At 44.9% G+C, this 112,640-nt stretch overlaps 2 protein-coding genes across 2 annotated transcripts; both read left to right on the top strand.

Moving 5' to 3' along the window:
• The first annotated feature begins 14,167 nt into the window (after positions 1-14,167).
• Positions 14,168-92,888, top strand: cpne9 (copine family member IX). Its single transcript, XM_053849121.1, has 20 exons — positions 14,168-14,489; positions 19,196-19,236; positions 39,218-39,264; positions 42,022-42,125; positions 44,196-44,235; positions 46,258-46,334; positions 67,458-67,521; positions 69,970-70,073; positions 71,717-71,821; positions 74,383-74,424; positions 74,498-74,573; positions 77,274-77,327; positions 77,705-77,766; positions 78,747-78,793; positions 82,073-82,254; positions 83,951-84,078; positions 85,012-85,114; positions 85,819-85,876; positions 87,043-87,116; positions 89,701-92,888. Exons 1-20 carry the CDS (start codon positions 14,374-14,376, stop codon positions 89,881-89,883), a joined length of 1,707 nt encoding a protein of 568 aa, XP_053705096.1. The 5' UTR covers positions 14,168-14,373; the 3' UTR covers positions 89,884-92,888.
• An 11,535-nt stretch (positions 92,889-104,423) lies between these two features.
• Positions 104,424-111,775, top strand: klf15 (Kruppel-like factor 15). The gene is made up of 3 exons (XM_053850211.1): positions 104,424-104,623; positions 105,594-107,105; positions 111,555-111,775. Exons 2-3 carry the CDS (start codon positions 105,667-105,669, stop codon positions 111,721-111,723), a joined length of 1,608 nt encoding a protein of 535 aa, XP_053706186.1. The 5' UTR covers positions 104,424-104,623; positions 105,594-105,666; the 3' UTR covers positions 111,724-111,775.
• The last annotated feature ends 865 nt before the right edge of the window (positions 111,776-112,640 follow it).

Raw genomic sequence — 112,640 nt, 5'->3', positions numbered from 1 at the left:
ACCAAAGGGAATGATTCCACATTCATGACGTTCGTGAGCCAGAGTTGCAGGGCACTGATGCCATGATCAATCATTATTGATCGCTGGACTCCAGAGACACCCAGGAGAGGAGGCCCATCCATCACAGGACACATGCATGTACACATGTATGAACGCTTGATGTTCCGCTACATGTTAGGCCGGTGATGCGACTGCACTCATACGTCCTGGTGTGTGTGAACAAACACCGGGGACAGCAGTCGCAGTGAGAGGAGGTTGGCTGTTTTGTGTCAAGCTCACGACACGTGTAAAACTCAAGGCCCGGGGGCCGAATCCGGCTGCTCCAAGTTAGCCTGTGTGGTCCGTGAAATGGTGGGCACGCACCCCCATGACATCACCCCACGTAGGATCATCCAAGTGGAAAGATCGGAGAAGCCTCACTAACCCGAACGTAAAAAGATTTTGAATCAATGTATCAAAACAGATAAAGACATTCAGTAGCTTCCTCTTTATCCTGCAGGATTCCGAGAGCGTGGATTTTACAGGACGCATGAGGATAACTTGTTTTCCAACGTCGATAACTGGCCCAACTTTGCTGTGGTGTCATTCGCAGTTCCGACTTTCCATCTTAACTGCAAGACAGCGCATGCCAGCAAACAGCAAAGTCGACAACAATACAATACAAAAACTTCCCAAACCATAAACATATGCTGTGGATACGCTTGAGTGAACACAGTTTGTTCAGCTCTCCACTTGAACTGCATCTCTTTTTCTTCAAAAGTTTCCTCATCAGGTTGAATAATTTGAACCCAAACTCCGAACTAACTTTGTGCTGAATGTGACAATATCAAATTGAAACATCCCTCTCAGTGTGCCGACTGCGCGCCAGCTTGTGTTGCAGCATCCACTTCCCGTGTTTCCTTATTCAAGAGTCATGTTTTCTTCACGGGCCAGATGTTTCCTCAGACACTAAAGGCTTCAGTCTCGCTCCATTAAAAGCTCTCTTACCCTCTCTGGGGAGAAGAGCATCTGCCCTCCAGCGAGCAAGCTCCAACTAAACTAGGACAGGAGACGTGGACGCCGTGCGCTTCTACGGCCCACGTGCAACTTCAACAGGTCGAGCAGTAAAGCGTCAGAAGAAGAATAAATGGTCTTTGTTTGCAGGTCACACGGGACACATGGCGCCCATCTGGATGCTGTCTGAGCAAACATGTATTTTTGCCCTCTTCTTCAGCATCTGCCATTATTTTTTCTTCATCCCGAGGCCTTCTGTCATCTGCAGCAGCAGCAGCAGCAGCAGGGGACGTGAAGAGCCCGGTGTGTGTGTGTGTGTGTGTGTGTGAGAGAGAGCTGAAATTGGCTGTGTGGGAGTGAAAGGTGCGCTGGAGCTGCTGAGGAGAGGACGTGGCTGGGAAGAGAAGAGACCAGTGCTCAGTTCAAGGATTCCTCTGGAGGGCAGGCAGGTGCTTCCATTGAGAGGAGGGGAAACACACCTCCAAGTGTTTGTGTGTGGTCTATCCTCACTTGCAGGGACCAACACCTCCTTTGTGGGGACCATCTGGCTGGAACCCACACGTCCAAGCCTCAGTTTGAGGATGAAGATGGCAAAATAACTGGGTCACTATGGGGCTTAAGTGTGGTCCTGGTTCAGGTCAGCCACGTGTTGGGGCTGGTTAGGGTTTTAGGGGGAGATGAGATGGCGATGAGAAACCTCACCAAGTCCTAACAAGGACATCAATACTTGTGTGTGTGTGAGAGAAAGAGAGCGACAGAGACAGACAGGCGGTGATGATGCGACCTCGAGAGAGTCGGAGGTGTTTGGCTCTGCGCGCGTGTGTTTACTGATGACATATACTCACATTACATTCACTGCACGTTTCACAATTTCTGCTCCACGATCCACGGTTGCGTGCGGAAGTGCTCAGCAATAGTTGTACTGTAGCGCCATCTGGCCGCTGAAAAGTAAACTGCAGCTCAAACTGTTCAGCTGCGGAGATGAATATATATATGTATATATATATATATATATATATATATATATATATATATATATATATATATATATATATATATATATATATATGTGTGTGTGTGTCTGTCGATCCATCCATCCATCCATCTGTCTATCCGTCTATCCATCTATCTATCTATCATCTATCTATGTATCTATGTATCTATCCATCCATCCATCCATCCGTCTATCCATCTATCCATCTGCCCATCTGTCCATCTGTCCGATCTATTATATCTATCACTTTATATATATATATATATATCGCTTTCTTCATATATATATGAAAAAGTTTCTCACAATAAAATGTGTACATTTTTCTATCTCGACTCTGACTTGTCACATGTGTTTCATGAAGGGCCAGTGGCCTCATGTTTTATCGAAAAAGTCAGAGAAAAAAGAAAGTCTAGTTCATGAAGCCGAAGCTTCATTTTCAGAGGCCACCAGATGTCACTCTCCACTCTTTAGTGTTTGACTATGACCATGAAGCGTCACTGTTTCATGAAGCTTGAATCACTGAACTTATAGATCTGTGTATGACAACACACTTTGTTAAGATCTATCACCTGAATAGCACTGCACAACTACACAACTGGCCTTCACTTCGGTTATAAACCAATAACAGAATCCGTTAGAGGGCGACGCATGGACAAAATAGAAATACTAGTTCCCTCGAGGTAATACTACCAATAGTGATAGTTATTCCCCCAGTTGGGCTGAGGGTATGTAAGGTATCTTTCAAGGCAGAGGCGATGCCTATATAGGATAAACCAACAGCAACGTCCTGTAGAGAGAGGGTGGACTCACTGAACCGAAGTCATTTTGGGGAGAAATACTCCTCACTACTGTTGAAGTACTCCACACTGACCACCTGAGGGAAGTATTTCCTCAAACACGCTCTGTGAATCGGTGGATCTCCGGTCCAGACATGGCTTGCTGTTGTCGAAGAATTTCCCTTCGGTGAAGAGAAGTTGCCACAGCGAAACATGGCCGCTCAATTCCACGATGCTGTTGGACTCCTGTGTCTTGAGCATTTCCTTGTCTGCACAATAACTCCAGCACCGTTCGGACTGGACTAGTTTTACCCATGGACGTAGGAGTTTCAGTTCCATCCGGAGGTCACAAGGTCAGTCAAGCTCGTAGGGACTTTTATTTTGGTAACTCGGTGCATAGACCCGAGGTCTGATGGTCGCCACAGCAGGAGGCGACGGCGGCGTGTGACCCCTCCCATATGTCTTCGCTTCACAACCATTTCTTCTCCTGAGTGAAAGGGCTGTTACGCTCCAGACGCCCCGCAGATCCAACCCTAACAGAGCTGTTGTTGTTCCCGTGTCTCGCTTCCATGGCTGCGCCCTGCTGAGCGAGGGCCCGTCGGACACCAGGCCCTGTGAATCAAATATGCCCTCACATCATCAAAGGCAGGTTCCACGCGGCTGCGGTCGCCACAGAGGCCACTTCAGTCACCCGCCGTCACACCACACACTCAGGTCACCTGTGTGTTTGGTCCGACTCTACTTATGTCTCCAGTCTAGAGGGGTGTTCACCGAGGGGGAGCCGTGACCAGGCTGCCACCTCTCCGTCTGAGCGTGTGATGAACGGCATCAGCAGCAGCAGCAGACGCGCTCATCACGGAGGATTGTCTCTGCGGCAGGAACGCGCCGCTCTGATGTTCGAATGAGCAGTTCATTTTCAAGCTGCCTACAGAAAGGCAGCTCTGTGGAAGAGCAACAGGAATTCACAAAGCTCCAGTTGGTGCGCTGCCGTGCAGAGGGACGCTGGACGGACCTCAGGGACATGAAAAATGACTTTCTATCTGAGTGTATATTCAAAATAAATAAAACATTAACTTTATACATTTTGAATATATTTATAATTTTGTATTTTTGTTTTAATTTCCCGCTCCCAAAATACACAGTACCCAGACCCTACTCGTATAACGGCCCCTCTTCATCTGGCCCCATTTTGAAGAACCTGTCTGCTGCTATTTGGGTCAGTCCCATGAAGTGGGGCGCGAGAGTCCGACCCTTTTCATGGCTGCCACGCTGAACCACTCCCAGCAGTTGAATTACTGTTGAAGAGCCTCTGTCGTCTGACGCCTCACTTCAAGGCGTCGATGAGCAAAGCTGACACCGACAGTGTGGAAAATCGGTGACTGTTACTGATGCAGGTCTGTTCCCCAAACTCTCCCACTGCCCCACAACAAGACTGTGGGTAATATCGTATGATATATATATATATTATATAGTGAGTAGATACATCGCGTCCCTTCACCAACCACTCCTCATAAGAAAAGAGACGCTCAGGTTTCTCTCCAGTCTACCGCCCTTCCCTCCCTTCCTTCCTCCATTCCTTCCTTCACTCCTTTCTTCCTTCCCCTCCACCTCTCTCCCTGCTCACCGTCCTTCCTTTCGTCCTTCCTTCCTCCCTCCCTTCACCCCCTCCCATCCTTCCTTCCTCCATTCCTCTTCCACCATCCCCTCCTACCTTCCTCCCTCTGTCAGTCCTTTCCCTTCCTTCCTTCCTTCCCTTCGCTTTCCTCCCTCCTTTCCTTTCCATCCTTCCCACCATTCCTCCCTTTCTTCTTTCTTCTCTCCCTCTCTTCCTTCTTTCCTCCTTCCCCACTCCCCTTCCTTCCAGTCTTTCCTCTTCCTCCCTTCTCTTCCTTCCTTTCCCTCCCTTCCTTTCCACTCTTCCTTCATTCCTCCCTGCCTTTACCCCCTCTCATCCGTCCTTCCTCCATTCCTCTCCCACCCTTCCTCCCTGAGTCCTTTCCCTTACTTCCTTCCCTCCCTTCACTTTCCTCCTCCTTTCCTCCCCACCCTTCCTTCTGTTCTTCCTTCTTCTCTCCCTCTCTTCCTTCTTTCCTCCTTCACTACTATCCTTTCTCCCTTCTGTCCTCAATCCTCTCCCTTCCTTCCTTCCATTCCTTCCTTCCTCCCTTCTCTTCCTTCCTGTCCCACCCTTCCTTCCTTCTTATCTCCCTCTCTTTCTTATTTCCTCCTTCCCTACTGTCCTTCCTTCTTTCCCTCCCTCCCTTCACTTTCCTCCCTCCTTTCCTGTCCATCCTTCCTCCTTCCCACCTTTCCCCCTTTCTTCCTACTTCTCTTCCTGTCTTCCTTCTTTCCTCCTTCACAACTGTCCTTCTTCTTTCCTCAATCCTCTCCCTTCCTTCCTTCCATCCTCCCTTCTCTTCCTTCCTTTCCACCCTTCCTTCTTTCTTCTTTCCCTCTCTTTCTTATTTCGTCCTTCCCTACTGTTCTTCTTCTTCTTCCTTCTATCACTCCTTCCTTCACCCCCTATTCTTCCACCCTTCCTTCCTTCCTTCCTTCATCGAAGCAGCATGAAGAAATCTTTATTTCATTCATTCATTTTGTGGCAGAAGTTTGTAAATGATAACAGGAGACTCTTATGACTTGGCATGTTTCGCACATCATTGCATATATTTATCTGTCAGTCATGTTCAAATGCCGCCGTTGAAAACGTGTCACCTAGTTGATGAAATAGTATGTGTAAAAACAGAAATATTGGTCACCTAGTTGGACAAAAATCATGGTGGTTTCCCCTCTTATTCTGCTGTATTGTGCCCAGGGTGGCAGGCTGTGACACTTTTCTGTCATGAACCTGACAGATCAGTCTGCCTCTCTACTGGAACATAAACCGTTGACACTCTCCATCTCCCTCCCTGGGATACAGGCAGCTGACGCCTCTGCAGGAGTGGCGTAGCAAAAGCAGCACTTAACATGCATAAGAGCGTCGGGGCCCCTGGGGAAATCTACCTTAAATGTGCATCTTGGACTCTCCAGTCGTTTTAGCTCAGAGGTTTGGAGACGCTGGAATGACTGCAGTGAGACACAAACATTACCGCTGAGATGCATTTTTAAGATCAGGTGGCTGAACAGAATCAAAAATCAAAGCCGTGGAAAACAGAAGTCGGGGGAGATGAGTGAAGGAGCAGGTGAGCATCCAGCTGGAGAACAGCCCACAGCCAGAACATCCACAGCATATGTATGAAGGCAACACGGGGTTTGCATCTCTGCAGAGTTGTGAATCACGGCTTCATATCTGGAGCAGAAGTTTGGGGAGAGGATTTCACCCACCTTATCTTTGCTCACCTGCTCAACCATGTGATGGTTTGAGGATCACATTTCTGTCTGTGAGATGAAGAAGTTTTGAAATTCAAATGCAGAAAATTGAGGTAAACATAAGGTGTAAAGTTGATCATGATGTTTCCTGCTTGCCGAGGTTCTCTCCTGTGACACATCAGATCATCCGCTCATTCATCATGTGAATGGAGGGAAGGCGTTAAAATTGAAGAAAAGAAGAAGCGCAATCATTCACGGATGCAGCCGGGAGAGCGTTTTGCTGGATGGATTTGTAGAAACGTTGACTTCAGAAAGTGGAAGCTGTGGCCACACATTGAGCCTGGGAGAGCTTGTGTAACTTCTAATGTACAGCAGGAGGATGAATGGCTGGAAAAGTCAGCGAAACAGCAGCATCGACCCAACCGGCGAGGATGTCCGCCGCGGGCTTCTCTGCACTGCACGGTGAAAAAGGCAGTGGAGAGGATTTTCATCTGGATGGAGAATGAGCTGCCAGTGCGTGAACACACACCGCGCGTGTGTGCACCCCATCATCCTCCCGCGTCCACAGAGAGATCATCCCGAGGTCAGACTGAAAAAGACTCTCTCTTCCTTCTTGATTCACCTTCAGTTTTCACTCTGCCCTCTGGTGTTGGATCACTTTTTAATTTCCACACCGCTCGGGTTTGTCTCCTTCCAAACGCTTCAAATTCTACCTGATCAGCAGCAAAACTGAATGGATTTCTACTCACGATCATGTTTTTTTTAATCATACCGGGGGAGCGTTCCATTAACAAGCTCTTATCTGGTGCGGAGTCGGACTTTAAAGCTGATCTAAGCAAGTTGAAGTTGGAGGCACTTTTTTCTTTTGGATTTGGATTTTTTTGGGGGGGATTTTTTTGTACGGAGGTCACAATGAAGCTTCACGACACATCTGAGCTCAGAGGGAGGCGTTGTCACCAAACATGATTCCATCAAATATTGACGTGCCATCTAGTGTGGTCCGAAAGTACGTGCACATACTTTGTATGAGGCTCTACTTCATGTTCTGGGTAGCCACTAGTGACGTGCTGATGAGGCTTCATGAAACAGTGTCCTTACTTTCAAAGCTCAGTTTAAAAATGATGTGAGGTTTCATTGAAATGGCAGGTCAAATCCAAAGATTTTAGAGCAGAAGGCGCCATCTAGTGGGCTCTGAAGATGAAGACACTGTTTCATGAAGCATTAGACCATCAATAATAGCCACCACAAAAACGGTTACATCTGACAAAGTGCTTTTGGGATTCATATTTAAAACCTTGGTGATGGACCGATGAGGCTTCATGAAACAGTGTCCTCATTTTCAGCGCTCTATAACATTTTTTAAAATGTTGCGAGCTTTCAATGCAATGGTTGCTCAGATCCAAATATTTTAGAGCGGAGAGCGCCATCTAGTGGGTTCTGAATATGAAGAAACTGTTTCATGAAGCCTCAAAAGATATACATGCATAAACACACACAGGAAAACCTATAAACCTGAACCAGAAAACCTCCATTAGAAGTTAAAGTAAAAGATTGTATCGCGACCCCTTTATCTTACCCTGCTTTTTCATTATAGTTTTGGCACAAGCTGAACTGTTTGATTTATATTTTATATATATGGAGCTGATGCTTCTTTTATTGGTTTTAGGCTTTTCAACGATCACCAAAAAAGTGTCCACCTATAGCGCTGCAGCGATTTGCAGCGGCCTGATATTACAGGCTTGTTTGCTCAGGGCCTTCCAGGCGTTCCAATGTTAATATTCTGAGAGCACAATTGTATCGCAGGCTGGCTGCCATCACATTGTTTGCACTTAATACATCAACTGTTGTATCGTACCTCAGCTGCAGAGAGAGGTGTATGAGTTCCACTTTCTGTTTTGGTTTCCATCTGTCTTGGTCTGGGCGTCTGATGGCGCTGCCGACCACGGAGACAAATGGCCAACAGTTTTCCGTTGCTGAGGGGGGTTCGGGTCTTTGTTTGGGAAGGTGGCAAAACATTCATACAAATACAGATGGAATCGATCAGCCTCACCTTGGTGAGGAACGTAAACAAGTTTGACCAAACACTGCTGTTCATAGTGTCGCCAGACACATGCCAATACACAGAGTTCACCAGCTATAGTGAAGGGCTGATGAGGCTTCATGAAACAGTGTCCTTATTTTCAGATTCCCAAAGATGGATTTGACCAACAATTTCAAGAAACGCCGCTCATCCCTTTTAAAACCAGCTGAAAATGAGGGCACTGTTTCATGAAGCCTCATAAGCCCTTCGCTAAACATGCACTGTCAAGACAAATGGGATAAAAAAGGTTGTTTTAATGTTCTGCAACCTGCCCAACACCAACGCAAGCTTTTGAAAATGAATTTTGAAATTAAATCCTCAATAAATGCCGTACGTATTGAGTCACACTTATTGTCTCCACGCCTGAGATTTGTCTCTGGCACGAACCCTTCTGCCCTTTGTTGTGTTCCACTGCAGCCTGTGTAGCATTGTTGTTCAGTCCCCGGCCCTGAAAGTAGATCTGTTTTCTGCTGCCCAGACATGTAATTTTCAGCAAGCAGGTCACAGTGGGAGGCTTTTTCATGCCTCTTTCAGAAGAGCTGATGAATGGAAAGTGCTGAGTGGCCCCTCCAGATTTAGAAACAGACGGTGACACTCGCCGTTCCACGCTGCTGATGGCGTGATCTCACGATGAATGAGCCGTTTGATTTAAACATCTATCGGCTGCCGCTGCTCCAGAGGCGGATCTCGCGTGAGGAAATTAGAGGCTGGAGAAACTGAAAGAAGAAGTGCCAAATTAGGGGTAAAGAAATCCCCCGCGGAGCCATTAAGAACTCTCCCAAAATACAGGTTTTTAGGATGCAAACTCATATTGGATTCACTCTGTTGTGGAGCCTGGAGCAGAGAGTTGCAACTCTGCAGAAGGTGGACAGTTACTGTCCGTTGAATCATTTCGCAGGGACTTAGTGAGACGTCACTTCATGTCTGCTCTGCTAAGCTCCGGTCCTTCAACAGTGAGAAAAACTGAGCAGGATAGGTGAATGTCCACGAGTGTGCCAGGGTCCGACGCATATACGATGGATGACCTGTCTTGTTTATTGATGGTGTGCTGTCTTTTATGAAGTTTCACCAAGGCGTCAAGTCGTGACCATTTGCAAGTCGACTTCAGCATCCAATGTTGACCAAAGGAGAGGTTGGAGTAAGGTATAGATCCAGGTGGTAGTCCAGTTGCAGCTTGTATTGCTGGTTTCCCTTCGTGTTTGTCCTGTCCCTCCAGTTCGTCGGCGCCTTCTGTTCAGGTTATATATTACTGAGCTCATAAACCTTGTTCGCTCCTCCATTGTTCGAGTCCTCAGTGCACCAGCGGGGTCCAGCATTTGGCTCATGGGCTATGACAAATTTGTGATCAATATTTGAGAAAAAAGTTACATTTTTGAGTCAGCTCATGAAAAAACGGCATCTATTTTTTTAAATGTATTATAAGTCAGTGCTATTTTACCATGACCTCTACATGTCTTTCTTGAATGGCAACATCTTTGCTTTTGAACTTCTACTGGAGCAGCAAAAGTATTCATGAAAAGCTGTATAAACATCACCAGACGAACGTCTCAGCCTCAGTGGCTCAAGCTGAACAAGCTCATTCGCAATGTCCCTACTTACTTAAGGTGAGAAGGAGTTAAACCGGATCATTTAGGCAGGATGGTGCTTCCTGTTCAGGGACTCTAATGGTGAATTTGTCACTGACAGATTGAAGTGGATGTGTTGCTCCATAAGCTGCGTCGTCCCACGGCTCATTACCGTCTCAAGATTAAACCATTAGTGAGGCGGGGACCTCGTGCGCCGGAGCTGGATTGTGTCTCTGCGTTGCCGTCATCAATTACAGTACGTGTCGGAGATTATCGACGACTCGGCTCGACTCGGTCAAAAATGCAGGATATTTTAAGAAGTTTCAGGGAATCGTTTGTGGCTCTGGAACAACGTCGGGAGCTTTGCAATTTTGCTTGTGAAAAACTAGGGTCCCAAAAATGCTGCAAGCTGAAATGAGGGACGGAGACTGACGGACGTCTGGATGGGCGGAGTCTGAGTGGTGAAGGTGGGGATCGATGCAGCCAAGTTAAAACCACAGGGTTGGGATGTTGAGTGTCAGGAATGGCGTGGAGAGAGAAGGATGTTGCGGTCGGCCATGTTTGTTTACGTCCACCATCGGAATTTGGACCTTTGAAGAATCGATTCAGAGTTGGAATCGCGATCCTAGGTGGGATTATTTGTGGGCTAAAGTGAGCGTTTGGCGTTGCATATAGCTTCATCTCAACCAGGAGGGATGGAACATGGCGAAAGGAAGCTAAAGTGAATGGCGGAATTTGCAGGAAAGTCACAAAGATTGGATAAAACTGCAGCGCCTCGAAGGATTGGTTGGGACGTTGTTCATACTTGCGATCGTGGGGTCCTGGGATCCATGATCTGTTGTGATAGACCTTGGATGGAGGTGTTCAGACCAGTGTAACTGTGAAGTTTCGTGAGCAGGTGATCTTTAAGGTGGTTTTCAAGCATGAAGTGACTCTCCATTTGTTGCCCTTCTGAGGGCCAAAGGTTGTGGAAGGCAACGGAAACAGTGGTCGTAGACTTGTGTGCCTGAAACAGGGCCATATCCTTCTTGGCGCTGATCTTTGACTGCAACTTTTCCACCTTTGCGGGGGTCAATCTGAGGGCCAGCTCACCTGGTGCCTGTGCTTCAAGCCAGGTAAAGGAAGGGTTGAGTGCATGAAGACCTGCCCAACACTAGCAGCAAGGCAAATGACGCCCCATGACAGCGACGCTCTCCGCTCTCCTCTGCCTCGCTTATTCACTCCTGTGGTCTCCAACTTTACATTGTGCCTCTGCTTTATGCAGCGGCTGGATGATTAGAGAGTTTCTCCAAATCACCATCTCCTGTGAATATCAGTGTCACGCACTCCGCGGTTGAACCGTGCCATCCATTGTTATTAAACTGCTGACACCAGTGACCTGCGGGGGAAGACGCCTCATTTCATGTGACAGCTTTGCAGGCAGCCAGGCACTGGATGGCCACTGTTCCAGCAGGCTCCTGCTCACCTGGTGTGCATGACTCGGCTGCACCCAAGGAACATTAGAGAGAAAGCTCAGCTTACATAACTTTTTTTTATGTGATTCAGGGGAATATATTATCAGGGAGGACAGCTGTGCATGCAATTCCAAGCCCCGAATCTGAACCAGCGCCTCAAAAAAGCTGCATATTTAATACAATGAATGCATTGCTATGATGCTGCCTGGTTATATTTAGGTACACGCACCTGTTTCTAACAACATAAGGAGAGATCTGAGTCAGAGAAACTCAGATGAGTCTGCAACTTCTTGACATACATATTTAATCTCACCATATGTTGCCGCAGCGGTGGTGAGTGCTCAGCCCTGACAGAGACTTCACAGTGGGCGAGACCAAGGACTGTTGTCTGGCGAGGTCGTCCCTGCAAGTGAACCTTTGAAAAGGCCCAGCTTTTCTCCGTCAGTCAGGTGGTCGGCCATCTGAGATTGTTGCATCATCCCCGTGGAGACAGTGGTTACAACGGTAATGAAAAAGAGGAAGAAGCCTGGAACAGCGGCAAAGGAAATGGACAACAGGGAAGGCTCGGCGCCCTCATTAGGGCAGCCGGTGACAGGGGTTTCCATGGTCCTCAGTCCCTTGGCCTGACAGGTTTCAACCTAAAGATGACACTAGGGAACTTTAGAGGGCGAGATTAAAGGTGTATGATGAGAGAAAGACTTGGTGGTGGAGTGCTGAGGAGGGCACTATCAGTTAAAAGAAAGAAAAGTGGAGAGAGAGAAGGGTCGGAAATTGCTGTCACACTGACAAAGAGTCGTGTCATAGATCAGGAGCGTTTACTCAGGCAGGATCAACTGGTTGGGTTGGTCAGGGATGTTTACCAAGTGACGAGAGTGAGAGAGAATGATGGAAGTGGGACGGATGACAAGGCAGAGTCAGAAAGATGGTTTGTCAGGTAGCTCTGGCAAAGTGAGGGAAGCTCAGCAGAGGATGAAGAGTGGGTGGTCAGTTGGTTTATTTAAGGGTGTTGCATTAGGGGGTCTGGGGCGAGGGTTGTGCCATATGGGGGCCGACCCAAAGGTTTTTAAAAGATGGTACATTATGATCTTGAGCTTGACTCGGTTTCAACACTGTGAGTCAAGCTCATCGGCACATGCAAAGAATTGACACAAAGAATGTGATGCATGTGATCTATTTCTTAGAGGCAGTGTGGATAGATGGTGAGAGTGAATTCCAAACATCCAGATTTCTATGGAGTCATCCTCCAGTTTGACCAATAATAGTAAGGTTACACATGCAGAGTAAGTTAGCTCTTTGCATTTCCTGTCAGAGGCTTCCAAAGCAGATCAACCGATCTTGTGTATCATCGGAAATGAGCTCCACAGGGGAACCACAAGTCCAGACAACCGACAACCGTTGCTCTGTGCTCAGTAATGTTTACAGAAATCTCTCTCCAATACTCTTTTGTTTCGCTGCATCACGGCTGTGCTCCGTAACGCAGGACCCATAGACCGCCATCAGTTTCAGCCCCTTCTGTTTCAAACACTAGCACTAGTACAGTCAGTCAATGTGTGAATGCTAAAGCTGCAGAAGTACTTTACAATCCTCCACGGAGAGATTTATACAGTAGATTCACCAAGCTGGAGGCAGAGGTCGACTATCCACTTGGTTTTATCTCTTGTCTGTCTTTTAAGATCTGAATCTTTCATTCACTATATTCATAGAAGCTCAGATGAAAGTGAGACAAGGGCAGGAGTCTTTTTTTTTTTACTTGTCTGAGGCTTATTTTTGGCCCAGATCATGGTTGAGGAATTTAACACTCGATTAAAACAGTGGAACCTCTTAAGAGTCAGGTCACATTCAGCTAAATGGTGGCGCTACTCTGTGACCTTGAGCCCAGCTCCTCTTCCACAGCTCTGACCGAGTACTTCCTATTCTTCACTGAAGTCCTGCAGTGCTGCTCCGGCCTTTGGCCCCCCAACGTTTCGCCGGTGGAAGTGTGAGGATGAGCGTCGCGTGTTGTTGTCAGATCTCATGAATGAAGATTGAAGTAGCACCTCCAGTCTGTCACATTAACATGATGGAGGTGGTGTTGTTCCTGCAACACACTGACGCTCCTGCACAAATTAGTGACATCACCTTTTAAGGTCTCCCTGGAGGAACGCTGACCGATGAACAGGACGCTGCCGCCACCACAGCAACTTCCTCAGATGATCTATTATGTGTCCGCACGACTTACATGTGGTCCGTGTCGAACCCTTCGCTGAGATGTTTACCTTCTCAAGATGGAGAATAATGCTCCTGCGGGTGATGCATAAGGGATGATGTCAGAGACCATGGCACAAGCCGAGGGAAAGAGTCGGGTTATCGCTTATATCGGTGAGAGACGTGGATTCCTGCGATAAGAACGCCACCTACTGTAACATCTCTCAGGACTGTCTTTGACTGTCCGACACCAAAGATGTGAGCTCAGATCTTTCTGTACAGGACTGAAACATGCCACTTCAGAATCCACTGCACTTATTGTAATTCCCATGTGCAAATGTACTTTCGGGCTTGATTCACATCACAGGTTTCGTCACGGTGAATGAACGTACACACAAATCCGCTCATGAATCTTTCAACAGAGCAAATCTATGCCGTTATTTCAAGTGAAAAACACTGGTGTTCCCCTGAGAAACCGCCGCTCTAGTCAGGCGTGGGTTTTCTCCGGACACTCCACTTAAAATACGCTGATCAATTGGTGACTGAATGGTGCGTCTCTCCAGGTGTGTGTCACGACTCGCAGCTCTGTTTTTATTAATATTATTATGGTTGATATTTCCATCTTGAAGTGGCGCAGAAAGGAAATCGAAATCCGTGACGCAGGGTTTGAAAAGCTTTCCTGGCCCCTACTCCGTGAATAGCGGAAGCAAAAGGCGCAGGTTCTTCTGAATCCGTGGACAGCATCATCTCGCCCACACACACTCACTCACGCACACTAGTGCTATTACCGCCACCTCCGGTTGGCTGCGCTCGCCTCCTCCGTACCTCTTGGCACCGGTCAGACTCCAGGAGCGCACGCAGGATGAATAAACTTTAAATCACAACTTTCCCTCCCTACCTTGGCTCGCTCCCTCCTCCTCTCTCGCTCCCTCCTCCGCGGCTCCAGAAGCAACAAGAAGCCCTCCACAATGGATTTATCGCGAGCACGATGCTGCCGCTGCCTCTGCCGCTGCCGTGAATGATCCGTGGACGCGCGATACCTGCGCGGGTCGAGATGATGGCATCCATCGGGGAATTCGACCCGCTCAACACCAGAGTCCCGGCAACTAAAATAGAAGTTACAGTGTCGTGTCGGTGAGTTGAAGATTCACACCTGCGCGTTTTTAATTCCGACCGAAGTTCACTGGTGGCGAAGGAGCGCGCGTGTCCGTGCGGCGGATATGAATTGATGCTGATGTAAAGATGAGTGGCATGTTACATATGTGGATCAGATGCAAACGAGCGGAGCGGAATGAAAGTCGTCGGAATCCAGAGTTGTCATGGACATGCGTTTGGCTCAAGACCTTTGAATGGTGTCCTGTCCTCTATTTCGAACTGTGACGCTGATCGAGTCACCGTCAAGTTGTCGGAATGACATCGTCCATTTGCGATCAAAATGTTGCCAGTCTTTTAAGTCAGAACATAGACGCATCGTGAAAAGCCATTCTTGGGCTTGGAGTGACGCAAAAAGCAGTGATATCATTTGATTTAGACTTATTCTTTATTTCTAACTCAGTAGCAAACACTCTTTCTCACAGTAATCCCTCTCCAGTCCACGCCTCACACTCGGGAAATACCGTTTTTTCCTTCAGTATAGGGTCATTTTGCAATATATTTACAGGTCTTACATTGCTTTTATTATTGATTTTTCAAGCCAGTGGAAGATCCTTGTTATTGTAGTGACCCTCCTCCTCAACACTGAGGTAGGGAGAGAGTGGGAAGGCATTTTGTGTGTGAGAATATAAGATTTCTACTGGATTTTCCCTTCAGCTAAGAGTTGTTAATATGCCTAATAATATGTCTAATTTCCCTGTTGCTAGAAGCAGAAGCGCTGCTGGCTTTTAACAACACGATATATAACCTTTCTCTTCAGGTGCCCTTTACTCGCTGATAAACATTTAATCCCATGACAATCTACATGAAAGAGAAAATAATCTGTTGTGTCTTAACTGTCCTCTCACATGTTGCTTGCCAGTCCCACCCAAATATGTATATATATATATTTCTGTGTTTGTTTTTGCAAGGTCATCACATATTTAAATCATTCAGTCGTGAGCTCATGACTGAAGGAGACTGTTGTGGTGTGTTGTAGCACAGGATTTAAATCACGAGTTTATTCGTTTATTCTTCTATTTATTCAAAATTTATCTGAAGTGAATGTCAAAAAAGAAAAAGGAAAAATCACATTGTCAACATTCTACATATTATTGTAATATTTATTATCACAATTTGAAATTTTATTTATTCATTATTATGGTTAGATTTTCAAACAAACACATCTGACTGATGTCAACATGGAACATTTCTTGTGTGATACCGCTCAGTAACCTAAGACGTGGTGACCTTTATCATCTTTGCTGTCTCGGGATGTTAGCTCTCTTAGTGATATTAATGGGATGAAACACTGGCGTTTGTGACGCAGTGGAGTGTGCAAGCCACCCTGGTAAACAAGCACAATTGTGTCAGATTTTAAATGCAACACCTCCTATGAAATGACATGGTGAGCTAGTGGGGACCATCTTGTGGACTCTGAAGAGGAGGAAACTGTTTCATGAAGCCTCATAAGCCCTTCACTACTGAAAAAGAACTCAAGAAATTATATATATATATATACATATATATATATATATATATATATATATCGATAGCAGATATGATGAGCAGATGGTATTATGGCGCTTGGCTCGTGGTGTCTGTTGACATGAAGTCATCAACTGAGCTGCGTTAATATTCACTAGCCTTTTTGAGCACTTAAGTTCAGGTGTATTAAAAATGTAGCTTGTTTTGCACGCAAGAATTGCACTCAAGTGCTGTGACCACAGCCGTCCTCTGACACAGTGCGAGCCCCTCATGTGCACTTGAGTCAGGTGACTTCCATCTCCACTGCATTGACAGTTGTTTACAGTGATACATTTTAGAAAACAAGGGCCCCTGAAATGACCCCACCTTCGGGTTGTTTACGTGGATGTATCATTGGAGGCTGCTGCTAAACTTGCCGTATAAGTTGGAGATTAAAGTTGAGGCCTCTTTTCGTGCTTTAATAGACAAAAACTTGAATGGACTGTGGGTTTTCAGTCACCACTTGAAGCTTCAGCGTGTTTCTCAGAAAACACTGGGGAGCTTCTCGACAAACTGGTGACCCCTGCACTGACCTAGATGAACGGAGATGTGCTGCCCCACTTATGCACAAACACACATGTATAACGCGGAGATATAGGACAGCCTCATTAGCATGTGTGCAGCATGTGAACTTCAGATTCAAATTCCTCTTGCTATTTTTACCCGCTGCCATTCAAAGGCTGGTGGCAGGCAGCTGCCTTCCCTGAATGGTTGACTGCTCTGTTCGACGTGCGACTGCTTGTTTGAGTGACTGAGAGCCGGAACACTCCGGCAGGCGTCCTGAGAGTGTCAGGGCCGCCCGTGCGCTCTTCCCAAATCGCTCCTGAATAATGAAGGGCCGTCCCTCCTGAGAGCCGACTGGCCCAGACACCTGAGCTTCGCCACTTGAGTTTGCGGTGAAATCGCCTGGAAAATTACATGATGGATTTATCCCTGGTTTAATTTCGCTGGGAGATGGCGCCTTGTGAATTTCCCCTTCTTCCTAAATTACATTTTCATAATGTTCAGTCTTGCCCTGGGGAATGGAATACTGCTTCCATTTTAATGGGGACGGAAAAATGCATACGCGATAAGCTATAGTGATATAAAACACGGCGACGCATTTAGAGGAATGACAAATAGTCCCAGAAGCCATCGGAAAAACACTGGTTTATGCTCCTTTTATTAGCCATGAAACAGTCATTTTTCAAGCTTCCGTGGACAGAACACAATGAGGAGTTTTTCAACACAACATATTAATTATGCAGGCTTTTATTATATGTTTTTAGATCCGAACAAACTGTTTTTTAAGTATTAATGAACAAAAATGTGCGATATTTCTCACCACCTAGCAGGTAATAAATGAGTAATTATTTTGCAGTAGCTGGAGACTGGAATAATAAAGGCCAGGGAGCCATGATGGTTGCTAAGCTCCCACCAAACTTGTGTGGATGGTTACTCACTCTTCCACAATGACATCAACACAATGCAAGATGGTTTGTCTTTTCCTGCTCGGAGCAATATATTCACCATGAAAATGCAAGGTGGAAGAGAACAGTCATTGCTGGCTGAAGCAGAAGCTCCTGCAGCCTCTCACCATTTTATGAAACACGTCAGGTAGAACAGTCCGTGGTGTGGACGTGAGGCACTTTAACGTTTTCGCACAGTCCTCCAGTGCTGTGGGACGGACGTGAGGGAAGACTCAATTACTGCTGCCGGTCTCTCCTCAGACTCGGCGGCGCTAATACGAGGTGTTCCTCTTTAAGCCGTTTTCCATTCCATCAGGTTCGCCTTCTCACCACATAAATTCCTTCTCCAAAAAAAAAAAAACTGCAAGACTCCACTCAGAATTGGCGAGAAAAGGCAGAGCTCAGATCAAACAGAGAGTGTTTTGATTGCAGCTGAAATGACTCACTGCAGATCCTGAAGAGTAGTTGTTAGGGACTGATAAGCAGAAATCTGGAGCACCTCTCGATGGACGCTCGTGAGTCACGTCTTCCATTCACTTCCTTGGTTTTTGGATTGGATTAGGAGTCACTCTGCCTTCTTTACACCAAATGTGCAAGTGTTTCTAGTCGGTCTCATGTTTCTGAAATGAGTCAAGTGAGTTGGCCACTTAGGGTCTGAATTATTTCACTGTTTTTTGCAAACAAAACGCCCCATCAGAGTCCAACAAAATTAATAATATTTATCATAAACTTAATATAATTTATGACATCTACTGTATATTTCAGTTCTTTGTCAATTTCAAAATTCTTATTCAATAATAAAAAAAATATTATTATTACTCTTTGTCGGAGAAGAGAGGTTAAAATGTAAATATAAAATGACAATGAATACATAAATAAATAAACAGATAATAATAATAAAAGTAAAAGAAAAATCCAGGAAGTGAGGAAACAGGAAGTGGCTCACAAGGCTCAGCTGGAGCAGGCTCCTCCAATCAATAGTCTCAAGCTGCTGCACCATGAGCACATGTTTGAAGATCTTCAGCTCGTGTTTGACCTAAAGACACCTCCGGTATGAACTTGGTTTAGTAGATGGAAGCCATTGGATGTTGGACTTTGATGTCTGCTTGCTTGTTTGCGATTTCCTGTTACGCTGCTTCAGTTCATACTATTTAAAAAAAGACTTTGGAAAATTCACTTTGTATGTGATCCATGATCTGTCTTTCATTTCCTCTACTACTTATGATTATAAGTAAAAAGTTTTCAACCTCTTTCTGCTTGACAATAAGAAGTAGTGATGAAGCTTCGTGAAACAGTATCCTCATTTTCAAAGCTCAAAATATTGCGAGGTTTCATAGAAATGGTTGTTCAAATCCAAAGATTTTCACAGAAGAGAGCGCCATCTAGTGAGCGCTGAAGATGAGGACACTGTTTCATGAAGCCTCATCAGCCCATCACTACTAAAAAGTCAGGACGTGTGACTTGACATGTTTTATGTTTTCTTTATTTCACGTCATAGTGGCGGTGCATGAACGTCGGCCAGAGATTTTTGAATTAGTTTCCACACATTAAAATGATCCCAGTGGCCCAAGTGAAGAGCTTAGCAGGGGCTTCAGCGAACACTCCGGAGACTGAAGGAACAAAACAAGTATTAAAAGGGATTTCAGGAATTTCTAATGAACGCCTGGATTATAGCAAGAAACAATTGCTTGAATGAGTTTGCGAGCTAATCCCTGGACTTGCCTGTCTCCACAGGAGCCTTCTAGACGTGGATACCTTCTCCAAGTCAGATCCTGGTACGTACACACATTTTATTTCTTGTTGCAGAGGGGGTTAGCAACACAGGAAACAACCTTAGAGACTGAAGCTGGAGTCCTTGATATGAGTAAACCATGCCGACGTCTCTTGTACACAAGTGGTTGACACAGCCAGTAAAACTTGTCGAGGAGTTTAAAACACGAGCACAGACGATTGTTGAAACACAGACTCGAGGATGTAAGAGATTTGGAACACGGTGGAAGTGAAGTCGGCCAGTGGAAGTGCTGAGTCGGTCGGGTTTAGTTGCACACGAATCAAGTTGGCTTTTAACCCCTTAGCTCTGGAACCGTGAACTGGTCCGTGGATTTCCTGAAGGCTGCTTTTCTGCTCTTTGTATGTGGGGAAACGTTATGTGACGATAACCGTAACTAAACATTTGTATTCCAACACTACTGAGGAGTAAAAATAAGACAAAATTTGATAAAACTCTCTTGTGACTCATGTTAGGAGCCGTCAAGTCGAGGACAGAATTACAGTATATTTTGTGAGTTAAATATTACATCATAGGAAAACATGGAGTCATGGCATTATATATTTGATGATATATTTTTTCATTTTATTGAAAGATTTTTTTCAATATAAAAGTATTGGAAGTGCTTATTAACTGTCGAATATTTTGGCTAAACATTTTTTAAAGGAAGTTTATTTCCTTCAATCTGTCAATATGTTTTATTTATTGACTGTGTTTTGTCCATCTATTTTGAGGGATGAAAATATTTTCATCTAATTCAAAAAGAGGAATATCAATGTCAAATACTCTCATGATAAATAAATATAATTTTTTAAAATAATTTGAATTGTAGTTATCAGAGCAAAAAGCTTAAGCAAAAGCTTAAATCGAATTTCAAACATGACATTTACAGGATGTTTGCAAACATAGGTTTGCCAACGCAAATCATCTATTCAAAGCAGGAAGGGAAAATCTTGTGACATTGTTGAGAAGAGGCTCATGTGCAAGACCACTACGTCGCCACCTAGTGGGCTCCAAAGATGAGGACACTGTTTCACGAAGCCTCAAACATGTTTTAACAGTCTGTAAATGTACCTCCAACCCATTTCTGCCCAAGTCACTTCAATATCTGTTCTGGAAACTGGTTAATGGTTTGTACACCACTATGTACTGTACTTAAATATATTAGGTGAAATACTATAGAGTGATGATGGGGCTTCATGAAACACTGTCCTTAGTAGATGGTGCTACTGTGAGGGTTTTGCTGAAATGTTAGTTCAAATCCAAAGATTGCAGAGCAGAGAGTGCCGTCTAGTGGGCTCTGAAAATGAGGGCACTGTTTCATGAAGCCTCACACACCCATCTCTAGCTCCTGGACACAAATGACAGCGAAAGAGTTGTTAATAAACAAACAATATCAGGAGAGAAAACTGGGGCCTGTTCTGTCAGTGTGGCGTCATGTGAATGAGGAAGCGCTCAGGTGACCCAGACTTTGCCGGGGGGGTTGCCTCCCTGCTGTGTGGAGTGACAAGTGGGTTACCTTGCCAACCTGCTTTGCCAATCCACAGTTGTAGCTCAGCGCCGATTTCATAAAGGACAGCGGCGATAAGGCGCGAACCAGACGAAGGCGACGTTCTAAATGAAGGCACCTTTATGCTAATGACATTTGTGAAGATCATAATTAATATTCTGGGTATAAATATCCAGGGAGTCTGTGCAACCGAGCGCAGAGTGGAGATGTTTGTGGCTGGAGGTGATCACTGTTAAAGTAGAGAATGTCAGACTTAAATGTCATTTCTCAAGCGCCGCAGCGCTTCTTTCCTTCACAGCACACATGTGGCAGAGACGCTCTGTTTTTTGTGAGCTGGATAGAGTGAAACTAAAATGATGAATCTACTTCTTTATGAGCTGGAACTCGGGAAGCAGTTGTGGCCACGACCGTTTCGTTCTCATCCGTCCCAGGAGAGGAGCGACAAATTCCGACAGCAGGATTCTGTTGAGGGTTTTTGCATCATGCAGATGTGTGTTTCCAGCTGCCTCACACCACAGCTGGAGGACGTCCTTAGCACAGACACCCGTGGCAGATGTGAGCGGAGTCTAACAGACACGTAAGCTGAGACTGGCCGTTCTTTCCTGTCGCATAAAGAGCGCGACCTTGCTGCGTCCACACACCGGTCGTGACATAGTGGAAATAATTTGAGCGGTCAGAACTGGGTTTGTTGTTGGAAGCTAGTTGAGATGAGGCATGCTGCCGACTCAACCTGACTCTAGCTTGACTTGGAGACTTGACAGGGCAAGACAATGACTTGAGATGGAGCGCAAGCAACCTGACCTGACTCTAGCTTGATGTGGAGACTTGACGGGGCAAGACAGGGTGATGACTTGGCTAGAAAGGACTCGACCAAACTGCTACTTGACTTGATGTGAAGACTTCACAAGGCAAAACAAGATGACTAGGCTAGAACGTACTCGACCAAACCACTACTTGGCGTGGAGACTTGATTCGATGAGGCAAGACAAGACGGTGACTTGTGTAGAAAGGACTCGGCCAAACTGCTACATGGTGTGGAGACTTGATTCGACGAGGCAAGACAAGACGGTGACTTGTGTAGAAAGGACTCAGCCAAACTGCTGCTTGACTTGATGTGGAGACTTCACAAGGCAAAACAAGATGACTTGGCTAGAAAGGACTCGACCAAACTGCTACTTGGCGTGGAGACTTGATTCGACAAGGCAAGACAAGACGATGACTTGACTAGACTGGAAAGGACTCGACCAAACTGCTACTTGACTTGATGTGGAGACTTCACAAGGCAAGACAAGATGAGTAGGCTACAACGTACTCGACCAAACTACTGCTTGGCATGGAGACTTGATTCGACAAGACAAGTCTATGACTTGTCTGGAAAGGACTCGGCCAAACTGCTACTTGACTTGATGTGGAGATTTCACAAGGCAAGACAAGATGACTTGGCAAGAAAGCACTCGACCAAACTGCTACTTGGCATGGAGACTTAATTCGACAGGACAAGTCGATGACTTGTGTAGAAAGGACTCAACCAAACCCCTACTTGACTTGATGTGGAGACTTCACAAGGCAAAACAAGATGACTTGGCTAGAAAGGACTCGACCAAACTGCTACTTGGTGTGGAGACTTGATTCGACGAAGCAAGACAAGACGGTGACTTGACTTGACTAGACTGGAAAGGACTCGACCAAACTGCTACTTGACTTGATGTGGAGACTTCACAAGTAGCTATGTATTGCAATATGAACGTATTAGTAATGATGCATTGACTTGTTGAAGATTGTTTTTTAAATTTCCCTCATATTTTCTTCGGTTTTCTTCTGCTCAGTTATTAACAAAGCGTTATGAAAACAGTGTTCTCATTGAAATGCCATGACCAATGTGGGATTTATGTTTTCGTATCAAGATGCAAGCGTTGTGTCACTTTATGTCCCAGCAAGACGGAATACAGCCGCACTTCAGATGCACTTTTGTATTCCTCCCCAAGACAAAATGTCAGTCCTCAAATGTCATCATGTCGTTTGTTGCTAGTGCTCTTTTGGCGAGGGAACTAGTGGTTTCCATGACGACTCGTGTCGACGCATGATCGCTTATCTACCGACACATTTACAGACGACACAGTCATCTTCAGAATTCCAGCAGGGGAGACATCACGCAACCCAAATTTTGCTTCTCCACAGCTGGAATAATAGCAGAAAGCCACTTGAGAGAGATCAAACCTCCGGCAAACCACACACTGCTTTAAATTGTTTTTATTATTTCCATTCATTTAACCCTTTAGGAGCCTGCGAATATTCAACTTCATCGCTGTTTCAGAAGTCTGTGGCTTGGTCATTGTTCAGAGATAAGATAAGGCACCATTTAAACAGTGAACCAAAGTTTGGGATGGAAGTAAATTCACTCATCTTATTGGTGGTTTGCTCTCTCCGGGTCGGTGGAGAGTTCTTGCCCCAAGTGGTGGAGTTTAAGTATCTCGGGGTCTTGTTCTCGAGTGAGGGAAAAGGGGAGCGTGAGATTGATGGACGGGTTGGTGCAGCGGCAGCAGTGAAGTCGCTGTATCGGACCGTGGTGGTGAAGAGAGAGCTGAGTCACAAGACGAAGCTCTCGATTTACCCATCGATCTACGTTCCCCCCCTCACCTATGGTCACGAGCTCTGGGTAGTGACCGAAAGGATGAGATTGCGGATACAAGCGGCTGAGATGAGTTTCCTCCGCAGGGTGGCTGGGCACACCCTTTGAGATAGGGTGAGGAGTGTTCAGTCATCCAGGAGGAGCTCGGGGTGGAGCCGCTGCTCCTCCACATCCAGAGGAACCGGCTGAGGTGGCTCGGGCATCTGATCCGGATGCCCCCTGGACGCCTCCCTGGGGAGGTGTTCCGGGCATGTCCTACCGGGAGGAGACCCCGGGGAAGACCCAGGACTCGCTGGAGAGATGATGTCTCCGGTCTGGTCTGGGAACGCCCCACGGGAAGAGCTGGAGGAGGTTTGTGCGGACCGGGAAGTTTGGGCTTCCTTGCTCTGAATGCTGCCTCCGTGACCCGACCCCGGATAAGTGGCAGAAGAAGGGTATTGGTGTATTACGATGTCACCAGGAACCGCCCTTCACAGATGTTCATAGTCATTTTATAAGCAGTCGTAATGATGACTAGTCATCTATCTATCTGTAACCAAGGTCAGTTCTCTTACTGCTTTCACTTAAACAGTCATATAAACACGCCACATGTCTCACATGTCGCTCAGATTGAATCTACAGGTATTGGCCACCTGCTTGTGCGAATTGGTAACTACACCAGGCTTCATGTTTCGTGCTTGGCTTGTTTAAATGCCACGACTGCTGGTGGGTATCTGAGGCTTCATGAAACAGTGTCCTCATTTTCAGAGCCCTGAGCAGCCATTTCAATGAAACCTCACATTTTCAAACTGAGAGCGCCCCCTACTGAGCTCTGGGAATGAGGACACTGTTTCACGAAGCCTCATCGATGAGCCGTGATGTTGTGAGTCTGGCGCCCCAGGCATTCATGACGCATGATCATGTGACTGGCATCTTTTTTTCTCACCAACTGTGAAGGTTGTATTGAAATACGTTGGCACGTTCTTATTTTGGGATCATAATATGTGTGATCTAAAATATCTGAGAACTGTAGAGCAAACATCCGATTATTTTTTTGTAAAATTTTGAGCCAGTTGTTGAGCGAGCAGGAGAATTCCTTTTGTCCCGCTGAGGTGAATCACTAATAATATGAGCTATACTTTCCTCCCCTTAAACGTTTCCATGATCGATGACCTGGCCACCAGCCCAGTATAATGAGAGTCAAAACAAGGTTAGTACAATGTTCTTTTTTGTTGTTTTTTCTCCCCTCCCCTCCCACCTCACATTAATAAACAATGCCACCTAATAACAGCCAGCGTTTTTGGGGCTGCAGCAATTATTTAAGGCCATAAATACATTTGTTTACAGCTCTGCTGCGGAGCTGAAATGAGATTTGCACTTCCATGCCCCGCAGCGACTCGCAGGAGGTGAAGGAGCGTCCACACTACTTCGCATCTTCATGCAGCTCCATCGAAGTTGTGAAATGCTGACCGACCACGGGGCTGTCCTGACGCATCACTTCTGATGGAAGCACTTCAGTCCACAGTAGCTGCGCGCGGGTCAGAGGTCCACGCTGTTTTCATGACAGCAAGCTCATTGTGCCGACCGGCTTTTGATGCGTCTTCAGACAGACCTGGCAACAGATGAACACAGCGGCACCAAAACCCGGACAGAGGGTGGCTGTGGTCGTACTTCCTATGATCCCAGAGATCAGTTAAAACTCTCAATTGTACTTCACATTTGGAGTAAATAAACATGCATCACTGCGACACTTGTGACACTTGGTTTCAGCCCAGTTGAGGAGTTTCCTTCTCACACATTCATTCAACATGTGACATTCTCCCTCTTATCGCATGTGATCGAGTGTACCGGAGCACATAGCCGGGACACGGGCCCCTCCTGCCTGTCAGAGATTTATCTTGGCTCACCCTCCTGGTCCTTTGGAAGAGTCCAACTTTTGAAGGACACCATCTCCTTATCGTGTCGGCACGTTTTATCCTTCACCAGATATCATTGCGTTCCTGATAGTGGGGAGATATGCAAAGCGTGTTATCAAGCCTCACTTCCAGATGGGCAAACTCAAATGGAACAACATTCTCAATCACCCCACTCGGTCATCTGCCACCTTTTGAATAAAAAAAAAAAGTTTAAAAATAGAATAAAATTGAAATAAAAAATTCCCATACTAACAATGGCTTAAGAGTTATATAGTGCTTTTCAAGGCTTTCAAAATGACCTTTCAGAAACCTATATATCCATTGAAAATGCTCCACCTGAGTCTTGTTAACCGATACCATCAAAGCACCAGGGAGCACCAACATAAAGGCGAGTCACGTGTAGCCACCTGTTGCCAAGATGGACACATTGTTCGGTGCCATATTCAAGATGGCATGTTGGTGTTTAGATCAACAACCTTTCGTCAGGTGTAGTGTTCAGTGCATTGTGTCATACACAGTACCTGCTATTGATATCCGTCCCTTCTTCCCTGGTTTAGTGCATTAAATGTTTTTCTCTTCGACCACACTTTTACAGTAAGTGCAGTATATACACTCCGTCCTATAAGCTTTAGGTGTTTAAGAAGCTCAATGCAGCGATGATATATGAGCTGTAACTCCTGTGTTTCGGAGCTGCGCGGGGCTCAGGTCCCGCCTGGCTCTTCCCCTCCTTGTGAGACGTTGCAGGAAAACAGCAAGGAGCGGCAATAGTTACATCACCAGCCTTCGCTGAGCCCAGATGGGACGCCATCATTTGTCATCTGTCTGCTTCTGTCAATCACCCAGGGAAAGTGAGGCCACTAAAATAGACAGGATATGATGCCATCCCCAGCGAGCTGTCTTCCTCTGTCACAACATGACGGCTAAATGATTCCATTAGGTGGATGACAATGAGTTCATCTGGCCTGTGAAATGCGGGGACAGCCCTCATTTGCTTCTCTGGTCGTCCTGACAGCGACATCCAAGTGCCACTTCAGTGTTTGGCAGCGGAGCTAATGTTACACAGCGAACGTGGCCGCAGTTCATGGCAGGATGGAAGCGATTGCCAGCGTGGGAGTCATGCAGGCCAGCTGAGGTTGGCAGCCTCAGTTGCTCTTGTTCAGGATTTCATCGAGTCATACGTCGATCAGAGGATGCGTGCAGTGAGCTGACGTTAACTGCTGATGGATGGTGTCGGAGACTGGTGTCGATGCTCTAAAAACATGGTGGTTATGAAGCTTCACTTCCCTATTTTCCTCTGGAGATCAGCCTATAAGTTCCATTTGGTTTAGAAAACATTTCTAAACAGAGGGCGCCCCCTGCTGATCCCTTATAGTGCTTCACGAAGCTTTGCATTTTAAACACTACAGTGTTTTGGTTTCAGGACCTCATCCTTTTTTTACATTTTAGTCAATGTCCATGTATTATTTGTTCATTCTGCTCAAAACAAACATTACGAAATGTTGTAATACAGTGGTACCACGGTTCTCGACCATTCGAGATGCGAATTGTTCGAAATATGAATTGATATTTCCCATTACAATGAATGGAAAAAGAAACAATGCGTTCCAAGCCTTAAAATAGTCTTTTGTAGGAGTGAATGTAGAGTGTCTGCTGCAGGTGGCTGTTCCTCTATGTGTGTGGCCGCTGCATGTGGGAGGGGTTGCCGAGTGAGTGACGTCTCTCCAGAAGGGAAGAGGTGCCCGGTGCGTGTCCAGCTCTGAATGTGCGCTTCTGTGCAGTTTGGCTGTGACAAAGTCATAAACCAAGTCACGCTCTGTCCCAGACTCGCCTCATCCCTGTCCCAGCTCCAGCCCACAACAGGACATCAAACCCTGGAGTGAGCGCTCCAGCTGCACTTATGCGCTCTACACAATAACAAAGCGCTGGATTTTCATTCGCAATCCGAAGCAAATAAAATCTAGAAATTTTTGTTCGAATTCCGAGACATTCGAAAACCGAGGCACCACTGTATATAGTTTTTTTTAGAGCATCGACACCAAAAAAAAATCTTATTTTTTTATTTTTCCATTTCAATGTGGAAATGAGTGACATGGCTCAGACTTTTGAAGGCTGCGCTTTAACTGCATGTAATGATTCATGTTAATGGCGTGGGGTTTGCTAACATAAGTGGTGAAATATAAAGGTTAAAAACCTTGAATGATCTGACGCATGTCGAGTGACGGGATGAATGAAAGGCTTAGGCTTCATATTGGCAGCCAGTTGTTGCTCTCCAGTGGAGGGATTGACTGACACATCAGGACTTGTGTGGTGCTAGACTGACTAGACTGCGACTGGTTTTCAGCACGGCGCCGATTTCTTCGTCTGAGTTCCTTTATCCTCAAGCACGACTGCAAGCAGAGAAGGGATTTATTGACTCTAGCTTTAGAGAGATTTTTTGGCTTCAAAATAGTAAAAAAAAGGAGCCATTCTCTTTAGTGTTATGTATTCATCCGCCATGAAAGTTACCCTTTTCCTAGAGATAGATCAGATTCGCCGCTATATCAATATCCAGTGCAAACAGCAGATAAAAGTGTTGAAGTGAGAGTAAAATGTCATTGCAGGGTGACACCAGACGCTCAACACTTTCATCATATATACTGTATTTTCACATGGGCTTTTCACCATCACAGCATCATCACTGAGTTGTGAGAAGCCTCTTGTCGCATTCTCCATTAAAGAAAGCACGTGGTCTGTGGATTGCTCTTATATTAATGTGGCGCAGACTTTCAGTGGCTCAGAGGTGGCGACCGGTGAAGGCAGCATGGGAGAATGGCTTGTAAACAAACAGCTCGCACCTGCGAATCCTGAACGCCACATCTCTAACTCCCAGCTGGTACGAGCTTGTGTTAGGACTGGCTTGACTGAGAGTTTGACACTCGAGAAGTATTGCAGTTTAGCTTCCTGTTGTTGCCTCAGGTCGCTATAAATTTGCAGCTGCCTGTTTTCAAAATGTAAACAAAGGAATTGATGCTGTAATTTGATTTACTTCTCAAGCGACTGCTGTTGTTTAAAGGACGATGTTAACAGGCTCCTTATTGCTCGCAGATGGCTGTGGCTCATGTGTAGCGATGGCGACGCCATTGAACAACAATATTTTTGTACATTTTCTCCGAATGATGAAACATAACGCGGTGCTCCGGGGCTGGTTTACAGCGCTTAAAAGAATTATTGGCTCATTTGTTTCCAGTCACATGGAGTGACTGACTCGGGGGAGGGAAATAAAAAAAAACATATCGGCCTCAATTGTTTCAGTGTCAGGTTTCCCTCTCAATCCCCGCATGGAATTTGCACAGCGAATGATTTAACTCATGTGTTTGACTGTGCCGAGTGAAACGGGTGAAAGGGTCGCACTGCTGCCACCTGCTGTCCTATTGAGCTCATTGCTGCCAATCATATTTCAAATGCTAAAAAGGTATTGAATTATTTAGATAAAGGAAGAGATAAAAGGCAACCAAAAGAAAATCCCATTGTGGATGTATGAGGAGCTTGTGCATAGTCAGTTATTACTTAGTTATTATGTTAAATACATGTATCTACACTATTGTGTAGTTATTTATTATTTTGATCATTTAAACTAAGTATATGAATGGGTTCAGTGACGTGTGCAGTGCACGGCAAGACGGTCCCTGAGCATCGTCTTGGAAGTGTAATTACCCACCTCTGCGTTGGCGCGTGTGAGTGTCTGAGGATTGTGGCCTGAAAGCCTGCAACAGATCCCTCAGGCTTCTGTGCCAGTGTGTTTCAGGGGATCAAAGTCACGTTGTGTCAGAGCTACAGAATGGGAACAACAGCGTAGATGATATCAAAAACAGATAGCTCTTGTCAGCAGGTGACGGCGGGTTGGGCACAGTTTCTCCGCTTTGATGGTGTTTTCCACTTGATGAACCGTTGGATTCGCTGTTATTGAGCTAAAGCATTCAGGCTGTCGTCCAAACCCTGGTGCTGACGTGACTCTCGCTCCATGCTGTGATGAGGAAACTGAGGATTCATTCGGTGACCATGTTTATGAGTGTTGCGAGGCTGCGTGGAGGAATGTGTCGGCATACCAAGTCTCTCTCGAGTCCTCTCATCTTATTTGTTGGTGACTCAGACTTTGTCCTTGGGGCATTGTTTAAATTCAATTTGTCTTTGTGTGCGCTACCATTAAACTGCCTGCCGTCTGAGTTAATGCACATCCTCCAGGCGTGGGCAACACCACCGGAGTTGAAAAGTCCAGGGTATGACTTGTGTCCTTTGAAGCTTTAGATCCCATCACCTACCAGCATGTGCTTTACAGCAACAAGAAGATGGAGCCACAGTGTCCTTGGCGTTCGTGGTGATGTCCAACGTCTCCGTCTCCTTTCATCATCTCTGAATCCTGCCAATACTGATAGAAATCCAATTCAATCCAAGGAGCTCAGCTAATTCTTCTTTGTCTGCTTCTTGGATTGAAGGCTGTCGCCCTCCACTTTGCTTTGTGTTCCAGAGTGTATTTGAAATGAACTTAGCAGTTGGGATGCTGACTCATTTAGACATGCAAACAGCTATACAACAACCACAGGGTCCATTCATTCCTTTATACTGAGCAGCTTATAGAAAGCACAGCCTTGGGGCTGACGGTTTCATCTGGGCCTCAATTCTTCCTCGGTCTCCTGCTACATCAGCCAACTCTGACGGAGACACTGTTGTCTCTTTATCTGCTTCCATCCCTTCAAACTCAATACGCTTAGACCTTCTCCAAAACAAGGGAAACAACCAGGGCCAATTACTGTACGCAAGGTTTTGTGTGGCACTTGCACTTGTCCGAAATAAACTATGGCGTCCTCCAGCTTCAAATGGTCCAAAGAACCCTGACGCTCTGACAGTTGGATCAAAAGACATGCGGAGGGCGAAACACGCTCAGGAAAAAATGCTGCAACAAAATACGCACGAGACATAAAAATGACTGCCAAAAACAATATCCACAAGAGAGAAAGTAGAGATTAACTGTCTGAACGAGACGATCTTAAAGCTCAACAATCGATCGGGAAAATCGACAGATTGATCCCCAGGGAGCATGAAGAAAGGACAACGGAAACTCGACCAATAAAATAAAAACAAACAGTTGAATCTTTTACTGTGAGTGGCACTTCAAAAACGTGTGTAGACGCATCTTTGCTTAAAAAAAAAAAGGAACATTTTGACAATTCTCAGACCAATAACTGCACGTATACTTGTGTATTAAACTCTGAAAGTTTTAGCTTCCATCCATCCATCCTCATCTGCAGATCTGTTGCCAGGTCGCGGGGGCAGCAGCAGCTTCTTCTCACAGGCAACATCCACAGCTCCGACGAGGAGACCCTGAGAGTAGAGCCATTCCTTCTCCACGTTCCATGTCAGTTAGGGATGAGAGTTGTTTAAAAGTGAGCCCCCAGAAGTTCACACAGCTCTGAGGTAGTGACTGTCCATTAGGTGAATTACACACTAATAAACACATCTAAAACAAAAGAAATGGTCAAGAACATGAGGCAACGGCATGTTTGTTCTCGACAGCTGTCAAACTCCACCAGTTTCCACTGCAAACATGCGAGCAGAACCTAGTTTGGCGTCTAAATTTAGCAGCCAATTTTTGCTACTCCGGTTCCAGCTGTAATGAGTTAAATGAATTTTGACTGTTGGGTGAAAGATGCAGTGCTACAGCTGAGCCAGCTGACAGCACACGTGCATGAGTTATGTAAAACATCTGATGTGTGAGACGTGGAAGCGCGTGTTCAGGGGAACCTTTGAATTATTATTCCCGGCTTAATAAATGGCATTTGACAGTGGAACTGAGATTTTATTGTTGTTCTATTATTGATGTGGCGTTCTCTAGCAGGAGTGAACTGGGGACATCTGAATATGGAACAAATTAATGAATTATTTTCACAGTCAAACTGCTTTATTTATCTCTAGTGAGAAGAAAAAAGTCTTGCTGCTTTACAGTTTAATGAATGTTTCCAAGTTGCAATGAAATATGAAATATTTTTTCTGTCAAAAACCAACTGTCTTGCCAATGTTTCCCCAGTTTTAGAGATGAACAAACCAACCGTTTATATGAACACAACCTAAAGTCTTATTTCTTCAGTTAAATTGACCTATGATGTGGCGAATATTTATGGCTACAGCAAGTCAGCCAGCTCCATCTCTGCATCATCACATCCATGAACCCCATCGTCCTTCCTTCACACTCCTCTACATGTGTCCAGACCATTTTGAGACTGAAACCGGTTATTTGGTTGCACTCCTGGAATGATGCTATCATCCTCCATATGACAAAGAACCCCCTCAGCTGCTATAAAACAAACCCATCAAGCCGAGAACCGGCGGCATGTTTGTTGTCGACGGAGCGCCAGTATCAACACACAGCACGCTCACTTGGAGCTGTAACATATTCCAGGCATGCGTGACCTCGACTGCTCCGCCCTTGGAGAGAGACACGGCCTTAATGCAAGCCAAATTCCTCTCATTTAATCGGCAGGAGGGAATCATAGGAGCTGGCGAGTTTGATTGAAGGACATTTTATCTTCATTACATATTCATTTGAAGGCAGATGAAAGTCTAGAAATTCATGAGAGATCCTCCTCGTCGCATTGTGACAGCAGCTTTTGTCTCCAAAATGACGTGCCTGTTCTTCAAGGCGACTCGACTTTGACAAATGGCTTCATCTCGGTGACGCGCTGGAGCTGGAGCTGGAGCTACCATTTCACCAATTAAGCAGATCTTCGTTGGGCTGTTTTGATGTTTCCTCCTGGCGCCGCCACGGAGGTGAACGCTCGCCTTTTTATTTCCATCCGCCACCTTTGAAACTTGCCATCAGGCTTCCATATGAAGCAGCCCACTTCTCTTATGTAACATCACTTCTGTGTGGAGTGCTGACAGTTTTTATCGACATGCATGGGTGTCTCGGTCCATTAGAAGGTTTGGGAGAGACTCTCTCTCCCGGCTCCCGGCCTGCGTTTGAGTGTTTTAAAGTAATTGCAGCCAATTTCCCATTCAGATCATTATGCTGCCTCGTGTCTCTGGGGGGAATACACAGACTCAGGTCTATAACTCGTATTCATGACCGAGCTTAGGTGTTTTCGCTTTAAGGAGTCTGACTCAACAGCAGGTAGGTGTTAATGATGCGCTACAGCAGCGCATCTGACCTATAAAATTTTCATTTGTGTCGTTTCCGTCTTCTTTTCTACACAAAAAAAAATGCATCCAAGAGATAATCTAGTCATAATAATTGAATAATACACACACTTGCATCAACATGAACGTGGTTGAAATATGTGTCTGCAAATCCCGAAGTAAGCAGGAAATCTGGACAACAATATGCAAAGTTAAGTCGATAAAACCATATGCTTTAAAGGGGACCTGTTACTGTCTTCCATCTTTTAGAGTTTTCTCCAGTGTTAGCGCATCACAAAGCATCCTGGAGCTGGTTACTGATACTCCAAGGGCTTTTTACATTGATATTGCTGTTCACCAGTATATCCACCAGGAGGAGCAGCCCACAGTCAAAATACCATATTCCAAAACCAACATGGCGACTGTGGAAGAGGTATTGACCATGAAGCTCTTGCACAAAAGAGGAAACGGAGGCAGCGTTGTAGGAGGTAAAAATATATCGTGACTGGAGGACGGAGAACTTCCGCTATTGTTATGTCCTCTTCTGTCTCATTAGAGCTACCTAGCGACAGCAACACTCCCCCCCATGGTTTCTGGTGGTACTGCTCTGCGTGGCCTGTATCCGCAAGCTTTGTGGGAACGTGCAGAAATACGGAGGAAGTGAATGCAGTGCACGGAGTGAAGGCTCCGCACGGATCCGTCTGTAACGTGGAGCATGACTGGTCCTTTAGTGTAACGTAACCCATAGCAACCCAAAAAGTGAATTTCTAAAAAAAAATCAAACCTTTGTGCAACTCTCACCTCAATTCAAACCTGAAGTTTTACATTCAGCTCCCTTTGTATTCATCGAAGGTTGAGTTTGAATGGATTGTGCGATGAATGCCCGGGTCCATGGGGAAAACGGTGAAAGTAGTGCTTCAGAGGTTCATTTTGAAAGCATCCATTTGTCTCTGATTTGGTCAAGAACATCTGCCAGGGTCAGCGCTGAAAGCTCCGCCATGTGTGTAGGCCGGAGATTTTCATGATGTGAAGAGAGGTCTGAAAGGAAGTGGGGGTGACTCATGGAGAGATCGGTCCAATCTCTGAGGGGTGACACTTAAACAGGCAAAATGGCCGTTTTACAGCCGGTCAGACTTGGTCATGTTGATTCTATTCATTACTGTTTTTATCAAGTGCATTGGAGGATATATACCAGGCATTTGGTTTGGATCTACAACTGTCATAATGGTGATGCAGCCTCAAAGGTTTGAGCTCTGCACTGAGCTCCAACATGGTCATAATGTTAAAGAACTTGGGATGAAGAACAAAATACCGTTGCATTGTTGTCAACATGTGCAGCAGCTCATTGCTGCACTGCTGTGCAGACCAGTTGTTGAACAGCATTTCATTGATACAAACAGGCTGTTTACCTCTGCAGGAGTACTTTTCTGTGAATATATTTGAAGTGCGCTGCTTGAGGAGGAAGGACGGAGATTGGTTTTTAGGAAAACGGTGTGAGGATTTATTAAGAAAGACGGGGAGATCGGACCAAGGTCATAGACGAGGTGTTGTTGTTGGTTGCGTCTTCCTCACGTCCTTCATCGCATTAAGCTAAAACACGTTTTTATTGCAACCTATAAAACGTCTCAGGAAAGGTCTCCTCAAAAACTGTAATCTATTTCAGCAAAAGTGGTCTTTACTTTCAACTTACTCTCGCTACTGTATCACGTCACCTACCTTTACTTTCAACACTATTCTGCAGTTTGCAGTGTCACAAACCCCTGCCCACCCCATGAATTATTTATTTATTTGAATTATTGTTCAGAGAAATGGAGACACCAAAGGATCTACTGTCCTCTGTCAGTACATGTAGATATCCATAACATTGTCCTCGTGTCCCACCACTGTCACCGATGTCGTCTTCGAAAGAGACGGATGATCGCCTCAGAATTCACCGACTCAATCGATCAATCGTGACCGACGTGCTAAACAAAAGGAGTGAGATCCTGTCTCAAAGAGTCCAAGATCTCTTGGTCTCCCCTACACATTAAAAGTGAAGGAGGATCTTGACCACCGTCCATTGATCGCCTCAGTCGGAAACCTATTTCATGGATGGCGACACCTTAAACATCCGCAGATTACATTCTGCTTGTTATTGTGAAGAGAGTAATGAAGACTCTACTGGTCAGTTGTTTTTAAGAGGCAGCTGGGAAAGTGGTTGTCCGCCGACTCGTTCCCGTCATCCATGTTTGCAAACTTGCAAACAGTTCAACCTCAAATGGCGTCGGTCTCCTGACTGTAAACAGACCAGGGTTGAGCGGAATAAAGACTTATGCTTAGCCGCTGAAACATTACGACTTGTGAAGCCATTTGCAGAAGGACATTTGCGATGTAGTGTAGTCAGTTTGTCAACCCAGGTTTGTTATCATCAATAGGTCAAGTACTGTCAAGTTCTTGATGCTCTGATGTTCTAAAAGCCTCTAATATGAAACGTTGGCAGCTGAAGCCTCAACCAGGAGCCGCTGGAGCTGCTCTTGAACGTCTCATCTGAGAGCGGCTCAAAATGAGATGCTGTTTGTTCCACACTTCTACTCCATTCCCTCTGCCTTCTCAGTTCCACTGCCAACATTGTATTATGGAGTTGCTTTTCTCCACTCTCCTCATGGGACGGCGTCAATTTTGCATGCGGTGGTGTTCACCCTCCCTTTGAGATTCACCGCTGTCAGGGCATTGGCCAGCTCTTTGAAAACCAAGCCCCTCTGGGACTTTGGCTGCAAAAAAAAAAAGCTGGTTCTTCAGAGAAGAGGTTGCCTGCAGCAGCTAAATCACCACACAGTTTGCGCCCAGCTGAGCCGTTTGTCATCATTTTACAACTGAGGCTGTGGAATCTGCTCCCAGTGTATCTGGACTATCTCACCTTATCCTTCACTCCTGGCAGTAGATCTATCAATTACCCAGGATGGGGTCGGCTTCTGCCTCACCTGGATGGCTGTGCCAGATGTGTCTGTCGGGAATTTCAGACAGCTTATCCCTTTAAATACCCCCTTCTCTTCTGGAGGAATCCTCTTTGACACCACCTCATTTTCTCGCCACTGATGTCTCCTTCTGAAAATGGCGTAGCCTGTCAATCAGTGCTTTAAGATCAAGGGTCGGATTTTCTTCTTCCATTGTCTATAGGTGCTGGGAAAATAGTCTATTTTCCGATGATCACTGAGAGCCACGACTGACATTCCGGACATTTTTCATCACATTCGTATTGAACTTTGCCTTTTCAAGAGCAGAACATTTCTTCTGCTTTGTTTGTGGTGCTTCTTGTAGTGTAGCAGTACAATAATAAAATGCTTTCAAACAGAAAGAGCCTGTCACTTTCCGAACGTCTCCCGTATTCGCCAGTTTCTTAACATCCAAGCCAGCGTTTATAATGGCCAGACACTCTCTGTGCTGGGGGCGCGACAGCGTCTCATTTGTCTGGACCAAATGGCCATGGCCGACTTGAAAAATGTTCAGACCAGTTCAAGAGAGTTTCACTAACTTGGAGGCCAACCGTGATCTGCACCAAAGCTGTTAGTTTCAGTATTAATAGTACTCTCAACCGTGTTGCAATGAAATGTAAATATAGGTATATGAATGTTTCGCTGACATACTGGGGCAGCTTTTAATGTACTGCAGTCAGTGTGCTGTACTCCCCTGCTGATCGACAGTACAGTATGTTCCCACTCTCACTGTGGTCCTGAGCTGTCGGTTATGACGCTGAATAAAAAGAATCGATCTCAAACTCACTTTTTTTTTTTTAGAGGAACTCAGAGTGGAGCTGAGGTAGGGATTTAAAAAATATAAAATTCAGCTCTCCAGTGGAAAAGAAGTACAAATCTTGTCAGCCTACCTCGAATATCAACTCACTCACAGCCTAATATGTTGACGTTGGGAAAGTGGACTTCTGCCTCCTGTATTGGCTGCCCTCAGCGTTGCATGTCCCACACCGTGGAAGCTGGACAGATCCTTCGAACGCGTCAACATGAGACTCTGTAGGCTGCCTTGAGCGTCAGCATAGGACGCAACACTCTTCTTCCCATACTGCGCCGTGGGAGTGAGGGTGCTGCGAATATTGTTGAAAAACTGACCCAGGTTTCATCTGCTTCGCAACTCCTGCAAGGTGCCGCTGTCTTCACAAACAACCTCCGCTGTACACAGCATCTCATTCGGGGCGAACATGAGTGTAAATTCCTTCCGCCCGATTGTAATCCCCTTTTCACCACTACACCATTTCATTACCTTTTTATTTTCCTTCACTTCCTTTCCTTGTCTTTCAGCTATAACGCCCCCTCACCTCCTCTTTATCATCCATACAGCGGGCGGCTCCGATCGTATTTCTCTTCATTGTAAATCCATGAGCCAGTCATCGAGGAATCCCCAGAGGACAGGACCTTTGCCTCAGAGACCTAAGCATCTCCTACTTTGCATCGCTCACTTGAATCTAAAACCACACTCTGTCGCTTTACATTATACTCAAAGACGTAGGTGGAAAGTGGACACAGTAAAGAGACAGGCATTTTTTGTCGCCTTGAGTATTTAGCAGTGTTCTCACATGAAGTGGTTCTGAAGGCCTGGCAACGCAAGCTAGCTGCGTTGTGCTTGGATAAAAAGTTTAACCTCAAAACAACCCAGAATTTGGGATAGTAAATAAAAGAAATATGGAGAAGATTAATGTGTTTTTTTTTATCATAATTATGGTCATGATTTCCGCAAAAGTACTTCCACAAAAACTTGTATTATTACAGTTACTTAATTTTATCTTAGTTTTTCTGCATTTTTTCTTTATTTTCTTTATGTATTGTTTGTATAATTTTATGAATTTCATCTGCATTTATTTGTAATGTCAAACTGACTAAATAATTGTTGCTTCCACAGTTTTAAACAGTGTTTTATGAACTGGCATATTGAAAACAGTCTTTAGAATTATCAAAAGAAAAGGAGATCGAGCAACATAAAAATACATTTACAGTCCTTCTCAAATAGTGGGGAGTGGAGCGCATTTGACCTCAGGGAACTACTGATGCACTTTAAGTCTTTTCTGTTGCAGACAAAAGCAATGTCAATAAAGTTATTCTTTATTGTAGGTGGATTTATATTGCTGTCTTTTCTTTGATGTTAACAAGGATGCAGTATTATGCGGAGGTGAATTTTACTGACAATACTATTTACAGATGCGGCGGTGAGTTGGGAGGCGTGGAACTTTTACTTCCTGGAGGAGGGGCGCTACAGAAAATAATTGAGAATCACTGCTCTAGTTTGACACATATTCTGCCCTGTTTCTGTTGGCTTTCATTCTGCTTTCTCTCACTATATCATCCGCAAACATCAGCATCAACATGTCTGTTTCTGCTATTCTAGAGCCAAGTTGAGAGTTCCACAGTCATTTCACTGGTGTTATTGAGCACTGCAGGCTATTAAACTCTCGAGGTTTGGTGCGTGATCAGCTGCTCTCCCCCAAAATGTAGCACTCGCAGGCGCCCAGCTGGAGTGGGGCAGTCGAAGGTAGTTCAGTACTTCTGAAGCAGGGCCTGGCATTATTGGGGCTGCGTTGAAAGCTCGATGCTGGGTACCAAACCAAATGAGCCATTTCCTTTAGCCGTCACTTTCAATGAAGCAGATCATCGGTCAGCTTCTTCTGTCGACGGCGATGAGGATGAGTCTGATATGGCTCCGCGCTGCCGTCGCTCTGCATCCTCCGGGGAACATCAAGGCCTCCTGACTTGGATTGCTGATAAAGAGAGTCACATTTATCTCTGCCTCTTTTCCCTCTCGCTCTCCGGAGCTGCGTCTGAATTTCCCTCCGATTCTTTGGTTTATTTAATGAGCTGAAATTACCACTGAAACAATGCCTTTGCCCCCTCGAGCTAACAATCCAGCTGAGAAGAAAAACCCATTGTTTGCTGTCAAAATCCAATACCCGACGGTTTTCTGCTCCTTTCTCGGCGATCTTTACTCTCTTAATGGCTCATTAGGGTGTAAATGTGGGTTCCATCATTGTCGTTCTGAGACGCAGTCGAGCGATAGTTATGGTCCAAAAGTCAAGATGCTCCCGCCTGTGGACCAGACCTGACAGCCAGTGCACTTCTACTGTGTTGGCGTTTTCCCCCATGCACGTGTGTGTTTGGTTTGCACAGTAACTGCCTCGAGCTTGGTCCGTTCTCAACGCAGGTCCCAACAGACAAATGGCTTTTTGCAAGTAGTAAAATGAAGCCCACACTCCAGGTGTTTGTCTCCAGATAAAGAGATTTCAACTACACAATTTAAGGTATCAGTCTCAGTTTGATGCCTGAAGCAAATCTTCGGAATGAATTTCTTTAATAATCCAACATTTAAAAAGGAGGCATTGGTTAGAGGCCTCTAATTTATAGTATGTATTTTTTCTTCTTTTTTCTTATGTGGGAAATGCAATTTTAAATCCAGCAGCCTTTGTGTTTTGGTTTGACAGCACCCCCCCGTCACCTTATTCAGAACAACTCTCAAGAGTATAGCAATTATGGATTCTATAGGTTTAGCAGCAGGGTTCACTCTGAGAGGCGGGTGGCTGAGAGCTCTTTTATTACATGTAATAGCTCATGTTGGACCTCCTCTGAAGTTTTTAGAAACGCTGTCTGAAATGTATTTCTTCATTTGATGCACTGTTTGGTTAAACTTCAGGAGCCATTGTGGAATGTAAAAATCTAGTCAAGATATTGGGTCCTACGGGGTAAATGCAGTGCGTCTCAGTGAGTCACGGTTGTTTTTTTTGTTTTGTAAACTGTGTTGCATGACTGACTCTTTCCTTCCGTCCTTGCAGTGGTCGTCCTGTATTTGCAAGCAGTGGGGACCAAAGAGTGGCGGGAGGTGAGTCCAGCCTCCCTTTTCTCCGGCATCATCAATATTCATGCCCAGCTCTGGCTGACATTAGTATTGTGATGAATTTCATTTAATAAATATTAACTTCTACTGCTGTCTTTGATGTGGGTGATGGGCTTGTTACGAAGCAGCCCCGGGGCAGTTCTCCTCTGGGAGTGTAGAAAATTGAAAGTGTCGTCGTCTTTTACGTGCCCACACAAGTGTTGCTGCCATGTGAAATGGAAGCGGGTGAGAAAGCGAAGGTTTTGTGTGGCTGACCCGAGCTGCCAAATGAGCGCCGCAGGTATATGAGGATGAAAAATTGAAAAGGATTGCGTGACCCCCGTCGATGATGTCAGTGGAGGGATTTGTACGATCACTCGTCGCCGGGAGAGAAGTAAAGGAGCGATATCGCATCAAATATTCACCTCCATGTTTCTCAGGGCTGCTCCCTCTCTCTCTCTTTAAAGTGCAAAAGTGGCGGAGACAGAGTCGATCTCTCACCAGAAACTGGCCCTTACATATTCAGCGTAGTATTAGTAAAGTGAGCTCAAAACGTGACGTCACAAGAAGTAATTCATAGCTTTATAGACTGTGTCAATGAGTAAAATATAATTTGCTATCGTGTAAGAAAAGACTTGCATCGAATGAAAGTCATTTCCCATGTGTTTTGTGCGGCGCAGATGGAGTGTGTTTTATTGATTTATTTATTTTACAAACAGTGACAAGGTTTCTACGGTGCTGTGTCCCACTGAAAATTCAAATATGTTCCTGGAAAAAAGCCTGTGCATTATTATATATTTTTATTTATTATTTTTGATATTTGTTTTATATTTTATTTGTTGTATAAACAGGGGCAGGTTTCCTGAGGTACAGCATCCCACTCAATATTGAATTGTCTATCTGAAAAAATATATATATAGATAGATAGATGGATGGATGGATGTGTATATATGTATGTCAATAATATAAATACATCCTCTCAGCTAAGTAATAGTAGAACGAAACCAGGTTTTAGTCATGACCAAGCTAAGCAAGAGGCATGGATATGTGTCATCTCAGGGTGTAAACATTTCTTTTTTCAGCCTGGAATAAATTCATGAGCTACATCTTCAAACATAAGAGCAAAGGGCTCACCTGCCAGGGCCGGTGCAAAGAGTTGACACTGTTATTAGTCCAAGAATGCTGCTGTAATATTTTGTTTTCAAGGTGACAACAGCACCCGCCCACTTCATTTTGTGCACCAGGCTGATAAATAAGCGAAGGCTTGCTCAGCATTGATCGCCTCACCTGAATTATCCCCCATGTTTGGGTTTAAACTCGCAGGCCAAAACAGAGATGGATGTCTGTATAATCTGGGGAGTAAACATGCTGCTCCAACAGTTGTGCAGTCGTGGCACCACAATGAATCCCTTGTTTGAGTTTCATATTGTTCTTAAGATTACCTCTTCTGACAATCCCCCGTGTGTTGAGACCTTTAGAAATGTTATTATTGTTATTGATGGTTCAAACCAGTCCAAGGACTTTGGCTTGACAAATCATTCAGAACCCAATAAGTCATGTGGATAAAAGATGAAGTCTTCAGGAACCAAACCTTGTGCATCCTATTCTGCGAACTCTCCATTTGTGAGTTTGGCGTTGTGCCTGTGTTCAAGTATCCCACAACCGGCAGCTCTCCCACTTACCTTGTAGGTGTGGAGTGCCATGAGATATCACAGGCACTTGACGTCAGCAGCAGCGAAGGCTTGTTCCGCCGGACTGTTCTGGGGTTACTGAGCATGAGGGGAACTATATAGTCCAGTGTAGCCCTGCTTGGAATATTAATACATTGGATGTGAGGCAGGGTTTCTGCTGCGTGGTCACGGCTCATGTTGGAGCCGCCGCACTTTCAGAAACATGGTCTCTTTTTAAAGATGAAACCGGAACAAACAGATAACAAAACGCAACATGGAGGTTTTCACAGAAAAACAAACCTCACAATGACTGAAGTCTGCTGCTCGGGGAACTCGCGTCGCGCACCCGGCCGGACAAATGAAAAGACAGAGAGAAGTTGTGTTTTTATTGTCTCCAACTCAGTACATCTCGAAACTTTCCCTCCGACTTCAACGTTTCTCTGTCTGTCGTCCTTCCAGAAACCCTGAAAGGAATTAGTTGTTTGGTAAAACCGCTTTAAACAATTTCATGCTTCAGGCTTTAAGGAGAAAAACACGCTCCATGTGAGATTTTGAGCTACATGCCCTCTGGCTACCAACCAGCGCTGCCTGAGGGATGTACCTTTTTTTTTCCTTCTTTTCCAGGGTCAGAACAGGCAGCATCATTAGAGGGGCTATACCCTGGTTGAGACCCTGGTTACAGATAGGCATGGGACACGGCTGATCGCGCTGCTTATGTGAGCGGGGCACTGAAAACACCAGTCGAGGTATTGAGGCGGCGGCGAGGCAACGCCAAGATCAATAGCTCATTACATGGTGGTGTCGGGCCGGGCCATGGAGGCGAAGCTGGGAGTCCACCGGGGGGATTACCGCTGTGATTGTCAGGAAGATGGAAGTGTTGCGTGACCGCGGAGGGCTGCTGCGATGGGGACCGTGTGCAGGAAAGAGCCTGGGACCCGCCAGAGTTAAAGCTGCATTCTTATTTCTCCTGAGACCTGGGGATGACCATTCAGACTTTATTTGAAGAGCTCCGAGTCACGATGCGAATGTGAACTTGAGCAAGTCATCGCGCTTATCGGAACGTTTAACCAATTATTTCTGTCCCTTCCCGCAGTTCGGCCGGACCGAGGTGATCGATAACACTCGCAATCCCGACTTTGTCAGGAAATTCGTCTTGGATTTCTTCTTCGAGGAGAAACAAAATCTACGCTTCGATGTGTAAGCAAGACATTCATATTCATGTCCACAGAAGGCTACGATAGAGACACTCTCTGTCGATGGAGTTTCCATTTGAATGAGTCCTCTCTCTGCAGGAATCCATTGAGGTGAAGAGCATTTCTATCATTGCTTCAGCACTTGTCTGTCTCTTGGTTTGGCCATTGATTCAATTAGACTCCATATTCCCTGACCACTGTTCTCTGCACCTCACGCAGCTATTATCTCCGATCAATGGCCGGGGTCCATCCCTAACATGCCACGGTAGCTTTGTTTAAGTCGAGCCATTATTGCCCCTGTGAGTCGCACAGTTTCCCAACACAGCTGTGATCACACCGTCCCGCTGTGGTCTCTTCCCTCCGCTCGAGCATCGCACCTGCTTTGAAGGCCCATTATTTGTATTCATCCGTCCTATAATAAGCTTTTTGTGATGCTTCACTGGGCTGAACTCTGCCAGTTGAATAAGAGCATGTGGGCATCCGAGTCCCCAAATAACACTTGAAATGTTTTTGGCAAGTCCACGAATGGGCTGCCGAGGAACGATATCAAAAAAGTGTGGCCTTGCACAACCACTTCTCATATGTCTGAATAGCTCAAGGTTGCTTTGGTCATTATTTACCATCCTCACAGAGGGTTTATTTGCATCTTGATGGGTTCAGGTTTGTGGCGCATTTTTATTGTTAAACTTGCTTTTCCAGTGCCTGTGATTCATTGCTTTTCAGTGGTGTTTCACCTCAACTCTGAATACAAGCATTCAGACCAACAATAAAATATTACAGATTCAATGACTATTTTGTTCCAGAACAGGTGGAAAACCAATTGGTAAAAAGCTGTCAGTATTTCTCGTGATATTGGAAGGACGGGTCACATTCCCCCAAAGGACTCCTCCATTGATCCAACCACATCATTATAGATGGATGGAAGAATATATTGCCATCAATTATTGGAGCCTCAAACTGTTATTGAGCTATGTTTCCCCAAAGAGAGCTACCAGCCACTGGTGAGGGCTGTTGGGTGGAAGCAGCACGGCCTGGCAGTGAAGTAAAAAGATCCCAAAAGGACCTCATCTTGTCCAGTAATCGAGGTTCCTGGGGTGCAAGGACTGTTCCAGGGCAGAGCCTCACATATTGCTAATACATTCTCATGTTTTTTTAGCTTTATTTTCAGGATTATTATCCTAACCAAGTACATAAAATGTCATTCCCTTTTCTTGTTTCACAAACAACTTTAGTGAAAGCATAGCAACGTCAAAGCTTTCACAATCCCAAATCATGACCCTCCATCATTCTACTAGCTTAGGAAGTGGCAGTTAGCTGCTGAAGCGCTTCTCCTTCAGGGGTGGCTCTGACTGTCAATGACGGGTTCATGAGGCTTCATGAAACAGTGTCTTCATTTTGAGAGCTGTCCGCTCCAAAATGTGTGGATTTGAACGAGCATTTTTGGAAGACTTACCTCCTGAGTTCTGAAAAATGAGGACACTGTTTCATGAAGCCTCATACAGAAGGAGCGGTGTTGGACTCCGGTACTGCGTGTCACTTTATTGAGTGTTGTTTTTTCCCTTAAAAGTAAAAAATAGTACTGGGTTTGATCAAAGGTAGCCACCCTCTGACACCACCCATACTCCTAAACCACTTGCCATATTTTTCAAATACCTGTCCCTCATTGGAGTGATGTATTTGCTCTTTGACTCAGGGGAAAGGACTGTAACTGTAATAGAGGCATCAATAGCACCTTCCCTCAACATCCTGAGCCCCCAAGGAAGGTCCGTTGTGTCTGTATGACTATGTGTTTTGGATAGAAGTATCTGTCAGAATCACTTGTCGTATGGCTTTAAATGTTTATTCTGTTTTTGACCTTTGCACATCTGCCTCTGCACGGCACCTTTATGAGGCATTGCCCCTCGAACCCACACATTTTATACTGTGTATGATGCGTGTATGGTGCCTTTTAAAGTGTGTGCATTTGAATTCCACCCTAGTATAACAGTGATAACACAGTAAAACATGAGCCGATGTTTCCTTTCAGCTCCGCCATAAATCTTCTCTTTAATATCTGGACCTGTTTTTCTTGCAGGTACAACGTGGACTCTCGAAGCTGCAACATTTCCAAACACGTAAGTCCCGCGCCCAAAATCAATGGACAAAACTCTGGCGAGATATTACAGAGACTTCAGAGATTCAAAGGGAACTCATAAGCCGACGGTCATTGACATTTGTTGTTTGTCTCCCCTGAATTAACCAATCAAACGGAGAGCAGAAGGTGAGTCGGACAGCGCTACATTTCTGTCAAGCGCTCCATTCCTCTCACACGTCTGTATGTCTGTTTAATTCTCTCTCTGTCTTTCATCTCATTTCATGAAGGACACACATCCTGCCTGGACCCCCCACCCCCCTCCCATCCTGTTGTCTCTCATTTTGTTTGTCGCCATTTCCCTCTGAAGGTAAATTCAAAGCAGCTTGTTGTGTTTGTCTGAGATGGTAACTTCACATCTATTCTCTTTGCCCACACCTGCTCCGACGCCAACTCATCCTCCTCTGTCTGCTGCCCGCCACTTGGACTGTGCTGCGTCATCCTGTATTGACATATGTTTTATACGTGTGTGGGCAGATTGGAATATCTGCCGAATCTGTTGTTTGGTGAAAAAGTGGACTGGGAAAACACTCCATCCGTCGGGATATTCAAACCCTGTCAAGGCAATTCAGTGCTCCATCTCTGCACTTCAGTGGAGGGCCACGACTGTGTGGCTCTGCGTGGCCCTTGCTTCAGAAACACACTCTGTGTGGTGTTATTGCTCTTTTACTCATAAAACCATGGCTGTCACTCTGGCCCCAACACAAGTAGGCCTCATCCACAATAAACTGTAGTCAGATCTAACTTCAGCAGGACGTGATGAACTGGTGAGGCTTCATGAAACGGCGCCGTCACTTTCAGAGCACACTAGGTGGCGCTCTCCGCTCTAAACTCTTTGGATTTCAACCACCATTTCAATGAAACCTCACATCAGTTTTAAACCGAGAGCGCCACCAGCTGAGCTCTGAAAATGGCGACCCTCTGGAGGACTTCACTCACACACACATAAGATAGAAAGTACTCAGTTGACCTCTGTATATTTTCAAACTGGAAAAAACCCACGGGGAGAACATACTGTACAAACACTGGTTGCAAACCTGGAACCTTCTTGCTGTGAGGCCATCGAGTAAACCACTATCCCACATAGAATTAAAGTACAACTTACTCCCTTGTCTGCGTCAATGAACCGTAGCGCGTACAACCTCACGAGGCTTAAAGTACAGTACAACTACCACGAGTGAATGGCATTTGAGGCTTCATTTTCAGAGCCCACTAGATGGCACTCTCAGCTCTAAAATCTTTGGAGTTCAACAACCATTTCAATGAAACCTCACACCCTTTTTACACTGAGAGCGCCACCTACTGAGCTCTGAAAATGAGGACACTGTTTCATGAAGCCTCAACAGTTCAATAACCACCAGCCCTCACTGGTCAAATTGTAACACAACAAAGTGTGAGCGGCCATTACACCCTCCATGTTTGTGCTGTGTTGTTATTCGTGTGGAATGTCCTCATCTTTTTTTTATGGGCCACTTTTTAAAAAAATAGTGGGGAAAATATTGGCTGGTGAATGATGGGTTTTCAGATGGAAACAGTGTCCTCATTTCCAGAGCTCAGTCGGAGGCACTCGGTTAAAAAAAATTGAACTTGTTAAAATCCACAGGTTGTAGACCAGAGAGTGCCACCTAGTGGCCTATGAAAATGGGTCTGCAGTTTCATGAAGCCTCGCAAACTCACCGCGAGACAAACCCCTAACATTAGATATTAATCTTGCCAACGGCAGAAAGAACTTTTGAACTTTTCATGAACCACCCGAGAAGTCTTCGGTGTTTGAATGTCCTCCCTCCTCGGTGACCTGTGTGAAGTGGTGTTTAAAAACAGTTCTGGAGCTCCAGACCCAGATGGCAGCGGGTCAGTTTTGAGCACAGCCTGGTGTCTGGTGTCATGCAGGAGTCGCAGCACGAGCAGGTTGAGTTTATGATAATCGCGCGGCCTCTTATTCAAACCTGCATTATCTCCGGCGTGCAATTATTTCTCTCACTTGAGCCGCTCTTCTGTCCCGCAGGACTTTTTGGGCCAGACTTTCTGTACCCTTGGAGAAATCATCGGCTCGACGGGAGGACGCCTGGAGAAGACTCTTTCGTAAGTCCTGCAACACTTTCTCATCTCATTTGAATAGCAAACCTTTTATCCTAGAAGGAATTAATGAAGGTGAATAATCTGCGCGAGAACTGTCCGTTTCTTTGTTCTCCATCGATGGATGGCTGGAACAAAGTTGCCCAATGAAATGTGTGCGGGCTGCAGCACTTTGTTTCGGCTTTGACAATGTGAGTGGCGCGTACAGCAGAGCATCTTATGCGCGGGTGCCGCTTCAATGTTGGGTCATGTGATCGGCTCAGGGATATTTGGAAGCCAGGATTCTATTCTTCTCTTCCGATAGCAAAAGTGAGGGCGACACAAACAGCACAGCGACGTCTATTGCAGCGCTGCTGCGGAAGATAAGGGTGTTTGAGATGGGAGAGGCAAGCTGTGGAGTCAGAAAGGCCGTTTGGAGCCTTTTATATTGCCGTATGTTTAAGTGAGACTTTAGGCTCAGTACTGACACCAGAACAAAGCCAGAGGAAGGAGCTAGAGCTGAATCACCTTCTTTGCTTTGTCTTCTATCCACATTTATTAAATGTTGTGACCTGCAGAGATGTGTGCGTCTGGAGGTCAGAGGTCAGGTGGGTGCAGTTTGCTGTCACCAGTGAATGTGTCTGTATAGGGGTTGAATATCTTTCTGTTTGAGGGAGAGAGGTGTGGATTGTGTGTCTTTAGTTGTGTGTTTTGGTGCTGTTGTTCGTGGACGTGAATTTTCTGTAGATTGTTTTTGGTGTGCCATACTCGAGGCCCGGGGGCCAACTCTGGCCCAGCAGCTCATTTATGTGGCCCCTGAGAGTCCAAGACTTCACCGTCACACGACAAACGTGAAACGTTGTTGTCGCATCAGTCTATTCCTTTGCTCAGTGGAAGCTACATGCTTGAGGCATGTTGCGCTTAGTTTGAACTTCACTAACCGTGGATACAAGTGTAAATGATCAGTAGTGTGTAGTAAAAATATGAAGATTCTTAACAACATAGTAACACATAACACATCATAAAAGTAGGGAAAAAATGCAGGTTGTGTTTTGAATATCTTCAGCTGTCTTCTGTGTGTGTCGATGTGTGTTTCAGAATGAAACAATAAATAAATAAATCTGATGCAGGTTCATCTGTAGGTGTTCTGTGAAGGCCGCCTGGCATAAAGTGTGGTTCTATAACAGTGGCGTGTTCTTCAAGCTGTGTGTTTTGGTGTGTACACCACACGTGGAAATCTCATCGTGTCTGTGTGTGATTTGTCTGTCGCTGCGTTTTACTGTTCAAAGTGTTTTCGTGTGTGTTGTGTTCTGAGGCGTTTTGTCTGTTTGAATGGCGTATAGTGGTACATGAATATATTTTGTAAAGGGAGGGTGTGTTGTTGTTGCAATGTTATCTTACTTGTGACTTGACAAAACACCTACTTGTGAGGACCTTATGCCTTTGCTTGTCCGTCCAAAGGAGGATGTCGAAATAAGTGTCTTATTTTCATGTGGTTTCAGTTTGGTTCAGGTGAGCCATGTTGTGGATGGTTAGGTTTAGGGGGAGAGGCTGGGGAAAGGGTTACGGCAATGAGAGGTCCCCACAAAGATAGTCAGGCGTCCTCCTCGCTTCAAGCCAAATCTGCGGAACGAGAGGGAGAATACAAGACATGTATAGATTGATGTGCTTTTATTTTTAATGAAATGGTCTTTTTAAAACCGGCACAATTACTCACCATCATCTTTCACCTGCCTGCGAGTGTCACATGATTCATCATTTTTCCACCGAAACCATTAATGGAATCACCTTGAGGAGAAATGAGACCAGCGACACAAGTGAAGCGTTTGCTACCGCGAGACGTCTGAGCGACTCTCGCGGCTTCCTCTGTGATGAATGGGCCACAAAGCGCTTGGAAGCCATTGACAGGGGGGAAGAGGGTTCTGACTCCGGCCGCATCCATCCATCAAACAAGGTCCAGTTTGGAGGAAAATAATTGCTCAATGTGACAGACTTCAGTTGCATAATGAGATGGGTAATGAAAAAGGAAGTCGATAGTACAGTTGGAGCCAAATATGTTGAGAATTTTCCTTTGATATTGATGCTTCTCGGACTAATACGTTTATTTCTAAAGAACCTGCTAAGTTTCACCTTAAGCTCATAACTCGGAAAAACATTTTCTGAAACTAAAACTGGGCTGAAAACTTCAATGAGAATTACCTTAAAAGAACGGAAAGATGAGGTTTAAGATCAGAACAATTTCATGTTGGTCAGATGTTTTTTTTTTTAAATTAACTTCCACTCCCAATGCCTTATTCATAGTTGGTCGCGGGGGCAGCAGCTGGAGCTAAGAAGCCCAGACAGCCTCATCCCCAGAAATGTCTGAGTACTAAAGAGAGGCTTCAATGAACATCTCTCTGTGTTCTAATGTGAGTCCCTTGCGAATGACTGAGCTCCTCATCCTATTTAACTGTACATTCGCACCAGACACGACTTGGCGTCACATTGTGTGACTCGCACCTGAGTCGTCACTGGTTTCCAGTCACCGAAGCTCCGACTTCGCCTCGACTTCAGAGGCAGGAGAAGTAGGGCAGTGGGTCAAAGCAAGTGGAACATCAACATGGCAGAACGGTGTGTTCGTATTGCTGACCTTAATCTATTGTAGAAGTCTATTTAAAGCAAGCATCTCTGTGATTTATCAATTCCTACTGTATCACCTTCTCCTCTTGTTGATGAATTTTCCCTCTTATGGGGCCACTTTTCGCTAGATTTTATTTTTCCTCTTCAGCATTGGTTGAGCCAAATAGCACCTGATACTTGACAGGCAAATATTTTGCCGAAAATTTTTCCCGTTTTGTAGCGTTATTGTCACCTAAAATTGCAAGTTGTGGACATGGCAAAGGGAAAAGCCACAATGCTGCATTGTCCGTCCGTCAGTGAATCCCTCCCTCACTCATGAACAAGACCCCAAGATACTTTAACTCCTTCACCTAGAGTAGGATCTCACCTCCAACCTGGACCAGACATTCCACCCTATCCAGACTGAGAACCGTGGTCTCAGATTTGTTGGAAATTTGTCAACAAAACGAAACATTCTGCAGGAGCCACCGCATCTGCAAAAAGCAGTGACTCGTTCCCGAGGCCCAGGAGCTGCTCTCACACCCAGGGTATGCTGAGAAATGATGTCCAGGAAAATAGCGAAGTGAACCAGTGACACAGGAAGCCCAAGAGGAGTCCAGCCCTCATAGGAAATAAACAAAATCTATTTTACATGGAGGTACAGACAGCTGAGAGTCTGAAACCAAGGTTACGCAGCGGAGACCAACCCTGAATATTTGCAGCAGGAATATGAGACACAATCCCTCCTGAATACACAAAGAGAGTTGGACTGGAAAGAAAGTATTGGTTTTATTTATAGTTGTTACGTCGGCTCTGGAGTTATTCAGTACAAGTGTGATGTTGTGGAAGGAAGTTCTGAGGAAAGCGTGAGCTGTTTCACGTAGTTAAATCATGATGAGTGATGTTTACATCACCAAACCCTGCATCCTCAACAGGCGGAGGAATCGATGGATAGTCTTCTGTTAGTGAGATGAATTATAGCGGCAGCCGTGACGTTATTATCAGCGATGTTCCCTGTGACTGAATGGACGGGCTTTGAGCAGCCTGATGGTGGAGTCCACTTAGCCATTGACAGATTTCTCCCTGATCCTTGTCTTACTGTGGTGGAGTGAGACCCTGCACTGCTCAGGTGGGGCACGAGTCACAGACTCAGATTTCAGCTATTCATTTGATGCTGCTGTATCAGAAGAAATTCTGGGATGTTCTATGTCCAGGCTGTGGGACTGTTCCAGGAGATACACAGCACAGTGTTAAGCACCATGGAGAGCGCTGATGCAAGATTATTGACCAGAGTTTGAGTCATGAAAACAACAGATGTAACACAAAAACATATCGTGAAGAGAAGCGTGGACCTTTGACACATACTGGAGCGCGACATTGGACTGTTACCAGGTTGTGTCATCGTAACAATGCACTGCACTGGCTTCCTGTGCATTTTAGCATTGGTTTAAACATTTTAAAGCTTGTCCCGGACTAGCTCCCAGCTACATGTTAACCGCCAGCTCGCAGTCCGAGATCCTCGGGCAGAGCCCTTTTTGTCTGAAATCAATGGGGAACCGAGCGTTTTCAGCCCAAGCGCCTCGACTCTGGATCAGTCTGCCCCAGGAACTGAGACTGGCGGAGTCTGTGCCTTCTTTTTACAGACTGGCTTTCATGTGATTTTGTTCCACTGGATTTTGTTGATGGGATTTTTTTAGCTTCTTTGTTTGACTGTCACACTGCGTTTTATTCTCCTGTGTTTCTCTTTGTATCTGCCTTCTTGATCTGTCTTCCGTGCTGTTTTTAATTGGTCTGTGTCGTGTTGATTTTAATTCCGTGTCTGTGTAAAGCACCTTGTCTCTTTAAGCCTGGAGGAGGCTGTATAAATAAAGATTTATTAAGACCAATGAGGGTGTGGGACTGAGACCAAACTGAATACAGGAGACAGAAGCATAAGTCTATTAGAGAGGGACTGTTTTTTCAAAACAATTCAAGAACTCAAATGCTATATTTGGACTTGGTCTCACCTTTCATTGGTCCTGGTCTTGACTAAGTCTCCCTCAAAGTCTTGGTCTCTCTATGCTCTGGCCTCGCTCTCAGGTCATGCGGTCTTGACAACAACATTAATAGTGACTTGGCAAGTGAAGTCACTTATCTCGGAAGGACTTGGAAAATAAGAAGATTCAAGTTGCTTATCTCCACTGACCAGCAGTCCAAACATAACCACCAAACAAATACAGTTATTTCACTTAACTGTTACATCTATCAATCTCTTTCTTAAAATAACCGAGACAAAAATATACATGGCCTCAATTCCCTTCAAAGTGAAAGGCTCCAAACAAAACATTATTCCCAGTCGATTAGAAGTTTGTAGCTTCGACATTTCATCAAAGTAAATAAAGCCACTTTAAATGGGAGCTGTTTAGGAAAGTGAAACACAGGACCATAGCTCTCCCTGGCAAATGAGAGGCGTCTACTGGGAACAGACAACTGTCTGCATCTTGTGATGGATCAGACACAACAAAGCCCAGAGGGGAAGAAGAGAGGTAGCAGAGGGGTGTGAAAGGTGGGAGACAACTCGGCGGACCAAGGAAAGAGGTCAAAGTGATCACAGAGGAGGAGAGGAAAAGCTGAAGCCTGACTGTGGACAGAGGAGTGGGGCTCATGCATGTGAATATCGATGCACAAGGCAGGTGAGAAGTGAAAGTAATCGGTGAGTTTCTCTCAATTGTTTTCAAAGACAAGAGCGCTGAAGCAACCAAAGTACAGATGTTACAAAGAGCCGCCTCATGCTGGTGGGTGTATATTTCTTAAAGGGTCACTGCTTTTAGAAACCGTCTTCACGCTGTGTGGCAGCCCAAACTCTCCCTTTCTCTTACCTGGGTGTTGCCATGGAGACAAAGTAGGGGGCAGTTGTAGAGACGTCATTCCGTGTCCACCCCCCTCTGAAGTACAATGTATACATCTGAAAGTAGTGAATGACGGCGTGGAGCGGGATTGTGCGCTCCACAGACACCTTTGAAAATGTGTGGCAGAATACTTCACCTCTTTTTCAGCATGAAATCCATGCATCACTTCACCTGAAGGATAGTGCAAGACGGAGTGGCCATGGCTCCTTGTAACGTCTAGATTAGAGGTGAACGCTGGAATTATTCTTGGCTGTCCATTTCAACTCCTCGGAGAGAGGAGGTGCTCTGCCTCGCGCACCGCCACCAAGGACTCCAGACAACATCCATCATTCTTCCCGTCTGGCGATCCTGAAGTTTAGGAACTCCCTTTGTAAAACACACAGTCAGACCATCTTCCATACCTGCTGAACAACACTGCCTCTCTTATCCCGAGGCGGTCCTCACAAGATCGATGATCATAAACATATTTTAACTTATTCCCAAGTATAGTTATAAACCCTGTATTCTTTGGTCTGCCACGGACGTTCCTCACTGCAGGTATGACTCTGCTTCCTGCGGCATTTCTCCAAAACAAATTAGCCATTTTGGGAGACAGCTGTGGAATAATGCGGCTTCCCTTTTAATAATGGCTGTGTGCCAGATGTTCACTTGCAGATTGATGGCTTCTTTAGTGGACAGTGATGGCGGTGTGGCTGACAGCTCAGCAGGCGATGGACGGAAATGATGGCTGCTAGGATTCCAAGCCCTGTGCTTGGGGAGCTGGCGCTGTCAGGGGTGTTACAGGAGGGTGTCATTTACTGGACGTTCCCGCCTTCATGACCCAAAGCAAATTACCTGCCACCACGATGGGATGTTCCAATTTCCCAGCGCTGGAAGGGCTAGGGTTCGCGCTGAGCTATTCAAGGTGTCGATGATGTCATATCCTGTTGCCGTGTGTGTTCACTGGTCAATAAAAGGTTACGTCTGTAAAGAGAACCAAAGAAAGGGAGATATTATCATCCAAGGTTTGCGGGACTAATCCTCAGGACAAGTTTATTTTTCACACGCATATCTGGGAGTAATGTGCTGCTAGCCATACAGCTCACCCACAGGTGGCGCGTTCTTTTTGTGGACGTTCAGAGAAATCTTTCACATGGAGGCATCATTCATAAACCATAACATTCACCAGGCAGGTGTCCTTTCAAAAGGGGGGGAAAAAAGCATGTTACCTTTTAGGTTCAGTGTCTTTGGCGATCAAGGACAACAACAAGGAGAACTTTTTCTCAAAAAAAAAAAAACATGGGTATATATATATATATATAAACTCAGTTATTTTTTTTTTTGGCTTTGTGACTGAGAGTCCGTCAATTTTTCTGTTACAAAATGTGTCCACTTGAGGAACATACGATTTTTTAGAAACTTTTTAATGAGTAAATGAAACTTCAAATGAACCATTTGATGGCACACAAGTAAAACGTTTCCCTGAATATGTCAAGCACCTGTTTTACTTCCTGGTTTGCTGACAAATGCGTCGTAATGGCTGACGTACGGATTATTGCTTTTGTTTGCCGTTGCTCAGGAGAGACTCCACATGAGATGCATGTATTCATTCATGGCGAAAAGTGAATGAACCTTACACCTTTATGGAACGAGTCTTGGGCTACTTCCTGTTCTGCCAACAGCCAATCGCGAGCCACCTGTCGTCGGACATATGCTTGTCGAACGATCCGTAGTATCGTCTTTTTCTAGAAAGTTTTTCCTGTGGTAGAAAGTGCTGTCAAGTCTTTCATTTTATGTTCTGCTCATTTAAAAGGTTTCGAAAAGTCCGATCGCAAACAATCTCATGGGAGAGTAGTGTGTGAGAGCCAAGTCTTTTGACTGGCCAGTGGTCTGTCAGTTTGCTTTCCATCCACATTGGAGCGGGGCCCAATGAGGAAGCGCTCAGCTCTGTCCCACTGAGAGTAGAAATGTCTGGCTCTTACCAAAATAGCTTTTTTCTAGCTAATATTACCACATTAGGATTCAGCTGCCAGAGTCCATTTTCCCGCCGCCGCCATCACGACGGCTCTCAGTCCACTCGCCACCAGAAATGACACGCCAGTGACACACAAACGCAGACCTTCTGGTCACTTGAGTGCCAGTAACTACAGCAAAAAGCTCAGGATGGATGGAATCTCGGAAGGGAGGCACTTCAGCCATTATTAATTCAAATGTTGCCCATGTGAAAAGACCACAGTTTGCAAGCAAAGCACGAGTGTTAGCATGTTAAAGCCGCTATTTTAAAGGTCATCCACCTATTAATGTTAACAAAATGTCGAAGTCTTTTAACACAGATGTTGTCAGATGTGATTAAAATTTACATTTGCACTGCGGGAGATGAGCGTTTCTCCTTGCCATTTTTCAGCTCTGCAGTGGACAGTGAAGCCAATCATGCTGTCACACGCACAAAACTCAGTCGCACACATAGAAAGAAGCAAGTGTCCCCTGCGGTATGTGTCCTGCCGAGCAGTCACCTGCCATCTGTTCCGTTGGTTCTGGTCTCATCTGGCTGTGTTGATCGGAAACAGCAGAGCAGACACTTGAGATGCTCCATCAAAAAAAAAAAAAAAAAAAGTCAGGCGGTCTACTTCTCCTGAATGTGTGAGATTAAATCTCGACCCGGCAACAGAAAACAATTTAGAAAAACAAGACTTTTTCTCCTCCTGCAGAATTACATTGAGGCTTTTTTATGATGTGGCTCTGATAGTTCCAACTTCTGAGGCTGTAGATCTCATTTGAATCTGAAGCTGAGGAGTTGCCCTGGTCATGTGGGGACTGGCTTTGAGGCTTGATCAAGCTGCCAGGAGCAGTTGGCGTCTGTGGGACAGGGGTGTTGTGTTGAGGCTGTTGTCGTCTTTTAGTACGTCTTGTACTGATACTGACACTACGGTAATCTCTGCTACCGACCCCAAGTACTGTGAAGAATGTAAACAAATGGGAATATATCTGTGTGCCAGACTGTCTGAGTTTATTCCATCGCAGTTGACTTTTGTAAAGTGAAAACAACTTGTCTGGAAGTAGCACAATTGGCAACTGTTTTGGGAAAGTTTTTGTTCCTTGGCAACCCCACGCTTCCGACAACACAGTCGTTGAAGCCGAAAGTCTTGGGATACGAGTCTTAGTTCCTGAAGAATCTGCCATTTCAATCTCATTGACTCGGTCAAACCACTGCTGGAGTGCTCAAACTGGCTCACTGTCCAACATAAGGCATTGCAACTTGCCTGTCCCGATCTGAGTTGTGAGGTTTGGGGTACCTCCTCCTTACCTGTCCACGCTAAAGGCCCATTTATGCTCCATGTTAAGGTTCAAATCCAGAGCCTTCTGTCCGTGCGCTGCCTTCATTTCCTCCATATTTCTGCCACCAAGCTTCTGGATACCAAACATTGCAGTACCACCAGAAACCATGGGGGGCAGTTGCAACCCGACGCACAGCTCTGAGACACGAAGAAGACATGACAGTGGCGGACTGCTGCTGGATCCATTTTTTCCCACAGTCTGTTTGTTTCAGAGTTGTCATCATAAACTTTTGAGTCTTGGCTGCCCCCTGGAGCTTAAATGGGCCTTTAATTGGAACAGTTTCCGTTCCTGCTGCGTCACATCGCCACTATCTATTTGGCGAGGAGTGTTGTCGGCCATGATAGCAGCTGCTGTTGCACATAACTCATAACAGCGCTTGTCATGGCCCGACGAGATGATGAGGTGAGGACCTTTCTGGCGCTGGTGCTGGATGAAGGTATTCAGCAACAGTTAGAAGGGACAGTGAGGAACAAGAGGATCTATAATGGACTTGAACAAATGGCAGCTACAACTAGAGTCCTTCACCTTTCACCTGAGGAAAAGACACTGACACACGGGCTGAGTGAGTTGTTTTTCAGACAGAAGCAGCGGGAAATAAGCTTGAACATGACCGTGTCTGCGACATGATGTCTCACTCAGGATGTAGACCTTAAAGCAGGCATATCTCCCCCAGAATTACATCTATATATGAGTTTCTCTGCTACATCCAAGAGGGAAATAAGAATAATAATCCCGCCTGCAGATGCTATTTCCAACCAGTTTCTCACAGTGTGAAGCCATTTCAAGACGGAAAGTTAGTTTGTCGTTTCTGAACGTGCCCAGGAAGAGGCTGCTGAGTCAGAAGAGTCCAGCTGGCACCGACACTTAATCTTGCTATCCAAAAAGATAAACAATATGTTTGCAATTGGCTTTGTTTGGAGGTAGCGTCCGCAGGTTTCATGCATCTGTCTCCCCTTCAAATCGTGTCGAATCACAGAGCTTTTGGAGCCGCAGAATTAAAAGATGAAGTTATCTGCATTGGGAGTCCCGAAAAAACAAACAAACATCCTCTCAGTTGCATTATTTAGAATTGCTTCATTATTAAATCTTCCTCTATGCATTATTTAATACTGTTTTCCGAGTGTGGCCATTTGATTTGTTATTATTTTTTGCCTCCAAATGGCATTATCTTTAAATCTGCTCTATTTCTGTCCTCCCTCTTTCAGGATCAAATGAAAATGAACGCTATAAATATGCATGAGGAGGAAGCAGTGTTTGCCACGTGCGAACCTTTTATTTTATCTGCAGCATAATTTCATTAGTCAGAGTTTGGGCTCCCTGCAGCTTTTCTCCTGCTCAGCATCATCATTAATGTACCCGCATCACGACACACGTCGCACCAAACAGTGCAGAAGCTGGACCAGGAGAGGAGGGAAAACAGACAGCTGGGAGTGTGAATGATGCGGGTTTCTGTTTGGTTCTCCCTGTTAATATGTCAGATTCATTGGAGCTGGACCACAGTCCTGGAAAAGTCAATGAAGGAGGGGTTAGGTCTCTGAATGAATGTCGCTGATGTTCCCCAAGTTGGTCTGGCATGATACGGCCCTGGAGCCAGGCCTTTTTTCTGCACTGCCTTTATCACTTTCTTAGTTCTACTTCACTTTATTAGCCATTGGAGCCACAACACATGACCCTTTTAAAAAAAACAGACAAGTGATCATTGTTTGTTGGAGATTTAGAATGGATGTTGACATGGTGAACAGTGAGTCAGGATTTTTTTTGTCATAAATCCAAAGTAGTATCAACTTGTAACTAACCACTTTGTCACTCACAGGTAATTTGTGTAGCCATTTCCAAACCTGTAGTCAAGTTAGTTACTCATCCAAGTCACTGTCTGTCACCAACGGTTGTAAACAACAGAGGAGTGAGGTGAGAGACGTCCATTTCTAGCTAAAGATACAGCCACTACTTTTGAATAAGCGCGGTATGAACCCTGCAGGGTCTATGGATGCAAAGAAAGTGATAAAAGGGTGTCAAAAGTGCGGACATTTTTTGGTGGCGTTTGGTGCAGGAAGAAACAATGTTCTGTTCTGCCTTCTCTCGAAAGTCACTCCAGCCACTGCTGAAGGGCAGCTACTGCCTCTGGTGGCCAACAGGAGACATGACATGCGGAGGCTGCCTGCTAGTGCATTTTTATGTACATTAGATGTACAAAATTGCCATATGAATTTTGGTTGATGATCAGGGTCTTTTAGCAGGTCCTAAATGTAACTTGTAATCTAGTTTAGTTACTTTATTAATTTAGTTACAAAATGTAAAGCAGACTCCGTGAAGGAAAATATCCAAGTCAAATCCGGACCTGAATTTACTGCGCTATATCAACGTCATGAACGGCTGATCGGAGCAGATGGAGACACTTCTGTCTCGGTGTGATGTTCCGTCACTCACAAACTCCTCCCGGCTCTGGGTTTGTCCGATGCACTCTGTGAATCATGTCCAGTCAAGCCCGGTTTCCATCCTGAACCCTGACACTCTTGACACGCTGTCACTCGTCAGGAATGTATTTTTTCCGACTGGTTACGCTGGGACTCTCTCCTGGCAAGGATCTGCTTTTGGAATCAAGAACAAGCCAAAACCTTTTCACTTGAACTGCACAATATCTGTGTTTTGCATTTAAAATCCTGACAAAATGTGAGCTGGATTTACACGAAGGATCCAGTAACGTACTGCATCAGTTATTTCAACATTAAAATGACTGAATTTTAGCCTGTTTCGGCATCTTGTTTGGGATATATTCCTATCGGCAGCTAAGTTCAGTCACTGCAGCTGCTCCGGGGTCCCTTTGATCAGCAGTAAAACCTGGAAAGGCTTGGATCAGATCTGCTTGTCTCAACACACTGGAAGCCCATTGGATGCGTCCACATATCTTAGCTCCTCCCTAAGATCCGGGGCCAAGCCGGAGCTCCAGTTAGAAGGCAGAGGAAGTCAAACCCCTCACGCCCAGATGAAGCGTGAAGACCATAGTGTCTACAGAGCTGCATAAAAGATGAGAGATATAAGTGCTAATTAATAAGCAACATGCAGATGAAGCCGCCGCTGTGGGGCCACGGGAACTTTGTGTATATATAGAAAGAAAGAAATGAGATGTGAACCGAGTGGACGTTGCGTAAGAGCTATGAATAAATGAACCAACAAACTTAACACTGTATTTAACTCAACACTAAGTGGAGTAGCACCAGCTCTCTGAGTGTCACGTTATTTGAAAATGACTTTCAAAGCGCATTTTTTTTATTGCCACCGACAACTGGATGAGCGCCCCCTTTGCTGCCAGTTACATTTACATTTCCTTGGCCTACTTTTTAGCAGTATTTAATTCCGCTCTTGTCCAATCTGGGACAAGCTGAGCCTTAGAACAGCAGAGGAATGAGGGGCAGCAACGTCCTTTAGAGAAGCTCTCTGTGGCAGTTGGCTTGAGACATGAGCTGGTGGTGTCGGAACCAGGTTAAGGCGATGTTTGTCTTCTGTCCCCGCTCATGTGTCCATGCAGGTGACACTGAGCTGCATGTGAGTTGACTGCTGAAGAAGCTACTCAGCACAATGGTCAGCTTGGATTTCTCAGAGAAACTGTGGGGAGATGTGAGCAAAGGACCACCAGTGGGTCAAATGAAGCCCTTCCATTTAGTCACTTTATAATTCTGTCCTCCGTGACACACACCTGTATTTATATTTTTGCTTTTAAATGACACTGTAGTATCATTTAAATCATTTAAAAGTGTACTGTAACTACTATCCTCAAGATATGAATTTGTTTTGTGCTGCTTTTTCATGTTTTTGAACAAAATCTGGTGCTTTTTCTTAGACATAGGAGAAAACTAGAATTTTGTGATGATTGAAGGCAAAGTGGAAACCTGTTTTTAAGTGGTGTCTGGAAGTTTTTGTGACATTCAGGAACAGTAGAAACACCTCAGAACACGAAAATTGTTTTTGACAAAAACACAAATTTACTTCTGGAAGATGATCCAAAATGTTTTTTAGTCCAAGATGTGTTTGTTTTGTTCGAAAAAAAAATACATTAAGCATGATCAAAATAAATAATGATTCTGAAACAAAAACAGTTCAAACATTTTGTCTGGTGAAAAACATTTCAAATGAAAAGGATGGAACTGTCCATGGTGCTGTAACTTTGAACTGCATCAGTGGTCCACAAGCAACATCAATGCCCAGCTCCGCAAATATAGAGGGTGCAGTTTAACTTCACTAACAATAAATGATTTCACAGCCAGTGTCAATTGTGAGTCCTCTATTGTTGGATCAGGTTGAACGGATTTCTCGATCCACTCACTCTGTAAAGCTCTAAAAGGGAAAGAGTTCGATATTATTTTCCCGTAGCAAGATAAGTGAAGAGGAGATTGTAAGGCCAATTCAAAGTTAGATGCCTGGAATGTATGGAGATAAATGACTGAAAAGGACTGCACCATTAGATAGCGTCCAAGTCATGCTTCTTCATTAAGACTCGGAGAGATGGAGGTAATTCCCTGGTGGGAAGATGAGAGCAGCGCGGGGGTGAAGGCAGCAGATGGAGTCCTGGACCTTGGAGTTGAGTTTCAGCAGGTGGCAGCGACTAGGAAGCGGGTTGTTGGTCTTTAAGTGTGGATGTGATATTTTTAGAAGGGTGTCAGGGGACCTAAATCTCAGACAGAGACGTGGGGTGAAATCCTTGAATAGGAACAGCAGTGTCGGAAAGCAGAAGTCATGAATCCCAGAAGCGTTAGAACCTGTGAAAAGTTCTTGTTTACCTCTGCCAGGCGACGTGAAAGCGGTGTGAGCCGTGTGACTTCTCAAGGAGTTTCTAAATGGCTCACGAGTGGCCTTGGAGGGAGGAAAACAAGGAGACTGGTTAACGGATTTGAGAGTAACCACAGAGCTTGAGGGAATTGTTCAGATTTCATCAGCTGCTCAGGAGTGCGGCGGCTGCAAGACGCACGCGGGACAGATTTACCCGAGGATTATTAGTTCCAAGGTGAGCTGCGCCTTCCTGTTTATCGGACTCATCGAGCGACGAAAGGTCACATTGCTTCACAAAACTAAGCAAAGTGCTTCATCTCATTCTTATTATACCCAATAACAAGCGCTCGAAGGCTTCAGTCTATTTTAATAAAAGTTGTGCTGTTCTCAAGAACCTGGGAGAGCTGGTAGTGATGGGCTTATGAGGCTTCATGAAACAGTGTCAGAGCCCAGTAGATGGCACTTTCTGCTCTAAAATCTTTGGATTTGACCTGCAATTCCAGTGAAACCTCTCATCATTTTTAAACCAACAGCGCCACCACCTGAGCTCTGAAAATGAGGCTTCATGAAACAGTGTCCTCATTTTCAGTGGATATTGTTCCCCTATTGTGGACATTGTCCAATCTGTTTTGGTGATAAATAATAAATTGCTCTACAGTTAGTATCTCCAAAACGGACTGTAATATAATGTGGTTGAGAGTTAAGAGGTGGCAACTAACTGGTAAATGATACATCACAAACCCTTAAACCCTCGTGTGATGGGGCGAAATGGACCAATGAAGCTTCATGAAACTGTGTCCTCATCTTCAGAGCTCAATAGGTGGCGCTGTCAGTTTAAACAATGATGTGCGGTTTCATTGAAATGCTGGTTCAAATCTGAAGTTTCTGAGCAGAGAGTGGTATCTAGTGGATGTGGAGATGAGGACACGGTTTTGTGAAGAACATCTGAAAATTCCAATACCATCCAACTGCGAGCAGGATATTCCATGCAGGTGAGTGGTTCCTGCTGGAGCAGACTGGAAGGTCCCTCCTCGTCTTCTGGTTGTGTTTGAGGTTTCAACAGACTAGAGGCCCAATAACCAGTCCAAAAAAAGTCGTCCAACATAAACGGGCAATGCCCAAAAGACCATGAAAGTCCAACAAACAAACCTAAAAAGACTCGGGCACAGGATGTGGCTCGGTGATCTTTGGAGCCCAGGAACCAGGACGATCTGCCATCTTCACTTGAAAATACATTCAGTTAAACAGTGTTATCTTTAACAAACAAGATCACATTCGTGCGTCAGTGTTTACATCAACTAGTTCAAGTTGACTTTTCTCATGTTTCCATTCTCACCTTATTCCCAGTAAGTATTTACAGCCTGTCAACACTCCCTGCTTTTCCGTGCCTTGATTTTCTCCCCCTGCTTCCCCGGTTCCCCCCCCCCTCTGAATCTTCTGCAGCTGCTCCGCTCCTCACATCCCTCCCAGCCGCCTCATTCTCAGAGCAGGAGTCGATTTTAGCCAGCAAAATTTTTTTCATGAATTTCTCTTAGAGTGAAATAAAATTGCTTTCCAGACAGTCTGGAAAATCCTTGCACCGCGGATTCTTCTGGAACAAAACTGTACGTTTAAGGATTTGTAATTTCATTTGTCCTTGTCACTTGGTTCCCTGAAACGCTGCCAAGCTCCAGTCAGATGAATGAATGATGTGGCAGGCAGCCTGTGTTTGTATTGTATTGTATTGTATTGTATTAATACCATCTTGTTATCAGTGTTATTGGCAGAGTCCGTCTGTGCCGAGCTGCTGCTGTCTCTGGCCGGCGGACTGGATTTTCTAAACCATGGACAGAGCTAGGCTTGGTCAGAGCTGTTTAAAGGGTGGACATGGCGACGGAGAACAAGTGCTACTGAAGCGACGACAAGAAAATGCACTGTATTTTATAGCAGAGGGGATTTTGTGGATCTCTGAAGTGAAGATCTGTGACTCACAGCTAGCTGAAACTTGCCCACCTTGTTGCCTGCATGCCAGCATCTGTGGGCTGCTGGCTCCTTAGAACAGGAACCAAAAAGTCCCTACAAAGCAGTTTATTACCTAAATAATTTTCCATGATTTATAAAGAGGCCGACCAAAATAGATGCTCAACTTGAGGTAATGAGAGGGTCACGAGCTGGTTATATCCACCGGGAGGTTGTGTAACGGTTATTGCGTTTTGCCTCCCATTGATCGACTAGATTCCAAGTCAGCCTTGAAAGCTACTTCAGAGAAATGTATTTTTATTTTACAGCCCGAGCAATAACACGGAATAAACAGCTCTCTAGGTAACTGATGTTTTATATATATTTTTTTTTTTTTATTATTAGAAGAATGAAGAGGTGTGTTGACATAATGTAGCGGGACACGTCTTTTTTGTTTTTCCTCTGACTAAACAAGTCCAATATTTAATGATTTCACAGTGAAACAACACCTACTTCATTCTCCTTGTAAATGTTTGTTTGCTTCGGTGTGTCTTGATCATACGTACTGAGCTGCTGGACCCAAAAGCATGCCACATTCAGGCCACCATTTTGTTGGAAAGGAAGATGGATGAAAACACAAACCAGCAAGACACCAAAGTCCGACACTAGGATCAACACTCACAGTAAAAATGCTTGAAAACTAGCTGGGATGAGGTCCGTCTGCCTGGGAATGACCGTTCATGCATCCCAACATTAGGACTGAGTTACAGTATGTTCAGGTATTTCCTGATCAATTTGCTGTGGAATTTAAATTTGCTTTTATTATTTTGGGGAATAAGTCCTTTTATATTGCGTTTGTGAATCAAAAAGAAACAAAGACTCTAAGAATCTCACCCAACTTGAGAGACACACAGCAGCTGTGGGTCACGAGTTCAAGTCAGAAATAGATGCTTGAAAACCAGGCAGTTTAGAGGACTAAAGGTGAAGCACGGCCTGAATGAGTTTGACTGGAGGTTTGACAGGGCGGGGACGCGTCGATCTTGATCTCTAAAAATGGCTCTGACTTGTTTGTAGATACAGTGATTCGTGCTCTACATAAGTTTATCATGAGTTTCCTACTGCAATGTTTTGAGCACGACTCGACCCACTGCTCAGTGTCTCCGATGTTGTTGACACATAAGGAACTCTCACTCACTTGGGCTCCGATTCCGTGTCCACTTCAATAGATGGACTCGCTTATCGAGTGAGAAACTGGACAGAAAATATTTCAGTGCCATTAAAACACGTCCCCTGGGTCAAACAGACTGCTGGCTCTCCGGGAATCGAATTAGTTTTGTATTTCCAATTCCACATAATTGCTGCTCTTGTCATTGCAAAGGACGGGGGCGGGAGGGTATATTTCCACTTCTAGAAATATAATTAAAAGAGAGTATTGCTTTGTTCTTGTCAGAGAGCGGTCGCCTTCTCAGTGAGAGCAGTGGGAAGCAAATGACAGGCCTGACCCGAGGTGTGTTCTGAGGTGCACACGCCGTGTCTGGACACCAGTCCGGCCCGGCGGCTCTTCAGCTATTTGGGATTCTAAAAACAGCTGCCGGCTCTTTCAAAGGAGTTTTTTTTTTAAGTGCTAATAACACAGATTTAAATGATCTCACTAGCGGATGTTGAAGAGTAGCTGAAAACTCAAAATGCAGTCTGAGAGCTGTCTCAAGAAATTCATATATAATTCCTTCACAGAGGCGGCTGGAGGGCAGCAAGAGTGGAAATAATCCAAGATATGCAGGGGAAGATTTTGGGTTCACGAGACGAGAGAAACTCCACTTTCTTTCTCACTCGGTTCAACCTTTGTCGGAGAGTCTCCTCCGTCTCTTGTGTCCAAAACGCAGGACTTTTATTTTCATTATGTTGGACCATGGAGCTCAGAGCCCGAGAACACTCTGGCTCCTGGCATCCCTCAGGCTCTGTGTTTTGCAGGGGATGGATTGTGGCAGAATGAAAGTCATTACATTCCAGAGCAGAAGTGTTGTTTGGAGAACACACTCTGCCGTGTGATGTTTATGCATGTGGCGTGCCGGCTAGAAAAGAGCTCTACTCCTTCTACAGAGCGATGAGCTTAAAATATGTGGCTTCCAAAAACAACTCTTATTTATCATTACAAATATTCCAGTATGGACTCAGTCTTTTGACAGAGCCAAGTCCTATTCCAGCAGGACGAGTCGCTCTCCTCTGACCTCGGAGTTTCTGTCCGCTCATGGAGTTGTTGACTCAGTGTCCCTAATGCAGCGTCTCACGACATTTTTCACACCATGGCCACCTAATTAAAAAAAGCTCACGGACCACCCAACTGTCAAATGAACCCCAAAGCAGTTATGAACTGGAGTCACATGCTTGAAATGCAAAATAATATATCTCTGACAGGCATTTGCAGCTAGTGGGCGACATGTAGAAGAGCTGTTCCTCTTAAATATCGTCGCTGGAATGAGTGTGTCTTCGCCTTCCTTTCCAGGAACTTCTTTGCTTTTGAATTTCCTCACTTCCTGCTGGAATTTCATGAGGATGTTCTTGGCTCTTGCGGTGGCTTCCAAGCTTCCAATGCTTTCTTCAAGTGTGGAGAACGTTGGTAGTCGTACCGTGGACGATGTTGAAGACATCTTCAACTGCAGTTATGATATAACAGTTTCTCTGCTGATTCGGAGAAGCACCTTCCTGTTCTGTCTCAAAGTACAATAGAACATGGATGGGATTTCAGAGAACGCTGTGTACGCCAGAACATCAAAACCCGACATGCTGACCTTGCAGTTTGTACTGCATCGGCTTTAACAAGTAGTGCACTAAAATAAACATCTTATTTTGACTGATTTAAAAATGCAATTGCTTTATTCTTCCTATGATTATGAATATTTTTATTTTAATGTTCCATGCTGCCTTCACGTCTATTGGAAAACCACACAGATCGTTGCAGGTTGGGGGACCGTAGTAGGATTAGATGTCCTTTATTTGTCCCACGGTGGTGAAATTCAATGTGCCAACAGTCAATAACCACAAAGACACACAAGACACTGGAGACATTAAAGCTACACCAAAGATGTATCACCGTACATACAACACAGAGCTACAAAAGCACCACAAGACTATAAATAAATGAATAAATACCCATCATATATAAACAAAAACAACAAAATAAATAGATAACAGTGAGAAAAAATCTGTTATGATTCCCACCAAAGTTTACTGTTACTGTGCAGGATCAGAGTTCGCCAATACATTTGACTTGTTTTTTTATGTAGCAGCTGATTCAAAACGCCATATCTTTTGAATAAGAAATGTATTATCTTTTTGAATTTTGAAGCTCAAAATTGGACGTGCCAGCGTGAAAGAATGAATCAGGCAGCGAGTGTTTTTAATGGCCCTCTCCTGAAATCTGAGGTGATGGTTACTGGCAGCAGAACTGCCATGTCCTCCGGATCATTCAGCTCAGAGTGGCGTTCCAGAAGAAAGGGACTCAGAAAATGAAGCAAGTGTAATAAGTCTTCTTTCACTCTCCTTTGTGTGGAATAATGCAACAGTCCGACTTGACCCGCGAATGGCCTCAGCTGTCACCGTGTCAACGCCTGTTCCTCTTCTCTCTCCCGCTCCTCTCTTTGTCTTCGGCAGACACGCGTTTTTTGTCCGGAGCCTCTGTATTGTGGCGGCGGAGTAAATCATTCTTGCACTCTCTTCACTCACCAGACATTTAAAGTTTAATGGGAGTTTCAATCGGGGAGAACAAAAGAATCTTTGCGCGCTCTAACCTTGACAGTGAAGAGGGAAGATGCAAGCACGCTGAGGATATGTCCTCGCCCTTGAGACCCGGCAGCAGTAATTGAGCTGGCAAGCAGGAGGATTCAAGCCAGTTTTATCACACTCTCTCAGCCTGAGATTTATGCAGGGATCTTCAGCATCACCCCGACAGATGAACAAAGTCTGTGCGGAGATCAAATCTGCAGAATATTTTTGCACGCTGCCATGTTGTCGGAGACTTTCTTTCTGTCTTTTTGTGGCATGTAAGAAGCCAGTAGCAGAATTATTAGGCTCCTGATGCTCCCGTGAATAAGTGCACGGCCAGCTGCCTAAAAAAGAAAAAGTTGGCCACGTGGAATGAGAAGCCAGTAGTTACATCTGCATGAGTCAGACGCTGTTCCACAGAGCTTTTCCAACCACGTATGAGTGTGTGAAGCCAAATCTGTGATGAATATTAGATTCATTGTGCAGCTCACTGGTCTCTCTGATGATTGTTTTGTCGCACTCGAGCAAAAACCTTTTCTAATCCAGCAGGAGTAATGCGGGGGTGATGTGAGCTCCCACTGAGGTGTTTAGCTTCCATCATGAATCCTAGCCAGAAGTGAGGCGACACCAGGAGAAGCAGACGTCCTCACAGAGTAGTGGTGCTCCGGTGCCAGAGAGAGGTGCCCTTTTGCTGGTGCCCATTTCTTTATTCCTCTGTGAAAATTCTTTAGAATAACAATACTACAGACATAAATCTCCCCAGATTTATTTTGTAATCTGACGGGGAATTTATTCGCAATAATTCTAATCTGTTCACAAGCCCCACCCACTCCTTCTCATGCGGCGCCGACCAGGCTGAGACGTAAACAAAGTTCCTACTGGTCGTACGTTGCTCATTCAGATGTCTATATAAAAACACTGCCATGTTGAACAGACGTTTCTTTCATGGCATATTGTGCTTTTTGGAGACAGTTATTCAGGCGAGCTGTAGCTGGTCACACCGGACGCAGTTGAATCGTCATGACATTTGTAATAAATAAGGCTTTTAAGAATCATCTTTGCGATGGGTGGCCTTTTTTTCTGGCTCGATCACCTGCCTCCCTAAATGCTTGTGCACGTGCTCGAGGGCATGAAAGGGTTGCCTCTATTGAAACAAAAAGAAAGGTTTCTGACCGACAGAACCTTACATCTGGGGATTCATGTGTCCAAATGTGCTGATGTGAAAAGGTTTTCCAGAAGAAGAAACTGATGAGACTGGAGTGCTGTGCGTCCTCACCACTGAAGTGAGATGGCAGGGTGTCGTGTTATTGTCTTCAGCCTGTGCTGGTGGGTCGCCGCCGCCGCCGCTGCATCATTGTTGCAGATGTTTGTTCTGTGTCGCAGGTGATAAATAAGCTGCTTTAAAAAGCATCCCTGAGACAATATCGCATGAGTCACTCATGATGGAGTTCATCTTTAAAATAGCTCCAATTTCAGAAGCTCATGCTGAAGCCGCTTCAAACCCAGTGGTTTTCTGAAAGCGAGCGTGAGGAGCACAAATGGTGCTGTACTCAGAAGGACCCGCAGCTTCACCTCATTTGCTCCCTCCTGTTCACATCCTGACGCTGGAATTATGCCGTGTGACTGAAGGCCTCCGTGGCTTCCAACAGAGCCTTCATTTTAGATCCCATCGGGCTTCGGCTCCTTTTGTGTTGCGACTGTGACATAATTAGAAAACGGCGTGTTTCCGGGCGCCGATGTTGGCGAGCGGCTTCTTGTGGTCTGCCTCTGTTCTTGTGAGTCAGGGGGCGCGCTGGGCTGACGTCTCGCCCCATCATGGCCCATGTTTCTGCGTCACCTCTGCTCTTCTCTTCATGATGCCTCAATCCTGTTCTTTATTTTGCAGCGGGATTCCAGGGAAGAAATGCGGAGTCATTATCCTAACTGCCGAGGAGCTGAGCAACTGCAGGGTCAGTATCTCCACAAACACACGTCATGCTGGAGTGATGAAATATCATCTGCAACAGTCATTGGCGTCTTGTAATCGCTCGCAATCCTCCAGCTGCTCATCATAAACACGCTTCATCGACTTCGCTCAAACATCTCCATCCCACAGCTTCTCTGCTCACAGGCCTTTCATTTGTTTGTTGTTGCTGTGTAATTACTTCCTTATTGTTTGTGTTTCAGTCAAACATCACTTTGTATGGGACAATAGCTGCTCTGTCACTGGCTGTTGAGTTTGTATTCATGTTGGGCTTGTAGCTGTACGTTGCATTAGCTAAGTGTTGTCACGCTTAAGACATGGGCGCGCATCTAAACCAGGCCTGTCCGACCCGCGGCTCTTTCTCCAGTATCATGCGGCTCTTCACCAAATCTATCTGTCTAACTATCTATCTATCTATCTATCTATCTGTCTATCTATCTGTCTGTCTGTCTGTCTGTCTGTCTGTCTGTCTGTCTGTCTGTCTGTCTGTCTGTCTGTCTGTCTGTCTGTCTGTCTGTCTGTCTGTCTGTCTGTCTCTATCTATCTATGTATCTATCTATCTATCTATCTGTCTGTCTGTCTGTCTGTCTGTCTGTCTGTCTGTCTGTCTGTCTGTCTGTCTGTCTGTCTGTCTGTCTGTCTCTATCTATCTATGTATCTATCTATCTATCTGTCTGTCTGTCTATCTGTCTGTCTGTCTGTCTGTCTGTCTGTCTGTCTGTCTGTCTCTCTCTCTATCTATCTATCTATCTATCTATCTATCTATCTATCTATCTATCTATCTATCTATCTATCTATCTATCTATCTATCTATCTGTCTGTCTGTCTGTCTGTCTGTCTGTCTGTCTGTCTGTCTGTCTGTCTGTCTGTCTGTCTGTCTGTCTGTCCACTCTTAACTGAGGCTGGTTGAATATATATTTATACACACATAGGATTAAACGGCTACATAATTAATATTGGTGAAATGTGTGACTGAAATATGCGGAGAAATAAATATGAAAGGTGAGTGACTTAAGAAGATTACACTCACAGTTGAAAGAGGTGCTGCAGATGCATCTATTTAAACAGAATTTGCAGTTAGTTTGGGGAGACGGAGGCGCATGAAGCCAAGCAGATAAACCTGACTTTAGGACTGGTTTATTTGATCATGAAAAACATCAGGATTTTAGAAAAGTCCCCAAAAAATGGTGTTTAATCTAAGAGAGAAATGGATTCGGATGCGGTCCTGTAGTCTCAGATGAAGCCTCATAAACGTGCGGTGACAAGATGCTTCCTTCTCACGATAGTCACCTGCACAACTACGCACACTTCCTGTTTGAGACTACTTTTAAATTTGGCAAACATTTGACGTCATGTGTTCACGAGGTGTGGTCAACCTTGCCGGGGGCCATTGTCTGAGCCTGCTCATCTGACGCTTGCTTCGCTGGGAGCGCTGCACCTGACTTCCCTGAACCTCCCTGGAATTGTGGCTTGCTGGATTCCACCCACGTCCTGGTGTTAACGTACGAGCTGCTGGACAAAGTGGCTCAATGACAAGAGCAGGGTCTCCTATGATCCAGGGCTATTACCGGGGGCCAAGTCTAAGAGGTCCTGTTATAGACGATCAATACCGTTCCATCATACCTATTTCTCCGTCCTCATTAGGGGCTGGAACAAACCTTGAATATGTATGAAGCCGCCTCCTCCGTGAGCAGACAACACACCACCCATAGTAAAACCACTCCGCTGCTCTCAGACTGGAGCAATCGCTGCAGTTGGCGTGTTGCAGACTGTGCCATGTGTTGTGCTCGCAAGCTCCTTAGCACTCCTGCTGTTAGGAATGTGAACTGATACAATACATATCATGGTACATGAGTGATATATTGGAGTGTATTGCGATACTGTGAGTACAGCAGTATGAACAAGTTTAAAAGACAATAAAAATCAGATTTTTATTGTTGGGGTTTGACTCCAGCTCGACACATCTTACAATCTTCCCGCCACTTTTCTGTGCCACACCTTAAATGCCTCATTGGTCAGTGGGCGCTGGTGTTCCAACGCGGAATCGGACCCTCACGGCGTTCCCTCACGTCTATTACAATGTGCTGAAGCAGGAAGTGGAATTGGATTTTTTTTTTTATTAATAGTAATAATAATAATAATAAATGATCATTAGTTTAAAACAAATTCAAACAAATGAAGTCTTCAGATTGTCTACAGGTGATGTAACATCCTTTATTTTCATTTCATGACTCATAAACTTGGGCAGACTTGTATCCCTGCTGCAGCCCGACTGCCTGCAAAGTAGGCCATTCTAACTTTTGATTTTACAATGCTTTTATGTTCATACTTTCATGGGTTTGGCCTGGCTTCATTGACTTTCAATTCAATTAAGTGATGAATTATTAAAACAAAACTTCTTGAAACTGCTCTGAAAGAGTTGCCTCTCTTCTAGGATATTGCCACCATGCAGTTGTGCGCCAACAAGCTGGACAAGAAAGACTTCTTCGGCAAGTCGGACCCCTTCCTGGTGTTCTACCGGAGCAATGAGGATGGAACGTGAGTGTCTCATCGGGTCCGACCGACCCGCCGCACGCATGAGCAACAAGTTACTCAAGTGATGTCAGCTGCCACCGATCCATTCTTCAGAGTCTCATTGCGGATTCTGTGTGGATTATGCAGATCCTCCAGTGTTTATTTCTTCATTCGGAACTGATGCCGGGACCGATTTGTTTCTCAGATTGTTTTGCACGCTCTCATTTGACAATGACTCAAGTTCACGATGATTTGACTCCGGAGGAAATGATTTGTCGTCTTGTTCCCCATATTGTTCTTTGTAAACAGAGAAATCAGTTCCGTTGCATCACCGTAGCTCAAACGGTTTCAATGAGAGGAGCGAACGCTCATGTGCCGGGGGCTACATTCACATGGAAACTGTTCTCAGTGAAAACTCATCGCTGAAGACGTACACACCAGAGAAATAAACTGCAGCAAAGACGCGGACAGATGAGGCTCATCGAGTAAACAATGCTGTTTCTTTCCGGTCCATGATTCACCCTCTTCTCCGTCCGTCATGTTGTGAGGCGCTGTAGCCTCAGATCATGAAAGCAGTCCCTGTTGCTTTTACTTCCTGATGTATTCTGACTGAGTATATATCCAATACTCCAGCACAGTTATGAGATGCCTCTAGAGTCTTGTTGCAGCAGTGGGTTTTTCTTTATGTCATTATGACTTCTCTTCTTCTGAAACATGATGACATTCAAGTTACTGTATCGTGTTACTTGTCAGTGAATCCTAATGGGAGGATGAAAGAAAAAACATGACTAAATATAACTACATGAAATAGCAGAGAAGGTGGAAACTCAGTATGACTTTTTATGCTTGAAATATGTTATTTGATGATAGATATTGTTTGATTTTCTATGCATTTTTTCTACCTCAATACAAATAACAAATACAGTTTTTAACCGAAAAAAAAAATGGAAGCTGTGGGTTAAACAATATGAAGTTAGCATTAAAGAACTTGTTTTTGAAGGACTAAGACTAGAATTAGAATTAGAATAGAAATAATTTCTATAGGAATTTGGAGTGAAAAATGCTCCTGAGGGCCGCATCGATCCAGGTAAAGGGCCACATGTGGACCACGGGCCACACTTTGCTCACCACTTAGCTTGTGGTGAGACCTGCCATGGTGGACAGTGTGGTTTAGACACTGTGTTAGAAACTTAAAATATGATGGTCAAGCGAGACTTTTTTTTGAAAATGACTCGTAGATCTGCTTCCTTCTTATCCCTGTTTCATCTCAACCAAAACCATTTACAGTTGACAGAGAAGCTTGTTATTTTCAAGCCAGCGCTTGTGGAACACGTGTATTTGGAGAATAATGATAAAAATTATTCAACTTTATTTACATAGCTGCTTCCAAAACAGGTGTTTTTGACTGTGCCAGGTTTCAGCAGCGCTGTGTTTGGAAGCAGACACATCGTGGAATCACATTTTCTCATTTGCTTTGATGTGTTATGAGACTGTTGTGCTCTGTCACGTCATTTGCCTTCAAGAAAGGAATGAAACTCCATCTGCCTCGTGTCCTCTGAAGAAAACAGCTTCCCAAAGTTCTCGATGTTGCATTAGTGAACACGTGTAACCTGACCAGGACCGGTGTGGCATCCCGGCGCCGGACTCATGTCTGCTCCCTTTGCCAGGTTCACCATCTGCCACAAGACAGAGGTGATCAAGAACACGCTGAATCCGGTGTGGCAGCCCTTCACCATCCCTGTACGAGCGCTGTGCAACGGCGACTACGACAGGTCAGTGAGCAGCCTTTTATCCCTTCATTGGCCCGACGTCTGCAGGTCGCTGGCAGATGAAACGGCATCACGAGAAGACAGTTCATCAGCCACCTGATACGGAAGGCATTTGCATAAATGACGCTTTTGAAAGGGCTGTCGTGTGCTCCGTGAGAGGAAGTGGATGGTGAGGAAGTGACATCACCTGTTGCTGGGGCGGTCAGAATAATGCCAGCAGTCGGTCGCTGCGTTTCACAGACCAGCACTGGTGTTATTGAGACCGGCTCGGTTGCTTTCCAGCCCCGGTGAACGGTGCGCTCCAGGTTAGAGGTCATGAACGCTCGAGCAGGTGTGATGGCCATCTGCTGCCTGCAGCTGCCGAGTGCAGCGCAGAAACACAGTCGAACTATCAAGCTATCTGTATGTCTATCTATCTGTCTGTCTGTCTGTCTGTCGATCTATCTGTCGATCTGTCTGTCTGTCTGTTGATCTGTCTGTCGATCTATCTGTCGATCTGTCTGTCAATCTGTCTGTCTGTCTGTTGATCTGTCTGTCGATCTGTCTGTCTGTCTGTCTGTCGATCTGTCTGTCGGTCGGTCTGTCTGTCTGTCTGTCGGTCTGTCTGTCTGTCTGTCTGTCTGTCTGTCGGTCTGTCTCTGTCTGTCGCTCTGTCTGTCTGTCTGTCTATCTATCTGTCTGTCTGTCTGTCTGTCTGTCGATCTGTCTGTCTGTCTGTCTGTCTGTCTGTCTGTCTGTCGATCTATCTGTCGATCTGTCTGTCAATCTGTCTGTCTGTCTGTTGATCTGTCTGTCGATCTGTCTGTCTGTCTGTCTGTCGATCTGTCTGTCGGTCGGTCTGTCTGTCTGTCGATCTGTCTGTCGATCTGTCTGTCTGTCTGTCGATCTATCGATCTGTCTGTCTGTCTGTCTGTCTGTCTGTCTGTCGATCTGTCCATATTTCGATCTATCTGTCTGTCTGTCGATCTATCGATCTGTCTGTCTGTCTGTCTGTCTGTCTGTCTGTCTGTCGATCTGTCTGTCTGTCTGTCTGTCTGTCTGTCTGTCTGTCGATCTGTCTGTCGGTCGGTCTGTCTGTCTGTCGATCTGTCTGTCGATCTGTCTGTCTGTCTGTCGATCTATCGATCTGTCTGTCTGTCTGTCTGTCTGTCTGTCTGTCGATCTGTCCATATTTCGATCTATCTGTCTGTCTGTCGATCTATCGATCTGTCTGTCTGTCTGTCTGTCTGTCTGTCTGTCTGTCGATCTGTCCATATTTCGATCTATCTGTCTGTCTATCTGTCTATGTATCAATCGATCTGTCTTATCGATCCGTCTATCCATCCACCTTTGTTTAAGTAAAATATCTTTGAATGCAATGAGTTTAACCAGACAGCAGGTGGCAGTCCTCTCTGGAGGCACACAAAACTATAGACCACATGCAGCTCATTCAAACCACTTATGACAAAGACATAAGAAATATTACATGTTGTCACATCATAATGGGCTGGTGAGGCTTCATGAAACACTGTCCTCTTTTTCAGAGCTCTGTAGGTGGCGCCCTTGGTTTAAAAGTGAACATTGAACATGAACATGGTTTTTCATATCCACACATTTTCAGGCCGAGAGCGCCATCTAGTGAGCGTTGAAAAGTAGGACACTGCTTCATGAAGCCTCATCTCCCCATCACTATGCGCAGGCCACCGGTTGGTGACCTATGCTATGAAAATATCAGCATTTGTCGTAGTATTGTCCGTTTTGCTTCATGATAATGACGTTTCCTTACCATAATGTCTTAGCTTGTTATGATCTACATCATGATTGAATGGGATTCTCTTGTGACTTACTGAATAATAAATATGTCGATGCTGTGCCAAAATGTCAACTTATATTTCCTCATTTCATAAGGAAAATAATGAGCTCTCAGTTCTTCACTATTGTAACAATATTTCTCTTGAAATATCATGCAGTAATAAAGGTATTACTACTACTAATACTATTGTAATTTTAAAGTAAAGAGTATGTGGCAGGATGTTCAAGGAAGACTGTGCAGGATTGAGATGGGAGAAAAAACGCCGCCCATTGGTGATACAAAGTTGAGCTGATCCAGGGGTGAAGGTCAGAGTGAGGGGTGAAGCTCCGGGATCCTCCTGTGGCCTCCGTCTATAAAAAGAACACCTCATTACAGGTGAAGCGCTCGTGTCCGAGTGGTAGCCTGGGACTGGGAGTCAGTTAGACCGATACCTGAGTGACCTGAATCCGTCTGACAACATCAGATGGTGCATCAGCCGAATGTAACGGATGGATGTTCAAGCAGGAGTGGTGATCGTGGATGGTGAGGCTGCAGAATTGCTCTCGTGGGAATGTCAAGTTCCTTTCACTGCTCATTAGCTTCCCACCGCCGGGAGTTTGCAACTCTTTCTGGAATGAAATTGGGTCGTTCCAACGTCAACGCGGAGGTTTCAGTAGCGAGTGCCACGAAAGTGAATCAATCATCTGGTGAATTTGCCGTCCTGGAAAGAAACGTACGCCAAAGGACTAACTCTGCAAAGCGTTTCTGATGCCGTTTTCCTTCTGTTTTGAAGGACGGTGAAGGTGGACGTCTATGACTGGGACCGGGACGGAAGGTGAGCACTTCTTTCTGACTCCGGACATTGAGAAAAATCATCAAATCCCTGCAGAGAGTGTGTGTGTTTGCAGCCATGACTTCATTGGCGAGTTCACCACCAGCTACAGAGAACTGTCTCGTGGACAAAACCAGTTCAACGTCTATGAGGTGAGACTTGTTGGATCATCGGTGATGGACTGTGACAGTGCACCCCTGTTTTCTCACACACGCACACAGCAACTAAAATTATATCGATCTCACATTCTCCAACAATAGCAGACGGAATAAGAAGATATGAGTATCAACAAATAGCACATCATTTTTAATATAAATTTCTGTCCAGTCGGAACAGTGTTTATTGAGTTGAATAGAATTCATTTTATGTCATTGAAATGGTTGATGGTGTATGAGTGAAACTGACTTTTCCATCGTGTTGCGGTGCCTCTCGGCCTCATGCAGCCCTTCAGTCACCACATAAACAGTTGTGGCCTGGATGAGTCTCAGTTGAACAAAGCTCTGAAGAAACATTCTGTGCAGTCTCTCGCACAAAAGGTGCGTTTGCTGGCCACAGTCTTTTCAAATGAATCTCAAGATCTCAAAGAGAGAAATCGTCACTGTAGTTTGGTGTAAAAATATGACTATTATGGTCAACTATATTTTAGACATGAATGTTCATTGACTGCCGTATTATAACTGACTCTTGTGAGGTGCCATCATGCCAATAGAAAGACAGCGATGACAATGAAAAACGATGGGAAAAATTCTCAATTCATATTGAACTGACAAGTTTAAAATGGACCTAAAAAGATTAAACATAAGTCAGGATGTTAAGAAGTGTAAATATGCCATAAAACTGATAAAAATATTTAATTTTATATGCATTTTATTTTGAATATAAATCAATATAGAGCTGGTGCAGACAATATTTTTTTAAATATTGTTTGATATATTTACTGTTGAATTAATGATGACTAAAAAAGTAACAGGATAAAAAAAAATTGCTGTAGCCGTAAGAATACAGGCCGTGAAGAGCCCCCTGGCTGCACTCTGCCCAGGTCTGCTACAACAGGAAGTAAACACAATGTGCCTCTGTTTTAACTGTTTTAACTGAGGACAATTTCAGTGTCAGGCTGGATTTTCCCATCTGCCATTTAATTCCCTCCCATCTGCATCGATATTTCCCAGATTAGTTGCTGACATTTATAATCTCTGCTTACTAGAAAACAGCTTGTTAAACAGCTAAGCTTGAACACTGTTGCCTGTGTGGGTCGTGACTCCATTATAGATGAGCACGTGTTTTTCTTGGACTTAAAGTTCCTGTTGAAATGTAGAGCTGGACTGGGCCCCATTTGACTCCCGGGGCCGCACGTTTGACACTGCTCGGCTTGTATTATTTACCATCCACTTGTCGACATGACTAGTTCATTGTGTTCTCGCAGCTTTAGCATGCTGCTGTTAAAGTGCCGTTGGAAGGAGCTAATGAATATTGGATCGCTGGTAAATTACTGTGAAGAAACACAAGTGCGTGATGAACAATTCAACCTCACATTAAAGAGTAAAAGCCTCGATAGAGTTACTTATACATGGAAAATAAATGGTGCATGCACTTGGTATGAGGTGTGCAGTGTGGAATTCAGCACAGTGGCTCATTGGAGAAAAAGAATGGAGGCTCATTCATGAAGATTGTTTGTCCAAATTGACCCCCACCCTTCGCAACAGGGACCGTAACAAGACTCAACCGTGTGCATCCAGCCATGCTGGCAATTCCACACACAGGCGAAATGTTGAGTGAGAGTGAGGACACAATGAGCCGGGGAGGGTGGTGCACCACCAGGCTCAGTACTGGCCCCTCAGCTACTTTTCTGATCAGGAGACAACCTGGAAACACTTTGAAAAATAGTCGACACAACAGGAAGAAATGTCATTTAATCTCAAAATGTTTTGTCAACACTTATGTCAAGCAGAATATTTGAATTATGCTATCAGATAATTGTACCCCGACTACATGATAGGTATGTTAGGATTATTTATTTTGATCATGGAAACATCATAACAGGTTTTATTTTTATTTTTTTTAAAAGCACAATATCATTGATAAATTGTTGAAAAAAATACAACAAAACAAAGCAAGACAGCTGCACAGCTGCAGTAATAAATGTAATAATAATAACAGTATGTTTTTAAACTTTATTCTGAAATTTACTTCATTGCAAACGCTCATATCATATCATATCATATCATCTGTGAATACATTTTTGTCGTGACTTGATATATGCCACACATTTCAATTCCGTTCCTGGTTTTCATCCAGTCCAAAGCCACCCCTCTCTTATCCCTCTCATCCCATATTGTGAACTGAAAAACCCTGTGCATTAAAACATGTCTGAAACACAAGTCTGGAGAAGGAAACTGTTTTCCGTGAATGGAGAGGCGTCATGTTAAAGTAATGGATGGCTACAGTGAGTCATACCTGAGTGCAAACTGTTTTCCTTTATATTTAGACATGTTTTTATTTTTATGCACTGTTCATTTTATTGTGGAAGAAACACCTTGTGAGCAACAAAAACAATCAAAATGTATTGTTTTTGCTGTTTTTCCATCCACTCAGAGACTGGGTTGTAATAAATGAAAACAAAACTGAACAGCGCATCATGTAAAAGTGACTTTCATGAAACAAAGATGTGTCTACTGTCAATAGCAGGACAGAAGGGGATAATATCATATCAGGTTCATTCGGGGACTGTCACAGTTATGAGGTCTCCCTTGAATTATTCATGGCTGTTATTAAAAATGACAGCTCCGTCACGAACAAAAAGCCTCTTGAAGACTCCTGTCAGTCACTGCTTTCTTTTCCGCCGTCACTGACAGGTTTTAAATCCCAAGAAGAAAGGCAAGAAGAAGAAGTACATCAACTCTGGGACGGTGAGTCGATCAGTCATTTGATCTGGTATTTATACCAAGCAGCATTGTGCAACATGAACCTTGTTTGTTGGTGAAGGTCAGTGCTTTAATATAAGTGTTTTTGAGAGCGGAGAAAATACTTCAGTAATATTGTTTCAAGTGGATCTCTCTCTCCTCGAGGTATAAGAGGTAGAAAGTGTATAAAAACTGTCTTGTACGTCTCGACAACAGAGGCGTTTCCTGCGACTACCATGAGTGAGCATCAGAGCTGCTCTGGCCACCTGTTTCGTCTTAGCCAGTTTTTGCCTCCCTGTCTGCTGGGATGTGATCCCCTCTCCTCCCCCCCCACCGTGTTTTCTGTTTACCACTTTCTATGAGTGCGTGTTTGTGTGCTGCAGGTAACACTGCTGTCCTTCAAAGTGGAGTCCGAGTACACCTTCGTGGATTTCATCCGAGGAGGGTGAGCGGAATAGTAATTTCTCCGGAGCACTTACGGTGTTACGGCTATATATATCTGTGTGAGTGAGTGTGTGTGTGTGTGTGTGTTGGGGAGGGGGGTGTTTATCCTACTTTGTGGGGACCAATTGTTGACAAAACACCATCCTTGTGAGGACCGTATGACTTTGTGGGGACATTTGGCTGGACCCCACAAGATTAAGCCTCAATTTGAAGAATGAAATCTTCGAAATAACTGGGTTTGAGTTTGGTTCAGACTCCTGGTTCAGGTGATCCATCTGTTTTGGATGGTTAGGTTCAGGCCAGTCCTTCTCAAATAGTGGGGAGAGGCGACACAAAAAATGAGTGAGTCACACTCTTTTTTTTTTTTTTTTATTTCAGACAAATTTAAGTATTTTCAGTTACAGACAAAAACAATGTGAACCGTAAGTTGAGCTATATATTAGTTTCTCTTTTCTTTTCTTTAATGTTAGCAAGGATACAATGCTAAGCAGAGGTGAAGAATAACTTCATAGACAAATGATATTATTCACAGAGGCGGTGGAGAGGTGGGGGGCACGGAATGTTTACTTCTTCCAGTGGGGGCGCAACAGAAAAGAATTGAGAAGCACTGGTTTAGATGGAGAGGCTGGGGAAAGGGTCATGCCATTGAGAAGTCCCCACAAAGATGGTGCAGGTGCAGGTGCATGTGTGTGCGACTCTGTTGCGGGTCTCATCTTGATCCCAGTGAGGAAGCAAACTTTCCCTTGAAGAATCTTATTTGTAAATAACTCATTTATTCAGTGCGTTCACTTGTAATGACTGCCTTCATTTGTTCAGTTTAATTCGTCCTTCGGCCGCTCAGACAGGAAGAGCGCGCCTACATTCTAATGAGCCAGTGAACCGCTAAACACATCCTGGTCTGGAGGGCGAGGCGCGTGCAGACATGTTTGTTTGACTGACTCCATTTGTCTTGCTGTCCTCCTGTTTTGCTCCGCGAGGTAGAACGCAGCTCAACTTCACCGTGGCCATCGACTTCACCGCATCCAATGGTGAGTGGGATATCGAGCTGTATCTGTGGGGGACTGGGATTCTGTTCAGCAGGCGACACGTCCCGGAGCTTAAGGCTGCACTTGAGGAGTCCTCCTCACTCTCACAGCTCAGAACCGTCTCGCCTTCTTTATCCACGAAGCAAAACTGTGGTGTTGCTGACGGAAGTGTCTTCATGAGCACAACATAAAACTTTCCTCTGGCTGTCCGTCAACACACACTTTCACTTCTTTTCACAGATGATTTTCAACTTTATCACCTTCTCTCTGGGGGTCATAATGTTTTAGCTGCTGATAAACACATTCAACATTTAAAAGAGCCTCTGCATAGGGCTGTGTGTTGGCAGGTATCTTGCGATACGATACGTATCGCGATACAGGAGTGGTGATACGATACACTGTGATAAATATTGCGATACTGTAAGTTCAGCAATATATTGGAATAAGAGCCATCATTTTAAGAGGGAATCAGAGTGCAATATGATTGTTGTTATGATTCAGTTAAGTTTCACACTCAGAGACAGAGGAATGGCTCGTTCCCTTCATCGACAAAATGTGCATAAAGAAAACACATCTATGTATTAAATATCGATATAGACAACTTAAAATATAGAAAAAAATCCCACAATGAAGTATTGCGATATTTCAGCAAAAATATCCATACAATATGGCGGAATCAAGTATCGCGATATATGAGCGTATCGATATTTTCTTACACCCCAACCACTGCAGTGGTCAGTGCACGTCCATGTCTTAATCCAATTTCCTGCTCCGTGACTGCGGCTCAGTCACAAATCTATTTTTCTCCGTCTCTGTTTGTTTTGGAATTAAGCAAACCATGTTTAATTAGTTTGCCTTCAAGCTGCCGTCCTGCAAACAGTTGAGCCCAAACACAAGCGGGCCATCTGGTGACCTCTGTTCCCGCCTTCATTCCTCCGAATTATGTTCAGAAATGAGCTCAGTTATTCATGCAGTTTTCAGAAATGGCAGCAGTTCCCTGACACTTTTGAAAACCTTTTTGCATTAGAGTTATTCATTACTATATATATATATATATATATATATATATATATATATATATATATATATATATATATATATATATCAATACTGGCATCAGCATAAGACTGATCTACAACAATTCACTGTTCAGAAGTTGTGATTCACCGGAGCCAGTATCAGGAACTACTGCACCCTGCACAACACAGCAAGGACCTTCCAGCTGACAGGGGATTATTGAAGTATCTGAGTCATGAAAATAACAGAAATTAAACGCATAAATAAAGAAGTGGAGTCTCCTCGCTGCGATCCTTCATGCCACTCTCCGGAGCTGGACTGTCAGTCTTGAGTTGTTTCCACGTGTCCTCAGAGTGTGCTTAAAAAAAAGAAAAAAAGCTGGTGTTTACAGCTGTAATAACAACAAGCAAGTCTCCTTTGAGTCAACTCAAGAGGCAGTGTCATGTAGAAGGACAGTAGTGTGAGACTCCTTATGGCTTGACAAAATAAGAATTATCCTTATGGTTGCTTGTTATAGGGCACCACATTTTTTAAGTGTATAGTTAAGCTTAAGTATCTTGGGGTCTTGTTCTAGAGTGGGGGGGAAGGGAGTTGGAGATTGGTCGGCGAATGGGCCCAGCAAGGGTGGTGTTTCAGACGCTCTACCGCACTGTTGTGTGGAAGAGAGAGCTGAGCCAAAAGGCAAAGCTCACTGTTGACAGATCAGTCTTCGTCCCGACCCTCACCTACGGTCATGACCGAAAGAATGAGATCCCAGATACAAGCAGCTGAAATAAGTGTCTCCGACAGGCCTCTCCCTTAGAGAGAGGGTGAGGAGTTCTGTCACCTGGGATAGACTCGTAGTAGAGTCACATTGAGAGGAGTCACCTGAGGTGGTTCGGCCATCTCATGAGGACGCCTCCTGGAGGCCTCCCTCTGGAGGTGTTTCGGCAAGCAGGGACGAGACCAAGGGCTCGACCCAGGACCAGGTGGAGGGATGAGATCTCTACACTGGCCTGGGAGCGGGTGGATAATGCCCGGGAGAAGGGTGTTTGGCATGGCCTTCTGAAGCTGCTGCCCCCACGACCCAGCAACAGCTGAGCGGATAAGAATAGAATAATTTGTTGGATTATTTTTAAAACTAAATTACGCCTTAATTCCTCTATATATTACGGTGTTGTTTCATTTTGCGAACACTGCAGCAGCTAACTTAATACATAGGAAAACATACCAGGACTTATCTTATAGCTGTGTTCTAGTTCATCTGAGCAGAAAAACCTGAATCTAAAATATTTATTGCTCGTGAGTTTGTTAAGTGAAACTGCTTTTGAAGTGAGTGTTTCATCGCTGTATAAACCTTTTGTGTTTTATGTGAATGCGCATCAACACCAGAGTGTTTGAGCACTTCCCGGCCGGTGAGATTGGGAGGAATGCATTAGCAGGTTGTATCCAGGCTAATCGAATAACCTCCCTCCTCCTATTCCCCCGTTTGAAAAGCAGGACACGCTTTGATCTCATAAGGGAGGCTTCTGGAGCTGCTCCGGGCTGCGTGGAGACGCAGCTGCAGTCTACTCGCATCCGAATATGCATACATCCACACAATAAGTGATGAATCATAAACACTAACGTACATCCTGTTGAAGGTCACTGTTATTTTCCACACATTCTTCCGTGGACTCCAAAAGGTTAACGTTGACTGATGCAGACACCTTCCAACACCAGTGCATCTTGGTGCTCTTCCAGGTTCTGGAGACTCGCTTGGTCATAGCTGTGTCAAGATGTTTTCCCAAAACATGGACACGAAGATCCTTCCTCTGTCCAAACCTCCATATAGGACTAAAATTCATATCATTTCACATACACCGACTCTCCCACGTAGGGCAATCATACACCGTCAGTAGTTTCTTCATGTAACACATCAAAATTCCTCCTCCTTTTTTTCTCGTGAGCAGTGAAATAAGTTCAGGCCATGAACTGTACTGGAATAAATATAACCAGAGGTGATCAAGTTTACAAGTAATATACACTGTATCCACTTTTTCATGCTCATTATTATGAGTCATAATGCGCTACAAAGTTCATGTCAATGAACATGGACATGAATGAATGACCCGACTTAAAACCAGGCGCTGGCACCGCTCGACCACTTGTGCTGCTTCAAGCCCATTTTTCATGTCAGAAACAAAGTGCTCTTTTTCAATCGTAGGACGCTTTAGTAGAGCTTTGTTATGGACGCGCATGTCCGTGGTCAGTCCATCTCTATTGTGTCCTGTCGCCTCCCTCCAGGTAACCCCTCCCAGCCCACGTCCCTCCACTATATGAGCCCCTACCAGATGAACGCCTACGCCATGGCCCTGAAAGCTGTGGGTGAGATTATCCAGGACTACGACAGCGACAAGCTCTTTCCTGCCTACGGATTCGGAGCTAAGCTGCCCCCTGACGGCAAAATCTCCCACGCGTTCCCCCTGGTAATACACACACAAACACGCTGGTTCAAACTTTCTCCTCCACAACACACACGTGGCTCCACCATAGCAGGGTGTGGTTGGAATCAGGATTGATCGCTGTGACAACAGCTGGTTGAAAAGTTGACTCCTCCTTCTGGAATCAACAGCTTTGCAGATGATGCATTTATAGTTTGGGATCAGAGTCGGATAGGTGAGGTGGAAGAGTTTCAATCGGAGAAGTTTTATTTCCTAAAGGTAGAAGAGAAGAGACGAGTCCGTGACAAACAGAGGTGCTAAGCTAGCCACCCAGACTCTTTTTCACGCTTAGGAGCATAAAAAGGTGGTTAGCAGTCCATGCAAACAAGTCCAAGTGCCAATAAAGGATCAAACACACATAAGGCGGGACAAAACAAAAACACTCGGGTGCAGGGTCATAAACCTGGAACACAAAAACGTACTCAACCAAGACGGTGATTTGAAGAACTTCTGAGCCATACCAGCCGGGATTCCGCATGTTCCGGCCTCAGCTTTTTTTATGCCACGCTCTCACTCAGTAGACGTCAAATATCCACCATCGTCTTTTTGAGTTTGAATTTTGTGTGACGCGGAACTCTTTGTTGTATGTTGATGCATTAGCCAGGAGTGGCGCTCCTTTCAGTCTGGATTTCATGTCACTTGGTATATATAGCAAGTCGCCTTGGCCCCGTGAGGAAAGCGTAAGGTTCTCCACAGCTCTTTAGCAGCATTGGCCCCCTCTATGCTGGGAAAATCCCAATGTTTGGCAATGCCAGCGCTACCTAAACCGCTAGTTGAGAAAGACACTCTTAATAGGACGAAAAAGAAGGACGTGCAATGCACCATGTTTTTATCTTCACCATCATCAAACTCCGAAACATCATCGCTCCCGTCCCTTCATCGGAGACAGACACTTCTGTAGGAAAAAACTCTTGGGCTGAACCCTGAAGCACATGGCCATGTAAGGCACTACAGTGTAACATCAAACATAAATTTGTGTCACCTTCGAAGGTGTTAGCAGCCAAGACTGTTCCCACTTCAAATATGGCTGTCGAGTCAGACGTGTTTCCAGAATTCAGATGTGTGAAGGTTCCCTTTGATTTTCAGGGGTGGGGATGTGAGGACACACGTGTATGAGTCTCCTGCCTCCCACATCAATTAGACTGAGGGTTGTGTACTTACAGGCTGGTACAATAAACAACAAAAGGATGACAACAGTCGCAGCTTTGTAAGAGCCCCATTATCTTTGTTCTCTTCAGAGGCTACCGTTGTATTCTCGGCTGACGCTAAACATTATTAATGGTTTCATTGCTTCTAAGGGGCCCGACGTGAACCGTGTTTGTCTCTTTGAAACCGCCGCTTTATCTTCTTTGTGTCTTCGCCTTCCTCCGCTGTGGGAGTGTGCTGCTGCTGCTGCTGCTAAAAGTGTACGAGTGCAAAAGGTGCTGGCAGAGGAAGTGGAGGGAAGCGGTGCCAAGTCATCCAAACAGAGTCCTCAATCATCCAAGATGAAATCGTGGTGTCCTTCACTAAAACGTATTCATGTTGTGCGTCACTCGAGTGGGAGCTTTTCATCCCTCTGCATGTGTTTCCAGGGGCTGGTGGCTTCACCAGTTCTTCACTTCACACTCAGATTTGTCACTTGTTTCTGGCTGAATCGTACCTGGGTTTGAAGTGTGCTGAGCCAGAGTGTGTCTTCCAGAGCGGTGAGGGCGAGAACCCCAACTGTGTGGGCATCGAGGGGGTGCTGGAGGCCTACTTCCAGAGCCTGCGGACGGTGCAGCTCTACGGCCCCACCAACTTCGCCCCGGTCATTAACAAAGTGGCAAAGTGAGTCCTTTTTTTTGTGGGATTCAAATTCCTCCTCCCAGGTGAGATTAAGAACAAGCCCCCCCGTCACTCTCCCGCCCACGTCCAGAGGTGATGCCTTTCCATTTCTAATCTGCCGAAGGTTGATCAAAGCTCAGCCGCATGAGTCACCGGCCTCATTTACCAGATTAGAGATGTTGTATTTATTAAACATCAGTGGGCGGGAAGGACAACGTGAGCAGAGTTGGGAATGAAGGAGATAATACAGCCTTTCTAAATATAACACTGAAGACGGAAAGAATGGCTTTGATATGCAACCAGCAGTTGGACAGACCGGCACTGGAAACCATCATGATACCGTGGATTTATTACAAGTCCATGACGTAAAGATGTAAATCACCACTGTCCAAATGGGAATTAGTCAAGATGAATGGCAATGGATCTGGTGTTTTTACGGAGCGTTAATGGATGGAGAACGCAAGGAATTCCATGCATGTGGGTCACTCCATGAAAACAACACCATTTGCGCTTTGAATCCTCTCCATATTTATGATATTCACATTCAATTTGCATACATTTATTTGGAAATATTCCTAAAAATATCCTCAGTTCAACATTAGAAATTATAGGTTAAAAATTCCCTTGTCTTAAATTACAATTGAAAATAATTGAAGTGAGTATATATTTCTTCTATTTTCCACAAACAGACAGGATATTATTAGATGCCTCATTTTAATACGGAGGTTGCATAAAAAAAAGTTTACAAAATGAGAATTTTGAATGAATGTCCCCGGTGATAATTCAGTGGGGCACCTTCAGGCATTAGCTAATGTCTTGGTAGAAATAACTAAGTGTAGGACTGATATTTGCAATGACATTGAGTCACGTCCCTCCCAACAGAGAAGTCCAGCTCGACTCCTGCAATCCTAATGTGTCTGTGTGTTCACGTCCCAGCTGTGCGTCCGAGATTACAGATGGCTCCCAGTACTTTGTCCTGCTGATGATCACAGATGGAGTGATATCTGACATGGTGCAGACCAAAGAGGCGGTGGTCAATGTGAGTAAACAAGCACACAGAAACCACACACACACTGACTCCTGATGCTGCACAGATGTGTTTGTCTCACTCGCTGGACTCGTGTTGACACTCGTGTCACTTTTCTGTTGCCAGAATTGCTGTTCCGTTTTCATTGTAAAGTGTGCCACTCTTTCATCATTTTGTTGGAGTTTGTTTCTTTACTCATTTCTTTTTTTATTATTATTCTGCATCTATCAATCCTTTAAACTCCATGGCTGTGAGTTCTACTTTAGAACAAACAGGAGGAGACCTTGTCACCATCTTTGTGTTTGGAGATGGAATTGGAGACGTTCAGAAAGGAAGCGCCAGCTGAGTGTACAGAACTCCAGGGTCAGGTATTGCAGACTTCACGGACAGTCTGAAGGAAGTAATCAGTCACCTGGAGGGCGAAGACGTCAAGTGTTCACAGACAACACAAACTCCAGCGTTTCAGATTTATCATATACTGTGGAGGAAAGAAGTCAGAGTCTGAATATTCAACATCTGACACCAAGTGAATCATTGTCGTCGACAGGCGGGCGATCACTTGGGATTCACGCTCTGCTCTTGGCTTCATTTGATTTTTCAGTTTTTCAAACACTCCAGGTGTCCGTCTGGATTCACGCTGTCAGACATGTCTGCGTGCAGAACTTGAATAGCACATGTAATTCCAGCTTTTCTTTGTGTGGCACCTCCTTCCTCAGGCGGCTTCTCTCCCTCTGTCCATCATCATCGTCGGCGTCGGACCTGCAGAGTTTGACGGTGAGTAGATGTTTATTTTTTTTCACTCTACATTCTATAAACATGATACTGTATTGTGTTCGACAGTAAGCAAGAATAAAACTCTTTATTAATAATGTCCATTCAAGTAGTGATGGACTGATGCTGCTTCATGAAACGTTCACAAATACAGCTCAGGTTCAACGGCAGGTGAAAGTGCCCTTCAGTTGTCTGGATTAGAAAACCGGATCCTTAAATGGTTGAAATATCATGGCTGGTGTCAGGGATGGCCGGCGCGGGAAGAGGACTCTTGACCTTGTCTGTGAGAGTCTTCTAATCCCCAGCCGTACGGTCAACACGCTGGAATGTGCCCCTCAACAGATCGATGAAATTGATGGCTGTTTGCATGTGGCGGCGTGTGACGGCTTCGTGCTCTCTTCTTGCGTCGGCTTCTCATTTAAGCGTTGGAAATTTGGTCACGTGCCGAAGGTCAGAATGTGCAGCAAGCTGTGGGTGCGTTTGCTGCTGTTTCGGTGAATGGTCTTCAGCACCACTGCACTAAAGAAGCAAGAATCGGAGTGAAGCTACTGAGACTTTTTCAGTTGGAACAACATGTCGTTTTCCCTTTGCAAGATGGCTACCGCAAATTTAAAGTAAAGAAAAGGGACGTAAATAATGGTCGAAACTTGTTGTTGTAGCTGCGACATTGACTTGAAGTCAACATGTCTTCCACTTAAATATATTTTCATTGTTAAACAGTTGTCATTTGTGTGTTGTTTTTGGTACATTTTTGGGCTGAGACACTTTATATCCGTTCCTTTTCGGGCTGAATCCATGAATAGAAATCGCCCACATATTAAGTGTGGACGGTGTGAGAGCCCCTGATGGTGTGACCTGCAAACGGACCCAAGTTTTTAATGGTCTTGTCCTTCACTCTGTGCAGTTACAATCGAGCTAAAAATCCCATCTGACCTTGTGACCCGTCACCCCTTATTAAAACTTCCACGCCGTGAAAGAAGAAGAGTAACTTTCCACATTTCACTCTTCAGTTGTTGCAGTTGCTTCAGGGGATTTCCGTGGCACCACAGAGCAACCACCCCAGAGAGTTGACATTTCTTTATTTGCAATTGTAATCCTTTTCTGAGCGCCGCCGAGTTTCTCTTTGGTACGTCACCCATCTTTGAGGTGTTCTCTCATCTTTGTTTCAGCTATGGAGGAGCTGGATGGGGATGAGGTGCGAGTATCCTCCAGAGGGCGCCTCGCCGAGAGAGACATCGTGCAGGTACTCATTACCAACTCCATACGTGAGGTGGTGTTGTGTCAACAGTAGCAAAGTCTCAGGGGCGCAGCGGTAAACACGCACCTGGCGGGCTTCACCAGTCAGTCGTGGGTGATGAGTCAGACGCTCTGGTTGTGCAACTTCACATCCATAGCTCATGAGAATTACTGACGCAAGTCTCAGGAGCTAAGGATTTACGCAGCGGCGACTGGTCAATAGGGGGCGCAGGAGCAATGCCCTTCATCTTACTTTTTATGAATAATCGTGGCTGTCTTGAGTAAGAGAGTGTTCTACAACGTGTCGGCTATAAAATATAAATCATTGTATTTGAAGAAACCGCCTCCTTTTTGTTGCGTACATCATATGTGGCAGTGGGAGTAGTGCCCCTTCAGAACAGCAGTTCAGCCGACAACATGCAAAGGTCACAGGGCACCACCTTTTCTGAAGTGGCAGAAAACTCCTCCTTATCTGCTTCCAGTACTTGCTCATATTTGGTCTTTGTTATGTACAATTTTGAGGAACATTTATACGTGATCTTAACTGACACGTACTGAGAAGTTTCAACTGGCATGGGCCAAACAGGAGGCTGTATTTATAGCTGAACCCGGTGACACATTTTCACTTCAGAGGATTCACACTCACTCACACAGTGGGTCAGAACCTTAAACGTAGTTCAAGTTTACAGGAAATGTCAGTGTGTCGGCTCATTCTAGGAGGCGCCGTCTGACTTTTCATTATCTTCACACTTTTTTCACCGGCGTTCCACGAAGCTCTTATCAATGATGTCTTTTCCTCAGGTTACCTTAAACCGGTGCTTCTCAAATATTTCCCGTTGCCTCCTGCCCCCAACACTCCGCCGCCTACTTTTAATAGTATCATTTGTCCATAGAATTATGTTTTTGTGTGTAATAGAAAGGTGAGGCTTCTTGAATCCTCATTTCCAGAGCTCACTAGGTGACGCTCTCTGTTTAACAATATGGGAGTTCACTGAAATTATTTGAGTTTTTCGAGCAGAGAGTTCCGTTTAGTGGGCTCTGAAAATGAAGACAGTGTTCCGTGAAGCCTCCTCAACCAGTAGAGATTAAAGTCAGAGCCTCAGATAAAGCAAACAGTTCTGTCGAGTTTGTTGACTCTGATCTGGGACTGGTGTTATCCATCAGAGCCTGTTTCCATAGACCTTGCTTTGCCCAGCAGTGCGAATGCTCAGCCTCAGTTCTCCAGCCCAGTCTCTGCTGCCGACACTGGGATTCACATCTCCACACTCCGCTGATACCCATCGCAGCAGGGCTCCCATTTGCATCTGCATCCTCTGACTCATCTGCTTATGACACTCGCTCACTCAGGATGTTGATGAAGTTCACTCAATCACTTCACGCATTTTCATGACTGTTTAAATATCACAGTTGGCTCCTCCCGTCCGCGTTTCCATCCCGCCTTGATGTTCGACTCAGAAGGAGTCGGGGGGACTGTTTTCTTGACCTTTATAACAGTCACCTGGCAAAAACAAGCTTCGTGTGTTGCTATTGTGAGAAACCTGATGATGGATCATAGTTGTTTTTTTACTTTTTAAATCCAGTTATTCACCTATAAGAGTCAGAGAAACTCAGTTTGTTCTCCCTGGTGTGACACCCTCCTCCTGGCTGAGGTGCTATAGGCAAGATGGCCGACACAAAAGGAAGAGAGTGATTTATAGGAATTACAGCTGGAACTTTCCTCCCCTGCGAGTGCTTGAATTTTGGTGATAATTTACCCTTTTATTGTAAAGATTGTGACTTACATTTTTGTCCTGGTGGAGCTCTATTTCCCCTGTTATCTTTCTACATTTTCCGAGGAGCGAGACCCATTAAAGATTCTATAAATAACATTGGAATGATCCAAGATGATATTCTGCCCTAAATCGATGAACAGAACTGAACTTCTCCCTCTCATTCAGATGTTGTTGAATGGAGTCATTTGGGCTCAAGGCACATTTCCTGTCACTCATTTCCATTCCATGCCCCACCGCTGTGGTGCGTTCCATTTGGCGTCAGATCCAGGGACTCAAAGGTTTCTGAAAATATCAGAGGGAACTTGTGATTCTGATATGAAAAGATCTGTGTGGCTTGTTTTTCTCATTTGCTGCGGCACTAATGTAATAATTCATAGTAAATTATCTCTGAACAAAGAGGCAAAAACTATGCCTCCATTAAACAGAAGGACATGAGCTTTAAGAAAAAAAAGTTAAATTACTTCTTTTTTTGTTTGAAATAAAAGCTTTGGTTGAAGAGTTTTCGAGGCGTGTCCAGTTGGTTTGGAGGCCTCCAGGGGTCAGAACCAGTTAGAGCAACTGTGCCTCTGCTGACTTGCTGGAGCTGCAGAAGCTAATTTCCCCCTTTGCAAAGTATCCAAAAACCATCTTTATATAACACAAGCTGCAGAAATTAAGCTCTGGAGAATCATTACATGTGTTTTTGGAGACTCAACCCACACAGTCCTCCACTAATACTCTTGAAATGCATGAATATTACCGCCGGCCTGCCAAAATCTCTTATTTTAAAATGGATTTTCTGGCTGCGTCTATTTGAATCACGCCTTCTCTTCGCCCCAGTTTGTGCCATTCAGAGACTACGTGGACAGATCTGGCAACCAGGTCCTCAGCATGGCCCGGCTGGCCAAAGACGTCCTCGCCGAGATCCCCGACCAGCTTCTGTCTTTCATGAAGAGCCGAGGAATCGAGCCGCGGCCGGCTCTGTCCTCCTCCCCGCTGCCACAGCTCCACCGACATATGTGACCCCGGCACAGCTCCTCTTCACGCTGACTCTCTCCTCTCTCTCTCTGCTTATCTCCACTCACCTCTCGTGCAGTAATTTGTCACTGAGAAGCTGAAGAACGGACCCTTGACGTGCCCTTTCTCATCTTCTCATCAGTGAAGCCCGACAGGCGCAGGAGAGCGGCACGGCAGGTGCCTCAACCCCAACCTGCTCCTCTCTGTCCGCCACTGGCTCATGACTTTTCATTCACACCAGGAAGACAATTTTGTCCACCACAGACTTCTGCTGCCCAGAAAGGCTCAAATGGGAAAAAAATAGCAAGGGAAAGGATTCATTTTCTGTCCATTCTACGACTGCCTCTTTTCTTGAAGAGAAATCTTAAAATACTTTGTGGACTACATGTCAACTGGTTAACTGTAAAATAATATCAGCACCACTGGTAAAATAACAACATATTCAGTATATTGGAATCGTAAGGAGCAGCAGTCTGGTTTTCCTTTTCTCACAAGTGGATTCTGGTCTCAAAATGTATCAGGCGCTTCTACAATATCAAAAGGCCTCATGATTATTTACATAGAAATGAACCTTTTCGTGATGAGTCAGGCTCCAGAAGTGTCCGCGAGTTCACGTGAGCGCTGATGATATCAGTCCTCCGAGTGAATTATAATGTCGTGACGTGTGTTTTAGATGTGTGCTGCGAGGCCTGGGGCGTCCGGTGACACCTCTGTTATTGCACACACACACACACGGCGCTCTGCCACGCCCACACTCTCTGCCCAGCAGGGACTGATGCTGGGTGCAGAGCCCGCTCCCCTCCTCCTGGCCCCTGCTGTTTCAGAAAGGCCAGTCTCCCCAGAGAAGAGGAAGGAAGCTAAAGAGAGGGAGGGCGATCGAGGCAGGTGAGGTGAGTAAAGTACGGTGAGAGAGAGAGAAAATCAATCCCAGCGAGAGCTGATCAAAGAGAAGCAGATGGACCAGGGAACGTCTCGACACCTTTATTTCTCGGAAGGATTCACGGATGAGATCAGAAGCGATATGAATATATCTTTTTTTTTTCTTAATCTTATGCAGAAATGTGATGCACATTCTCCGAAAAGCAATAGCCACTGTATGCATGCCCCCCCCTCGCCCCCCGCCTCCCCTCTCCTCACCATCTCTGTCCTCCTGCGGGTGGTCAAAGCTCAGAGCCTTGTATAAAAGCTAGCCAAGCCTGCCTCCTAGTGGCCATCCTGTGTACAGCCATAACCCTAATATGCATGTTCCAGTACTCACAACAGTAAGGCATGTCCTGATGCAACACTGTATGTAGTCGAGTCCCACATACACCCGGATTCTACAGACCGTATATCTCCAGCGTGTTGAGCGTCATTCACCGTAGTGGGATGCGCTCACTGTCGTCTTAGTGCAAGCATTTTTATAAGCGTGTACAGTAACTAGTCGTCCAAAACCCCCTGCATGAGCTTCTGTGGATGTGAGCTACAAATGAACTGAAATAGAAATGAAATGATGCAGGGATGACGGTGAATCCCGAGTTCTTTTTCTGGTCTGCTTTAACTGCCGTGGCTTTTGGCTTTCAAGCAGAGCAGCAGCAAAACGTTCAGTAGAATGTCATGTTATTTTAATGTTAAGACGTGAGGAGGAGGGTGTGTTTGAGGGGACTGAAGCTGAAATTAAAACAGAACACAGGTGCAGAATCTGTTTAGCTGCTGAGGAGGGTGAAGAGGCTTGTTCCTCCTGTTCCCCTCTGGCAGGAAGTCCATCTTCAGAGGGAGAAGGTACTGAAAGTCAATTCATCCCTTCACTCACTTTGGACTGGAAAACATCTATGGTCGTCATATTATTCAGGGCCCCAAAGTGAAAGGAGTGCTGTAGTATTTTTGTGCCAGTCCTTGTCTTTAACCACGGACCAAAGGTTGCTACCTTTATTTCAAATAAAAAAATGAAAGTATAATGCCCTGTGTATGTGCATCCCATTCGTCATTTTTACTTTGTTTACATGGACATGAATAACCCTGGCTGAGAGATCACAATGGGCTGCTGAGGCTTCGTGAAACAGTGTCTTCATCTCAGAGCCCACTAGATGGCGCCCTCCGCTGTAAAATGTTTGGGTTTGAACTACCTTTTCAATGAGAGCTTGTATCATTTTTAAACTCTAAAAAAAAAACTGGGCTCCGAAAGTGAAGACACTGTTTCATGAAGCCTCGTGGGATTATAACAAACAAACATGCACGTTTTTAGAGACAGACTGAAGGGTGAAGCAGTTGAACAGCTCAGTTCATCAGAGCGTGGCAAACATTATGACCAACCAAGGTGGAAAATTTGACTATGTCAGACACATCTGGTTCACATCAGATATAAAGTGAGACCCAGTATCTATTGTCAGAGTGATACCTGACTAAACTCACTCAGTCACTTAAAATGTAATGAAAACAGTCTTTATTGGTCCAAAAACTTCAATTCACGTCATCACAAAAACACCTCAAATCCACTCGATTCCTCAAATGATTTTAATGCTTTCAAAAATGGCATTAAAAATCGGCTCTGGGTTTTTATTTCCATGTAAATGTTGCCAGTCTCCTGCAGCAGCCTCAAACAGTCTAAAAAAAACCTTGTATTTTTGATGCAACACCTGACTGTGTGAGGTTTCTGTCCATCTTTTCTAAAGGCACTTTGACTTAGCAACATGCTCATTACTGTATGTATATATATATATATATATCGACCAGATTAGTTGGCGTTCAGATTAGAGAATTTAAATGTTGGTGATACAAATATATATAAATTGTGTTTTTATGAATGTCTAACAAGAATGTAGGAAGTAGTCGTGTTTTTCTATCAAAGTTTAACATCATATGTGTTCAATGATGAGACACTAGTTTGAAGACGCACTGACCAAACTTGGATCCAAGGACGACACGCTTTGACGCGCACACATTGCTGACTCGGCTGCCTCGCTGGTGAATGACGGCTGTCCCGTGTATCTGTTTGCATCCTGTGTTGGAAATAAAAACGGTAGCTGTAAAAGCTGTAGCATCTCATGTGTGCGAATGGTGCCTTTATTTTTCACAACAAACGCTCTATTGACCTAAAAGTCAGATACAACCTGAGGTAACTCCTCCCTTCAGGTGTCACGTGTGTTTTGGGAACATGCTGTTTCTGATTAACAGATGTTTTTTGGGGGGAAAGTGTGAGCTGCGTCACTAGTTTGTGGACAGGGTGTGAACATGGGAGAAAAAAAAACTCACCAGAGGAGAGTAGCACGGAGGAGTTTAAGGCACAGACAGGGTAAAATTGAAGCCCACAGCATGGCTCAGGATCAAGGATTTTTTGGTCTGTACTGCAGCCAAAATAATATCAGTTCTGTGTATATGCCTTCAAAAGGCTGAAAGTCACATTTATTATTATTTATTTTTATTTTTTTGTATCGTTCTCTGTCCCTGCAGTTGTCCCAAAAAGCGACCTCTTTCTTCACGCATTAGATTGCAACTGACTTCTTGAGTTCCCCTTTAAATGTCCTTTTTTAGTTCACTTGAATGGGCGTTTTATATGAGTTGTCTCCTTTTGTTGAGATATACTGATCAGAATAAGTCAAGAATTTCAGTTCATAACTAATATTCAACTGGCTATTTAACTATCGCTATTTCCCCAACAGAGATGTTTGTCATTTTAAACGTTTTTCTGCAGACAAACTCACAGAGGAGGGAGAAAAAAATAGGCCTGACACCACTTGTGGTGAAGAGTTGGGAACAGCGGTCTCACTATGACCCCAAAGACCCTGGTCTTCTGTGCAAAGAAGGCCAGAGTCACTGTCAGCTTGTAGCTGTGACTGCACTCTGCTCCAACAATGAGTGTCAGAACAGAGTGGGAGAGGAAGAAGTTTGGAGGGGATCACTGCTGGTCAGTGTCACTGTGACGTGGTGAAGAAATGGTTGTTGTTGTTGAGGTGTGTAACTGCAGACATACAGAGACGATGCAGCATAAGGACCTGGCGAGGCAGAGGAGCCGTGTGTGCATGTAAACATGCTATTAAAGGCGGATTTTTTTCTCTTTTTTCCCTCAGCAAGCACAAGTCAAAGCAACAGGAGGCGAGTCAGTGAGGGACGAGACTGAACGGCAGCCCAGGAAGTGAAGGACCCAAGTGTGGAAACTGAGACTGGTCCTCTTTTTTTCCAGTCCAAATGTGATTTCATTTCTACTTAGCGTCTCACTCCACAGCAGCTCTGGACAACAACACGTTGATCCTGATGTCATTACAAGGACCCTGCGCTCTGAGCTCCCTCGCTCTTCTAAACATGGTTTTTAATGTGGAAATAAGTGAGGAACAACATCTGGCAGAAACGTTTTTGTTTTTTTTTTTAAAGGGACTTGAACAAACCAGGTTTTGTGGGAACTTTGGGTAATAGGTCAGCGAGGCTTAGCTCAGGGAAACTTTGGCCAAATATAAATGAAGCCTTCAAGATTGAGAGCAAAAAAAAAAGGAGCTGCACAAGTGATATTTGGAGACTTGGACAGGCTGTGAAATTGTCCACTTCACTCGAAAATTGCTGTAACTACTGTCTTTAAACAAACATCACGGCGCTTTTCTCATGTTTCCGTGCGGTTTCTCAAACTGCTAAACTGCATGCGAGTGCCCGGATCAGCCAGCGACAGCTCCCTCTGTCCGAGTCGTAAAGTTATACCAAGAATTAAACATTTAAACGGCTCAATAAAAGCAGCACGAGCAACAATGCGGCCTTTATGATTTTCCACTGAGCTCACCGGCCCTCCGAAGCCGCGTCGTGTTGTTGTTATGCTGTCGCAGCCGAGAGGTGCCGAGGTGCAACACGCCAACTTCCTCACAATCACTCGCTGTGTAAACTTGTTCAGTGGAGACGTTTGACATTTGAAGAGAGGTCAATGAGGTCGACCAGCGTCTTGAAATGGGAGTCGAGTTTCTCATCCCGACATATTGAGTGAGATTTTCTAAATTGCGCTCAGTGATTGTGCAGGTTCTTTCTCACGTTTTCCGGGATTATATGTGTAAATCTAATCTGACAGAACCCGACATAAACAGCACAAACAATCGTCCGGGAAACGTGAATAAAATATAGTCACTAAAACAGAAACGGATATCCAAATGTCTGCTCCATCAATCCCAAAAAAATCACAATAATAATCCAACGGAGGAAGCAGCCAGAAATATTCTGATGCAGACATCATCGGGAAAATCTTGGCCAAGAATATCCAGCAACTAGATTAGATTATATTAAGATTATGATAAATAAATGCATGCATCATTGACAAGGTGAGAAAATAAACCATACAAACACTCCACAACATTGTCTTCCTGTGTGTAACAAGTAAGAATTCAAGTCGTGAAAAGCAAGCCACAACTGCTTTCACCATTCAGAAGATCCACAGACTGAACCTTCAGCTGAGTCTCTGAGTCTCTTCCCAGTTGTAGACAGGCCGTGAGAACAAGACGCTTGCTTTATTCCGACCTCCAAAAAACAGTGTTGCCGTCCTCTGATCCACCAAACATTTTCTTTGGTGTCTGACGTGGCCAGGTCCTGATTAAATCCCCCCAAACGGAGCTTCTGTCTGTTCCTGGCCGCAGACTGGTGGACAGGCGGGCGGATTATAAGATGAGGAAGGGATGTCATGTCAAAACACTTCTGGCTCCACCGACCCGCTCGCTGCCTTCATCATCGCTGAGTGGTTTTTAGAGAATTGAGCGCAATACAATATGTAAACTGCAATCTGGTCCAAGTACGCTGTTAAAATAATTGTAGCTACACCAGTGGCGGAACATGGCAGACGTTTAGTCGATGATTCCAACCGCAAATACCGGCTCGAATTACAGTGAGTGGATATGTTTGTGGCACGAGAGGCCGCGGCGAGAGCCCATCTTCAAACAGTCTCTGTCGTGGTTGGTCATCGGCCCGCGGAGACAGCGGCCGTCTCTTTCGAAAATGTGATTCGGGATCTGTTTTAATAAAGTGAAAGCTTTTCTTTGTATCGCTGTTTTCCCGGGAAAACAGGACTCAATCTTTCACTTTGGTGGTGACGTGATTAGAAACAGCTCATCGCTGTCGTAGATGAAGTACTTGTGGTTTCACTGAATCTCGGGAGGGAGTGTATCGAATAATAATTGCGATATTTTTAGCTTGGTGGAAGTATAAAGTTTCTTGTTGCTGTCATAAATCATAAACACAGGAGCGGTCTGTCATCCCAAAACTGCTAAATCCCAAATTATTAACTTAGACTAACACAATTTGTGGTCATCGACTTTGCACTCAGTGGAGCAGTTGGGAGACGGGACGGTTCCAGGGGGAGGATCAGGCGCACTTGAACAAAATATTTGGATGAAAACGGGATTAAGCGGATTAAGGCGACTGTTCAGATACGAGTGAGGGCTAGAAGGACCCCAGTATGATTTGTCAGTAGCCGTGTCAGTTGCTGGCGTCACTGACTTTCCTCCGCGAGGCGGATTTACATGTTGGGCAGCGAGAACAACAAACCAGCTATTCAAGGGAGTTGAAATAAATCTCTTCAAGTCGCAGCAAAATATATTCTCATTTACTCCTCTAGTCAAATTCGCTCTCAGACGCAGGATCTGTGTGACACTACAAAGAGATGGAGGTTGTATGGAACAGTAGAAATACATCTGACTTCATGAAAGAGCCAATGAAAATATTCAGTTTTCAATGGTAAAGAGTTGCTGTTGAGCAATTCAAGACCAAAAGATCTTCCTCTTCCCAATTTTCCTGCCTGGTACACAGATCGCGTGACCCCAAATAAAGAGATCGTTGACCTATTTTGATTTAGTTTCCCCCTCAAGTTTTACTGGGAAACCCACTGTGGCTCGTAAAACTGGACCTCTTCCTGGAAACTCACTAATGTATATCAGTTGTTTCACAATCAGAGGGGAGGGTCTGAGCATCTGGAAACATCAAATCAAATCTCTAGTCCTCAATAATCCCATCCTTGCTGTGGTACAGGACAAGTGAGCGTCCGTGTAGTCTCACCTCCCTCTGCTGAAGTTTGATTCAATACCTTTTGTTTCAGCACATTGGTCACTCAAGACCAGTCCAGTTAACATCTGTTTTACCTGCCCGCACTGTCAGAGTGAATCCTCAGCCAATGGCCTCATCTGGTGGGATGTACTGTATTGTGTTGGCTGCTGAGGTTATTGATCAGGTGCTAACTGTGTCACGGCCTTGGGGGACGGGCTGAAGGACAATGGCCTTGTTCACCCGTTTGTTTTTCCTTAAAAAAAACAACAACAAAAAACATTGAGTTGCAGTTGCATTGTATCTTATGAGCATCAGTTCAGTCTACATGGACTTTCTTCAGCAAGTGTTGTTGCACTGCACCTCCTTCTCTCCTTCTCATCTCCCACAGATCACAGCAGGTGAAGGAAAATCTGTGGCAGCCATGATGTTTATGTTGTCCTCCATGTGTTTTTCATTCTGTCACCTCACACTGGAAGTGGGTGTCCTCTTGTGTTGTCACTTCTTATTTCTGCTTCCACACTTTCATCACCACAAAGCAGATGAGCCGGTTTTCTCCTCACAACAACTCAGTGTGCAGTTTGTGACCTTCAACCGTAGCTGGAGAACCTTGGCCTGGTCATGTTTTTATAGGTCAAGCTACAGACGACAGAGGCGGCGTAAACATGTTCTGTGCTCTAGGTTTGGTACCTCCTGTTTCTAACTGCCGCCAGGGGGTCAAAGCTCATGACTTGTTTTCAAAACTCATTTAATGTCTAAACTGAGCGCTAATAAAGCCACAATGTTACTATAACTCCCACGCAACACTGTCACTATCTCAGGTGTGATGCAATCTGCCTTGATAGAAGTGGAACGCTGGCTTGTAATAAAACGTCAAGTCCAATATTTGGGTTATAAAGCTGGTTAATATTAACCCGGCTGTTGTTGTTGACAGAGCCTTTTCATTACAGCACAGACGTACTGATAAAGAAACCCCCATCCTTGCCACAGTCCAGAGTTTGGTCAGGTCGTGGTCCCCAGAAGAACATGCCTTCTGGGAGCCAGTGCTGTGATTCAGTCATCGACTCCAGCTTCATGAAACCCCAGAGTCATACATAAAAGAATATGAATAGATGAGAATCAATGAGCCCATTCTTAATGTTGCTATTCTTGCCAGCAAAGCTCTCGTGTTCCATGGTCCATGGACGTATGGCGTCTTTGGTGCTGAGTGGAACTCTTCCAGTCATTCACATTGGACAATCTGAGTCTCCAGAAAAGGCAGTTGCTTTTATTTTTGGGTCCAAAGGGAAGAAAGATGGGTAGACGGCGAACACTAGAGCGGCATCAGAACACTCGGGCTGCACCGTTTCTCCTCCTGCGACCATTTAATACCGCTAATATTCAGAGCTGTGGCAAAATATTCCGAGGCTAAGCGTTTATTATTACCACGTCTCTGTGTGTGTGTGTATATATATATATATATATATATATATATATATATATATATATATATATATATATATATATATATATATATATATATATATATATATATATTTTAAAGGTCGAATTTTAAAGATAGTTGCACTGGAAGGGTATGAGTTCAAAACTTGGTCATGAAAGGGACCAGACCTTTTTAAAGCCATGGCTGTGTCTTACCAGTGAGTGTAATTACTAGAAGCTAATTCTATTATAACACTTCGCACCACACAAGACGCAACACGCGGCATCAGTTCACTCAGTCGTGCAAGAATTGCAACACCATGAGTTTGCAGACTTCAGGAGAGCGATGTTATGGGACTGGTTGCTATAGCTATGAATAAGTGTTGTCTAATATCAAATAAACCAGTGTAACTAACTGACCACACCCTCTGTAAGGTCAAGCGTCATTGTCACGTTGTCACTTCAGGAGCAGAATGATTTATTTTGAAAACAACCCAGATGCACTTTACTGTTATCGACTGATCCTCTTGAATCCAACTTGACTGGCACAGCGTCAGTGAGGCCCAGAATCCTACTTCAGCAGCGCCACAGATCTGCTGGTAGACTGTTTCACCAGCGCTTCATGAAACACAAACGTTCATCTGCTTTAAACAAATGCGGATTCCTCCAATAATAGTCTCCACAAATCTTCCTGTTGCACGGTAGTATGGTATCAACCAACTTGCAACAACATGCAGTGCACATGACCTTGTTTAACATGGTGTTTTAATGCATCCAGAGCGCCACATCATGTTACTTGGCGTGCCAGATTTGGCCCCCGAGCCTTGAGTTTGCCATGTGATTTAGAGAATTCAGGCACTGAGGTGTTCATCCCAACACCAGGAAGCAGAGTGGTAAGAGACCAACCAAATGAGGAAGAAGTTAGGAGCCCTTTCATGGTGAAACAGAGTCCAAAATGAAGCCGTCACACAGCAGAAGAACTCTGACAGGAGGCATCGTGGCCATTTAGTCTGACCTGGAAAGGCTGCTTTGATTGACAGGGAAAGATATTTTTCACAACCTGAGCGAAGCCTCCGATATCCCCCAGGTCTCTGTGTCAGCGCTGCCTGCTCCGTCTGCACCACTTTACAGGCGTTGTAAATGCAGCTCTGTCTTTTATCTGAGAGGTGCCTTGGCTCGATCCGGGGGGCTCAGGGTGAGCGCCGAGCACTTGAAACACACAAACACCATTACATAAGACACAGTTCGGGGTCAGTGGGCAAAAGCTCAAGAGTTTACGAGTCAAAAGTGTTTTGCTGCACTGCTTCTTTGCCCTTGACTGTCATCATTGGCACCAGCGTCGCACACTTAATCCACCAAATAGGATGAGACTTGCCAGTGTGAAGTCACAGCCAGTTAAGCTGTCTAAGAACAGCATTAGGGCTGTTTGTGCGTGTTATTGTTGGTGCTGGTCGTTGTGTTAGTGATCGGTGGGGGTCCGGAGGGGTCGGCTTCTGACGGGCTTTATTGAAAGTCATTACGTAATCCTCAGAGTGAATCTTTGTTTGGTGTTGCCGTCGCTCCTGGGGAAGAATTTGCAAAGTAACTGAAAATAAACCCTCCATTCAAGTGTCGGGAGGGAATTGATCCCTCCGCGGGGCCACGGCAGGAGTGAGACTTCGACTCCACTTTACCTCTCGAGCCATTATAAAACTCATCCTGAATAAACAATGAAAAAGAAATATTCAAACTTTTTTTGTTTATTCTCAATATATAAGTCAGAATATGAAACAGCGACTGGTGTAGCGAGTTGCTACATTGCAACGCTACTTTGTAACAAGCAGCGCATTAATGGAAGACAGACTCCGTCCAAAAGACATAATCCTCATTTTTAATTTTGCATGTTGCATCTATTACTGATGGAAACAAGTCCATTTCCCTCCATCTGGAGTTACATAATGCTCAAGTTTGGAGGTGTTTGTGAGCTCAGGGAGGTTTGTTTGTGAGGTAAAACTCTTGTGGGGCTGCTGGTCATCCACTCAGTCTTTAGAAATATCCGACAATTTTCCGAAGACCTGAAGCCTCAGATAGCTTTTAGGATGAGATTCACCTGCCCATGCCAAATACATTCTGACAGGACATGGACCCCCATAACATAAGAGGCCATTGTTTGAATTTGCATCCGAGCACGGGTCCAAATGAATGAGCCATGGCCCATTTGATCCGTGGCAGCAATTAAAAAACAGCCATTTAAATGAAGGATGGCTTCAGCGGCCCATTTATTTATGCGGTTGGAATGACACCAGCGTGCGCATTTTTCAAGACACTTTGACTCATTGTTGGACGAGAACAGGTGCTTCAGTGTTTGCAAGCGCTCTGCCTTGCATCAAACATGACAATGTCAGAGCAGCCGAGTCGCTGAGTCATGGTGAAAAATGACATCATGCTTAGTTTGGTTGGCATTTTCACCACTTATGCTTTTCCTTACAAGTGCCTCTTGGGCTGGAATCGGTTGTGCCATTATTTCTTTAGATCGAAAGACCAGATGTATTTGTGACAGTTTTCCTGGATATTAAATGATACAAATGAGGTACTCATTGAATGACCACCTAGATGTCTTCCTCCTGACATTAGTCTGAAGGAGTTGCTTCTGAAGTTGAGACTCAAACACATGGAGCCAACATAGTAAACCTTCCCTGCATTTAGGACCTGAGAAAGCACTTGTAAAATGGTTACATGGAGCTAGAATTGGAGAAAACTACCAGTGTGTCACTTTAAAAACTGGTGTCACAGTTGAGACCACAGCATACAGACAAGTCCAGGACCAAGAGATCGAAGGCCTGAGACCGAGTCAAGACCTAGACTGATGCCAAACTGAAGATAAAACAAAAACTCCTGTCTCTTCAGCAGTAAGAAAAAAATGTGTGTCTCTATGACTAATAGGCTTTTGCTTCTGTATTCTGAATTCAGTTTGGTCTCAATCTTGGTTTTGGTCAAGGTGAAAAACAATCATTTTGACTCAAAAAATAGGAGGTGAAGTCATCACTTCCTGCTGTTTCTGCTTTTCTCTCAGTGCCCACAGCTGACTCATCATTTTTTGTTGTTGTTTCTAAACATAAAATTAGGGCAAGGTTTAGAACCACTGATCAAATTCTGGATTGTCCAAATTTCTTTGGGATCAATGGTGGCACTAATCTCAATAATTCATCGTTCATCACTGTCATATTTGCCAGTGTGGTGAGACGTGCTGTGTTGAAAACTCCTGTTTAATTCCAGGCGCAAACATTACTCCACAACTTCTTCCATAGATGTGATGTAACCCCTGTCGATTGCAGTTCACCCTTTACACCCCCCCTTTTTTCTATTCAAAGCAAAGCAGTATTCTTTACAATACTTTTTTTATGTGTATATTAAAAAAAGGAGGAATAGAATGTAAATAAAATTCAAAGAAAGTGGAAGAAGTTGAAGGGAGAAACGGACGTTGCCAGAAAAGCTGGTCTTTGTTTAGCAATGTTAAATCCATCGTGTGCAACTCGCTGCCAGCTAGAATGTGAAGTTACACCCCACATACTGTATTGTTAGACGACCAATGGGGTCCCCAGAGTTCCAGAACCCCTGCTTTCTGCAGCAAAGGTCAGAACAGTGGCTATTGTTACCAGTGTTCGCTCCAGTGTCTTCAGCAGAAACAGCTGTGCTGGTTGTAGCAGCATCTGAAAGTGCTCAGCGTATATGCAAAACAGACCTCCTCAGTGTGATCATGTGACTCTCCTCCGCGTGCGAATACACACTGAAACACTCCTTGTGTTCACCGGCGGCACCAAAAGGGATCATTGATTCGAACACGGCGAAAAGGCAATGCAACCTGCGCAAGCAAATCAAATTAGGTCCAAGTCAGCGAAGTGACTCGGAGCCCAGCGGATGTGTTTATACGAGCTCAGCTCAGCTGGAGAGAAAGAAAGGCTCCTATCACTGATGTTATTAGGCAACATGTAAACACACTCTCTAACTGGCTCAATAGCTCCCTCAGTCACTGATTCAGAGCGGCTGGTGCTCGGCGGACGCTGGACGTGTCAGTGCTTCTAAAATGAAGTGACGGTGTGTTCAATAGACTGGAAGGTGGTAATAGCATTAACTTGCTGAGGGAGCATGAGTAGGATGATCCGCTCTGATCCCTGTTTACACACTCGCACACCGGCAACACGGGACTCACAACATGTCACCAGGCAGAAGCTCCAATCGTCATTCATCCAGCTTTATTTTAAAACAGGAACTCAGTCAATGATCTGAGAAACTGGACGTAGTTCCGGGCATAACCTGTAGGGGCAGCGTGCCCAATAGGTGGGGATGTGTCGGGAAGTTTGTGAGTTGAAGCTTGCTGGAGCGCGGACTAGCGCAATGTTTACGACAAGTCTCTTGGAAAGTAAGTCACTGGATGTAGTAATAACAGGGATTATAGTAGAAGACTTTTCACAGCTTTAATAAAATAAATAAAATGGAATTTATTTGTATATATATATATATATAAATATATATAAATATATATATATATATATATATATATATATATATATATATATATATATATATAGTAAGTGGATATCGAAATAATATAAGACAACTATCCAATATATAATTTACATTTCTGGATTCTAGTAAGAAGGTTACACCTACATTTTGTCTATTGTTAAACCAACATTTCGTTATCCTGTTTTAATTGAGAATTGCATTGTTTGAGTTGAACTTCTGCACTATAAAACTCAATTTGTGTTTATTTAATTATGAAAAAAACGAAATTGTTCTTTAATTTTGCACTTCATTCTTGTCATTGATTTATAGATCTTTTTGCCGCCTTATCAGCACGGCACATAAGGAACACCAAACTTCAATCCGCTGCCCCCAGGCTCTCGTGTTTGGTTTGAAAGTGTTTGCTCTCTCCGCTTCTTCTGTGCATGTTAACCCCCAGCCACGATGCTTTGATATCTACTTACTTAGCTTTGCCTGCCCTTCATGACATACAGCTAAGTGGGAACAAGGAAGCTCTTGATCCACACTGCATATTGACTCTCAAACCAGTTTCATTGTAGTTTCATTGCAGTTGTATGAAGGCCATTGAATCAGCGGAAGGTGTTTATTGACAAAACACCCACGTTAATAAACATCTTTGTATGTTATCTGCATGGCCGGTTGATCTTGATAAAACCGTCTATCAGTTGTAGTCTGCTGGATGGTTCAGTTATTGCAGCACTCCAGATAGCGTAGAATAGGAAATAAAGTTATTGTGTTTCCTCATTGATGCCAAAATGTCTGCATCACTGACAGCACATTTCCACATAAAACCTTTCAAACCTGAGTCTGAGACGCACTATTTTCTGTCTGTCACATTTTCAATGGAGCCGACACACGGTCAAGGAACAACACAAGTCACTTTAGTCCTTTAGCGTTAGTGTGTAGATTTTCAAAATATGCCTCAGCACATCTGACTAACTCCAAAGTTCGTTTGTGTCAGCTGTTTGTGTCACAATGTTACCATCATTTTAGCTGTTATTGATTCTTGCTGCCAGAAATCTTGCGTGATCACCAGTCATTACGCATCACAACAGCAGGAAAATGGTTTCATAGAAATGGACATTATGGTGCCATTAAATGGAAAACCCAGAGAGAAACATCACCGAATGATAAAAGTAAAAAAAAAAATCCGTCCTTGCATCTTTATCTCTCAGGTAATGTCATCTCTCCATGAACAATAATTTGCAACAGATTTTGTTAAATTCATTTAGGTTATACAGTCGTTTTTTCTTCTTCTTCCCCTTCTTCATGAGGAGTTTTTTTGACTGGTGCGTCTTATAGTCAGGAAAATATGGCACTAAAACAGACCTAAATTCTCATAAAAATATATAAGATATAAGACAGAAGTGGCATGTTGAGTCTTCAGTCCTGAATAAGATCAGAAGTAAATGTGTCATGTGCTGTATATGGAGAGCGTGTATGAAAAAAACAGGCTGCAAGGACCCGTGGAATCAGGACACACACACACACACACACACACCATTGACGCCATCGCCATAGGCCTGCCTCTTTCTCCCGGGAGCCAATCATGACGCACCTTGTAGTCGAGCCTTCAAAAGCCTCCCTCCTTATTTTGACTCGTACAACAAACCGAGCCTCGATCATGTGACGTTTCCCACCGTGGATTCTCTGCGTGCGTGTGTTTGCGGGACAGAGAGCGAGCGAGACGAGGACGGCGTACAGCTATGCGCGGATCGTGTTGTGGATTGATACGGCCATTACGCACGAGTGCGCGCTGACTGCAACTTAAAGAGGAGAGCGATTGTTCAAGAAGCGGAACCCGACTTCCTCGCTTTATCAGGTGAGATTGAAAAACATGGAGTCAAGTGTGTTCTGGTCAGAAACTACGTTGCTTTTTACTTCTGTAGAAGTCGCTGGATTGACTGAATATCCCCAAGTTTCTGCCGAGTTCAGAGCGGCGCACTGAAGTCATGCTATGTTGTTTGTATTAAAGAACAAATGTGGTGTCAATGTCACGGTTTGATGCGTCCAACATACCAGAGATTCCGAGTTGCTTTCACACAGCGCGCTGACAGAAGAGTGTTTCATGCTGTCAAGAGCCTGTTCGGATGTTCCCGGACTGAGGGGTTACTGTCGGGCACAGCGTTGCACACAAGCTGCTCCCCAAACTCCCCCCCTGAACTTTTATAAAAACAGAAAATGAAATTCCATAAATAAGGCCGATCGTCGCGATCTATTATGAGAGAAAATGATGCATTTTAATTTATAAAGTAGACGTAAATGCGTATTTTCAAACCTTTAAAACTCACAAACTTTCTTCCTCACAGTAAAGCTTTTTTTTTCCACGAGAAACTTTTTAAAGTGCCTGTTTATTTACCCAACAGTAGAGGGCGCACAGCCATTCAAGTTCAACAACTTATCTTATCAATCGCTGCCTAAGAGTTTGCTATATTTATACTTCAGTATTTTTGTGTCGATGTGTCTCTTAGGTTTAGACCGATTTGAAAACATCTAAAGCTGCTGGAAACGGTCACCTCTGCTCCCACATGGTCAGCGTGCTGCGCTCCAGAGCAGCTGGTGCGCTCAGACGCGCTTCAAATTCCACTTCCTTTACACGTGGTTAACTTTTAGAGGAGAACGCTGCTGCAAAGCTTCCTGGAGTGAGCTTTAAACTGCAGTATTCGGACTGCTGGTTTACCTATTGTGTTTTGGGTGAACCATTAACTGTGTTGGAGGACTGTTTGTGTGCCTGGAAAACATCAGAAATGTTCTTGATTCTAATCGGATTATCTCATCTTTGCTGTCCGCAGGAAGAAGCGGCCATCTGTACCAGGACAAAACTCAAGTCGATCTTTAGAGCAGAGCAGATTCACCCGCACAGGAATGGTGGATCACTTGCCGCTTGGTGAGGAAACCTTCCTGTACCATTCCAGCTCACCTGATTATAACTGCCTGTGCTGCCACGCCAATGGCGGCGTGTCGCCGGGCGTCATGGTGACAGACAGTTGCTACCACCACCCTCACCCCTACCAGGGGGTGACGCTTTCCCTGTCCCCTCGCCTGTCCGAGGATGAGCGCAGCATCTCTTCCAGCCCTCAGTCCTCCTTTTGCTCCAGCCCGGAATCCGTGTCTCCGACGCCTCTGCGGCACGGAAGCTTTGAGAGCCGCTGCAGCCGGAGCAGTGAAAGCTCATCGGGAGGAGAAAGTCAAGACAGCCTGCTCGACCTCCTCCTCTCTCAGAACACCTCACTAAACTGCACCACCAGCAGTAGCAGCCCTCTAACCTCGCCCCCGTGCATGTCGTCCCCATCATCTTCCCAGTCCTCTCTTCTACCGATGGGTTTAGACTGGGAGTCCAAGAGGGAACAGAGGCTCAGTCTCCTCCAGCAGCAAACCAAAGAGGACGGCTACGAGTTCCCGGTCTTTCTGGACGAGCTGCAGCATCCGGCTGCCCTTCTGTTTCAGCCCACCCTGGAGGAGATCGAGGAGTTCCTGGAGGAGAACATGATCGCTGCTGCAACACAGAAAGAAGAGGAGGAAAGTGATGTGGAAATGTCGCCGGCGCCACAGGAAGTAGAGGCCGACAGCGCAAGTCCAATAGCAAGAGTTGGGATGCAGAACTCAGATCAAACGGTGCCTGTGGCTCCTTCTCCACAGTCCTTCTCCGCTGAGACCAAACATGCAGCGGGTGTTTCTGCTCTGGACAGCTCCTCGACGGTGGATCTCGATTGCATTGACAGTTCGACTGCGGGTGACGGGATCAAACAGGAAGAGGGAGCGTCTCCTGCAGCCGCATCACAAGGCGCTGCCGCTGCCACCGGGGTGCCTGTCATCCTGCAAATCCAGCCCATACAAATCAAACAAGAGCCAAACCCCAGTGCCATATCAGACGCCAAGGAATCCCAACAGCAGAAGTCCCTATCTCAGGCAGGATCGGACATCAAAATCGCCCAGCTCCTGCTCAACATCCAGGGCCAGACCTTCACCTTGGTGCCTCAGCTGCTGTCCCCAGCAAACATCGGCAGCGCAAGCAAATCCGGGAGCGTGGCCTCGTCCAAATTCGTCCGCATCGCCCCTGTGCCCATTGCCGCCAAACCCATTGGGATCGGAGAAGGCGGGCTGGGCGACGGGTCGGCGGCTGGAGTCCTAACGGCGGGTCAGAGGTACCAGAAAAGCGCCGTGGCGGACCTCATTAAAATGCACAAGTGCTCGTTCCCGGGCTGCAATAAGATGTATACAAAGAGCAGCCACCTGAAGGCTCACTTGAGGAGGCACACGGGGGAGAAGCCTTTCGCCTGCACGTGGGCCGGCTGTGGATGGAGGTGAGGAGCATCATCTGAAGTCGCCTTAAATGCTAAGCTTCTGTCAGTGTCTTAGAGTTTGGATAACTAACCCTTTATTTAGTGAATAAAGGCTCAACAATGGATGAACTGGCGTGTTCCAGAGGACAGACTTAAGGTTAAAAGTAGGGCAAAACTATAAACTTATTTGAGATGGTTTGCACTTCAGTTCAGTGGGAAGTCACCTCTGACTAAGCCTCAAGTGTGAACATATTCTTATCACGAATGAGGGAAAAATAATAATTTCCTGAAGCAAAGAAAAACTCTCTTGACGATAGCGGTCGATAAGTGACTTCCCATACTCCCATATTTATAGATGGATGTCATAAATATCATGACTCTTATATGTAGTTTATTAGGTCTATAAATGACTGTTAACACTGCAGAAAGGAATCTGTGCAGGCGTTTAAGACTAGCAGATGGTTTGGCAGACAGAGAGCCATGTCAGACGTGGAATGGAGTGATATTCATTTGTGGAATCCATGTTTAAAGTGCGCATTTGAACCAGACGGTTGCGCGCTGTGCGCCTGCTAGTGGTTGCCCACCTTATCACCCTGTTTTAGACCACGGTGAAATGAGATTAGATACAATGTCTTTTGAAGTTCTCTGCCTGGAGACTTTGCCCTCTGGTAGTTATTCCACTTGTTTGCTGTCCGTCTGCGCACACATTGGCAAATGTGACGTCGATTATCTTTGGCAGCAAACTCCAAATAAATTTTCAATCCGTGACACAACCTTTTACAAGTAGCCTGAAGAGCTGAAGCAGGTTCTGCCTTTTAATCATTGCTAAAATCTCCCCCAGCCAAAGTACAGCCGCCAACTTTTGACCTGTTGGTCAATGGATGTCCCCCCATGATACATATTGCAGTTATTGCCCAAGGCTTCATGCGTGTGTGTCTCCATACATGGGCAGGGGCAGGGTTAAGTCAGGGCAAAACAATATATTTATGGTTAAACAAGGATAAGGACATGGGTTTGACGGTGTGGGTCAATACTTGAGATTACAAGCAAGTACGTATGTGCCGTGTGCATGGCAGACCCACGATAAGCTTCATCTGATAGCAGACCGTTGAGAAGTGGACAATGTTCTCTCAGACGTTGGTCGCAAGTCGCTGGCTTGAAGCACAAGATGAGCTGGGAACAGGATTGAAATGTAGCGCCAGGTCAATGAAATCCTGCCAGAGAGATGATGCCCTCACTCGTATATTACCTCATTTTCCAGTGAGTCTCACAGACAACCTTGAATATCTCCACTGGAAGCTGCTCAGCTGCCTCTCTAAATAGAAACAAGTTTGTTTATCGGTAATTCCCATCGATGCCCCGGGAATCCGCCGACGCTAATGAGGTTCGCGCCTTGAAGGATTAGAAAAGATGTGCAGTGCTGCATTTTCTTCCCAGAGAAAAACATGCACCATTAGATGATACTAAATTCGATTACATTTATTCTTCCCTCAATGGCGGCAGTTTCAACATTAAAGACATTACAGATGAACATTAAATATTAAAAACATACGATTGACACTGAAGAAGCAAAGACACCAGAAAAATATGCATAAAAAATAAAATAAATAAAAAAATACAGACGGAATGACTTAGAAACGTGTCTTATTCTTTCCAAGCCGTAAACTGGATGGATGGAAATTGAGATTCAAATTTTTGTATATAACATATTTCAGTTTTCGTCTTAGACATATTTTTATTTGGGGAAATATTTGGGAGTAAAATACCTTCTTTTGTCAAGTTTGACGTTGATGTCTCCTAAAACGGTTGAAGGAGTTCATTTCAATATTAACAATATCATGGTATATGTTGGGTTTTTTTTCCATTGACATTCAATTCTAAATGACAGACGCTTCAAGCGAACTGTAATAACTGATCCATGACTGGAGATAAACTTGGCACGAAGCAGAAGAGGCAGTTACTGATTATATCTATGAAATCAGTGCCACGGTGTTATGCAATCTCTCTTCCAGATGCTGCCACATTGTGTGCAGTTTTCTTCGCACCAGAAGCGGCAACTCTCTCTTTTGATCTGGAACTCCCAGCTCCTTTTTTTCCCCTTTTTGTTTTGCTGTTATTTTGTATTGTTTATTCCTGCAAATACAATTCCTACTTCCGTGTAAGTTAAGGGGGTCGGTGAATAAGTCCAAGGGTTCCACTGCAAGTACAGCCATGTTGACGGCTCATGAGAAACTCATTGGTGTCTGCGATTTGTTTGGTTTATCAACTTGAAATGTTTGAAAAGTAAGAGCTGAAATCTCAGCGCAAACATTCCATCTGTCCTTCTGCAGACGCGTTATTACGCAAATGTAATTGTACATATTCAGATTAGAAAGCCAAAGCGGCGTTAATCCCGAATGTTCAGTCAGCCTCTCGCTGCACTCTGCACCGCCGCCCTCTGACCCCGGGGACTTCAGAATAGATCCATGTGTCGGAGCCTCAGAAGTATAACTCATCAAGCGCTGCTCCAATCTGGAAGTTGTAATGCAGAAGAAGCTCATGCTGGCACCACATACAGTGGAATGTGCTCAAACAGTTTGCTGTAATAACAGCACGATGCCCGTGTGTATCTGTGTGTGGCTGACGTCTGTCCCCGGCTCAGGGGCTTGTTGTCCTTGTGGGCTCACATTGTTGCAGCCAAACAACATCAGCGCGTGACACAGTTGGATTTATCTTTAGAGTGGAGGCTCAATGCAGAGGCACGCGGTGAGAGATAGAGGGCAAAGCTTCAGCTCCTGCCATGCTTTAAAGGTTTGTTTGTTGATGTTCCACCTGCCTCAGTTCGGATGTTCAGCACCTTCGTGGATCTCCAGGTGAGGAGCTCCGCTCTGCTGACTGTAGTGACAAGTTAGAACTTGTCACTCGAGCTCGGGGTTTTCTCAAACTCTCTGCAGTCGTCCAGTGTCCTCCACGCACCCTTGGAGCGGTGAACTCCGTGACCTGAACACGTAGATCTATAACATGAGAGGCAGGTGGGGGGGAAGGAGGGGCGGAGGGCTGCTGGCAGATGATCAGGAGGAACAATCAAACTGTTGACTAAGCTGAAAGAACCTGACGTACAGTACAGCATCTAACAGTTGGGCGACGGCCCAGTCCTCTATATGGTTTTTATCATGCCTCAGCTTGAATAGTTGCATAGCTCAGAGGCGTGTGAAGCTCGGAGACCAACGCAAGGAGCCACGTGATCACTGTACATTACATAATACCCTTTATGTGTTTACAAAAAAGACCAAACGGACCATTGATATTTGACTGACTAGAGTTAAGAACTTTAAATTCTTCTTTTTTTTTTTCTTAAATCACGAGCAGGAAATCGTTTGTTTTACAAGAAGTCACCGCAATAACCGGATTGAATAAACAATTTGTTGAAAAATGAAAGCACTTTTCGATGCTTGAACAAAGACTCACAGAGCCCGCACAACTGTAGTCATTTTCAAGAGGTTTGCTTTGCCCCCGGGGCTTGTGGAAAGGCTGCTCCAAGTGCTGCCATTGGAGCTCTGTTTTCACTTTGCGCCGCATCTTGGAAACCGTTTCCAGAACTACAACTGGATCCTAGAGTTTCACGGTACAGACAGTGAGAGCCAATGTTGCCTTATTAAATTTTAAAACATGTTGACAGCAGTTGACGCTGTAAATGTTGAAGCTTATTACGAGAAGTTGACCCTTTAAATGCTCACAGATCTGCAGTCGTTGTCCAGATTTCTGCCACTCTTTGTTTGTTTGCCACGCTCTGGAGACCGCAGTGTTTGCTTATGACATTTGACATTAGTTTTTATTACGTGGCACGGATGGAAAAGGCAACCGCCATTTTAACCTTGATTTATGTGTCACAGCCGAAGTCGCTTTTTACCGTTACGTTGTTATTTGCAGCAAAATAGGAGAAATGTTTATGGATGCTAGCAATACGACTTGTACCACGGTAGTTATTGTGTCATTACCTGGCCATTAAAACAATAAACTGTTTTGCTGGGTGGAAATGTTTTCAAATAAATGTGAGTTCGCATTTCGGTGATTTAGCACCTGCTAGCTGCGGCGGTCGCTGGAGCGGTGCCAGTAAAACAATCTGTGTTGCACATTAAAAAGGTCTTTGCAGCTTTGCGAATACTCACAAGAATATGTACTTCGAGGAGTGTCAGGGCGGCGTGATATCTTCTTAAATCTCATGTTGTCTGAGGGGCCCTTAGAGACTCGAGTGGGGAGAGACTGAAATAGTCCTGGCTTGGATTCATAGCACTCATGTGTTGGGCTATAAATGGGGCGACTCTTTCACGTCACAGAGAAAATGTCAGGGAATACTTGTATAGCATCGCACCTCTCAGGTTACCTTTTATGCTATTCGCCCTTGCTGATCTATTATATGTAATAAACACGGCGTTACTGTTCTGTTACAGAAGTTGTCACCTCATAGTAACAGCTTTCTTGTCCCTGCAGGTTCTCCCGCTCGGACGAGCTGTCCCGACACCGGCGCTCCCACTCCGGAGTCAAACCATACCAGTGCATCGTCTGTGAGAAGAAGTTCGCGCGGAGCGATCACCTGTCCAAACACCTCAAAGTCCACCGCTTTCCACGAAGCAGCAGAACGGGACGATCTGCCAACTGACCCTCGTGACCTCGCTGTGACAGACTAAGCGGAGGGAGGGAAGGGGTCGGGTGTGGGGGGGTGGGGGCGCCACACTCGTGCAGTGTGTACCGAAGGAGAGCGGGCGGGGCCGGGGAGGGGGGGGCGCCCAAACACCCTTTGAAGGAGTTTGTGGCGGACTTGTGTGTGTTTATGTTGTACGCGTGACGTACATTCATGGTACTGTGATAATTTATTGGGTGGCGCGGTGGAGACTGTAAAAACTGTTACTTGAGATATCGCCCCGCCAGGTGGAATAAGCTTCTTGTACATTACAACTTTTGTTCTCGCTCGAAGAATTCAAAGTATTTTTACACGACTCGTGTTTATTATTGTACATGTCAAAAGCCTTATATTGAGAAAAGTCTCCGAGGGGTCCGGTACTATTTAAAAAGAAAAAACAAAACCCCGGTGTTTTTTGTAAATATTTCTAGAGCCAAATGATAATTTCATTTCTTAATGGCTTGAATTGGTTGCCTAGCAACGCCATTGGGAACCATCAGGGCCTGGGTTCAAGTCTCTCCCCGGAGATGGGAAAGTGGACGGTTCATCAACATTCCTTAGCTTAGAAGATGTTTCGATGAATGAAGCTCGCCGCCAAGATCACGCCACGGTTGAAGTTGCACTGGCCGCGCGGCGGCCGCTTGCCCAGCCTTCAGAGAGCCGTCGCCTTTCTTGTTGCCTCGCCTCCCTGTGAAAAAGCCTTTGTGGATCAAAATGGAGGTGCTGCTAAATCCAGTCATGATCACAAGTGTTCTAGCACAAGTCTGTAATTCATCATGCTGCTTTCATCAGGACGACATGTGAATTCTCCGCTCAACTACAGTCTAATATTTCTGACAATAAGAGGAGTTGAAGCCCAACTGCAAATACCCCTCACACTCTTCATGTTTCACAAA

Source organism: Synchiropus splendidus, chromosome 18 (genome assembly GCF_027744825.2).
Source record: "Synchiropus splendidus isolate RoL2022-P1 chromosome 18, RoL_Sspl_1.0, whole genome shotgun sequence".
NCBI classification, from domain to species: Eukaryota; Metazoa; Chordata; class Actinopteri; order Syngnathiformes; family Callionymidae; genus Synchiropus; species Synchiropus splendidus.
Note: the sequence above shows the minus strand (reverse complement) of the source record. Positions and strands in the feature narration are given on the sequence as shown.

Bases quoted from the DNA above. Each gene is read 5' to 3' on its own strand.
- klf15 (XM_053850211.1), top strand. From the start codon at position 105,667: ATGGTGGATCACTTGCCGCTTGGTGAGGAAACCTTCCTGTACCATTCC. The intron at 107,106-111,554 runs GTGAGGAGCATC...TTGTCCCTGCAG, and splicing joins TGGGCCGGCTGTGGATGGAG to GTTCTCCCGCTCGGACGAGC.
- cpne9 (XM_053849121.1), top strand. From the start codon at position 14,374: ATGATCCGTGGACGCGCGATACCTGCGCGGGTCGAGATGATGGCATCC. The intron at 44,236-46,257 runs GTAAGTCCCGCG...TCTGTCCCGCAG, and splicing joins GCTGCAACATTTCCAAACAC to GACTTTTTGGGCCAGACTTT. The intron at 78,794-82,072 runs GTGAGTGGGATA...GCCTCCCTCCAG, and splicing joins CGACTTCACCGCATCCAATG to GTAACCCCTCCCAGCCCACG.